At 46.7% G+C, this 141558-nt stretch overlaps 18 protein-coding genes across 18 annotated transcripts; 7 read left to right on the forward strand and 11 right to left on the reverse strand.

The window, feature by feature from the left end:
• Positions 1 to 21444: 21444 nt before the first annotated feature.
• On the forward strand, positions 21445 to 24803 carry PtA15_14A103 (uncharacterized protein; the record flags this gene model as incomplete). The annotated part of the gene is made up of 8 exons (XM_053162785.1): positions 21445 to 21465; positions 21548 to 21600; positions 21706 to 22259; positions 22390 to 22816; positions 22886 to 23325; positions 23401 to 24143; positions 24297 to 24595; positions 24707 to 24803. 8 exons carry the CDS (start codon positions 21445 to 21447, stop codon positions 24801 to 24803), a joined length of 2634 nt encoding a protein of 877 aa, XP_053026776.1.
• A 1638-nt stretch (positions 24804 to 26441) lies between these two features.
• On the reverse strand, positions 26442 to 28681 carry PtA15_14A104 (uncharacterized protein; the record flags this gene model as incomplete). Its single annotated transcript, XM_053162786.1, has 10 exons — positions 26442 to 26614; positions 26685 to 26793; positions 26861 to 26965; positions 27035 to 27139; positions 27262 to 27317; positions 27385 to 27489; positions 27550 to 27654; positions 27715 to 27819; positions 27887 to 28327; positions 28396 to 28681. The coding sequence occupies 10 exons, from the start codon at positions 28679 to 28681 to the stop codon at positions 26442 to 26444; spliced, it is 1590 nt and encodes a 529-aa protein (XP_053026777.1).
• Positions 28682 to 31715: 3034 nt separating this feature from the next.
• Positions 31716 to 35462, forward strand: PtA15_14A105 (uncharacterized protein; the record flags this gene model as incomplete). Its single annotated transcript, XM_053162787.1, has 4 exons — positions 31716 to 31955; positions 32040 to 32362; positions 32403 to 32872; positions 35452 to 35462. 4 exons carry the CDS (start codon positions 31716 to 31718, stop codon positions 35460 to 35462), a joined length of 1044 nt encoding a protein of 347 aa, XP_053026778.1.
• A 16226-nt stretch (positions 35463 to 51688) lies between these two features.
• PtA15_14A106 (uncharacterized protein) lies at positions 51689 to 52352 on the reverse strand (the record flags this gene model as incomplete). Its single annotated transcript, XM_053162788.1, has 2 exons — positions 51689 to 52087; positions 52161 to 52352. The coding sequence occupies 2 exons, from the start codon at positions 52350 to 52352 to the stop codon at positions 51689 to 51691; spliced, it is 591 nt and encodes a 196-aa protein (XP_053026779.1).
• A 16794-nt stretch (positions 52353 to 69146) lies between these two features.
• Positions 69147 to 70856, forward strand: PtA15_14A107 (uncharacterized protein; the record flags this gene model as incomplete). The annotated part of the gene is made up of 4 exons (XM_053162789.1): positions 69147 to 69471; positions 69597 to 69734; positions 69807 to 70082; positions 70147 to 70856. The coding sequence occupies 4 exons, from the start codon at positions 69147 to 69149 to the stop codon at positions 70854 to 70856; spliced, it is 1449 nt and encodes a 482-aa protein (XP_053026780.1).
• Positions 70857 to 71075: 219 nt separating this feature from the next.
• Positions 71076 to 72245, reverse strand: PtA15_14A108 (uncharacterized protein; the record flags this gene model as incomplete). The annotated part of the gene is made up of 5 exons (XM_053162790.1): positions 71076 to 71275; positions 71380 to 71476; positions 71581 to 71710; positions 71794 to 71869; positions 71969 to 72245. The coding sequence occupies 5 exons, from the start codon at positions 72243 to 72245 to the stop codon at positions 71076 to 71078; spliced, it is 780 nt and encodes a 259-aa protein (XP_053026781.1).
• Positions 72246 to 72719: 474 nt separating this feature from the next.
• Positions 72720 to 75152, reverse strand: PtA15_14A109 (uncharacterized protein; the record flags this gene model as incomplete). The annotated part of the gene is made up of 12 exons (XM_053162791.1): positions 72720 to 72994; positions 73110 to 73304; positions 73370 to 73419; positions 73499 to 73512; positions 73611 to 73707; positions 73797 to 73929; positions 74011 to 74084; positions 74173 to 74182; positions 74254 to 74302; positions 74376 to 74521; positions 74611 to 74688; positions 74807 to 75152. 12 exons carry the CDS (start codon positions 75150 to 75152, stop codon positions 72720 to 72722), a joined length of 1467 nt encoding a protein of 488 aa, XP_053026782.1.
• A 1191-nt stretch (positions 75153 to 76343) lies between these two features.
• On the reverse strand, positions 76344 to 79818 carry PtA15_14A110 (uncharacterized protein; the record flags this gene model as incomplete). The annotated part of the gene is made up of 8 exons (XM_053162793.1): positions 76344 to 76413; positions 76524 to 77163; positions 77243 to 77586; positions 77660 to 78015; positions 78075 to 78149; positions 78222 to 79100; positions 79165 to 79350; positions 79417 to 79818. 8 exons carry the CDS (start codon positions 79816 to 79818, stop codon positions 76344 to 76346), a joined length of 2952 nt encoding a protein of 983 aa, XP_053026783.1.
• A 2761-nt stretch (positions 79819 to 82579) lies between these two features.
• On the reverse strand, positions 82580 to 83745 carry PtA15_14A111 (uncharacterized protein; the record flags this gene model as incomplete). Its single annotated transcript, XM_053162794.1, has 2 exons — positions 82580 to 82736; positions 83438 to 83745. The coding sequence occupies 2 exons, from the start codon at positions 83743 to 83745 to the stop codon at positions 82580 to 82582; spliced, it is 465 nt and encodes a 154-aa protein (XP_053026784.1).
• Positions 83746 to 88363: 4618 nt separating this feature from the next.
• PtA15_14A112 (uncharacterized protein) lies at positions 88364 to 89869 on the reverse strand (the record flags this gene model as incomplete). The annotated part of the gene is made up of 7 exons (XM_053162795.1): positions 88364 to 88610; positions 88765 to 88882; positions 88963 to 89022; positions 89112 to 89140; positions 89229 to 89340; positions 89450 to 89559; positions 89637 to 89869. 7 exons carry the CDS (start codon positions 89867 to 89869, stop codon positions 88364 to 88366), a joined length of 909 nt encoding a protein of 302 aa, XP_053026785.1.
• Positions 89870 to 91359: 1490 nt separating this feature from the next.
• Positions 91360 to 93256, forward strand: PtA15_14A113 (uncharacterized protein; the record flags this gene model as incomplete). The annotated part of the gene is made up of 7 exons (XM_053162796.1): positions 91360 to 91454; positions 91551 to 91606; positions 91687 to 91803; positions 91912 to 92060; positions 92178 to 92329; positions 92417 to 92504; positions 92597 to 93256. 7 exons carry the CDS (start codon positions 91360 to 91362, stop codon positions 93254 to 93256), a joined length of 1317 nt encoding a protein of 438 aa, XP_053026786.1.
• Positions 93257 to 93873: 617 nt separating this feature from the next.
• PtA15_14A114 (uncharacterized protein) lies at positions 93874 to 95558 on the reverse strand (the record flags this gene model as incomplete). Its single annotated transcript, XM_053162797.1, has 7 exons — positions 93874 to 94415; positions 94508 to 94717; positions 94890 to 94912; positions 94981 to 95069; positions 95141 to 95196; positions 95268 to 95336; positions 95426 to 95558. 7 exons carry the CDS (start codon positions 95556 to 95558, stop codon positions 93874 to 93876), a joined length of 1122 nt encoding a protein of 373 aa, XP_053026787.1.
• A 3213-nt stretch (positions 95559 to 98771) lies between these two features.
• PtA15_14A115 (uncharacterized protein) lies at positions 98772 to 99857 on the forward strand (the record flags this gene model as incomplete). Its single annotated transcript, XM_053162798.1, has 3 exons — positions 98772 to 98783; positions 98904 to 99200; positions 99786 to 99857. The coding sequence occupies 3 exons, from the start codon at positions 98772 to 98774 to the stop codon at positions 99855 to 99857; spliced, it is 381 nt and encodes a 126-aa protein (XP_053026788.1).
• Positions 99858 to 108497: 8640 nt separating this feature from the next.
• On the forward strand, positions 108498 to 110318 carry PtA15_14A116 (uncharacterized protein; the record flags this gene model as incomplete). Its single annotated transcript, XM_053162799.1, has 7 exons — positions 108498 to 108511; positions 108589 to 108836; positions 108914 to 109193; positions 109289 to 109541; positions 109653 to 109859; positions 109936 to 110097; positions 110166 to 110318. The coding sequence occupies 7 exons, from the start codon at positions 108498 to 108500 to the stop codon at positions 110316 to 110318; spliced, it is 1317 nt and encodes a 438-aa protein (XP_053026789.1).
• Positions 110319 to 114380: 4062 nt separating this feature from the next.
• On the reverse strand, positions 114381 to 117860 carry PtA15_14A117 (uncharacterized protein; the record flags this gene model as incomplete). Its single annotated transcript, XM_053162800.1, has 13 exons — positions 114381 to 114415; positions 114492 to 114580; positions 114689 to 114752; positions 114831 to 114887; positions 114969 to 115158; positions 115242 to 115328; positions 115411 to 115659; positions 115816 to 116133; positions 116214 to 116282; positions 116610 to 116691; positions 116979 to 117408; positions 117524 to 117670; positions 117758 to 117860. 13 exons carry the CDS (start codon positions 117858 to 117860, stop codon positions 114381 to 114383), a joined length of 1920 nt encoding a protein of 639 aa, XP_053026790.1.
• A 1817-nt stretch (positions 117861 to 119677) lies between these two features.
• PtA15_14A118 (uncharacterized protein) lies at positions 119678 to 120533 on the forward strand (the record flags this gene model as incomplete). The annotated part of the gene is made up of 2 exons (XM_053162801.1): positions 119678 to 119880; positions 120362 to 120533. The coding sequence occupies 2 exons, from the start codon at positions 119678 to 119680 to the stop codon at positions 120531 to 120533; spliced, it is 375 nt and encodes a 124-aa protein (XP_053026791.1).
• Positions 120534 to 120957: 424 nt separating this feature from the next.
• On the reverse strand, positions 120958 to 125515 carry PtA15_14A119 (uncharacterized protein; the record flags this gene model as incomplete). The annotated part of the gene is made up of 26 exons (XM_053162802.1): positions 120958 to 120981; positions 121119 to 121212; positions 121295 to 121390; positions 121484 to 121529; positions 121630 to 121743; positions 121812 to 121844; positions 121930 to 122084; positions 122168 to 122198; positions 122276 to 122343; positions 122416 to 122448; positions 122564 to 122591; positions 122667 to 122708; positions 122771 to 122777; positions 122875 to 122898; positions 122977 to 123012; positions 123082 to 123201; positions 123281 to 123389; positions 123467 to 123503; positions 123582 to 123589; positions 123692 to 123801; positions 123869 to 123972; positions 124037 to 124078; positions 124173 to 124362; positions 124438 to 124686; positions 124766 to 124989; positions 125059 to 125515. 26 exons carry the CDS (start codon positions 125513 to 125515, stop codon positions 120958 to 120960), a joined length of 2481 nt encoding a protein of 826 aa, XP_053026792.1.
• Positions 125516 to 126005: 490 nt separating this feature from the next.
• On the reverse strand, positions 126006 to 127364 carry PtA15_14A120 (uncharacterized protein; the record flags this gene model as incomplete). The annotated part of the gene is made up of 3 exons (XM_053162804.1): positions 126006 to 126680; positions 126761 to 126890; positions 126967 to 127364. The coding sequence occupies 3 exons, from the start codon at positions 127362 to 127364 to the stop codon at positions 126006 to 126008; spliced, it is 1203 nt and encodes a 400-aa protein (XP_053026793.1).
• Positions 127365 to 141558: the final 14194 nt, after the last annotated feature.

Raw genomic sequence — 141558 nt, forward strand, 5'->3', positions numbered from 1 at the left:
AAGGCGTCCATAATGACGTCATAAAATGAAAAAGAATGAGTATCTTATAAGTTCCAGGTCATCGGCCAACAGAAAAGTTCCGCTATAGCGTTCGATATTCGTAATGTTTGCCTCCAGCGCCATTTCCACGCCCTCATCGCCAAAAGATATCATTGAAAACTCGATAGATTATTCGTCCAATACGTCCATATCATCTTCGCAGCTCGACAAAGAGGCCGTCATTAGACCTTCCTACGAAATCCCCTTTTCTATTCGCAGAGCGCACTCGTTTGTCGACAACGTTCACGCGTACAACGCCGGTATGAGAGACTCTTTTAAACCCGAAGAAGTCGATGCCTTGCGCCGCTAATTCCAACAAGGACTTCTTGCCTTCGCTCGGGAGGACCTCGACGACCCTGTTACCGCACGAAACGCCCGCCTTAAGTTGTATAGCCGGTTCCACAACGCTTTTGCACATGTATGTTGACTGGATTCTGTGTGTATATGATGAAATCTTTAGAGGAGAGAGAGTTGATTATAATACTAACATTTCTACCCCCTGTTTCTATTTTGATTTTTAGATGGATACTCATTCCATAATAGATGCCATGATAGAGGAAACTGAGGAGAGGAATGCCCTGGAATTATTAAGGATGAGGGACCAAGTGGAAGAGGAGGAAGATGGTTGGAGAATAGAAGCAGAAATGGAGAGGATAATAGCTGAAGGTAAGTTCTAATATATTCTATTTTTATTCTTTATTGAGGACTTTTACTAATGTTATGCTTTAATTTCCTTTTTTTTTTTTTTAGATAAGGAGAAGGGAAAAGAGAAGAAGAAGGAGAAGGAGGAAAGTGAAATGGAAGAGGGTGATGTAGTGATAAAAGAAGAAGAGGTGAGCTTTTAATTTTATAATTAGTTATTTTATTTGAGAGTGTTTGAAAATGATTTTTTATTGATTTTATTTCTGATTTGTTTATAGATTTTATTTTATTCTGTTTTTATGTTATTGTGTAAGAAGATGAGAAAGAGAAAAGAGAAGAGAAATGAATTGATTATTCCTTATTTATTGTTTTCACCTGGAGTGGTATTCCTTGACATGAGTTGCAGCAAACCTTCTGGCCAATTCTGTGCCATCCAATTCTTCCAAGATGTAAGATCCTCCTGGGTTTTGAGCTTTGATCCTGTAAGGGCCATTCCATTTATTTTCAAAGAGCTTGCCAAACTGAGAGTCCAAAGATTTGTTATACACTACTACTAATTGACCTTTCTTTAGTGGCTGCCTTGATGTTTTCTTCTTGTTCCAATAGTCCACAGAGTTCTTCCTGGAATCCATGAGCTGCTGGTGTGCTTGCTGCAAGATGGTATCCCTGTTTTCAAGCTGCTGAGTCCTAGCCAATAAAAGATCCTGAGTTGATTCTACCTTTGACCAATCCACTCCAAAGAAGGTTTCCAATTCTAAATCAATGGGTAAGATGGGGGGCTTTCCAAGAACTAGTTCATAAGGTGAGTACCCAGTTGATCTCTTGGTGGAAATTTTGACCCCGCGCCCTGCGGACTCACAAGAACAATCACACAGGAATCACGGACCCGCCTCCGGCAGGACTCTTAGGCCTCGACTCCCCGCGCCCTCCTAGCTCAGCAGGGAAGTACTGACCACTTCCTCTGAGCTAGGTGAGCACTCAACCATTCCTCTTCCCCTTCCCCCCATTCCTTGTTGTATGTAAGGGAAGTACTGACCACTTCCTCTGAGCTAGGCTTTTTGCAATAAAGATTACCTTGGTTCTAGAAGTTTCCCTCCAAGACCTGAAGTCTTGTCTCTGAGCCTGCCCCTGAGTCTGAATATCTGATCTGTTGTGAAGAGTCTATCTGAAGACTCTTACACTTTTTTTTTCTCGAACCAAACTCCACGCCATCCTGAACGACGGGACGCGAATGCCTCGCCCCGATCTCCACCCAACGAACCCTCTCTCGCCTATTCTCCACAAAGATGATCTGCGACCCAGCCAGGCGAAACCTCCAGCCCGTGTTATCGTGACATTACGACTTGGCGACTCAATCGGACGCGCACTGATTGATACCGGGTCGGAAATCAACCTGATTTTGGCAGAAGCCGCAACTTCAGCAAACCTGACTTACCGACCACTTCCTACGCCAACTAGAGTCCAACTGGCCCTCCAGGCGGACTCTCCCAAACCCCTACTCCTTACCCACTATGTGTCCAGTACACTAAACGACCAACACTCGGATCTCCAGTTCAAGGATGTCTGCATGCGCGTCGGACCGGTCCTGGGCAACTACGACATTATACTCGGCACCCCCTTCCTGTACAGGTTCGACCTCCTGGTGTTGATACGAGGCCGCTCCCTGATCCACGAACCATCTGGACATCGTATACGAGCACACCCGACTGACGAGAGCGTCACCACGATAACAGTGGACGCAGAAAACTACCCCTGCCAATCCGCGGAACGCGAATTGCTGCGCGAATACGCAGATCTGCTCCCTGCGGACATCCCTAATGTCACAGAAGACGAGGACGGACCGATCCTCGACGGCACCTTTCCGAACAAGTTACAAGACGCGAGCTCCAAGGTCCGCCATAAAATCGTCTTGACCAACCCCACGGCCGTCGTGAATGAAAAGCAATACCCTTACCCCCAGAAGCACCTCAAGGCATGGAGGACGCTCCTTTACCAACACATTGATGCCGGCCGTATTTGACGTTCCACAAGCCAGTACGCTTCTCCCAGCCTAATCATTCCTAAGAAGGATCCGACGGCCTTACCTCGGTGGGTTTGCGATTACAGGAAGCTAAACAGCCTGACGGTCCGCGACAGATCTCCCCTACCGAACGTAGACAAGTTGGTTCGCCTGGTCGCCTCGGGCAAGGTCTTCTCAATCCTCGACCAAACTAACGCGTTCTTCCAGACGCGAATGAGGGAGGAGGGCATCCCATTGACAGCGGTCAAGACGCCTTGGGGGCTAATGGAATGGGTAGTAATGCCCATGGGGCTTACCAACGCTCCAGCAACGCATCAAGCAAGGCTCGAGGAAGCGCTGGGGGATCTGCTGAACGAAATCTGTGTAGTTTACCTAGACAATATCGTAGTCTTCTCGGACTCCTTCACGACCCACGAAAAACATGTACGCCTCGTCCTTGACCGCCTGCGCGCAGCTCATTTATACTGCAGCCCCAAGAAAACCCACCTCTTCCAGCGGGAAGTCAAGTTTCTGGGACACCACATCTCGGCCGAAGGAATCCGACCAGACGAATCCAAGGTGAAGACAATCCACTCCTGGCCGTCGCCTAGATCGGCAAAAGGCGTGAAGCGGTTCCTTGGCACCGTGCAGTGGATGAAAAAATTCATCTGGGGTCTGCAGCGATACGTTGGGACGTTGACCCCCCTCACGAGTTCAAAACTGGAAAAGAAGGACTTCAAATGGGGAACAGCCGAGGAAGAAGCGTTCCAAAACATTAAAAGAATCATGACCAGTCTTCCTGCCCTAAAGAACGTCGATTTTGACTCGGAGGACCCCCTTTGGATGTTCACCGATGCGAGCAGCTCAGGCTTGGGGGCGGCCCTTTTTCAAGGAGCTGAATGGAAAACCGCCTCACCTATCGCATACGAATCCAGACAGATGACGCCAGCAGAGCAAAATTACCCAGTACACGAGCAAGAACTCCTGGCAGTGGTGCACGCCCTCCAGAAGTGGAAGATGCTCTTACTGGGCATGAAGGTTAACGTTATGACCGACCACCATTCCTTGACCCACCTGCTACGCCAACGTAATCTCAGCCGCCGCCAAGCCCGATGGACGGAACTCATTGCTGATTTCGACCTCAACTTTGAGTACATTCGAGGCGAAGACAACACCGTGGCGGACGCTTTGTCCCGCAAGGACGTCCCTGAGGAACGGATATTGGTGATCCCAGAAGACATCGCCCGTGTGGCGGCTCTGACCGAGGTGGGGTACTCTCTTTCTGAGGAACTTCGACGGCAAATAATGGTTGGTTACACCGTTGACGCATTCTGCATCTCGGCCAGGGAGGTATTGCCGCTGAGGGACAATTGCGGTGAGGTTGACAGGCTGCTGTTCATTGACGGGCGGCTCCTAGTCCCGGCCACCGGAACCATTCGGCACTCGCTCATCAAGGAGGCGCATATCCGCATTGAACATCTTGGCTACCAGAAAACCCTCGACGAGCTACGCGTCAACTTCTTCTGGCCCCGAATGACCAGAGATGTACAGATTTTCACAAGCGCCTGCGAGACATGCCAGAGGACGAAAGCCCCGACCACAGCACCTGCGGGAAAAATGCTCACCCCAACGGTCCCACGCATCCCACTATCAGACATAGCAATCGACTTCGTAGGGCCCCTCCGACAATCATCCGGGCACTACGACATGATTCTGACGTGCACGTGCCGGCTCTCGGGGTTCACCAGAATAATCCCGACTCTCCAGTCAGACACTGCAGAGAAAACAGCCACTCGTTTCTTCGCTGGGTGGATTGCAACGTTTGGTGCGCCCGCAACCATCATCAACGATCGCGACAAGACATGGACCTCCAAGTTCTGGAAGGCGCTCATGGACAAAATCAACGTTAAATTTCACATGACGACTGCCTTCCACCCGCAAGCGGACGGCAGGAGTGAGAGAACGAACAAAACAGTAGGTCAAATTCTCCGCACAACAACATCAAAACGTCAAAGCCGCTGGTTGGAGGCTATCCCGGCGGTGGAATTCGCCATCAACACAGCGGTTAATGTTGCCACGAAGATGAGCCCTTTTGAGTTGATATTTGGACGACCAGCCCGCCTGTTCGTGCCCCCCACGGCCCCCTCGGATGTACCAGGTCTCGACTCTTGGATCCGCCTGCGGGAAGGAAGCTGGGCGGACGCAAGAGATGCTCTTTGGGTGAGCCGCGTGAAACAAGCGCTGCACCACAATCGCAGGTGCCACAATCGGATCCCACTCGAGCCGGACACATTGGCGTTCCTAGACTCAGCGGACTGGCGAGGCCGCCACCAAGGCGGAACGGATAAACTAAAGGAACGTTTCGAGGGTCCTTATAAGGTTGTTGCGGTCACCAATCACGGTCAAAACATTGAACTGGCCCTCCCTGCTGGCGACCGCCGACATCCGGTTTTCCATGTCTCAAAAGTCAAGCCCCTTATCCGACCACCAGATTCGACACCCGGCCTTCCCGCAACTCTCGCCCCATCTGCTCCAGCAACTCCCGACCCACCAACTCCGGCGACAGACCCCTCTCTGTGACATCTTATAGGAGGGGAGAATGTGACCCCGCGCCCTGCGGACTCACAAGAACAATCACACAGGAATCACGGACCCGCCTCCGGCAGGACTCTTAGGCCTCAACTCCCCGCGCCCTCCTAGCTCAGCAGGGAAGTACTGACCACTTCCTCTGAGCTAGGTGAGCACTCAACCATTCCTCTTCCCCTTCCCCCCATTCCTTGTTGTATGTAAGGGAAGTACTGACCACTTCCTCTGAGCTAGGCCTTTTGCAATAAAGATTACCTTGGTTCTAGAAGTTTCCCTCCAAGACCTGAAGTCTTGTCTCTGAGCCTGCCCCTGAGTCTGAATATCTGATCTGTTGTGAAGAGTCTATCTGAAGACTCTTACAGAAATTCTGTCTGCAAATAAAACTAAAGGTAAATAATTCCTCCACTTCTTGCCTTCTTTTCCACAGAGCTTGACCAAGGTATCCTTAATTGCCTGATGTCCTCTTTCTACCATACCATTTGCTTCAGGATAATAAGGGGTGGTGACTTTGATTTTGATTCCAGATTCCAGAAGGGATTTTTGAAATTGTTGTCCAAATTCAGAGCCTCCATCCACTGTGACTGACCAAGGGGCTCCATATCTGTAGATCCAGTTTTCCAAGAACCACTGAGAGATTTTCTTTGCCTGAATCTTTTCTAGTCCAACTGCCTCTACCCATCCAGAAAGGTCATCTCTTGCAATTACCAGGTACTTCCATTTGCCAGCTTTGATGTGAACTGTATCCAAACTGACTCTTCCAAAGATGGTTGCTGCTCCTGTAGGTTTCTTGGGTTCCATTGGCAATTTTGAACTCCTCTTCTGGCAAGTTTCACAAGACTGGACCCACTTGGTAACACCTCTCTTGAGACCTGGCCACCAAAATCTGAGTTTAATCCTTCTGTAGGTTTCAGCAATACCTCTGTGGCCTAAGGATTCATGAAGGGAATTGAGGATGGATTTCTGAGCTGAAGGAGAGGTGACTACTATCTGGGAGAATGTTTTGTTGATCATGTGCAAGACTCCATTGGAAAGGAAGAAGTTGGCTGATTTGTGCAAAGTTTGCTTGAATTCCAGGCTGCTGCATCCTGGAGGTTTGTTCATGGTTGAAAGGTATTCCTGGAGGTGCTTCCAAATTCCTTGCTGCAAGTTACTTACCCCCTCCCCCAACTTAGCTGATGTCCCCAGAAGCAGGCCAAAAGAAGAATGTTTAGTTCCAAATCCAGGGTGAGGTTTGATCCAGGTTTCATCTTCATCAAAGCTAGGACAATCATCTTCATCAGAATCAGGGGGTCTTCTTGAAAGTCCATCAGGTAAGGTGAAAGTTTTTCCAGGAGTGTGAACAAGGTCATAGGAGAATAACTGAATAAATCCAATCCATCTGTTCATAGGGGCATTGGGAAGTGAAGGGTTGTTGATCATTCCAATAAGGCACTGGGCATCCACTCTGAGTTTAAAATGTTGGCCCCACAGTTTGGTTTGAAGTTTCTTGAGGATCTTGGCAACACCACAGAGTTCTAATTTGGATTGTGAGTACTTTGATTCCCTGGGTGAAAAGACTACTGACTCATATAACACAGGCCTATCCAATCCATCAGAATCCTGTTGAGTAAGAACAGCACCTGCAGCAATAACACTGGAGTCCACTGAGAGTTTGATTAAGCCAGCATCAGGTCCATAGTCCAATTTCTTTAGGGTGATATCAGTTCCAACAATCCTTTTAAGGTCCTCAAAGGCATCCTGGCAATCTTCAGTCCAATCCCAAGAGGAGTCCTTCCTGGTGAGTCTTCTGAGTGGAGCAGTGAGGGTTGAGTAATTTTTAATGAACATTCTAACATATACACAGATACCTAGGAATCCTCTGACATCTGAAGGAGTGGTGGGAGTTGGCCAGGTTTCAATTTTGTTGAGCTTCTTGATGGATATCCTTCTGCCTTCCTTACAAACCACATGGCCTACCAGATCCAGAGCAGGTACACAGCAAGCAAATTTCTTCCCAGAGATGGTGAGTCCAGCTTCTTCAATCCTGAAAAGAATCCTTTCCAGAGTAATGGCATTTTCATAGATAAATCTTTTGATCTGGGGGTTGTCCTTTAGAGTTTCTTCATTGTAGTCAGAGGTTGGTCCTTTTATACCTCCATCATCCACCAAGATTCCCATATGTTGAGGTAGTTCATCCTGGAGTATCCACATCATTTGGGCCTGGTAAACTGCAACTGGATTGGTGGCTCCTTGGGGTAATCTGGTAAGTTGAAATCTTCCAAGGGGTGTTTCAAAGGTGGTCAGAGGCCTGGATTCTGGAGCTAATTCTCTTTCATCATATCCTCCCATAATATCACCCAGTCCATAGCAAGCCCTTCCAGTGAATGATTCAATGAGTTCCTCTGTCTTTGGTGGTAGTCCAGCGTCCTTAATGGTGACTTTGTTGAGTTTCTGAAGGTCATGTACAATTCTGAGCTTACCATCCTGCTTCTTTACACAAAATATAGGGCTGGAATAACTGGAAAAGGATTGTTCATAGAGGCCAGTGCTGAGTCTTTCCCTTACCAATTCTATAACCTGGTCTTTGATGGGTGCAGGGATTGGAATTGGTTTCTGTTGCCAAGGTTCATGGGGAATGACTGGAATAATATAAGGCTGTCCATAGGTGTGTTTAAGAAGGCCTCTTTCTGTTTCCACAAAAGCCAAAGCACCTTGTCTAATCACAATTACCCATACCAGCAGGAGATATTCTTGAGGAGAGAGCCATCCAGGAGGTCCAAAGTTGATGAGGTCCAGCCTTTCTTGAGTAATCTTAGAGGTAGGAGTGAATGGTGGAGGAAAAGGGCTCAAAGGAGTGAGGTAAGGATCTCTGGAGAGTGGTGGCCTTGATAATGGGGGATTGAGAGATAATGGCATTGGTTGGTTTACTGGTTTTATTTTTTTTAGAGTTGATTTATATTTTGCTGAATGAGTGTCTACAGTTTGTTGCTTTTGGTTGTTTTCCAGGGTTGCAGTTGTAAGGGAAGGGAACTGAAAACCTGGTCTCAATCTAAAAAATTTAACAGTCCAGAATTGGAAGGTATGCTGGTTTCCCACTTCTGATTACTGGGGAGTATGATTGGAACCAAAAAAGTCTGACCAGCTGAATCCATGATTGAAAGTGCTTCTCCTCTGGCTCCATTGTAGTTGATGTTAGCTGAGACATCCATCAAGAAAGGCTTTCCAATAATCATCTGAACTGGTCCTTTGGCTACCCAGAAATGAACTGTCCTGACTACTTTCCCAATGGTTACCTCCACATCTTCAGCAATTCCAGGTATATCAGTAAGGTGGTCTCCAATTCCTTTGAGCTTCATAGATTTAGCAGTGAGTACCAATCCAAGTTTATGTGCAAGAGTTTTAGGAATAATGTTGACCATAGAGCCAGTATCCAAGAGTGCTTGATGTTTCTCTCCTCCAATAGTGATGGTGATGTATCCAAGGGGGCAAGAGTAGTGAGTAGTGGGTTGCTCCTGTGCTGGTTCTTCTTCATCCTCCATGTCTGTGAAGTTTGCTGATTTGACACCATCCAATGGGACCCTTCTGTTGGTTATCTTTTTCCTGATTCAGTCAGTAACTCCTGGTGATATAGCAAAGATTTCTCCAAAGGCCAACTCCATCTTTCCTGCAGTCAACATCCTACTAGCCACTTCCTCTTCAATTCCTGGGTACTCCTTGGCCAAAGTCTTTTCCAAATAGGTTTTCTTAACTGGTTTGTCCTTAGGTGCAGTGGTTGAATCCTTGTCCTTATCCTGGAATCTGACTTGAGGGGAGCCTTTTGAAGTAGGGGATTTGGAAGCACTAGGAGTGGGGGGCTGTGTCATGTGAAGTAAGTCCTCTGTATCCATGTCCATTAGGTCCTGTTTTTCCTTCCTGATCCTTTTGTCTGACTTGGCTGATTCCTCTTCATCCTGATCCTTAGAGTTGTTTCTGGTCCTCTTTCCAAGGTCTGCTTCATAACTATGGGTTTGATAATAGACTGGGTCCTCCTCTAGTTGGCCAAAAGAAGATGTGAGCTTAGTTTTAGAGTACTCTTCCACTGGGGTTCTGATTGGTCTGCTTGGAATCCAGGGAATAACTGATTTGTCTGGAAGTTTGTAATCTCTTCCATCCTTGATAACAGCACCACTAGACATGGAGAGCAGCTGTTGGTTCCATGGGTTTCCTGATGACAATAATAGCATTTGAATGGCCAGGTCCTAGCAGGTTTGTCCATGTGGGGTGGTAGTCCTTTGCCAGCAGTGAGAGATGCAAGTTGTTTGGTAAGGAGTTCCACTTGTTTGTCCAGAGAAGTAGAAGCAGTAGGGGCAGCTCCCTGAGTAGCAGGTGTGTGTTTGGAGGTCCTAGGTGAGTTGTCCAAAGTGAATTTCTCTTCTGCCCTCCATTCAGTCCTTCTGTTGACCACTGATCTTGAGTAAACTTCCTGGTGAATGTAGGTAAGAAGAGTTTCAGTGTCTGGCAAGATATCACCTCCGTCCTTTGAGGCTAGCATTTGATTGTCCTTCATCAAGCTCTTAGTAACCCTTTGATCCAGATCCTTGTGAAGAGTTTCCAAGAGAAGGTGTCTGAATTCCTCCAGGCTGGTACTGTACCCCATTCTTACCTAGTAGTGAGTGATGGTTTCAAACTTGTTTCTGAATGTGTTGAAGGTTTCCAAGGTGCTGATTCCTCCATCCTGGGCAGATTTGTAGACTAGTTTCCTGAGATCCTCCCTGGTATATCTGACCAATGGCTGAGAGGTTCCAAACCTGGTGAGTAGCTGTTTCTTCAGGGTTTCCCAATCCAATTTTTCATGGCCTGACATGTCTTCCACTTCATCCTTAAGGTCCAACCCTTTGATAAAAGCAATTATTTGTCCAGCCAGTTCCTTAGAGTTAGCACCATCATCTCTTCCAGCACTTTCATACCTTCTAATGAATTTCTCCACAGGCATGTTGGTTCCATCAAAGAAGAGCTCTTTGTCCATGGGTTTGATCTTTACTCCTCTGCTGACAGGATCCTGATACCTAGGCATAGCTGGTTCCTTATTTAAAAAGTGAGTGTTGGACCTGGTGGAGTGTGTTGAGTCGTCCCATCTGAACCCGGGAAAACGGGGTGGTGGTGCATCTAAATCTTCTGAATCTTCTGAAGGCTGATTGGTATCTCTATATCCTGTGTATCTAGGGATACTGGAAGTCTGAGGTCCAAGTGGAGGTCTGTAAGAACTGGAGTTGACTTGTGGAGTAGAAGAACCCTGGGGATCTGGAGCATTGGAAGAAGCCTGTGGACCTGGAGCATTGGAAGAAGCCTGTGGACCTGGACCAGTAGAAGAAGGTTGGTAACCTGGACCAGTGGGAGGAACCTGAGTCTGACCAGCATTGGAAGTGGTGGAGTCCTGAACTGCAGCATTACTGGAAGGATCCACTGGAGGGTAAAGACTGGGAGCAACATTGGTGTTGGGAGATCATTGGGCAGAAATGATTGAAGCAGATAAGTTGAATCTAAACCTGAAGGGTGTTGCAGGTTGATAATGGAGATGCTGATAGTGTTATTGTTGGTTGAAGTTGATTCTAAAAGCAGGGAGTTGATTTATAAAGAAAGGAGTATGAGGAGTGTAGGTAAAAGTAGTATGTAGCTGATGGTAAGAGTGTTACTAGAGCTGAAGATATCTGAAGTATAGAAAGGCCACTGTTGGGACACCACTTGTGGAACTACTCAAAGGGGAGAATAGAGCTTGGGAGGGAAATGGATAGCAACAATAGTACTAATGTAAGCTATGCAAGGGTGCTGATGAGGCTTCCTTCCTGACTAATGCTGAGGGGATGAGAGTAACACTAAGAAAAAGAAGAAAAGGTGTGGCTGATTTCTGCTTGATCTTAGGAGCTAGTACTATGAGCTTAACTACTGACTACTGAGGGTAAGAGAGTTGGAGCAATGGTTGAAGGGGGGGGGAAAGCAATGGGCAATGGTTCAATGGCAATGGGTTGATGAGAATGGGCACTTATAATTTCTGTATCTAAAATTATCTATCAATTCTGCATGAGGTACAAGTGAGGGGGGGGAAGACAGTTCTTATAGTAAGGAGGGATGAGCACAGACAGTGGAGGCATTCTGGCTATGGGAATAAAGGAATGTACAAATGGGGAAGAGTGATGTGAAATAGTAACAGTATGTAATGATGAGCAATGCTGAAAGGGGAATGCTGGTTATGGGAATAAAAGAATGTACTAATGGGGAAGAGTGATGAGAACATAGTAACTACTTGTAATGATGAGCACTACTGAAAGAAGTAGGCACAGATCTAATGATGTAATGTGTACAATAGGTATAGTACATAATGAGATATTATGTAAAAGGTTTAGGATGTGAAAGTAATTATGTAAAAGTAATGTACTGTAATGATTTAAGTAATTTACTAATGAATTGAGTATTGTAACTAATGAAGACTGTAGGTTGTCTGTAAGTCTTATATCCTCTATAACTACTGAACCATTGAAGATAAGGGTATACTATGTATGAGTGACTATATGTGAAATTTAATGTAGAATCTGAATATGCAATAATAATGAGTTATTTGTGAAGGGTTATGGGGAAATGTTCAATGTAATGATGAATATATGTAAAAGAAAGCAATAAAATACTACTTATGGTTTGGAATGGAGCACCACACCGGTCCGTGCCGGTCATCGAGAGGTGGGAGTCCCCTCGATGACCGGTAAAGACCGGTCATCGAGAGTAGCACCTCCCCTTGATGACCGGTAAAGACCGGTCATCGAGAGTAGCACCTCCCCTCGATGACCGGTAAAGACCGGTCATCGAGAGTAGCACCTCCCCTCGATGACCGGTAAAGACCGGTCATCGAGAGTAGCACCTCCCCTCAATGACCGGTACACACCGGTCATCGAGAGGTGTGACTGATGACCGGTCCGCGCTGGTCATCAAGGGGTATGAGTCCTCTGGATGACTGGTTGTGTGCCCCTTGATGACCGGTCCAGACCGGTCAGAGAGGTGTGATTGCTGTGGGCACTCCAAAAAAAAGGAGACTTGGAGTGCACCCCAATGCACTCCATTTGGTATTTGCTAGCTGGAGTGCAAAGCCAAAATCCTTCACTGAAAAGGTGGAGTGATTGGGCTTACACTCCATTTTTTTTGGAGTGCATCTAGCTGCACTCTCCTATTTTGGTCAATTTTGGAGTCCCCAGATGGGCACTCCAATAAACATGGAGTGCCCATCTGGGGACTCCATGTTTTGGGAGTACAAAATCAAGGCACTCCAACTTTTTTGGAGTGCTGGCCCCCCAAAGCCAAAAATGTGGAGGGCACGAAGTAAAAGTTTGGAGTGCATTTAGGCTGACCCTTTTTGAATAGTGTTAGCGCGCTTTTAGCGCGGCTACGCTGTGCTAATTTTCAGAGGTGCTGTGGAACTACTCAAAGGTGAGAATAGAGCTTGGAAGGGAAATGGATAGCAACACTAGTACTAATGTAAGCTATGCAAGGGTGCTGATGAGGCTGCCTTCCTGACTAATGCTGAGGGGATGAGAGTAACACTAAGAAAAAGAAGAAAAGGTGTGGCTGATTTCTACTTGATCTTAGGAGCTAGTACTATGAGCTGACTACTGACTACTGAGGGTGAGAGGGTTGGAGCAGTGATGAAAGAGGGGAAAGCAATGCCAATGGTTCAATAGCAGTGGGTTCAGGAGCAACATCAATGATATCAATGAGCAATTTGTGATGAGTAATTTCTACTATAATTTCTGTATCTAAATTTCTGCATGAGGTACAAGTGAGGGGGGAAGGACAGTTCTTCTATGAAGGAAGGATGAGCACAGACAATGAGGAATTCTGGCTATGGGAATAAAGACTGTACAAATGGGGAAGAGTTCTGGCTATGGGAAGAAAAGATTGTAGAAATGGGGAAAGTGATGTGAACATAGTAACAACTTGTAATGATGAGCACTGCTGAAAGGGGTAAGCACAGATCCAATGATGTAATGTGTACAATAGGCATAGTACATAATGAACAATGTATGTAAAGGGTTTAGTATGTGAGAATATATCTGTGAAAACAATGTAATGTAATGATTCAAGTGAGTTACTAATGAAATGAGTATTAGTGGTTTAAAATTAACGGGACCAACAGGCACCCGCCAAAAAACATTTTGGCAGCATTCCTCCCTCCTCGCCATTCAAAAAAGCTACAGGTACATACAAACTGTCCTGGATTGCTTGGCTCCTTAAGCAATTGGCGCTGAGCAGGAGCCAAGCAATGAACTGAAATTGTCTACAGGCCGTGTGCTTTTATACTGTGGCCCCAATCCTCATTTCATCAATGTTTTTTTAATTTTCCCTCCTATTATCAGTTGTGAAGCCTTCCAAATGAGGAAGTCACTCCTTGTCTTCTGCTGAAGGTAAGACCCTTGGCCTGCTTCTCTCTCTGTGTTCACCGCTATTGGTCCCTGCATCCTTCTTTAATGTTGTGCCGACCTCGGCACCTTGTGTACTTATATGCCACTCTCGGCCGTACCACTGTCTGCTGCAAATCACCAATTCACTCTCATTATTGGTTGTGAAGCCTTCCAGACAAGGAAGTCGCTCCTTGTCTTCCGCTAAGGTAAGTCACTCAGCCTTCTTCTCTCTCCACATTCACCGCTGTTTCTCCCTGCTCCTTCTTTGTGGTGCCGACCTCGGCACTTTCTGCCTTATTTGCCGCTCTTTTCTGTAGCACTGTCTGCTCCAATATTGCCAATTCCAGGATACTGAGACCGTGTCCCGGGATATGATTTTCCTCCGTGTCTCGCATTTTGAGGACGGTGGCAAAACCCGGGAACGTCAATTGTGTACTGCAAGTTTGGAATTGAGGTACCATCAACCTTTTTAGTGTGGCATTACTAAGTAGTAGACCAGGCTCCACCAGGGGTCATGAAGCCGCGACTTGATTCAACTTTTCTTGAACTATTTCCGTACTGATATGCGATTTTGTTGGGAATTTTTAGATAACTTCTGCAGTTGACATGGAATTAGTGGTCACAGGGCGGCGCAGCCGCCCTTAAACCCTAGTTGTAACTAATGAAGACTGTAGGTTTTCTGTAAGTCTTATATCCTCTATAACTATTGAAGCATTGAAGATGGAGGGGTACTATGTATGAGTGACTATAGGTGAAATGAGGCTTAGAATCTGAATATGCAATAATAATGAGGTATTTGTGAAGGGGTGTGGGGTAATAGGCAGTGTAATGATGAATATATGTAAAAGAAGATAATAATATGTAAAAGAAGATAATAAATATACTACTTATGGTTTGGAATGGAGCACCACAGCGCTAAAAGCACACCAATTTTTGTTTAGCGTTAGCGCTACACTACAGCCGCTACCCTGCGCTGCATTGCGCTAAGGTGCTTTCAGCGGAAAAAAGGCCTTTTTTGCCTCAAAAAGTGCTGTAGCGCAGCGTAGCAAACGCTCTTTTGCACCCTGTGTGCTTAATGTTAGCGCAATTGTGCAGATCTGCGCTAACGCTACACTAAAAGCTAAAATAGCTTTGCACCCTGGGTGCGTAGCAACAGCGCAGATGCACGCAATTGCGCTAACGCTACGTTAAAAAATAGTGCATTTGCGCTAAGCTACGCTAACAGCTATGGTTAGAGTATCTACCCACTTTTGATTCAAGGCATTGGCCACACGGGTGTTCTGCAAAGACCTGTTGAGGCTGTAAGAACAAGCATTGTGGCTTATTTCCAAGACACCATGTTTGAGTGATGAGACCGCACTCCTCTCTTCTGAGAGACTGTTGGGGCCTTGAGAATTTACTTACACACTCCCATCTTTCTTTAATTGTCTGCCTCTTTTTTCTGTGTTTATATGTGGCTTTCTTTCCCCATTCTGCTCTCTATTGCATCTCTCTCTTTTCTGTCTTGTTATCATCCTTCTTTCTTTTTCATTATTATAATATATGATTGCATCTGGCAGTGGCATATTCTCTGTTTCTACCTAGGTGGCCTTTAGTTTTTTTTTTTTACATACACTATCTAAATAAATATTTTTTGTATGTATTCTCTCCTCTCTTCTCCCATGACCTTCAGAATGATTATCACGTTTGTGCATACCACACCATAAAAACCAGACTGAATGTATGGCAAGGGGTTGGAAAATTTGGAATGCTTAGATAATGAGGCTGATGGATGACTTCCTGTGAAATCTGGGATCCCCAGATATTTTGGTTTAGACCAATCTGGTACCCCCAAATATTTTTGTTTGGACCCAAAGATTTGAGTCTTTGAAGGGGAATTCAGCCAAAAAAATTGCAGATTTTTGCATTTGAATTGAGCTTTGTGGGCTCTAGATCACTTCTGGGAGCCTCTCAGATCATGAAAGGAACTCATCTGATCATCTCCCTGAGCACCTGAAAGTGCAGCGGCGTAGCCGGCTTAAACTCTAGTTATTGATTTAAGACTGAGAGCAATGGCCAAAGATTCATTTTCCGGCCATGAATTTTGAAATATATATAGCTCTATGTTTTACAGTCAGAAAAAAAAATGAAACAAACAAACAGGTATACGTAAGGGCTTTGGGGTGCCCCTGGGTTTTTCCAGGGTGTGGGGTTCAGGATGGACATCATACCCCTCTCAAAGCCCAGGTCACAACCTTAGCCTTGGCCAGTTGAGCTTGTGCAGCCAATCCCAATTTTGAGGACAGAGACCTGAAGCAGGAAGATGCAACATTGGAACAATGGATGAAGATGGTTTTTAAGCATCCTTTTCCAATTACTCTTCATGACAGCTAAAGATGTATGCCAATTAAGGGTCCACCCAATAGTCTCTGAGCAACTTCTGGATGGTATGTAAGTTTCAATTGGACATCTGCAACCATAATTGGATTGCCAAAACTTCAGACTGGCTGGCACAGCCATTGCACAGCAGGGCCCTGGAGGTCACAGGGTCCTGGCAGGCGCGGGCTATGTAGTGACGGTTGGAGCGGAGGGGGGGGCGGGCAAGCAGAGAACAGAGATGTGGGGAAGTGAGTGGGATTTGGGCAGCCCACAATTCAAACACACAAACTCCAGGATGCGCAGGGGCTCAGGGGTTCAAATTTGATTCTGTTTGCTTGTTTGGAAAACTGCATGGGATTAAGGAATGTTGTGACCACTGAAGTCAGCAGTGGATTTAGCCAAAACCTCAATCTGTGCCAGTAGGTTTTACATCAATTGATAAATAGTAAACTCAACTTGATCATCTGAGACTTCAACATTACTTTCAAAGTAGTTATTCTTTTTTTAGGGAGTTGAAAAATTGACTCCCATAAATTAATAAATCAACTCACAAATGGCATTAATGTTGCCCGGACCGTCTCATGACGTCCCCCCGGGTCCTCAGGACCCAAATTTAACCCAGCGGTGTTTTGGGAGCCGATTAATTAATTTTACTCTTGAGAATGGGAGTCCATACATTAATTTAACAAAAAATCAAAAAAAAAAAAACAATCTTGTCACTGGTGTACCCAAACACCCTAAAACTTTTACATAAATCTAAATACGCTCTTTATAGAATATGTTCAGCTTCACAGCATTAGCACTCCTGAGGGAGACCCTGAGGCTGTGTAGCCGGGCAGCTAATTTGGCGGATTTCCTACTAAGGCAATCCGCCAAATCCTTAGCTACAGTGGTCCAAATGCCCCCAGATTTTTTCTGCCATATAAATAAACTCTCTAGAGCATATGTTAAGCTTCACGACATTAGCACACCTCAGGGAGACCCTGTGTAGCCAGGGGGGAGGGCGGATTTGGTGGATTTCCTACTAAGGCAATCCGCCAAAACCTTAGCTACGTTTCTCCAGTCGCCCCCAGATTTTTTCTGTCACATAAATACACTCTCTAGAGCATATGTTGAGATTTACAGTTGTATTAAACATCAGGAAAGCCTCATATCAGGGGGGGCTAATTTGATTTCCTACTAATTAGGAACTGCGCCAAATCCTTATCCACAGTGCTCCTAATTCCCCCAGATTTTTTCTGCCATAATAATAGAGTCTCAATCAAATTTTGAGCTTTGCGGCGGTATTACACCACCACAATGCATTATATAAGCGGGGGGTTGATTAGGCAGATTTGCTACCAAGTAAACGCGCCAAAGCCTTATCCACAGTGCCCCAAAATTCCACAGCGCTGAGTTAAATACCTTATTGAATAATGGTTAGATTCTAGGTAGTAACCCACTACCAGAAATAATATTTGAGGGGGTGGCAGCTTTTGGTAGCTTTTGGCGGCATTTGGTTGGTTGTAATATTCATGTATGATGCAACTTGAATGAAAAGACAACACAAACTAAAGATAAATTACTAAAAAAGATATATTAATGGGATACAACTAGTAGCGGGTAACAGCACTGTAGCTAAGGTTTTGGCGGATTGCCTTAGTAGGAAATCCACCAAATCCACCCCCCAGCTACACAGGGTCTCCCTGAGATGTGCTAATGCCATGAAGCCTAACATATGTTCTAGAGAGTGTATTTATGTAGCAGAAAAAATCTGGGGGCATTTGGACCACCTTAGCTAAAGATCTGGCGGATTGCCTGAGTAGGAAATCTGCCAAATTAGCCCCCCGGCTACACAGGGTCTCCCTGAGGAGTGCTAATGCCGTGAAGCTGGCCATATTCTCTGAAGAGTGTATTTAGATTTCTGTAAAAATTTTAGGGTTTTTGGGTACACCAGTGACAAGATGTAAATTTTTTTATATTCCGTGATTTTTTGTTAAATTCATGTATTGACTCCTATTCTCAAGAGGAGAATGAATTAATTAGAGATGTCCATTGGAACCCGCTGGCGGGTACCCGCCACTCTTTAGCAGGTAGCTATCTGCCCCTACAGGCAACCATTGCAGGTGCAAAGCTACATGCTTGACTTTTTACCAAAATTGAACACCCCAAGCCTGCCGGCTGGCACTTCCCAAGGCATGAAGTACCTGCTGAAGAGTTGCGGGTACCCGCCAGCGGGTGCCAATGGCCATCTCTAGAATTAATCAACTCCCAAAACACCGCCGGTTTGAATTTGGGTCCTGAGGGCCCAGAGGGACGTCATGAGACGGTACGGGCAATGTAAATGCCATTTGGGAGTCGATTTATTAATTTATGGGAGTCAATTTTTCAACTCCCTAAAAAAAGAATAACTACTTTGAAAGTAATGTTGAAGTCTCAGATGATCAAGTTGAGTTTACTATTTATCAATTGATGTAAAACCTACTGGCACAGATTGAGGTTTTGGCTAAATCCACTGCTGACTTCAGTGGTCACAACATTCCTTAATCCCATGCAGTTTTCCAAACAAGCAAACAGAATCAAATTTGAACCCCTGAGCCCCTGCGCATCCTGGAGTTTGTGTGTTTGAATTGTGGGCTGCCCAAATCCCACTCACTTCCCCACATCTCTGTTATCTGCTTGCCCCCCATCTCTGTTCTCTGCTTGCCCCCCCCCCCCCGTCTGCTCCAACCGCCACTACATAGCCCGCGCCTGCCAGAACCCTGTGACCTCTGGGGCCCTGCTGTGCAATGGCTGTGCCAGCCGGTCTGAAGTTTTGGCAATCCAATGATGGTTGCAGATGTCCAATTGACACTTACATACCATCCAGCAGTTGCTCAGAGAATATTGGGTGGACCCTCAATTGGGATACATCTTTATCTGTCATGAAGAGTAATATTCTGTGGATTTTTCCTGCCCTGCAAGAGCTTAATTTCCAGGGACATGTCCAAAAGTAGGTCCCATGGACACCCGGCACAACCCATGATGTAATCACAGGGTAGCCTATTGGGAATCAGTACAAGGAACTGTATCACTGAGCACTGAGCAATTCAGATAGCCAAAACAGGAATTTTGCAGACAGGAGGTGTGGACAAACAAGTAGCAGCGCAGGATTGGGTGAGCCGGGGCAGCTGTAACATGTGGAACTGGGGTGGAGGCGGCAGTGAGGGAGCAAATTTCAGATCTTAGGCAGACTCAGGAGGTCAAGGATTGGAAAGGTATCAGGATAGAATCAGAGGAAGCCTAAATTTAGTTGCATGTGACAGTGCTACACTCTAGTGGGTAGTGGTGCACAAAGCAGAGCTGGGTGGAAATGGAAGATTGATGCATGGGGGAGTGGAGTTTTTTTGAAGGTCTTTCTACAAGGAATTCTTTGACTTGTTTATTTAATTATTATTATACTTACTACAGCTTTCACATACTCTTATACACACTGAAGATCAGTAAATGCTGCCCATTGAGACAGTTTAATCCCCACATCAAAATCAACACATACATATTGACTGTCAAGCTAAGCACAACCTGGCTCAACAACAAGAAATGGTCATTGTAAACACAGCCATAGAATTAATTGGTGAGCCAGTGATACCGGAAATCAGGCTGGGTTGTTACAAGCTCAGTTCCTAGTAAAACTGGCTCTCAAGCTGGAATGTGTCAAATTTGTATGTATTGTACTAGCCTCAAGCCCCCAGCAAAATTAATTTCCTTATGTGGCCCAATTTCCAAAATGAATATGGTTTGTGTCAGCCTTAGAGATACTCCAGAATATGCTAAAGAGTGCATGTAATGTAATAATAATAACAATAATATCATATAATAACTAGTTTTATACTAGGAAATACTTAATCATCATTAAATGAATAAGCTTTTCATGTAGAATTAGGTGGGGCCCCTCACCTAGTCTTCATGAAACACCACCAAATCCCAATGCCTTCTATTACTAGCTTTTGCTTGAAAGTTGGCAATTCACCACAAAGCAATCTGCAAAATTACTGGAAGGAATTCCAAATATATATTGGATTACAAACCAGCTTTGTTCAAGACCTAATTCCCATGGGCATCAAAGCCAATGGGGCATTGGGTTCCTTCTGAATTGCTTTTGATTGCAATCCAGTTTTGTTCCAGGCCTCTTTGGGCTGTGGAATGTTCAAAATGAGTAGCAAGGTCATGCCCAAGAAAAAAGAGACTTGTAACAGAAATATCTGGCTGGCCCACCACCACAGGGGCTCTCTGACAAATGCAATAGGAACTGGAAGACAATACTGCAGCTGGCATAATTTCTATATCTAAGCAAGGTTTTGTGAGGCTTTCTCAGTCGTATTTGGAAACAGGTTAGACAGAGAAATTTATTTTTGGGTTTTTTGCCCCAGCAGGTATACTTTCTGGACTGAAACTTTAAAATTTTACCCATGGCATAGTGCGTGGCAAATTCTCAGTATTATTCTAGCAAAGGGCACATGATGTAATTGGTTATACCTATCATGAGTTCATAGGGACAGGAGACATAAAACCAAGTGGTAGGATAAAGCCACTTGATTGGATCATATATCAATCCAATCAGTACTCTAGTGAAGTTTTATGATCATTCTCCTTTACAAATAAGTATGGACACTAGAGGAGGGCCCTTGCCTTTTCAGACCTTCAGCATAGTGCTTAGATATCAAGCCAAATTTCCATGCATAAAGCTGACAGTTTGGGTTCCAAAGCATCGCCTGGATGTGTATAAAGGAGACGGGCTGTATGTAAGGATGTTTGGGCGGTACCCGGCCGGTACTGCCCATTTTTCAAGACAATTCCAGGTACTCGGCACCGCACACGGCCTCGCTCGACGGGTAACTTGTATGTAGCCGGTTTCCTCTCGGGAGATTGGTTCTTGATGATGTCTAAGGATGCCAAGGCTTGTGGGTGGGCACTGAAGGTGATGATCTGATGGATGGATGGTTGGTTGGTTGGTTGGAAATATGAGTCCTGTTCTGATGAAGTTAATTAACCTTTGGTGACTTGCGACCTCCATCGGATCTCTGCTGGCGCTCCACTTGGAGTGGGCTTGCGGTGCTATTCTTGGAGATGAGACGATGCAGAAGCAGTTACTGAGGCCATTGCAAGTTTCGGTGCGAGTTCTCTTGCTGTACATAAATATTTATTTTTGCCTTGCCGCCTTGCAAATGGCTCGAGTGTGGAATCCTGCAGGCTGTAGCATGCAGTTTCTCCGTTTTGTCTGAAAATTGACATAAATATTTTTTTATGTGAGGGCGGTGCTGACATTCAGCTGATTTGTCAAAGTCGAACTCCGACAAACCAGTTTCGCTTCTTGACATTTGAAGTGGCCGAAGCTTGATGAAAACTTAAGTCGACCATCCCATCGACCCACAACCATCACCTCGGTCGAACAACATCACCATGGAACAACAAAAGATCTCGGTAAGAAACTCTCAAACTGCAGATAATCAGCCGTACATACACTAACTAAACAAACAAACAAACAAACAAACAGCCCGGCCAGCTCCAATCCGAACTGGAATCCATCCGATCCCTACGCCGAATCTCACTCTGCCAGTCCTCCAACGACTTGGATCCAGATCTGCCCTCCAGCAGCAACATGAACAGCCCAGCAGCAGCAGCAGCTACAACAGCCACCAACGACCAGCAACCTTCACTCAGCCCCACCGCCAGCAGTACCACAGTCGAATCCGATGAACCCAACCCGAATCTATTCTGGCTACCCGCCAGGCTCCACCCCGAAATTGCCCCACAAGAGTTCAAGGCGTTTATCGAAGAAGCAACCAAGCCAGAGAACCTGCTCAGGCGGACCTCCTCAGCACTCGGCTCCCGGAGGAACTCGAGCGACCATCTCTCCCCCAGCGGACTATCGAGGAAGAAGAGTATGCTCAGCCAAGTCTACGACCCATCCAAGCACCCCCCCAGCACACTCCCACCATCCCCATCCCACCATCGTCCAGACAAGGCGGCTATCACTAGAGGCTACTCCATGAGCAGCCCCCGTAACCTCGGCAGAGGCGCTCAAGGCCTCGAAAGCCTCACCATCAACGACCTCCAACGTCTCGAATCTCTCGTCCTCAAAAAACCATCATCCTCCAACTCCAACGACCCTTCTCTCGACTCCCAATTCCATCATCTCAACCTCAACGATGATCGGATCAGGGCTGTTATCTCTCGGAGTATGACCATCGGCGGTTCGGCTTCCTTACCTAGCGGTCAGTCCTTGTTGTTTTCTTCCCCCCCCCCCAAAAAAAATTGTTGTTTTGCAACAAAAAAATGAAAATCAATCAAACAAACAAACTCTATTGAAAACTAACTGCCTTTTATATTAAAAAAAAAACTTAGGTCCCGAATTCAGTCCAGAACAATTAGATCCCGAAGCGATAGATGATTCGCCATTGATCTCACGGGCACCAGGCCACATCATCCGACGAACGGCGCGGACGAAAGTTCGGAAGGCCTCCTTGCCGGGGGATGGGAACGGACACCGGTTCCCAGCTACCCGACGGACCCAAGCCAAAAGCCCCATGGTCAACAGTCACCACCCACGCACAGCTTCGACGACCTCGAACGACTCCGAAGAGACGGTCTCGAACGATCTGCACTCTAACCGGAGTAGCAAGGAACTCACTCACAGGTCGATCCCGGACTCATCCGATGACCTCACCCTCACAATCGATCCTCATCATCTCCAACCCGCACCTCCTACGGGCTCCAAGGCATCAAACCCTTCTATCTTGGATCCCCCTTCAGAGGATGACCAGAGTCTCGAGTCAGTTTACTTCTGTTGCCAACTCGCTTTTATTTATATTATAAATATACTCATCCTTTTCCCATCCAGCTCCACATCCCGACCGGATTCCTTGGCTTCAAACAACAGCTTATTGGATGCTTACACTTATGAAGCTGTCGGCTTGGACGATCATCTAGCACCCGCCGTTGACACTGGAGGTGTCGATTTCAGTAACCTCACCGTTTCACCCTCCGCTCTTGACTTTACCATCCCACATCCGATCAAATATGCCGGTCCAACCTCTGATCATCCATCACATCCCACTGGGTCCGTCCAAACATCCAAACCTGATTTGACCAGCAGGCCTCCTTCCTCAGATCCTGCGTTCGTCTCTCCTCCTGGCTCTTCAAAACCTGACAGCTTGAAAGTTTTAACCGACCTGGCTGCTCCCGCACCACATCGGACTACTCCAAGCTCTGACAATCTGCCCTCGACCTCATCCTCAAGCCCTGCTATCTCAACTAGCACCACTACCACTCTTTCAACTGGTAAACGAAACAAAACCTATCAAGATTTCAAATTCATTACCCAAACTAATCTTTCCTTCTTCTTGTTGTTTGCAGCTAAGTCTACTCCGTCTTCTGGTACACTATCTTCTAGTTCACCATCCACACCCGTTGGCCCTCAATCATCTCGACCACCCCTGACGACCACTCAGACTAGTCCGAATCTATCAAACCCTGCAGCCGGTGCAATCCCGCCTCCCCCAGCCTCAGTACCTGCGGGCTCAAAGGAAGGCAAGGAGAAGAAGCGGGCATGGGTCAAACTAGGCCTTTCATCGGCCGTCTCGACAAGCTCGAAGAACAAGAAAGGGAAAGGGAAAGATAAGCAGAAGTCCGCCGAAGCTGAGAGCGGGCTTGCGGCAGGAGCACCCAGCAGTGTCAATCCAGCCAGCTCTGGCGGTAGCAGTAGCACCGGAACGACGGCTGGCGGAGCGGTGGTGGTAAAGAAGGAGAGTGGATTCTTGAGCGGATTGTTTGGGGGAAAATCGCGGAAGAATGAGTCTGAACAGCCGGACAAGCAAGGTGCGTCTGCTAGCGGCGGCTCAGGATCGGCTGGCAGCCCGACCAAGCATCCGACTCCTGGACCAGGCGGGCCGGCATCGGCAGACACGCAGGCCCAGCAACAGTTTATGAACCCGACGGCCTCTGGCGGGTTCATCAAGGGCAGATTTATGAGCTTCTACCGGCTGCCCATTCACGTCGAACGCGCCGTCTACCGTCTCAGCCACATCAAACTCGCCAACCCTCGCAGGCCGCTCTACGAGCAAGTCTTGATCTCCAATCTCATGTTCTGGTATCTCGGCGTCATCAACAAATCCCAGCCCGCTCCCCTCGTCAATCATGGCCACCCCGCCCAACCCATCCCCACCCCTCCTGCCTCGTCCTCGTCCTCGTCCTCCCCTCCCACCTCCTTATCACAATCGCCCAACACACCATCTCCATCGCCTATCATCAAGAACACCAAGCAAGGCAAGGGACGCAATAAGCCGAATGCTAACAGTGGCAGCAACAGCAGCGCGAGTCACCCGCGGGGCCCGGGGGCCAAGCCGAGAACGAAGCACGAGGCGGAGCGGACGAACGGGAAAATGGGCGCAGCTAGCGGCGGCAGAGCCAATCTGGGTCGGAAGAAGGCCAGGCCAGGCAGGCCTGAGGGCGCAAGTTCGGAGAGCGGATCGGAGGCCGACGAGCGGTTCTCTAACGCCAAAAAAGCACCCCTACGTCGCCCCTCTTCTTCCTCCTCTTCGGAAGACAACGAGTCCTCGGATGCCCACCAAAGCTCCGATAACGATGATCCCGACGACACCCACAACAACCACGACGATGATGACGATGACGATGACGAAAAACCGCTCGGGAACCGGATCAGAGCGTTGAATAATATCCCCCGTACTAATAATACTCTCGTCCATAATCCTTCTATCCCTATCCATCATCATCACCCTAATCTCCATCCTGGAAAATAAACCCTCCATTCGAAAAACCACCTCTTTGTTCCCTTTTCTTACTCGTTTTTCTATTTAATTTGACCTTTTTCTTTATGTTTCACTACATATCATCATGAAAAACCCACTCAAACTCAAACACCAAACATAGACTTTTTTTTGTTACCTGATCAAAAGAAAAAAGAAAAGTATACAATAAATGGTTCGTATCTTTTCTCTTTTTGTCCTCACCTATATACATACACTCTTTATCGTCAAATCCTTGCTTTTTATTCCTCGCCAAATATCTGCATCTACATATCGCTCATTTTCCTCGTCCTTTTTTTCTTTCTTTTTTTTTCTTGTGTGTATGTGCGTGTACGTTTATATATTTATGTGTGTATGGGAGGGAGGGGAGGGGAGGGGACCTAGAGCTCAAGATTTTCTTCCACAGTTTGTTTATTTATCTTTTCTTCATTCATCCATCATTCTCATCGCTTTCTCCCTCTTGTTCTCGTCTGCCTTCTTTCAACACCAACGACCTGAAAAAACATAAAAACCAATATAATCAAACTGTAATCATAATCAACAAAAGAGAGAGAAAGGAGAACGGGTGGTGGTAATTGACATTTCTCGATGGTGATACTTTGCGGACCAGCGTTGAGCATTCTTTATCTGCCAATCCCTAGATGCACGCCGATCTGCGGGCGCCTCGTACCCCAAACTAGCCCTGACCTCGTAAGAGAGAGGTGAGGTGAAGGAGAGGGGAAAAGTGGGGCCAACTCTCTCAACCTATACCAGGAGGACTTGCGGAGCAGATTTAGCGGGCAATTCCAGCTGCTAAAAATAGTGCTGCCGTTGCGTAGCATAAAAAAGCTAGTACTAGGCTATGCTAGTGCTAACATTAGCGTAGCTGGCCCATCATTGTATGTGATTATCCAAGAATCTATAAATTCCCCTGATCCTGGCTGCCAACCAACAATGACAGTTTCTTGAGACTAGACATCTTTCGCCGTCAAACCAATCAGGTTCCAGCCAAATTCAACATGAGATGCAAATGATACCTCTGGACGCCCCCCATGCTGTCCAGCGTCAGAAATTGCGGAAGAGGAGTCTCTCATATGGCAAGCAACACTGTTAGTATAATACGGGCTCACAATATTGTTCTCTGTATGAGAGCCTGCTCTTTCACAAGTGCTGATGCTGGACAGCATGGGTGCCCTCCAGAGCTATCATTGGCATCTATTTTTGAATTTTTCTGGAACCTGAATGCTTCAATGGCTGAAAATGCCTCACTTTGGATTTGTTTAGCCGCCAGGATGGACAGCGAGGAATTTAAAGATTGAAAACATTGACCAGAGTACAGGAAAAATGCAATAGTGGTGGCTAAATGAAAGCCTCAAAAAATTGCTAAAAAATGAAGAAAGAAAAAACTTGGGAGTGCATATTCTTTGGAAGCACATGGGTGTGGCACCTCACGTGAAATTGCTAAAAAATGAAGAAAGAAAAAACTTGGGAGTGCATATTCTTTGGAAGCACATTGTGGGTGTGGCACCTCACGTGAGGGGCAAGGGAATGATATGGTTGGTTCTCCCCTAAAGACTACCAATACAGACCACTAATGGCGTGTTGATTTGAGTAGAAAGCTACTCGTTTCTGCCGCTGTGGCGCGATGTCTCTTCACATCATTCTTGTAAACTGATGTACCACATTTGTCGCAATTCCTCTCCTGCGACTGCTGGTTCTGGGGTCCTCCGCGGGTGTTGCTTCAATCTGAGGTCCGCTGGAGCCTGTTTGCCTTGAGGGCACATGATGCCTAGCCTCCTTGAACTGCTGGAACTGGTTGCCAGGATCTACCGCGGGGAATTTAATCATCGAAAAACATTAACCAAAGTAGAGGAAAGGTAAAGAGTTTGGACTCACAGTGTTGCTCGCTGTTTGAGCGCATATTCTGCCGCGTTTGCTGATTCTGAACAGCAGGCACATGATGCCTAGCCTCCGCAAACTGCTGGGGGTCGGCTACCAGTATCTGCTATGGGGAATATAATCATTGAAAAAAATTAACCAAAGTAGAGGAAAGGTGAAGAATATGGGCTCACGGTGTTACTCGCCGTTTGGGCGCATCCTCTGCCCCGTTCGCTGACTCTGAACAGCAGGCACATGATGCCTAGCCTCCACAAACTGCTGAGGTAGGCTGCCAGGATCTACTGCGGTAATTCAATCATCGAAAAACATTAACCAAAGTAGAGGAAAGGTGAAGAATATGGACTCACAGTGTTGGACGCCGTTTGGGCGCATACCCTGCCGCGTTTGCAGATTCTGAACAATAGGCACATGATGCCTTGTTTCCACAAACTGCTGGTGTCGGCTGCCAGGATCTATTGTGGAGAATTTAATCATCAAAAAATGTCAACCAAAGTAGAGGAAAGCTGAAGAACATGGGCTCACATTGTTGTTCCCCGTTTGGGCGCGTCCCCTGCCGCGTTTGCAGATTCTGAACAATAGGAACATGATGCATAGTCTCTACAAACTGCTGGGGGCGGTTGCCAGTAGCTACTGCGGGGAATTTAATCATTGAAAAACGTTAATCAAAGTAGAGGAAAGGTGAAGAATATTGACTCACAGTGTTGGTCGCCGTTTGGGCGCATCCTCTGCCGCGATTGCGCATTTCGAACAGCAGGCATATGTTGTCTAGCCTCCAGAAGCTGTTGGGGTTGGTTGCCAGTAGCTACTGCGGGGATTTAATCATCAAAAAAATGTAGAGTAAATGTGAAGAATATGGGCTCACAATGTTGCTCGCCATTTAGACGCATCCTCTTTCGCGATTGTTGATTCTGAAGAGCAGGCACAGGATGCCTAGCCTCCACGAAATGTTGTGATTCGTTGCCAGTAGCTACTGCGGGGATTTAATCATCAAAAAAATGTAGAGTAAATGTGAAGAATATGGGCTCACAAGATTGCTCGCCGTTTGGGCGCGTCCTCTTGCGTGATTGCTGATTCTGCACAGCAGGCACATGGATAGCCGCCACGACCTGTTGCGGTTGGTTGGCAGGAGTTACTGCGGGGAATTTAATCATCGAAAAACATTAACCAAAGTAGAGTAAATAAAACAAATATGGGCTCACAACGTTGCTCGCTGATTGGGCGCATCCTCTGTTGTGATTGCTGATGTTGTACAGCATTTGGGGGCTCCGGCGGCGTCATTGGCATCAGGTGCATCCGGTGTTGACTGCTGCTAGAGCCCAATTGGTTCAACGGCGGAAGTTGTCTGGCATCGACAAACTGCCGTAGTTGGCCGCCAGGATGATGAAGATCGGAAAACATTACCCCCTGCCGCGGGGGCGCTGCGCCGGCAGGGCTCACTGGAGTGAATGGTAGTGGGCCGAGCGGAGGGTCGACGGCTGGAATCCGCAATTTTGGTTGCGGTACCGCGGCGGGTTGTACATTTTGCCTGTGGTCCTGAGGCGTGATCTTCATGGGTTGCTGAGCTTGGCTCAAAGTCGGATACATTGTTGGCTGGATATACCTAGATCCAAGAACCCGCTGTGGCTGGCGGCTGGTATGGGCTGCGGGGAATTTAAACATTGAAAAAAGATTAACAAGAGCAGAGGAAAAGTGTAAAATATTAGCTCACAGTTCTGGCCATGTGAAAGCCTCGAGGGATTACCGCTTTGGTGCGACTGCGGATTCTGTGTGGATGCGCGTTGGCTGTGGTAACTGACAGGACGGTTGAGATTGTGGGATGACTTGATCTCTTGTATAGCCTGCCGACGTCGCTCGTCGATGGCTTCTTCATTCTGGAGGTAGTAAGTTAACAGTGCCTCCTTCTCTGGCTCGGTGAGGGGTGTGTCGTCTGTCGGAGCAAGGCCGGCTGCGATCCACAGATGGGATGGCAGTGGTGAGCGGTGGCTTGGATTCATTTTATTTTTTGGTAGCTTGAAGTGAGAAGATAGGATGGGTGGGGATGTGGGAATGGATGGGTAGGGACGAGTTATTTGGTGGGCAATTGATGGAAAGGTAGTTGTTGGACAATTGATGGAAAGGCTGTGTTGGGAAAATGTTGGAAAGATTTGGTCAAGAATTGTTCCCTTGATGCAGAAGAGAGTGCGAGTGCGATGGCAGAAGGGCAAAATTGTTACATTGATGCAGATTGTTCATCATCGAGTCTACTCATCTCAATTGTCCTGATCAGAGCTGTAAGCATACGAATTGTACAAATATCCCTTTGATGGCCAGCTTCTCACCCAACCTACTCAAACCCTTGAGCGCGAGCACTCAGTCTTGTACGACTGAGGGTAGATGTTGGTAGCATTCTTAATTGCATACATGTGTAAGAAGAAGATTACCTCGCGAAAACAATGCAACATATGTTAAAGTGTGATGTTACAGGAATCGGGTTGAGATGTCAAGCCGTAGGCACCCAGAACGCCAGCAAAGAAAGGCAAAATCGTCTGAACGAAAGCCTTCCGTGTGAGCATAACGTATATATAATCATTACTTAGCAATAGTTCTCAAACCCGGGTTATCATCAATTGAGCCGATCTGATGCACAGCCAAATTTGACTCCAGACAAATACTTAATTTATGCTCGATCCAATCGTAGGCCTGCGCTAGAGACCTTCAGTCTCCCCAATCAAGTGACGCCGGCTAGATGACCAATGAAGTGAATATCACTTTGATTGGCCTGCAGCTGTGGACCTGGGGTGGAGCTGAAACATTTTAGAAAGGAGTTTCTCATATATTCATCTCAGGTCGGTGCCCAGCCAGCTGCACAACGTTTGAGCTGAACGCTTGCTGAGCACTTACTAACCAAAATTCAAGTTTACTGAACATTTGAGCAGCATCTGTGTCACAGCCGCTTTTTTTCTGATTCAATATGTCTTCAAGAAGAATTGAATCAAATGATCATAAAATCAGTCGTGACCCATGCCCGCAAGGCTGGACACCATTCTATCCCACTCCCAAAGCCGCAAATCTCTGAATCAAACGTTCGACTCCCCAAGGATTCAAGCAGGCTGAGTGGTGTGTTTTTTGTCATTCAGTTAAAGCGCTAGAAATGCTGGGGGTCTTGATTTCAAAATTCTTGCTTGATTCCTGCACTTTGGAAAAAACTTGAACAGCACGGCAGAGAAGAATACACGGATCATGGTGAGCAAAACGAGAAAATGGATGGTTGCAAGCCGATTACCAAGAAGATCGACGTCTTTGGGGACCAAAGAATTGGATATCATCGAGATCCTTTCTCAACGGCTCCGACTCCGACCTTTAGTTAATTGGGGTGCGAACAACAACTGCGAGCAGACGCTATCACAAATATTGTTGCGGTCGGCGCTTAGCATCGATGGATGACTTGGTTGAATGGTGAGTATGTGGTTCTTGAGAGGTACTGCTTCCTTTCCCAGCAATCATCTAGAACACACCGAAAAGCAGAACAACGATTACCTGTAATGGGCTCGAGTCGCAAGGAGGTTGATTTGTCTTGAACCCCGGTCTCATTGCTTTCATCCTATTGATTTGAGACACTGCTTCTTGGCTGACGATCTACAGTCGCGGTTTGCAATAGATTTGCCGTACAGGAAAGCTGTTTTGCTTTGTTGAACTTGAAGGACATGATTGCGAGTGAGGGACATATTGCGCTTCTTGATATGATTCATGAATCTTTGGCATGGGCTGTTGCTCAATTGACTCAAGTTCACTACAAGCAGGACGTGTTGGATTGAGAAGAGACAACGACTGAAGGATTCATAACCACAGGAAAGAAGAAAAACATCAAGAGATCACGTTGATTGGCAAACTTAGAGGGCATCGCAACAAGGCATCTATCCAGGCCAAATGAATGACCCCACTGTCTGATGAATAGCACAGAGATCGCGGGATGCACAATGTGAGTGTATGATGAACAAGCAAGCGAGTTCTATGAGTGCGATCGTAAGGGACATTGGTGCGTAAATAAATAGACCTTTGATTTGTATGTAGACCAGCAGCAGCCACCGGCTGTCATACAGAAAGGTTTTGCCAAGCTGATGTTTTGCCACTTTCCATCAAGCAATTTCCTCTGTATCAAAACAGCACTGAGGGAGTGTTAGAATGACCAACTTCGAGTCAAACTGAGAAGTCTGCAGGCTTAATCGACAGGATTCGTGGTCAGCACCAAGTTTTGGGTGGATTGATATGGCCCTGAGGACATTCACAAGTTAGTTTTGTTCACTTGCTCTGACCCGGATGCATTCGCGCTGTCCACATTGGTAGGTTTGACATCAGTTTTCTGATGCCGATGACATGGTTTTCATCAAATTTCGAACTCGATCAGAACTGCCTGGATTTTGATGCGTAAGAATTTCATGAAAACTTCATCATCCGCATCAGTAAACTGATGTTAAACTTGCGGATGTTAACTGCCGTATTGGCGCAGTGAGATGTGAGGGGCCCTCCAACATAGTCTGAACTGTTTTCGAAGACACGCAAACCAAGCAGCGAGAGGTGCTGGAGATGATGAGGTTGCACAGTTTGCAGTAAGTCGCTCCCCAAAGCTGAATGCAGCCCGACGGATATGTAGCCGTATGGAGATCACAGTCGAATCGGCTGAAGGTTTTCGTGGATGTATGCTCGCCACGACGCCTGGATCAACCCGCTTCGGAGCGATGCATGAAGATGGATGGATGGATGTTGGACCAGCGAAGCGCTCAAGCAAGCTCGGATGTGGATATCTACCACGATAATTGTGTTGAGGATCCCAGAGGCAGAAGAAGAGCAGATCGACATCAGTCAGCCTCAGTCAGCTGCACAGCAAACCTCCCAGCGGAGACATGTTTTTTTTTCACGCGCATACATTTTCATTTCTGACGTCAATGCGGATATCCCAACATCTATTTCTTGGGAAGTGGGAAGGGCCTCTCAGTCTCAAACTCCCACTTCCAAATCATACCAACACAACACGCAGGCAAAGAACGAACGATGACCCGGATCCTCGAACGACTGGCATTCTGGCGCAAGAAACAACCCAAGAACGAACTCGCCAGGCACACCAACAACTCCGCATCACGACCCATCCCCCCACTCCCACCAGCAGACACCCATGGGCAGCAGCAGCAAGTCGCCACCTCCTTCCTGGTCCCCGACCTCGATGATATCAGGCCATTCGTCACCAGCACCAGCAATCCGATCTCCATGAGAGACTTGCTCAACGCCATCTCCGCCAGCAACCCACTCACACAGATACTCCCAGCCAGCCAGCCAGCACTGCCATCCTCATCGTCCTCTGACCAGCTCAACGTACAGCTCAAGCGGGACCTCTACAACCAACTCAGCCTCAAATCAAAACGCAAACGAGACGACGATCAGCTCTCTTCCATCCAATCAGACTCCTTCTCATCCTGGAACTCGTCCATCCGTGCTCACAACCACCAAGGTACCATCTGTCGGGCAACCCACATCGCACTTGGATCCTCAGATACCCCGCCCCAGTTCAAGAAACCCAAACTGGTCACCATCAGCTCAAACGAAGACATCGAACATCTCGCCAGCCAACTCGCCTCATCACCCCCCTCCATTCGCCCTACATCTGCACCCCAACCCATCCTTGGTCTTCCCTCCCACATCTGGTACCAGATCTTTCTCTACACCCAACTCGCCACCATCCAGGCCCTCATTCCCGATCACCCAGCCTCATCATCAACCCAAGAATCAAGCAACCAACTCCATCCGACCCACCAAACTGCTCTCCAGCCACCTCAGGCTCGCCCTCGAGGCCCAGAAGAACCGACACGCATTGATCGGCCTCTGTAAAACCCTCAGCCCGATCGCCCGCAAGGCAGCCTGGTCCACCCTCCTCCTGGGCACCCCCGGCATGGTCGACCGGATCGCCCAGCGCTTTGAGGCCGACAGTCACCTGGCCACTCACGTCCAGACCTGCATCGTCGTCCTGCTGCCCCCATCCCGCATGAACACCGCTCCCCAGCTCGACTCCCCTCGCGGCTCGACGGCTGCCAGGAATGAGAGGGCTATCCCCAGACCCTCTCCTCTGACGCCCAAGCAACCCAGCAGATCATCCCATCCGGCAGTCCGCAAAATCCAGAACCAGCCCGTCCAAAACCACACCCCTCCTAGTAGTCGTCAGTCGTTACCCCTCGCTAGACAGGCCCTGAACAGCTCTCGATCGGCACAAAGCGCCAAAGTAGGCGGGCCGCCCATGTCGGGCCACAGAATAAACGGGCGGGTCGGGCCGGGTCAATTTGTGTCAAATTGCCGCCCGCCCCTGAACCCGTTTAGCTCGCGGGCAGCCCGTCGGCGACCCGCGAGCTGATTAGCCTGCGGGTAGCCCATGGGCAGCCTGGGGCTCGCAGCCGAATAAACAACGAACTAAAATATTGAAGGATTAATATCAATGCCAATATCCCCGGTGTTGGCATGTGCCCTTTCCACAGGCCCCAAAAGATGTGAAAGTCTAATTGTGGATACCGGAGGGGGCTACAGGGTCAAAAACTCAGCCCTTCATGGCTGACCCCTGACTGGGGAGCTGCTGGCAGCAGTGGGCAGATATGTTACAGTATGTTTTGGGGGCAATGTTGGATACTGTAACTGTTAATAGTTATCCATATCTGCCCTCCTGGATAACCTACAGTTTTTTTAGTGTATTGTACTGTAATGTAACCTACAGGTGCAATATTTTTTTGTGGCCCTGTTAACGTAACTGTTCTGTGAATGAGGTGCAGTTAATTTAATTTTGAGGTGTCATAAATATATCCACAACTTCAAAAAAACCTATGTAATAAATATGTTGGGGCAAGCATACCCAAATAGGGGACACTGCAAGAAAAATTCTAGAAACTGCTTGCAGTTGAGATGCAAGAGCTCAAGGCAAGCTGTGCCTCATGCAAGAATCAAGCACTGGTTGATTACATGCACATTGCATAATTTATGCAAGAGTGAGTCTAAGCTCCAAAAAACTGAGTACAGGCTCCAAAATACTGAGTTGATACCTGTGCAAATTCCCCTTTCATGTGCACATACCCCTTTGTATGCATTCAACCCTTTCATAATGTGTCCATACCCCTTTCATGTGTGTGTATCCCTTTTGCATTCACAATGTTTACATACCCCTTTCATCATGCGTTGTAAGACTCAAAAGTGGTTGTGAAACCCTTTTGCTGAATGGAGAAGGGTATGAAGGAGGTGCAAACTCTGCCCTTCTATACTATCAGTCAACAAGACCCACCAAGCTATGCTTGGCAAGTTTTTAATCAAGTGATAGGGTAGGTTAGTTCAAGATGACTTTTGTTTGATTGACAATGTATAGAGCTGATGATTTATATATGGATTGTTTATGATTGGTAAGGGTGACTGTTGTGGTGACTGTGATTTGGTGAGTGATGAACTGCAGATCCCACCACTGGGGATGGAGAGAGCTCCTTTCATAGACAAAAGTGGAGCCCCGGAGGGGCTTGTGGGTTAGGGTTTTGACTAATCTAGACAACAGGGTGAGGGATTTTAGCTGGCGGGAGTAGATGCACATGATGTCATAATATGACAGGAGTACATAAAACAATGCCTGAAGAATGCAGTAGGCCACATGAAGGCTGTGTAAAGTGACAGTAGACTGCATAAGTTGACAGGTGGATGCAAGGGGTGTATAAATGAAGTCTGAGGCTGCAGAGTCAGTGTGGGATGATGTCATAATATGGAAATAGAAGAGTACTTGATACTATGTAATGACTGTATTCTGATGGGGAGATGTATGTTTGTATCCTGTGATGTGTATAAGCATAATGCTGTGATCCTTGATTCAAGGCTTGTGACAGGTTGGTGACTGGGTATGTTGCATGTGTGATGGGTGTCTAGTGGTCCAAAGAGGTGTAGGTTCCAATCCAGAGGGGCTCCAGTGGTGACTAGGGGTAACATTGGCTGTAGAATCCATTTCTGAGGTCCATTTGGTGGTATCTTGAGGCCTAGTATGAGTAAATTGTAGCATAGAAAAAACTTTTTATTTTTCCACTTTTCTGTCTACCACAGCGTTCATGAACCTTTCATGTTTACATGTCCTGTTTGAGTTTTTTACATCCCTTTCAATACCCCTTTCAATTTCATCATTCAGGTTTACATATCCCTTTCATGTTCAAATACCCCTTACTGCACATACTTCTTTCATACATACAAACCCCTTTCATGCATACATACCCATTTCATCATGTGTAAATATCCCTTTTATGTTTTCATACACCTTCTCACATTCCCCTTTCATGCTTACATATTCATTTCTTATGTACATATCCCTTTCATGCGTACACACCCTTTTTATGTTATTATGGCTGGATTCAATGGCAAATGGAGTGTTTAATAAAATTAAATAAAATAAAAGGGTGCTCAGGGGGATTCTCATTTTCAAGGTTGAACATTTGCCTCAGCTTACTGCATGATCACTACAGAATGCTCAGCATTGGGATGCTGAACAAGGTATACACTCAAGGTGCACCAGCACAGAATTTGGATGCTTGACTCCAGCTTGAGCTGAGGCTTGATTCAAGCTTGCTGCATCTCAACTGCAAGCAGTTTCTAGAGTTTTTCTTGAAGTGGGACCAGCTACCACCTCCTGGGGTGGGAGTTGGATGCACATTGCACAGCATATACAAAGCTGGAAGGCACCTAATCAACCATCAACTAGACTAAGTCATGTTTTTTGAGGTTTGGATAACAGCCCACTATTAATGTGATGATACTTGTTATTGTAACTGAAACTGTGTCATCCAATTATGCAAATTGGATAATGTTACCGGTAACTTGTTGAGGTTGTCACTTGTCAGTTTCCTTTTTTTCATCTGCTTCTCACATGTCTCTCACATTTCACATCCATGTGACTGCTTGTATGTAGAATACCTGAGGAAGCAGTTGTGGAAGGACCTTGCATCATCCTTTCACAAACCTCAACCATCACTCACATCCTGTGCCTGCTGTCCTCAGGTATAGTAGTCTTTTCTTTCTCTTTTTCTCTCTGTTCCTTCTCCTTTGATGCCACTCTGATCTGCAATCCACATCATCCTTCCAAGAACCTTGACCATCACTCAAATCCTGTTCCCGCTCTCCTCAGTATTTTGCCCGCTCAGACTCATCATATCTCAGCCACCAGTTATTGGTAACTGGGCAATAATTTAACTGTAAAGGTTATTTTACAGGCAGAGTCATCCAAATTGAAAACATATCTGCCCACCACTTCTGCCAGTACGGAGCTCCTATGGTGTCAGACCATAGGCAGCGGGGTGAGGGGAAAGTTCTATGAAGCTGCCCTTGTGGCGGTCCATACAATATCAAGCGGAAAATGATCAAGAACAATGATAGCGGGGTTGAGGGGTGGATTTTTTTAGAGACAGAGGGAATGGATACCCTTGGCAGAGGTATAGGAGTTACATTCAGCAGAAATAGGTCCAACAAACGGTGTTGGAGCGGTGGAGAAGGGATGTACAAGGTTCAAAACTATGAAGATTGTGGAGTTGGGGTTCAAGGACACGGAAAAGAATCAGGGAAATGGCTCAAAGAACTCTGGTGGAACTCAGAAAGAATCAGGATCAGGATCAAGAATGATCAAAAGGTGATGGTATCCTCCTTGGATCAGGATGGAAATTGCATGGGGGACTTGTCCAAGCTCAGCAGAGCTTGAACTATATTCTTGGCTGAGTGGTGTGCGACTGACTCTTGTGTCCAACACATATCCGCTTCTAAGACAACAACAAGCATCAGAAAACAACCAGAAAAACCAACAAAACTCCGCAAACAAACAACAACCAGAGAAAGGAACTCCCAAAGCGGAGGTAGTCCAAATGACAAGGACAGAAGAAAGCAAGAGAGGGGTAAAAGAAAGGGAATAGAAAATGTAACTGGAGGAAAAAGAATTGAAACAATGTAATGAAGCTGAATCCTGAATTGGTGGAAGTAGGGGCAGAGTTGGAGATCACAATCCTGAAACGTCTTGGGTGTGGTCCGCTAGTCCTTTGCCAAATCCTCCATTTATCCGTGTGTACCAAATTGACCACCACATAAGGCCAACCAGGGATTTGCTGGATGGGCTACCCAAACCCGCCTGGCTTCAGTTGTGGGTTTGTCAGGTTGAGCCAGCTTCAAAAATTTCCACAAAAATCCAATGTGAACACGGCTGGGTTCAGGCAGCTCACTGGCCTATCTACCACCCCCTTCCTTCCCTCCACATGCGTCTCTGTTTCCACCTGATCCTGCAGATCCAACACTTTCCCGCACTAGTTTGTCAGCTCTGCCCAATTTCCTACATTTCATTGTCCCAGACTCCGCTCATCTCCAATGCTTGACCTCCCACTCCCTCTGTCTAGCCCCCATCAGTCAGTCTCTTGCCTCTGCCCCAGCTCCACCCTCTGGTGAAACCCACTTTGGCTGCCTTGGTTCACCTGCTGACACGCTGCTGCTACCACTCCATGAGTTTAGTACGCCATAGTCCAGCCCTGTCTTTCTGCTCCGGTCCAAATATCCAATCCAAGATCCGCAATCCGCAATCTGCCCAATGTGAGAATAAAGGCTGGTATGTCAGTAGAAATGTCCGCTAACTGCCCTCTTCAAGAATATATGTGTCCGGGCTGTGTGATTATTGGTGACTTGGCTCCGCACTGCTACTATCTGCTAGCCTTCAGCACTCCTCTCTGAGCCTGATCTATAGTGTAACAATCCGCAAGTGAATAAAGCTCCGCACTCTGCAAGCACAGAATCCGCAAGTAACTCCATGAGTAAAGATAAGGTCACATATAACTCCCCTAACACTCTAGTATGTCCATAAGTGTAAGTAAAATAATGAGTAATCCATCTGATGATAGAAATAGATAGGATAAGGAAAAGAGAAGAGAAACCGTGAGCCTCCACCCCCATCCTTCCCTCAACGCGCATCACCGTTCCCACCCAATTCTGCAGATCCAACACTTTCCCGCACTATTCCTTCAGCTCCGCCTGCTTTCCACACATCATTGTCCCAGACTCTGCTCCTCTCCAACGCTTGACCTCCCACTGCCCTCTGTCTAGCCCCCGCCAGTCAGTCTCTCGCCACTGCCTCCGCCCCAGCTCCACCTGCTTCAGCTGACGCGCTGCTGCCACCAGTCCATGTGTGTAGTCCGCCGCAGTCCAGCCCTGTCTTTCCACTCCAATCCAAATACCCGATCCGCAATCTGTGCATTCCATCCGCAGGCAACTTTCCGTAAGCTTTCTTAGCATGCTTTTCTGACATCATCCTCAGTGCTTATGTCACCAGAATGCGCTCTGCCTGAGCCACTCTGTGCATTCCTGACCGCGCTATCTCCAAGTGGACATTCTACCACGCATGCCCATATAAATCACCACACCAATCTGTGCATTCCGTCTGCGCGCAACTTTCCATAAGCTTTCTGACTTCATCTTCAGTGCTTATGTCAACGGAATGCACTCTGCACTCAGCCACTCTGTGAATTCCCGCCCGCGCTATCTCTGAGTGGACATTGTACCACGCCTGCCCATATAAATCACCACAACGGATAGTTTAGCGTAGCAGCCCACCATTGCAAATGGCCAAGAAAATCAGCTTCAAGCACATCTTTCAGCATATTTCTTACCCACAACGTCTGTTGCATGGCAACCCCAAGGGCCATATTTTCAGTGTTGCAGCAAGCTTAAGCAGCCTCTCTGCGGGTGTTGCGGGGGCAAAACTCTTGTAGAGAGGCTTATGCGCAAAGTTGGGTCGCGGGGCTGGCAGCATTGCCAAATTACTCAAATTACCTCTTTAAAATGGATATAAAAAAATCAACACCCTCAGTTGACAATTCCAATACATAGAATTCTTTTTTTGTCTTGATGCACATTTTTTGTGCTATGTAGCTTTCTTATAGGTTGACAACCTGATTTTCTATTGACAAAAGAAAACTGCCTCCAAACCCTCTTTTTTTCCATTGCAATGTCCAATTGGAATTTGTGCCATTGGACCGTGAAAGTATACTTCTTTTCACATGAGGGCCCAGGACATTCTGTAAGTCTCTTGTTAAGCTCTCCTTGGCGCGGTCTTGCAGAGTTGTTGGTCACAATCCATGAGGGGGAACTCAGAAAATCAACAACAGACAGACACTACCGACATGCCAAGAGTACCAATCAAAGTACCAAAGGGGGCATCATCAAGCTCTCCATTGAGTTCTTCATCAAATTCTTCATTGAGTTCTCCCTCAAGATCATCAAGTGCAACTCCTATGTCCCCTAAAAGTCTAGCCAAGAAACTGTTCAAAAATCAAGCTGTCCAAGACAGCAGGATCAAGTTGATACAGAAAATACTTGAGATGGATGAAAGCTCTCTACGTGAACATATCATCAAAGATTCTGAGTTGTTTTTCAATCAAACACCAACAGTTTTACAGGTCAATGCTGTCCTGAATCTTGTAAATAAAAGAAATACTTTTGTTTTATCAGGCACTGGTTCCGGCAAGACTCGGATAGCAGAGATGCATCATCACTTATTTTCCCCCTCAACAAGGAAGGCAACTATCCTGGTTTCGAATCCGCTTGATTCACTCGGAGAGAATCAAGTATGTAAATTTATTATTACATGATTCCTATAAATATTGACAAATGTATACATCCAGGTGGCGGAGAAAGAAAAAGACGGAATGACTGCGATAAATTTGACAAAGATGACCTTCACAAAGAAGGTGGCCGACAAGATAATCAAAGGGGATTATGGATTTGTTTATTTGGTAAGAGTTGTGGTGTGGGAATCAGTTCATGAGCATCGCACCAACCATGTTTGTTTGCTTTAGAGTCACAAAGTTTTCCTCAACAATGGTCTCTTCAACTACGTTTTCTACAAGAAGCAGTTTCAAGATCGGTTGGCGTTGGTTGTTGTCGATGAGGCACACATGATTTATCTATGGGGCCTTGTTGCCAAGGGCAAGGCGAAACGGAGCTCGTCCCACACACAAACACAGGACCTTGGAATCTTCAGACCGTCGTACGGCAATTTGGGAGCTAGGCTGATGGCAACCTATGGAGTTCCAGTCCTACTTCAATCAGCTACATGTCGGCCAATCGCTATCAAGAGGATCATGAAGAGCTTGAAAATAACTCACGAAAACGTGAATTTTGTTTGAGGGGAATTGACATGTCCCAAGATTTGAATCATCTGAGTGCCAATGAAGTGTTCTTTGGCATCAAGAAACAATCTACTTAATTTTTGGAAGAAAAGAAGAAGTCAGTGATCAAGACATTCCTCCTACTCTGATCTACTCTGGCACCCGAAATGGCACCTTGAAGGTTATGAGGGTTGTCAACAAGGCCCAAGGAACTTCTGGGTTTGAATACAAACCACACAGCTCCATCATTTGTCAATAGCATGCGGCTAGCGGCGAGAAGAAAAAAGAAGAAGCAGTCAAACTCTTCAATACTGGGCAGTTTCCTTGTATGTCTTGTACAATGGCACTTGGACTTGGCCAGAACTGGAAGCGTGTGCGTCGGGTTATCCACATGGGGCGAGGAGATCCATCTACTATCAGTCAGATGATTGGCCATGCTGGTCGAGATGGAAGGCCTGGTCTTGCTATTCTTTTTATGGAGTCCCATCGCAAGTTCGGAAAGAACAATGTCAAAGATTTTACCGGGGAGGACAACCAAGAGGATGACTGTTGGATTGATGCGCTGGCTGTAACTCCGATTTGCCTGCGAATAGCAATCTCAGTTGATAACATATAAGACTTCTCTATGCGTATTGAGCTCTAGTTTTTGAAGAAAAAAATACTGATTTTTTATTTTTCAACAGAAATGGATACATACCACTTTCCTTGGAAGATCCAAGCTACCTAGCCAAAAAACAACGCGAGGAAGTAAAGAAATTCCCACCATGCGGGTGTTCTAAATGTTTGCCGGACGAGGCGGATATCTTGGTCAGTAACTGGAAGCGGATGACAGTTGATAACTGGGACGATGCCCTAGAAAACACACTTGGAACATTTGAAAAAACAACAGTCAGCTTACCAACTAAGAAATCTCGAAAACCACCACAAAAGAAGGGAGAAAGGAGCCCTTTGTATTCTGACTTGAAAGTAGATTTTGTCCAGAAGTTTAATGACTATTTTGAAGAAAACCTCGGCAACTGTCCTTCATTTACCGCGGACCGTATTTTTGGAGAGCGTCACGCAGAAAGGATTGTAGACAGCTTGGACAACATCAAAATGATTACCGATCTCTCAGAAGTCCTTGGCGGAGAGAACCTCGATGGGTTGTTGGAATTGTTGCATGGAATAATTGTTGAATTTCGAGCAGGTGCCAACTTCCAGAACTATTTGAAAGAACAAGCGCAATACAACGATAACATCAAGAGTGACATGGGAAGTTTGAATAGAGAGATCGCAGCTCGGGCCACAGAGCAGTTAAATTTACAAACAGAGGCTGCTGAGAGGGTGAATCAAAAGAGAAAAGAGGAGGAGGTTGTGAGGAAGAAGAAAAAATCAGAAGAGGATCAGCAATGTCTAGATATTTTAAAGAGAGCAGCCTATGAACCATCAGAAGAAAACAAGCGCGCCAGAATTGAATGTCTGAACAAACCATCATAAAGAAATGGACCAGATGGAATCAATACTCAAAGCTTGAGCGAACCCCCCGCACTTGAACCTTTGCTTGAATCTCCAGCGTCGTCAATGTCATTGGCAACTTCTCCAATATCCAAAGCCTCCTGACCCTCCTTCCAAATTGGTACCGCTGGTGGACACATTCAAATCCACATTTTCTGGTTGTGTTCAGAACCTATTTGAATTTTTTCCACACCTTTCATGTAATAATTTGGGATGCTGGCTGGGACATATTGCCCAGCCTGGGGAGAAAGCGTGCAACTATCGCTGTTTTGTGTCATTTGAAGGCAGCTGTTGAGAGATCTTAGGGTTATTACGTTCTTGTGGGATTGATGATAGTTGACCAGTCCAATTTCTTCTTTCAAATCGTGTATCAGGTTCTGTAACTAGAATCAAACAATAAAAATGGAATTTGAAATTATAAGAATCCAAATACATCTCAATTAGAAGGAATCTTACCATACCAATGACACATTAGGTGAATAAATATCCTTGAGCCGATCAATTTCAGTCCCCTTCCCAGTGTGATTGAATATATACTTCAGCCAAAAGTTTTGGGATTCTAAAAATAAATCCTTTGCCACAAAGTGTTTACGCCTTCCGCTTGGAGCAATGAAAAGAGAATGTTTTATTGCCTTACTCAAAGCAGGCGGCAAAACCTTCTCCAAAAGAACAACCATTTGCGGTAGATGTATTGCATAGTTCTTGAGTTTCTTCATTGACTGCAACATCACAGACCAGCGCTTCCACATGTACATGACCCTACCTATGTTGTAAGACTCAAAAGTGGTTGTGAAACCCTTTTGCTGAATGGAGAAGGGGATGATGGAGGTGCAAACTGTAAGAATTGAGACAACTAAGAGGTTTCATTTCTAGTTAGAACTAAGCGCAATGAGAAATATATACATGAAAGAGGCATTGCGCCAGTAATGAAACAGAGTAAATTGAGTCTAGAGAGTGAAATAATATTCACCTAAGAGCAGGCAAAGTTACCGTGCTTCTGAGCTGAATGGAATGTATAGAGAAAGAAAGCAGAATGCCTGAGGAAGATCTGAGGAGGAAGGGATCGGCACGAGACAGAAGAATTGCGGATTCTGTGGCATGCGTTAAGTCAGCATGTGTCTTGCCTGTCGTGCAACCGATTTTAAAGGAAAAGTACCTCTGTTTGTCTGCACACTTGTCCTGACGGTTATCCGTTATTGAGACAATGACGTGGAAGTCCTGTTAAGGCTAAAAGGGGCAACGCCTATGTCAGCTACACTGTTCTACCAATGATTTTGGTGAGAGCACATAGTCTAAGTAGCTTACTCGTTGTTCGGTGAACTGATACAAGTGTATAGGTTGGAAGGGCTGTTGGTGATTCTATGATGTAACGAGCTATTGGGATTTGAGCGATGATTAGTCTGATGCCTCAGCTCCCAGCTCGAACAGGTCTCTTAAATACTCACAGGGTCGATTCTTCGATACCTGAGGCTGCCCTGATGTTGCTATGTTCTGAGCCCGATGTCTGCGCCCTCGGGGTCTTGTCGCTCGTTTTATCTGCTGTAGCGGAGGTGAGACGACTATGTCAATAGACTGTGGCTTGTGTCTAGAGGGATGAAACAAGTGCTTACGTTGCAGTGCATTGAAGCTTGTATCTCCCCTACGCCTCTTGGCGCTTTGCGCAGCGGAATCTGTATTCCAACAGGCTGGGTTGCTTTGAGCAGGTGTGCTCAAGGCAGAGGAAGGAGCTGCAGTTACCCCAATGGCTTGAAGGGATCTTTTGATTGTGCATCTTCCTGTTGGCTTGGTCAGGAAATCTGCGAAGTTGTTGATCGTTTGAATGTAGTGAAGAGCAATGAGCTTTGAAGTAACAAGCTCACGGACGAAGTGAAGGCGGATGTCCATGTGCTTGGTACGGAATCCGTTCTGAGAGATTTCACTCCTAGCGAGATCAATCGCGCCTTGATTCTCAACACCTACGAATATTTGATGAGGTGTGTATTCAAGGTTTATTTCCTTGATGAGGTTTGCTAGCCATGCGATTTCGCGGCCTAGGTCTGACAGAGCTTTGTATTCTGCTTCTGTCGATGAGAGTGAGACGGTCGATTGTCTTGATGCCTTCCAAGAGATGAGTTGCGACCTTGTTAGGACCGCATATCCTGTGGCCGATCTTCTTGTGTCTGGGCAGTTGCCCCAATCCGAGTCTACATGGGCTCTAATTTCGAGGCTGGGTGATTTGGTGAAGACAAGCCCCACATGTTTCGTGCCGAGAAGGTAGCGAAACACCTGTTGTGCAGCATAGAAGTGTTGAATGCCCGGTTTTTCGAGGTGCTGAGACAGAACGCTGACTGCGTAGGAGATATCTGGGCGCGTGAGAACACTCAAATAATTGAGGGAACCAATTAGCGCACGATAGTTCACGTTGAGCCTTGACAGTTCTTCAATTTCTTCAGCTGTCGCCGCCTTGAGATGGCTTCTTGGATTCATAGGACACGATGCCGGTGTCGCCGAATCGAAACCAAATTCTGAAAGCTTTCTTTCAATGTACTGAGTTTGATGTACATGAAGGTGATCCTCAGATCGGTCGATGTTCATTCCAAGAAGAAATGATGCTTCACCGAGGTACTTGATGTCAAATTCACGTTCCATTTCATTTTTGAATACTACCGGATTGCTGCTGATTATGACAATGTCATCGACGTGGCAGTACAGCCACGTTGGTGTACCGGAGGTGCGGAAGAAGACACAGGGATCTGCTACTGATGCTGAGAAGCCGATTGTCTTGAGATAGTCGCTTAGCCTCTTGTACCAGACTAACGAGGCCTGCTTGAGGCCGTAAATTGCCTTTTTTAGCTCGAATACGGTACCGTTCGGGCAGTTGTAGCCTTGGGGGGGGGTTAACGTGACTGTGTCTTCAAGTGGGCATGTGAGGAATGCACTCCTCACATCTAGTTGATGGATCATTAAGCCGTTGTTGACTGCGAAAGATAGTAAGAGGCGGAGCGAAGCGGGCTTTCCCGTTGGGGCATACTTTAACTCAAAGTTGACTCCGAAAATTTGTCGGAAGCCTTGGGCGCAAATTCTTGCCTTGTACTCGACGATCTGATTTTCGGGTCCGAGCTTCTTGCGATAAGCCCAAGTGGAGGCAATCGGATTGTCGGTCGGTCTTCTTTTTCTTTCTATCCAGACTTGGTGTTTTCTCATGTTGTTAATCTCCTATCCATTGCTGCTTGTCTTGACACTTCATGGCGTGGTGATGGGATTTCGGATCGGTTGAGATGGCTACGTAGCATACTGGTTTGCGGGCCCGTTTCCCTTCAATTATGTTGTCTTGCGTGACTGAGCTGACGATGTTTTCTGCTGGCGTGAAGTCTTTAACATATATCCAGCGCTTTCCAGCTTCCGGGCTGATTGGGTGCGAGTCCACTGGCGATTTGTTGAAGTCTTCATATTCTTCGCCCGGTGGTTGTGGGTCGTCTTGATCAATGCTCGAAGATTCTTCAAATGGGAGTATAGGTTCTGAGTTGAAGATAGGAAGGGATGATTCAGGATTCTCCTGAGCATCGTGGCTCCTGTGCACCGCTCGACAGACTTGGAATGTGTTTTCTTCGAATCTGGCTTGCCTGGTGACCATGATTGCCTGATCTTCATGCCTCAGGATACGATAGGCTGAGAAGTCGTTGGTGTATCCAATCAGGGTGCCTTCCCAAGCGATGGGATCAAATTTGTTGTCCCTCTTGACCTTGTCCTTGAGAATCCAAGCGCGGCAACCGAATGGCTTGAAGAAGGCCAAGGTGGGCTGTATCTTCAGCAGGAGAGTTATCGGTGCGGTTCGGGATTTCGAGAGTGATGGTAGTGAGTTTGTTGTAGCAGCAGCTGTTATTACTGCCTCTCCCCACCATTCGGCAGCCATTCTGGAATGTAGGAGTATACATCGGGTCATTTCAATGAGCGTTCTGTTTGCGCGTTCAGCTATCCCATTGTGCTGGGGCGTGTAGGGAGGCGATACGTTGTGCTGTATGCCTTCCTGCTGAAGGATCTCACCGAGGGCTTTGTTGCAGAATTCGCCTCCCCCGTTGGTAACAATTTTCTTGATTTGATTTCCTGTTTGTTTTTCAAATCTCGTCTTGAAGTCTACGATTGAGGCTACAGCGTCCGATTTTTCTTTCAGGAGGCTGACGTGGATATAGCCGGTATGCTGATCAACCAGAGTCAGAAATTATCTGAATCCACTGTTTGTTGCGGGTTGAATCGGACCGACTAAATCTCCATGCACGACATTGAGGGACTTTTCGGTGGGCGAAAATTTGCTCTTGAATGGTAGCTTCACCATCTTTCCTTGCATGCATGCGGAGCAGGCCAGTCTTTCCCTTGTCATGTTCTGATCTCCGACAATTGCTTTTATCCTGGCTGCACTTGCATGACCAAGTCTCTGATGCCATGCCGCAAAAGTGTTGATTGGGGCGGTGACGGTTGTGTTGTAAGCTGAACAGGCCGGTGTCTTCACTCCTTTGACTTTGAAAAGATTTTCTTCGGTATTGATTAGAAGCTCGTGCTCATTGTTTAGCTTGACGATCATTCTGCCCTCCTTGTTTGTTATTTCGGCCCGCTCCTTGATGAGTTGAGCGAACGAAATTAGATTGGTCGATAGATTTGGGACTAAAAGTGCGTTGCGAAGAATGATCGTTGGCCCGTTCTTGAATTCTAGCTTGACCGTGCCTTGGCGAGTTCCCATCATTTCGGGGTTCTCATTTCCTGAACCCGTGACAATCGGCACATTCACATCAAACGAATCAGTGAAATATTCGATGGAGTTGAACATGTGTTGGCTTGCGCCAGAGTCCAATATCACTGAGTCCTTTTTGCTCTTCTGCGCGGAGGTCTGATAAGCAAAGCTTTGCGTTGGTCTGGATTCTCCGGCCATGGTGTTCAAATTGGTTGCCCTCTTCTTCGTCGGACGGAGTTCGGGATGAAGAGTCCAGCACTGTTCTTCTGCGTGCGCTGCGTCTGGGTTGTGTCTTCCTTGCTTGCAGGCTACAAAGGGTCTTTTTCTTGGATTTGTCGTGGTTGACAGAGCCGTGCCGGCAGGTGGATCGGATCCGGGTCCACTAGAGCTAGTCTTGAGTCGGGTCACTTGTTCGTGGTTGGCGATCAATCTCAGTTTATCAAGAAGCAAGAAAGGATTGGCCAGCGTCTCCATGTCACCAAGGATCCGTTCCATGACAATTGGCCTTCTTTCCGTGATAGTTTCGATTATGCTGACGCTTATGAGTTCGTTCATTACATTCAGTCCGATTGTACTGATCTCTGCCAATGCTGCCTCGACTTTTATGATGTACTTGAGCAAGTCATCGTTGTATGAGATTTGCAGGTATTGTGACCATACTCTATAGATTCCGTAGATCGTCGCAGTGGCGTAGTTATTCTTAAGTCGCATCCATATTTTGTGAGGATTGCGGCCACAAGTACTGCTGAGACTAGTTAGAATTTCGGGAACAATCTTGGAATTGAGGATTAACCAAGCTTCGAGTTTCTGCTCTTTGACTTTCTCGTCGTCTGACTCCGAGGTGTCCTTTTCGACAACGGGCCAGAGTTTCTTGTACTCCATGTATGCACTCATTGCGTTCTGCCAGTTCGCATAATTGCTGCCATTGAACGTTGGTATGACAATTATGTCCTTCTCTTCTTTTGATTTCGAAGTGACGGCCGTTGCTGGGTTTGGCATGCTGATTGGTGGAAGGGAACCTTGGCGAGTGGCAGTTGGCATCTTCGATCCTGCTCCTAGTTGCTGTTCGTCGAAATGAGGTTGTTTGAGCCGTTCGAGACTGTAAATCAGTAAGAATTGAGACAACTAAGAGGTTTCATTTCTAGTTAGAACTAAGCGCAATGAGAAATATATACATGAAAGAGGCATTGCGCCAGTAATGAAACAGAGTAAATTGAGTCTAGAGAGTGAAATAATATTCACCTAAGAGCAGGCGAAGTTACCGTGCTTCTGAGCTGAATGGAATGTATAGAGAAAGAAAGCAGAATGCCTGAGGAAGATCTGAGGAGGAAGGGATCGGCACGAGACAGAAGAATTGCGGATTCTGTGGCATGCGTTAAGTCAGCATGTGTCTTGCCTGTCGTGCAACCGATTTTAAAGGAAAAGTACCTCTGTTTGTCTGCACACTTGTCCTGACGGTTATCCGTTATTGAGACAATGACGTGGAAGTCCTGTTAAGGCTAAAAGGGGCAACGCCTATGTCAGCTACACTGTTCTACCAATGATTTTGGTGAGAGCACATAGTCTAAGTAGCTTACTCGTTGTTCGGTGAACTGATACAAGTGTATAGGTTGGAAGGGCTGTTGGTGATTCTATGATGTAACGAGCTATTGGGATTTGAGCGATGATTAGTCTGATGCCTCAGCTCCCAGCTCGAACAGGTCTCTTAAATACTCACAGGGTCGATTCTTCGATACCTGAGGCTGCCCTGATGTTGCTATGTTCTGAGCCCGATGTCTGCGCCCTCGGGTCTTGTCGCTCGTTTTATCTGCTGTAGCGGAGGTGAGACGACTATGTCAATAGACTGTGGCTTGTGTCTAGAGGGATGAAACAAGTGCTTACGTTGCAGTGCATCGAAGCTTGTATCTCCCCTACGCCTCTTGGCGCTTTGCGCAGCGGAATCTGTATTCCGACACAAACTCTGCCCTTCTATAGTATCAGATAACAAGACCCACCAAGCTAAGCCTGGCAAGTTTTAATCAAGTGATAGGTCTGGTCTAGTTCCAGATGAAGTTGTTCAATGACAGGTATGTGAGAGTTGAGAGGGTTTATGATGACAGAAAGGGTGAAAGTTGACTTGATGTTTCCAGTGGGGGTTGAACACAGGTCCTCAAGAGGGTGATATAAGAAGTTGAGAGGAGTGTCTGGACTGAGAAGGGTATATGTCTCAGTTGGGAGTTGAACCAAGAACCGGGTAACTTGTGACAGGTGCGTGATATGCAACCAGGAGATATGAGAGTATGAGAATATGAGAGTGAGCTCAGTGGTTATTGCAGATGAGAGGGATGATATGGTAATGTTATAAAGTGTAAGGGTGATGATAAAGGCTAATGGGTGATATCTGTATACACTTCAAGGATAATTAAATTTCCCAAAAAAAATACTCAAATTTTGAGGTTGGGAAAATCATTGAAAAAAAATCACTCCGTACTGAAAAAAATGCAAACTGAGCGTGCTCAGCCAAAAAAATAAAAATGTGTCAGACTGAGTAAAAAACAATGGGGAACATTTTTGGGGTGATTTGTTGGACGGGCCTGCACAAGGCCCACATGGGCCCCTAACAGGCCCGTTGGGCCCATTGAAAAAGTAGTATTTGTTTGGAATTCCTATGCTCTGCTAAAATGTGAAATGGGTCAAACTGAATAAAAAACATGGGGGTACATTTTTGGGGAGATTTTTTGGACAGGCCTGAATGAGGCCCACATGGCCCCTACAAAGCCCACTGTGCCCATTGAAAGGGTAGCCTTGGTTAAGAAAGCATATGCTCAGCTAAGAAATAAAAATTTGTCAGACTGAGAAAAAACCCTAGGGGCACATTGTTGGGGAGGCTTTTTGGAAGGGCCTGCATCAGGCCCGTACGGGCCAACAGGTTTCCAAGGGGAAGGAAAGGGCCTGGAAATACATTCTGTGAGTGCACAAATGTCATGCAGATGTTGGAAGCCCTTCAATATCTTCTGTTGATTAGTGGTCAATTGGTGCTGTTCTGAAACATCATGTGGGCATTCTTAACCAAGACTACTTCTGGGTTGGCCAAACCAGCTTTGGGTTGGCCCTGACGGGCCTGATGCAGGTCTGTCAATAAGCCCTCCCCAAAAGTGTGGCCCCATGTTTTTTACTCAGGTTGACACATTTTTGTTTCTTAGCTGAGCATAGGCATTCTTGACCAAGGCTACTCTTTCAATGGGCCCAATGGGCTTTGTGGGGGCCAGGTGGGCCTCATTCAGGCCCGTCCAAAACATCTCCCTGAAAATGTAGCCCCTCATTTTTCATTCAGTTCAACCCATTTCACATTTTAGCAGAGCATGGGAATTCCAAACAAATACTACTTTTTCAATGGGCCCAACGGGCCTGTTAGGGGCCCATGCGGGCCTTGTGCAGGCCCGTCCAACAAATCAACCCAAAAATGTGCCCCATTGTTTTTTACTCAGTCTGACACATTTTTATTTTTTTGGCTGAGCACGCTCAGTTTGCATTTTTTTTCAGTACGGAGTGGCTTTTTTTCAATGATTTTCCCAACCTCAAACTTTGAGTATTTTTTTTGGGAAATTTGATTATCCTTGAAGTGATAACTGGTGGGTACTGAACTGAGGGAAAAAAAACTGGGGAGAGAGCTCCTTATATAGACAAATGTGAGGGATTTGAGCTACAAGGGGGACCCTGGATGAGGGAATTTAGCTGGTGGGCTGCATACAATTGGTGTCAGAAGATACTAAATACAGACAAAAAGTGGGGTGAGAAATGAAAGATGAGGTCATACTATGCAAGGAGTGCATAAACAAAGCGGGGAAATGTCAAATACAGAGGTACTTCATGCAAGGGGTGCATGAGTGGTGTCAGACTAATGCAAGGAGTGCAGAAATGGGGTCAGAAGACTGCATGCAGCTGCAAGGGGTGCATAAATGAAGCGGGGACATGTCAAATACAGAAGAAATGGGGTTGGTCCCCTGCATATGCAGTGGAGATAAGAGGGATAGAAAAGAGTATGTGTTTGGCTGGGGCTGAGTATGCGTATACCTGGGAAAGGTGACTTGAGGGGTGTGACAGGTTAATGACTGAGGCTGGCCGTGTCCATGAGGGTCCAAGAGGGTGTAACTTCCAATCCTGCGGGGTTCCAGTGACGCTTCCAGTGGTGACTAGGGGTAAAATTGGCCATAGAATCCATTTCTGAGGTCCATTTGGTGGTATCTTGAGGCCTAGGGTGAGTAAATATATGTCTGAGAAAAACTTTTGATTTTTCACTTTTCCGTCTACCACAATGTCACCAGATTTCATTGCCCTATCTGCTTCGACAACGCTGGCAAAATCAATGGATTGCAAGATCTGATTGGATAACTTTGGCGAGAGATTTTCTGATGCTTTACGGACGGCGGACCCGGTGAAGAAACGATTGTAGCACTGGTCAACAAAATATTTGATCTTATCTGAAGGAAGTTTGTGTAGTTTTGGGCCAAGTTCGCCATTATCAATACCCATGACAACCCTACAAAAATACATGTTCAATCTTTCAGTAGGTAGCCAAAAAAAAAGTAGATAGATAACGTACATCAATAAATGGCATATGGTTGCCTCATGGATTTTTTCCATGTTCCGAATCATTAGGGTAAAGTCTTTCTTGTTGATAGGCTTTTCCAATGGAATTCCCAAAGCATCTAAGAAGCGCCAAGCACCAGAATCCCGACTGTCCGCAGAGTTACCTAAGTGGAGGGTGAAGATTTCTCCGGCAATATTCCAGAGAGTGTGTGCACCACCGAGAACGGAGAGGATAGTTGTGAGGTTTTCTTCATTCCTATGGTTTTGGATTCAGAGGTCTCGCAGGCTCTGAACATTTTTACAGGTTGCCAAGTCAGCATCAATGACCTGTAAGCGGTTGTAGAAGTCCTCCTCAGAAATTGAGGACTGTTGTAGGATTCCGTGAAAAACATTGGCGACTCCTTGCGACGATTCATCCGAGGCAACCATCAACTTGAGCATGGTGATGTTTGGAGGGGTATGCAAAATCTGGTCAACTGTGGGTGGGGTTGTCTGAATCGGAATTTTGCGATCAGTTGGCTCAATCAGCTATTTAAGGAGGACAGTGGCGATCTGAGACTTGATGACTTCCTTCCAATGAAGGTGTTCAGGAATGCTACCGTAAAGCAACTTTGGATGTATCTCCACAGATGCAGCTTTTGGCATGGCTTCTTTGAATGCTTGAAGGCTGATCTCGTTGCTGATAGCAAGGCTGTCATTGCTGGGTTGAGTCAATGTAGGTAGCCCCACGTACCGTGGAACATTTTGTTGTTGTGTCCTTGAGATTTGTCATGAACCCGCTGTTCAAAATCCAAATTATCAATGCAGAGGAACGGGGGAATTGGGTCGTTTATTCTGTTGGTTATTGTCTTTGAAATTTTGAACACAGCTGCTCGTCCAAGGGTTTTCAATGCCAAAAGGGCAGTTTGTTGAGAGGAAGTTAGACCAACTTGTTGTAGGTACTTGTTGACCCGTTCAGAAACTGCGCACGCCAAGAACGTCAAGCTGTTTGAAATTTGCAGTCCGTTGTGCCTGCAATTGGCTATATAAGCAACCATTGCACAAATTGTTTTGCTGGTCTGTTTTGATGATTAAATAGCACTTTTCGGTTGCTCAAAAACATCAAACAACATGAATGACAATGAAGAAAGAGCTCTTACAGTAATTACTTGTTGCTGATGATCTCTATGAGCATCAGGTCCATCCCCAAAGAGATCAGGCTTGTGTTCGTCGGCGTCAGAATTGTCAAGCGGGGCATCATCATCCTCACGGACTTCTGATTGGCTAGTTGGGGGAGAAGTCAGGTTGATTCGCATTTTGTTGGTGATGAGTTTGAACAGGAAGGGCATGTCATCTTCCACTAGCTTCTTATTGCGCAGGGTTTTTGTGTTGGAGTTAAAAAAGTCTACCTGGATTCTTTCAGAGCTATAGAATCCACCCTTTGGAAAGTAACCGGTTGGAGGGGTCTTGTTTTGGACAATGATGGAGGCCTGAAATGACACAGGTAAGCCGCAGATAAATTAGTATACAATTAAAGTTAAAAATTGAGAAGAATCAACTCACTTCATTGAGAATGAAGTCATGCCATGCAGTTATTCCCTTGTAACTCTTCTGAATATTGTCCCAAATGGTTTTCACAAGTCGAATAGTGGAGGGAATTCCAACAGGTGTGGACCAATATTGGCGTTCAACAGCAGCTGCCATGTCCAGGCTCTCAAGGAAAGCTGCGAGGAATGATTTTGGGGTAAAATCCATGGCCGCTATTAAGTCACAAACAAGCTGAATCTTATCCTTTTGTTCTTTTGGGCGAGGTGGTGGTGTTCAGTTTAGAGATGGCCAGTGGGTACCCGTTTGGCGGTACCCGCCACTGCCCTTTGAGTACCCGTCTGCAGGTGCCGTGTACGGGTCCGGGTATGCAATTTGGGCCAGAAAATCACCGGGTACCCGGGTACCAAACAGGTACCCGCCAATGTCAGCAGTGGATGGCCGGCCATCGAGTGGGGTACACGCCCCGCTTGATGACCGGACATCAAGCGGAGTACACACCCCGCTTGATGACCGGACATCAAGCAGGATACACATCTCACTTGATGGCCGGTGCACTCCATGACCAGCCATCGAGTGGGATGCGCACTCGATGACCATTGACCGGTCACCGAGTACACACCCTGCTCGATGAACGGTCATTGAGTGGAGTACACACCCTCGATGACCGGCCATTGTTGAGCGGAGTACACACCTCCACATCCCACGCAATGACCGGACAGCGAGTGGGGTGATCACAATGGTCGGCCACTGAGCGGTGTGTGTACTCTGCTTGATGACCGGCCTACACCCCCACTCAATGGCTGGTCATCGGGTTGAGTGCGCATCCCACTTGATGGCCGGTCATCGAGTGGGATGTGCACCCCGCTCAATTTGCGGTCATTGAGAGGGGTGTGTACATACCCCACTCAATCGGTCACCAGTGCGGTACCCGCGGTACCCGCCTCAAGTACCGCCGGTACCCGTCGGCGGGTGCCGTGTCCGGGTCTGGGTGTCCAAAATTGGAGAAATTCACAGCAAGTACCCGCACCCGTTGCGGGTACCCGGACCCGTTTGGCCATCTCTAGTCCAGTTGAGCGTGATCTTTGAAGGCATTATGCTAGTCACTTTCTGAGCTCAGTCGGGGTAAATTTGACTATTTTTCGTGATGATTTGAGTGAGTTTTGTTTGGCCAAGGATATGGGCGCACAAGCCAAACGGTCAGCAAACAAAAATGGTAAAGCCACACGCAACTCCTCCACTCCATCGCACAAAGAAGGAGCCAAAGGTCCCACGGCAACAACGCCGGCTTCCACTTGGCCACAAGTTACAACGCCGTGGCGGGGAGGCAACGTCGCCCCGGCCGCGCACCACATGCGTAGAACTTTTGGGGTTGGGTAGGGGATGTGATGAGATGGACTTACCGGGCGGGAACCAGATCCCAATGAATTGAGCAAGTTCTGTCGGACCGAGATCAATTGCTGTTGCCGATGAGGTGAGCAGGTCCCGTTGAGCGAACCAGATCCCGATGAATTGAGCGAGTTCCGTTCCGTCTGGTCGAGATTAGCCGTTGTTGCCGATGGAGCGGGTTCCGTCGGGCCTGGATTGATCCCTTGATTCTTGGTATGTAGACCTTGCCTACAGGACTGTAGCTTACTGATCAAGGGTGATCGGAAAAAAAGAGGAAAAGGTACGGGAAAATTAATTTAAGATTTAATTACAGATCATGGGTATGGAGACAAGAGATCTCTGAGACCCGGAGTTTTCAAAAAAATATATAAGATACTTATAAGCTCAGAATTGAAAATCTGAACAGACTAGAATGACGGCAAGATCAAGGCGAAAAAAATTAAGGTTTTTGGAGTTTGCAGGGTGTAGTGCCAAAAGAGTGTGCTCTACACCAAACTGGATTTCTGCTGTCACGCCACAAAACTGGGATTGCACGCAAGTCCCTCTACCAATGGTAGTGGGGTTGCACACACCGCCTCGCACCCCTCTGCCATACTGGGTACAAGGGACTTGCGTCAAGTTTGGTGTTGCAGGTCAATGATGCAACGGCTGCCGACCACCGCGCACAGGACAGGGCAATTCAGAAATGAAATGAAGACCCCATAAGCCAACCTACCAAATTCTCTGCCCTATTAAGAGGCATCACAGAAAGTGTTCAGCAGTTTATTGTCAGTAGTTGGAAAAAAGCAAAGCTCCTTATTGGGTGCCAATGCAATTTAGCTTATCAGATGCTTCAAACCCTTTGAGTGTGCCAGAGTGTGCCACACCCGGTTTTGCTACAAATCTGGCCAAATAATTCACCACAAAACATATGTCCAGTTGTGTACCTACAGCAAGATAGCTCAGAGTTCTGATAACCAACAAATACTTCCCAGAGCCGTCATCCTCTAGATTATGATCAGGGAGTAGACTTCTGCAAAAACAAAGCTCATATTTGGAACCGGAGAGGCCTTTTTACCCCTTGTTATGCAGATTGCTTTGATTGGCTGCTGCTCTCTTCCCAAAAGGAGGGTCCAACCAAGCACTGGACTGCCACACAAGCTACAATGAAATGAGGGCTGTGGGATATTTGAGCCCAAAGTCTATCTGTAAACTGAAAATAAATCCATGAAACAGAAAAAAATATGAAATGGTCTAAGCTTCTTGGAAAACACAATATGTAGATGCAAACTTAACACAAGTCCCTCTCTATGCTCACAGGGCGCAAGCACCCTCTTGCTTGCAGGAGGGACTTGTGCCTAATGTCCACATTTGGCTTGAGGCTGCCCAGCCAAATGTTGAAAAATTCATTCTAACCCACATATCACCCTCTACCCATTGGATTTCTTTACAGCCTCCAACACCATTAGAATCAGCTTTTATTTCTACATAATCTCAGAAATCCAAAACAACACCTACCCCCTCACCTGAAAAAAGTAATGTAAAAATTTCACCGGGGAGCCTATCTGACCTGATGTAGACCGGATAGCCAGTTCAGCCTAAACACATGAAAGTAAGTTTAGACATCATACGTCAAACCCTGTGAGACTCCTTGCCTGTGCACTGGAGATACCTGCACATATTAATCCAATACTGGAAAAAACCGTGAGAGTGTGTCCGACCTCAACTTTTGCAGGCTTCTTTGTATTGCTCAGAAATAGCCCTCACAAGATTGGCCACTGAGCGGCCAGTTTTTGATGGTTTTACTTGGAAAAATATGTACAAGACAGCTGAGATTGGGGGCAATAACCTGGTATATGGGGCATTGAATTGAAAATTGAGAGAGAGGCAATAGACTATAGTATTAGCAATACTGGGTTGATATGATACCAATAACGGTAATGTAACAATATCGTATTGATTTTTGGCGTATTACCAGTACTGTTACCAGTAACGGCAGTGCGTTACCGATAGTAGATTTAGATTATTAATTCTATTTGCCGCCGTTACAATATTGCTGCTGATATAATGTCAATATTGCAGTGGTATCATGTTTTTTTTTTTTGGCTTTTTTAGCCTTTTTTGGCTGGAAAAACACCGTTATTGCGTTACTTGCGTTACCATATCAAATCGTATCGACCCAGTGTTGGTAATGGTATTAGAGATGTAAATACAAATTTTGTGATTTTCTGCGTAAAAGCCTGTCAGCCTCAGGCAAAGAATGTGACTTTAGTCCTAAGCCTCTCCTTCGGAGACACTTAGTTAAGCTCGATGTAGATGCAGCCTTTTCTCGGTGGTAGGTTTCTTAGAGCCTTGCCGAGGGAGGGCTGTTGTGACCTAGGTCACAAGTCTTCTTGGCTGCGGGCGCGGCTTGCTCCTGCGGAGTAGTCACCGCGCTCAGCGTTTGGCTCGACTCAAGCCAAACGGGCTCGAGGCTTGAGACAAGTCACAAACAAGATGTTGGAGGCCGGGATGACCAAGGTGGTAAACTTACATCATCTTAGTCTAACTAGAGTTATGCATATACCAACCATTGTACATATATGCATAACTGCGGCTGTGCAGCTCTTGTACTTATTCTAATCATGGCGCCCGGTGTGAGAACTCCTTTGGGACGGGTGGCAGTTCTGTGAGGGGGAGATAACAAATATGATATTTGCAGTTAAGCAATATTTATGTTACGGGTGGTTTGAAGGACCTGCCCCTCTATTGTACTACACAAGGATTCTGACAACAAAATTTATTTATTGTTGTGGCAAAACCTTGATAGAGATCACTATGTGTAGTAGTCTCTATCAGACTTAGATCAAACAATGCAGATGATGTGCAATGACACAAGCTATTTAAGAACCTGATTATGATCACAGGTGTTGGGTGAGTGGATGTTTGAGATCACACTGTTAAATGAATGAGTGACTGGTTGGTTGGTTGCTGCTTTTCACATGCTGAATTAAAATGAGGGGGGAGGAAGGGCTCCTTATATAGTCTATCTACAAGGCGGCCGACTTGTGGTTCTAGCCCTAAGTTTAATTGAATATGCATACAAATATGACCAACTTGTGGTTCTAGCCCTAACTCTAATTGAATATGCACAAAAAATATGACCCAGTTGTGGTTGGCTCTAATACCATATTATGTACTACCAATGTACTACTATACTATGTACTTATGTTGAATGAAAACCATTTAACCAAAATAACTTTTGACTGAGTGGAGCTATCCTAGTGGTTCAAGTGAGTGACTAGGGGTCAAATGACCTTCAGAATCTAATTATGCAATAATAAATCTAAGAATATATCTCCTTCTCATGTATTCACCCATCACTTTATGTAATTTGATACTTAAAACAGATTTGGCACACCACACCGGTACCGGTCCTCTCTTTTTCCTCACCAAGATTGGACCAATACCGAGCGTACATGAGCTTACCCGTGACGCATTTCTTATTGTCAGGTAAGCGTAATCAATACCGAGATTGGACCGATACCGAGCGTACATGAGCTTACCCGTGACGCATTTCTTATCATCAGATCTGCATTCACTCCCCTGAGTGTCTTATAGGTTAAAAGCCGAGCTCTAAGCATTGTTTTCGGGATTCGCGGACAACTCTCGGGAGACCATAATCTGAATGGTTGGTAGAGGAGGAAAACTGAAAGAAATCAAAGAGAAAGCGTACAAAGAAACAGAAGAAAAACAGTGTCAAAGAAGAATACTGGAAGAAGAAGAAAGAATTGAGACAATCAGAAGAATTAACGAAGAAAGAGAGAAAGCATACGCACAACTCCAAACTCCTATAGCGTCATCATTGAACGACGTAGAAATGGCAAACGGACCCACGGCGGACGATTTCTTCCTCCTAAAAGCCGAGTTCAACCGACTCAAAGAACTGGTCAATCAAAACCCGGCAGTCCCGGCTCAAGCGGATGGAGGTAACAGTGTGCTGAACAGCTTCCATAAGAAGCCACTCGACCTCCATTACATGCATAACCCAAAGAAGACCCGCCTAGCGAAAGGCAAAGCGAACTTCAAAGTGTGGGATCAAGAGATCAACCAAACACTCAAGTATGTATTCGAGAACGCCGACACATTTACCTCTCAAGAAGCCAACTTCAAGAGAAGGCCAGCGAAGGATCAAGCAGCCATAGCTTGTCTTCTACGTTCTACAATTGAGACATCTCTGCTCGACATCGTTGACGGGACAAATTCTGACTACCCGTGGACCATCTTCACCAGCCTGAAAAGTCAATGCAATCGATCTGATCGACAACATAAGCTCGACCTTGTCAGCCAGTTTGCTGATTTAATGGCGAACAAATCAAGCCCCGGCACCGACGTGGATCTTGCGAGGTGGAGCAAAATATGGGCGGAAATGACTCAACTGAAAATCTTGTTCGAAGAAATGGGAGGCCTATGTTTGCAGAGCAGTTTCTCGGCTCCAGTTGGGATTGACGCGAAGACTTTCGAATTTGTGGTTAGCCAAAAGCTCGAATCCGCGACTGCCGTCGGAATGAATGATGTGATGACAGTAATCCAGTCAGCTACTGGAAAATCTCAGCAGAAGACGGCAATGACCATTGAAGACCCATACCAACCGATGGACCTAGATGCGATAAACGCAATCCGAACCAATCCGGGTAGATATGCCCCACCCCACCGCAGAACCCAACAGTACCCTCAAGCACAGAGACCGGCGATGAATCAACAAAACGCGTTACCGACTTCAGCGCCAAAACCGCAACTCTCCATCGAAAAAGCGACGGCCTATCGAGGTGTACCTCTCAATAGCAATCTCACCAATAAACACAGGACCCAGTGCCATTACTGTAAGCAATATGGTCACTGGTACAACAACTGCAAGGCGTTCTGGGACAATGTAGCATCTGGTGTAATTGGTCCACCACCAGAAGAACACGACTCCCCGGGATCCAACTATCTACCGCCGGAACGGCCGTTTGGGAAACACAATCGTCTTAGGCAACTAGATGTTCCGGAGATCAGCGACGGCAAGATCCTTCTTTATTCAGGGGCCTCGACTCATGTGAGTGGTTCCCTGGATCTATACACGTCTAAACAGCAACTACCAACTCCTCGAAAGATACTTCTAGCAGTAGCTGACTGCTTGGTCGATGTTAGTTTCAAGGGCACGATTTCAATACCGACAAAGCAAGGGACGGTGACAGTTGAGGATGTTTATTACTGCCCGGGTGTAGACGGAATCATTTTATCGGTGGGACGATTGACGAGCGCTGGATGGAAGCTATTTTTTCAAAATCAAGACGCATTACTTACTAGCCCAAACAACGTAGTTTTTAAGACATTGTATAAAAACTACTGCTGGTTTCTAAGTAATCTAAATCAATCCCTAATATTGAATAAAGTCACCCAGAAGCCTTCATTTGACCCTTTCCTTTGGCACCGCCGCCTCGGACATGTCTTGGAAGAAGTTGTGAGGAAGTACCTAAGCCAACATTATCCGGAAGAGATCGAAGGAAAAGTGTGGGCTTCCTTCTTCTGTCAACAATGCGCCACATCAAAGAGTATTGACAAGAATTCTCCAGGAGGAAACTCACTCATACCCCTGGACTTCCTGGTCTTGGATGTGGCAGGACCTTTTCCGTACGATATGTCAGGCAAGCGATACGTGTTGACGATGCGTGACCACACGTCAACCTACATCTGGTGCGACATAATGGCCGAAAGGAGCGAGGTGCCTGGTAAAATTATGGCGTGGATGAATCATTTGAAGAACACATTCGGCAGGTACCCCAAGAACCTACGATGTGATAACGCGCCGGAATATACAGCTTCACTAAAGAAACTCCTTGTACCAACGGGTGTCTCGTTAGCTCCAGTACCACCGTATAGTCCAGAACACAACGGAGAAGCCGAGAGAGTCAACCGCACACTCGGAGACATGGCGAGAACCATGCTACATGAATCCAAAATGCCAAGACCATATTGGAGCTATGCGTACAGGATGGCGGCACACATTCACAACCGAATACCCAACAAGAAAGTCAAGCAGTGCCCTCTCACGGCACTTTATGGAATTGAAATTGATCCAAACGTTTTGTATCCATTCGGGGCGGAGGCCATTGTCCACATCCCATCAGAAAAAAGGGACAAGTTATTGCAGCGAGCTCACGTAGGCAAACTCATTGGATACCCAGCCGCCGGGGGTGGTGGCTAGTTCACTCATCATATGACGGAAGGATTCTCCACTCGACCTTGGTGATTTTTCCAGAATTTCAACACCTGCCAGTGAAGATAAAGGAGAAGACCAAAGGCGACCTCGACTTTATCCTCAATCAAATAGTCTTGAAATTAGGCGAAGAAGCAACAGAAGAGAATGCTAAGGCTGAAGCGCAAGCCATAGCCAAACTTCCAGTAAACGAAGACCAACGACTTCCGCTGAACATCCGAGCTGCGCTACGAGCTGTGAATTCGAAGAAATGGATTGAAGCTGCCAACTACGAAATTGATAAATTCTTCGAACTTGATGTATGGGAAGCCGTTAAACCATTTGCGGGTGTGAAAGCTTTGGGATGTTGATGGGTGTTTGCCATAAAAGAGGGACCAAAAGAGGGTGATGCGGACATTTTTCGGGTGAGATACGTAGCGAAAGGATTCAACCAGGTAATGGGGCGAGATTGTAACAAAACTTATGCCCCAACGGCGTCACTAGTAACCCTTCGACTATTGATTTCTTTAGCGATAAAATACCACTACCCAATAGCAACATTCGACGTGAGCTCAGCCTACCTTTACAGCCCAATAGAGGAAGAAGTATACGTACAACCTCCCATAGAAATTCGACCCGAACTGAAAGGAAAAATAATGAAGTTGAAGAAAGCAATGTATGGGACAAAGCAAGCAGCGCGTTGTTGGTGGGAATTTTTCAAAGGGAAGATGGAAAGTCTAGGTTTCATTGCATTGGAGCTAGAACAATTGCTATACATCTATCGACGGGACAATGACTTCATTATCATATGGCTACACGTGGACGACGGATTTGCAGTGGCATCAAATGAAGGGCTCATGTCAGAATTGAGAGTGGCAATGGAGAAAGACATGAAAATCAAATGGTCAGATAAAGTTGCGAAAATTGTTGGCATAAACATCAAGCTGAAGGCAGATGTGGTTGAATTAGATCAAGAGAAACTGGCTGACCAAATAATCAACAACTACTCAAGGCAAACCTACCCTCAAAGAAGTACTCTACCAGACAGCGCACTCGAGATACATGCGGGAGAACCAATTGACCAAACGGAATATAGATCAGTTCTCGGCTCGCTCATGTATTTAGCAGCAGGGACAAGACCCGACCTGTCGTACGGTGTAAATCTTTTGGCACGTTACAGTCACAACCCATCTCATGCACACTGGAAGGCGCTAGATTTCTTGATTGGATACTTGAAGCGCTCGAAATCAATGAAGCTGAAATTGGGGGGAAGAGGCGATTCTTTGGATCTTTGGTCAGATGCGAATTGGGGAGGCGAGCATGAAAGGTCAACTTCGGGCTTTGTGATCAAGCACCTAGGCGATGCCATTGCATGGGGAGCAAAGCGGCAGGCGGTGGTGGCACTATCAACGTGTGCGGCAGAGTATGTGGCGTTATCGGATGGATCTCAACATCTTGCTAGTTTATCAATACTTCTCAAGGACATTCATCACCCACTAAAAATGAAAATCTTTTGCGACAATGAGGCGGCGATACTGATTGCAGGCAACAATGCATCCAAGAAGAAAACAAGATACTTGATCAGAGCATTTTACTTTATCAATGATTTTGTCCGGGAAAACAAGATACAGATACAATGGACAAGCACTCAACACCAACAGGCGGATATCTTCACCAAGAAACTGGGGCCAAACAAGATGGCAGTGGCACTGGAAAAATTAGGACTAGCGGGGTGAAGTTTACCAACTTGGGGGGGGATGTTGGAGGCCGGGATGACCAAGGTGGTAAACTTACGTCATCTTAGTCTAACTAGAGTTATGCATATACCAACCATTGTACATATATGCATAACTGCGGCTGTGCAGCTCTTGTACTTAGTCTAATCATGGCGCCCGGTACTGTGTAAAGAACTTGTCAACACTGTATGGCTTTTTCGTTTGAAAACTAAATAATATTTTGATTTTTACTAGATTTTTGAGAAGATAACATAAGATAACAAAATAAGTCTCTTGAGGGAAAATAAAACAAGACTGATGCGTCACTATTTATAAAGGAAAGTACAACTTTTAACGAGGGATTTTCTACTAATCATAACTTATCATAACTAAGACAACTGTTTATTAACACATCTTGATCTGTTTTGAACTGAAGCCGTAACCAAGCGTAACCTAGAAGATTGTACATAGACTTTACACTTTGTATCTTTTTATTTATTTTCTTTATACATGATTTTTTTTTTTTTTTTTTTCGGTGTTTCTGACCTGAGTTTGACAAAATGATCTGCCTTGTACCTCATAAATTTACCCGGATCATCTTGTTTGAGGGAAGTCTGATGGGAGTGATGCCAAATTTGTTATGGAATTTCTTGATGTATGGGAGCATAGTTTTGGAAAAATGCCCTCGCTCGTATCCAAGAATTATCCGCCGTTGATCCATCTCTCCATGTCACCAAGTATTCGTGAGTTTTTGGATTCGGGCGTCGATATCCTATGATGCTTTCTATTTCATTCTCATCATAGAATAACTCCGGAGCTACATTGTGCAAACTGGGAGCCGGGGGTCCTTTTCTTCCTGGAAATGTTCGAGGGTTTATATATGGAGCAAGCAAAGATGAATGAAAAACCGGGTGAATTTTCTTTAATTCCGACGGAAGAGAAAGGTGATAAGCTTCGCTTCCAATGGACTTAGCAATTCGGAAAGGTCCCAGTTTCTTAAAATCCAACTTCCCCGATGGTTGTTTTGTTGCTATGTTCTTCCGCAACAGCCATACCCAATTGCCTTCTTTGAATTCCGGTCCCTCTCTAACTCGTTTGTCAAAATATTCCTTTTGAACCTTCTTTGATTGTGTCATGAATTCCTGTAAGGAAATCTGAATGTCAGTCAATTTTCCCACTAACTCTTCTGCTGCTGGAACTACAGAACCGCCTGTGAGGGAATTAATCCGAGGATGGAAAGCAAATTGAGCGAAGAATGGCGAATATCCTGTTGATGCTGAGGTCGAAGAGTTAAACACTAGTTCTGCCATTGGCAACAACTGAACCCAATCATCTTGTCGATCCGACACGAAATGCCGAATGTATGTTTCCATAGTTTGATTTGTTCGCTCTGTCTGTCCATCTGTCCGCGGGTGCCAAGCCGTGGAAGGAGCTGGTCGAATCCTTAGAAGACGTTGGACTTCTTTCCAAAACCTGGAAACAAAGATTGCACCCCTATCTGACACAATTTTGTTGGGTAATCCGTGGTGCCTAATAAATCTGTCCAAGAATACATACGCAAACTCCTCAGCTGTCCAAGTTTCACAGGCCGGAATGAAATGAGCTCCCTTTGTGAAATGGTCCACTATGACCAATATCGAGTCAAATTTCATGGAGTCCGGAAGCTTTACCACAAAATCAATGCCAATGACACTCCAAGGACGTTGTGGAACAGCCAAGGGGACCATTAGGCCGGCGGGGCGTTGCGTTGAGTGCTTTGATTTTTGGCAGGAGAGACACAATTTTGTGTACTGGATAACATCAGCCCGTATTCCTGGCCAAATGAACGTCCTAGTGATGTTCTGCAGAGTCTTTAAGGAACCTAAATGTCCTGCGGAAACATCATCATGAAATTCTTTCAGTATAGTTGTCCTAAGGGATAAAGGGACAAAAATCCTATCTTTCAACCACCAAATGTTATGTTTGAATTTCATTGGTGATTCGTCATCCCCCCTTTCTGACGCAGGAGGCTCTTTCCAATAGGCTTCGCGTAAAAGATCCAAAGCCCGTCTTGTTGGCTGACAAAACATATGATCAATTTGAATCCGTCCGTCTGTAGGAATCTCGTCTTCCGAATTACTCTCGGGTGAGTGAACGATCGTCAAAATTTCCTGTTGTATTGAAGATCCCGAGTCTATCAGTGATAATCCATCCTTTGTTTTACAAAAAACCGCGCGTGATAACTCGTCTTTTCCATCATCATTGACAAAATCTGGCCTTCTCGTAGCTGGGTCTGCCGGATTTTGTTTCCCTGGGACATGTTTGATAACGAAATGATATGAGGAGAGCGTAGAAGCCCATCTAGCCTGTCGATCTGATAAGTTTTGATTAGTCAAAAAATAACATAGGTTTGCATGATCCGACATTACTATAACCGGCTCATTGGTATCAATTAACCATGCTCGCCATTCTGCAAACGCCGAGACCACCGCATATAATTCTTGATCATGAACCTGCCAGAGAGCTTCGCGTGGGGTCAGTTTTCACGACAGAAACAAGACAGGATGCAAATGGCCTTTATCATCTGGTTGACATAACACTCTGGAGATCGCATATTTGGAGCTATCTACAAAAAGTACTCGTTGTTTTGCAAAATCAAAGTGCATCAACAACGGGGCTTTAGTGAAACAAGTTTTTAGATGAGAAAATGAAGTGCGACACTCTTCCTGTTCCAATTTCTTTGCCACTTCCACACCCGATTTAGTCAACGCAGTGAGCGGCGCCGTCACCTCTGAGAACCTGTGAATAAATCTTTGATAAAAATTTGTGAATCCCAAAAACTTTCACAGATGAAAGATAGATTCCGGGTATGGCCACTGCACTACCGTATCCAATTTCCCTGGATCCATTTTTATTCCCACCGGCGAAATGTCGAACCCTAGAAATGAAACCTTGTCAACATAGAAAGAACACTTTTCGGGAGAAGCAAAAAGGTGATTGTCCTGTAACCGAGACAAAATCTGCTGAACATGCTTCGTGTGTTCGGATCTAGTCTTAGAAAAAATTAAGATGTCATCAATATATACAAAACAGGTAATGTGAATAAATTCCCGCAGAACGTGTTGAATAAAACGTTGAAAACACGCTGGAGCGTTCGCCAAGCCGAAAGGCATAACAAGATACTCATACAGACCCCACGGAGTTCTAAAGGCTGTCTTCCACTCGTCTCCTTCTTTTACCCTCAATAAATTGAAAGCCACCTTCAGATCGATTTTGGAGAAGAACTTACATCCCTGCAGTTGATTCAACAACTGCCCCAAAATGGGAATGGGGTAACTGTCTCTCACAGTCATGGAATTCAATCCCCTGTAATCCACACAGGGTCGAGGTTTCTTACCGGGAACTCTCACAAAAAAAATGGGTGCAGCGGCGCTAGAAGAAGAAACTCGGATAAAACCTTTATTCAAACTTTCATCAACATATTCCTTCAGCTGTGCTAACTCTACAACAGATAGATTGTACAATCCGCCAAAAGGGGGAACCGCTCCTTCGCGCAAAGTAATGGACATGTCCATGTCGCGATGCGGGGGGAGAGTACAATTATCCTGTGGACGAAAAACATTAGCAAACTGCTGAAATTCAGGAGGGAGCGTGAATGGGGGATTAGAAATGGAAGCGATACAGCCAAGAAAGTCTACGTTACCTTCAAGTTCATCCCCAAGATCCGAAGAATCAATGACGAAGACTTGCGTGGACCCCAATGTGAATCGATGTCCATGATCAACACTTCCAGATGTGCTCCAAGTCTGTCGATCCAACCACGGCAGACCAAACATCGCATCAACTGAACCGAGTCGAGTGATCCCAAAAGTGCTGTTGAATTGCACCGGCGTATTATCAATTGACGAAAGTGTGATCTTCCCCGCCCAATCATGGGTCACCGTCCCACCCACACCCGGTTGTCCATCGAAGCCGACACACTGAATGGCAGTCTTGCGTCTTCAAGACGAAAGTCGATGTTCCCTGATGAACCGATCGCTGATAAAGTTTGCCATTGATCCCGTATCGACCAATACTGAAGCGATGACCAAACTCGTCGACGAAGTCCTGAAGGAAACCGGAATCAAAATCCGTCCTGCCTTCGAAAGATCCAATCGAACCTGCACCGTTGCCACCGGGATGGCTTCACTTTCATCTTCGGGCTCATCATAGCCAATTGGGTCGGCCGAGTTTGCCGGTGCCGATGGCGTAATTGAGTTCTGAGTTGCTACCGGGACAGGAGCGGGACCCGGAATTATCGTCTCCGACCAATGCCAGCTGGGATGTTGAGGGATTTGCGGTGGACTTGGTGGACCCTTGGGATACAAAGGCAACCGACGAATACTGCTCTCCCCGGGTGGCCTGATACCGAACGAGACTTCCGCTACCTGCCGTGGGACCGCGTTCCGATATTGCTCGACAAACTTCTTCCGTGCTGCCCCCGTAACTCCCATATTGGGGCATTTATAAGCATTGATGTGATCCGGTGGACTGGTCCGTTGCAAGCATCAAAAGCAAACTCGCTGAGCCATGCAAACCGTTCGAAATAACGCCTCAAACTGTTGCTCCGGAGTTCTGGCTGCTCGGAAGGTAGAAGCAGCATCAATGTCCATTGCATCTGGAGCTTTGACCGGCGCAGAGGTATTCGGGTGTTGATAAAAAAGGGTAGGCGGATGATGGATTGGATAAGAAGGGGATTGAGAGTGTTTTCCTTTCTTCTTTTGTTTCCGCCAAACCAAACTCTCCAATTGCACGGCCGCACTGAGCGCCATACTCATCTTGGTGGCCAGGTTTGGTGTCGTTAACCACGCCTCCAACATTGCCTGATCCACAATGTCGTCATTCAACCCGTCCACATATTTGTCGATCATAGCCCGTTCAGAATCGACCACCAAGTGACAAAGGGACTGATAATGAGCGTTGTACTCCGCGACCGTCCGTCCCCCTTGTACACATTCCTCCAAAGCTCTCTTCGCCGTTTCCGCCGCGAATTTATCCCCAAAAGAAGCTACCAAGCCCTTCTCGAAGTCCTTGACCGTTTGCAACATCGGGTGAAGGAAGGGGAGTCGATCCAAGTCGGCGTAGGGATCCACGACGTTCTGAGCTCAAGCATTGGTGGAGATGAGAGAATTGTACCAATTCTCGGCGGGGCTGGGGTTTCGGGAAGGATCCGATGGTTTGTAACCAAAGTGACGAGAGATCCAGACGATCATCCTAGCCTGGGATGAAAAGAAGGCTTCACGAGGATAAAGGAAATCACGGATCAGCTGGAGAAAACGCCCCAATTGTTTAGGATCGCCCGAAAACCAAACATCCGCAAGTTTGGGAGGTTCGAGATAGACCCGACGCTGTCCTTGGCCCTCCGCTTCCTCAATTGGGTGATCATTTGACGGGAAAGGCATCGGTCGACCTTGCTGGGGGTTACCGCCTGCCGAGCGAAAAGTTTCACCGGGCTGTAGTTGGGGAACCGGTGCCGCCGAATTCGGGACAAACGCAAAGCGAGCAAAATTCGGGGTGTCCGTAAAAGCCGTGGAAACCGGATCGAACTGAACCGGTGGCGGAGGAGGATGTTGGCAAAGGTTGGTATCCTTCATGATGGAGATTAGCTGCTCCAGACCCGACGCCACTCGACCGACTTGTTGATCCAGAGTATCCAAACGCTGAGACTGTGCCGCCAACAAGGAGGATTCTGCCGAAGGAGCAGGGCCTTGAGCCCCTCGAGATTGTTCATCTGAATCCATCTGAACTGAAGAAGGAGGCAAATGAGGGGAAGAGAGAGAGGGGGGGGCGAGAAGAAACAGCGTTAATGTAAGAATTCAACCAAACACCAAAGTCCTCCGTGTCCGCCGTAAGCTGCTGAGCCTGAAGCCGGATTTGCGAATGAAGGAGTCGAGAACGAGAGATCGATTGGTTATTAGGTCAATATCTCACGGGCCATGAGATGGGAGATGCGACACGCGTCGGAGAGAAGCCCGTCAAAGGCTGAGGGAAGTGAGGGGGCTCTTGCCGAATGAATGGCGACGCGTGAGAAGTTGAGGTGTCCTGATCTCTAGATAAGGTTTGGATCTGACGAAGGGGGGAAGGGATTTTGGGGCGGTAATGACGAGTGGGGGAAGAGGCTGGAGAAAACCAAGGTTGAGAGCTACTTGTTGATCGAGGAGTAGAAGATCCAGAGTGATCTGACTCCTCCTCCGGTAGATTTGCGAGAGAGTATGACGGAATGATGAACTAAGGTGATTTGTTTGTGAAGATATCCTTGACTTTTCTGACTTTGAACGTTCAAAACGATAATATGAAGAACTTCTGCACTGATGATAATAATCTAACTTTCTACAAAATTGAAAAACTTCTGCACTGATGATAACACTATAACTTTCTACAAGACTTTACTTGATAACTTTGATATTTATACTCCGTTACTTTAGAGTGGGATTGAGAGACTTATAATGTAAAGAACTTGTCAACACTGTATGGCTTTTTCGTTTGAAAACTAAATAATATTTTGATTTTTACTAGATTTTTGAGAAGATAACATAAGATAACAAAATAAGTCTCTTGAGGGAAAATAAAACAAGACTGATGCGTCACTATTTATAAAGGAAAGTACAACTTTTAACGAGGGATTTTCTACTAATCATAACTTATCATAACTAAGACAACTGTTTATTAACACATCTTGATCTGTTTTGAACTGAAGCCGTAACCAAGCGTAACCTAGAAGATTGTACATAGACTTTACACTTTGTATCTTTTTATTTATTTTCTTTATACATGTTTTTTTTTTTTTTTTTTTTTTCGGTGTTTCTGACCTGAGTTTGACATACCGGTCCTCTCTTTTTCCTCACCGAGATTGGACCAATACCGAGCGTACATGAGCTTACCCGTGACGCATTTCTTATCGTCAGGTAAGCGTAATCAATACCGAGATTGGACCGATACCGAGCGTACATGAGCTTACCCGTGACGCATTTCTTATCGTCAGATCTGCATTCACTCCCCTGAGTGTCTTATACAAGACTCGAGGCAGGATATGTACAACTCGACTGAAAGAAGGGAAAGAACTTGAGTGGGAAACAAGGCTTGATCCACGCAACAACCAATTTCATGTCGCAATTGACATGACAAAAAATTCCACCTTGATTCCTTCGGGGCAAAAGTGAACCTTGAGCATCATCCACTCCATGACCCTCGGTCTTTTGCAAAGTCAGCATGTTTTTTACACATACCCCATTATATATGAAGTTGGTCTTCATAAACCGCGGGATGGGCTGACTGGACATCAAGACCAGCCACGCTCCAGCCGACTCTCCATTGATGTTCGATCCAAGATGTGAGAAGCCACAGGGCATTCGAGATGTTACGTGGTATCCACGGGTAGAGGGCGGTACTGAGTTAAGTTAGAGCTATGGGGCGGTAAGCGTTGGGATCTAATTTGTATATAGTCAGGTTTATCCGCCTTTTGTACGCGAACGCGACATGAGGTGGCTTAAGCTAGACGTGTCGGACGACATTCGCCTTGCGCTCAGGAAGCTCTCCCACCCCCATTGTTCTGTGCGCTCCACTTTATTTCAACCTCTCCCCATTCATCCACCCAGCAAAAAAGAAGTTACTTATCTGCTCTACATCTCTCTCGCTCTCTTCATAACCCTCCCCTTCTGCTTCATGGCTCTCCCTTCCAGCAAGATGGACGAATGGATCAAAGTGCGAAAGTGGGCTTATCCTTGCCCTCCGTGCCGAAGGGCAAAAGTCCCATGTGGAGAAACATTGGCTTGTCCCAAAAGAACCGATCCCGCCCAGCCAAAGTGTAACTCCTGTCGTTCCAGAAAAGTCCATTATGGCCTTGACAAAATCATTCAACTCGTTCCTGCTCAAGATTGGTTCAGTGGTTACTGTCGCGCAAAATATTCAAAGGGCCTCACGGAAGAAATCCCTCAAGGTTGGGATGGTGCTTGTGGCCCAGAAAGTGTTATCAACATGAGAAAGTTGCGACTCAAGTTCAAAAACAAGAGTAACGTTTCACTCGAAGAACAAAAAAATCAAAGAAAAAGTACGGGTGGGGGTGGGTGAAAGAGTCACATTTACGTTTTCTCTGATGCCAACTGCTAACTTGAAACTTTTTACCCCGGTCCTTAGTCCAACAATCCACTTCGAGAAAGTCTCTTCATGTGCAGCTGGAGCCAACTTGCGCCAAGTCCCCGAACACTTTGCTAGGCCAACCAACTCAAGCAGATCGAGCCTCGAACCACCCAGAGACTGACATGCCTCTTCCTGGTGAGAGAAAGGTTTCAGTGGCTTGCTTCCCTCGTTATTTTTCTTTTCTGACTGCAGGAATGTTATTTCCAGGTTGTAGTAAGGACGATTTGGCCAAACACTTAGTCATACCAACTCTCCAAGGTACTGCCTCGAGCCACCCTGCTGCTCCAAGCCAACCTGACTCAACCCGCCCTCCTCCACGCCAACCTGACTCGTACCACCCTCCTCCAAGCCGCCCTGACTCAATTCACCCTCTTCCAAGCCTCTCTGACTCAAGCCATCGTGCCTCGATCAACCAAGCAACAAAACCTATTCCGCATCCAGGTGATCAAGCTCAATTTGCCAAGAATTTAGACAAGACAATTGGTGAGTTTTGTTTGGAAATAGTAGAAGAAAGTAAACAAGATGATAATAATTTTGTTTAACATAGTTCATCCGAATACTGTTGTCAAAGAAGCCAAATCATCCGGCGGATCGCGAAAAAGATTTCGGGCAGATGAAGAAGACATGGAAAGAATTAAAGAAGAATTCGCAGAACCACCGATGATTTCTGATGTTGTCAAAGGCAAGCGACGAAAATTAATTATTGAAGATGAATTGTCTTCGGAAGAAGAGGGGAACGATGACGAAATAATTGAAGATGTCCTCAAAAGGGCCGAAAACAATCCGGAGGAGTTGTGCGAAGGATTCCCGAGAAGAGGAGTACCGGAAGAAGAAGAAAGAGAGGCGAAGGAAGAAGGGAAAATCGACGAAAATGCGCTAGAATTGGACAAAACAATTTCCTCTAATATTTCGGAAAAAGGCGCTGTGAACGATGTTGACGATATAGACGATCGAGTTGACTACGTCGAAAGAGAAGTTGAGGAAGTCGAGGCGGATGTGCGGAAGGCGAAGAAGAATTTCGAGCTGGCATGGAGTTCCGATGGCGAGGAAGAGACCGATCTGAATGGAACGGTGAAGGATGAACTCAAGCTAAAAATATTCGAAATGGGCGCCGAAACCGTGAAAACCGTGGCAGCTTTAATGAAGATGGTTCCGAAGGGTTTAAAGGAGGAGGCAAGAAAGGCAAAGGAAGAGTTAAGAAAGGAATTTGAGAAGAAGAGACAAGAGGCGGAAAATATTATCGATACCAAATTATAAATTGTCAGTATGTTCTCATTTGATTTGAGGGGCACCCAATCATCATTTTTAGTCTTAACAAAACTCTCAAGGCAGCTTCGCCGCCGCTTGTCATGTTTTATATCACAAAATTCTATGTTTGAACTTCAACTTAAGTTAAGACCCAATGTCCCTCCCACCCCTTTGGAAGTTCACGATCTCTTCAAATATCTCGGCCAGTAAAAACAAAAGTATCTAAATTCAAATAAGTTCTTTCCAATATACAATTGCATCCACGTATTCTTCGCCCTCGTCTGATTGTCCATCAGGATTACTGGAAATTGTTTTCAATCTGCCTGCTTGGGGAATCAATCCTACTCGTTGGAATCCGAGTGAATCCCAAATGGCTACGGATGCCAGATTATTCTTGTAAACAAGGTTGAAAACTGAAGCCCTGTAGCCTTATCGAAATGAGATCATTTCGATCGAAAGCAATTTTATTTTTTGGATATACTGATTCACAATGTTGTCTGGGCAAGAATAGATTGATTGGGATTGAACTTACCTAGTAAGGGAGCATAATGCAAAAATGATCGGGCTAATGTTTTACCAATCTTACGTCCCCTGTGGCGTGGATCCACGACAAAACCCCCATTGCAACACTAAAAGAGTGCATTCAAACGCGAAAATCGCCGGGTGACATGGATATCTTGATCAGCATTTCACAGTCGACGTGCGAAAGTACTTCTTGTCTAAAGATGCGCACATGAGCTGAGCGTCCTGGGTAGTTGGGTTTGATGTAGTAAATCCCGGCGATAGTCTCTTGGAGCGGCCGGTCTGAAATCAAGTCGAGTAGAAAGTGTGGCTGGATTTTGTCGATGCTTACGCCTTCCTCCCTGGATTGGTTCACATTCATTTCCGTGTTATCGTGAGTACTTCGATCAGAGGTGAGAAGTAAGATACATGGAGCATTGCTCACCGATTTGCGTGATGACCATCTGGAGTTTCTCTCGCGGCCGGAAACGCGTCAAGAACCCCAATGAAGATGTCGTGGGCTAAGAATTCGATCCGGAGCGAAGAATGTGCCCCCAGAAAAGTAAGTTCTGGATCCGAACTTAGGGAGAGTATATCAAGGGTGAAAAGGAAGGACATACAGAGGAAATATTTTTTGAATCCGTCGAGTCCCAACATTTCCTCCTGAGGATAAGTTCTTCCTTCAGCGACGATAGAATCGAATAGGCCACTCAAATGTTTCCATAACGGCTCGAACCGATCTGGGTTTTTGATAATCACATCATCAGACTCAGATGACAAAACATCCTGAATTGGAAAAACTGTTAAAGAAGCCGATTGGTCCGGTAATCTGTACGTGCGTGGTCGCAGTGGAGTCGCTGTGGTCGTTCTTTTACTGATTGGACCGTAGGCGCTCATATTGGTGGGCGTCGAGAGATATGGCCGCTCCACTCAACATGAAACTTGAACCAAGCTGGCATTGTCACTGCACATTCTCGATTATTCTCCTTACAAGCGCAGCTCTTCTGTAAAAGTCCGCATGACTCCCAGATCGGCATCATCACCATGAGTCCCTTATCGTTACATCACAATTGTCTCCCTGTCCACTCCAAACCGAACCCACCGGGCTTGCATTCTCAAGGGTTTCCCTCTCAATTTATATTCTCATCGAATCTCAGGTGGATGTGACTTTGTAATTCCATCCACTACCCTTTGAAACTGCGTCCTTCAATTTTAAAGTATCGCAAGTTGATCAAAAAACATATCTAATATATCCTCTTGCTAACAAAAGTGACTCCATAGCACAAATCAGAAACTGTTTCTTCTCCTAAAGTACAATGTTATTATTCCCGATTTCGTTTTGAAAACCCAAAGAGAGGCAGAAAGGATGAATCAATTTTTCATGATACGATAGAGAGCCTTAATGGAGACACCAATAGTGCAAAGGATCATCAATGAACCACTGTAATATACTAAGGATTTGTATCCGGCTTTGGTTGATGGGGAACTTTGTAACAACGCTCCAGCAATCGGTCCCGTTAGAACGTTGGCGATTCCACGACTGGTCGCAAAATAGACGACCAAGCTTCCCGAATTTGGCTCTGACGGAGCAATGATCATTGCAAATCTTTGCCAAAGGCAGGAAAATCCTCCGGCGCTTATTCCGTCTGATTTCATATATCCAACAAACCAAAATTTGATTCAGATTGTACTTCATTTTCCATGGTATGTAGCAGTAAAAACGCGCTCGCTGTAACGATTGAAAGAAGCGAAGAAACTTACAGACAATGGCAAATGCCGCCAACATAGCAAACCCATCAGAGTGTCCCCATAAAACAAAAATACTAACTGAACTCGCGACAGAAGTTACGCCTATGATCCAGCTTAAATCATAGTGATCACTCAAAGCTCCGGTCAACAGTTGGCCGATGATGCTCGAGCCTGCAAAAAGACCAAGGACGATCCCTCCGGGGCTGCCTGTCTCACAAGGTGCAAAACGTTCAGGGGACTTGAAAATTGGGAGGGAAATGGACGGATCTTACCAATCGATGTGGCGTAGGTAGGCATGTACAGGGTCGGCACGAAAAAAGACCTATTATTCCGAGTGGTTGGAGCGATCGGTGCCCACTCTTGATTGATGAAGGAGGAAATATCAGGAAAAAAATACTTACAAGCTTTGCAACAACTATGATTTGCCACGATAACAACATGTTAGCCATCTGAAAACTTGTTATTCGAAAGGGAAAGGGGGGATGTCGAAAGGAAATTGGAGAAAGAACAGACGTTTAAGCAAGTGAATGCCCAAAAAATTGGCCTCTTCAAATATTTTCTGGTCGGAGCGGCTGGTGCACGCCGTCTGACAGACACGGGCAATCGACCGCTATTAATGAATGACTAGAGCATGATTAGCGAAAGAAGCCGGGTTTTTAAACTTCCTCAAGGAGGGTTATGTTGAATATCTTGGCTTACCGAAAGAAAGGCAAGATTGGTGCCATACCAATGAGGAATGCTGCTCCAAGTCCGCGAAGAGTCTGGGGGGTCCCATATTTCTTTAAAGACCAATCGAGAACAGGCGGGATGATCAGGCCAAAGACAGAGGTACCTTGAAGTGATTGAAAGATTATTCAGAAGATTGATGATCGCGGCTGTGAGGTGATAAATGATGAGCTGCTCTCAAACTCACCGGCAAACATTATAGAGCCAGCAAGGCCACGCTTTACAACCCACCACTCAGAGAGAAAGAAAAGTGCTGGATAGCTAAAAATACAAGACTCCATTTTAGACCTTTGTTCCTTTCTGTTCCAGTAAAAAAGGCAGCGATGACCAATTGATATTTTAGTCTTACTATAGAAGGGCTGTTATTGGGGGAAAAATCAGTCTGAGGCCGCCTCTATCATCGGGTTTTCATAGAAAGGATCAGATTTACCTCCACCAATCCCGTACAGAATACCTTGACACAATAGCAATTGCCACGCCTATGTAGAAAAACATGGGGTAGTCAGGGTAGGTTAGACCAAGCAGATCAGTAATACGTTTCACATGACTTACGTTTGTCGAATAAGATGCAGCTAAAAACGATCCACTACAAATTATCGTTCCAATTGTTGGTAAATATACCGCCGACTTGGGTATGTTTTCCATCAATGAAAGGACGATCGAGCCAATGCAGTACAAGATTCCCGTGCATAAGGTCCCTTTGTAATCATTGGAAAAAGTTTTAATAGCAATTGGAAGATTCAGCGGGTTTGTTTAAGAAGATGTGGCAGCAAAAACAGGGACTGACCGATGATGGCGGCCATTGTGGATGACATTTGGGAGTATGGATGGAAGTCTAAAAAGACCCCAAACGACAGTGGGATTCCTGACCAAAAAAAGCAACCAGAGAATAATCACAGTTGATCAGGACACATGCATGGGGGCAACAGAAATGGCGCCCCAGAAGGAGATTTCAAGAGGATACCAAAGGGGATGGGACCAACCCCAGACATAACCTTCGACCAAGAACGAAAGAAAGATGAATCTCCATGCCAAAAACCCTCCATCTATGGGCGCCAAGATCTTCTCGCGGTCTTTGGATGATAAAGTGTTCGGGATCGTCGACGACTGGACCGACCGCAGACCATTATCGTCGTCATTTTGGAAGTCTGGAGAAGTGTGCTTGAGGTGGTCGTAGTTCGGGTTGAGGTCGTTGGAGTTGTAGCTCGTAATCTTCGGCCTGTTGGATATCGTGTTGCCCGATGATACGTGGGTATCATCCTTCGCGTTATAATGGAATGTCGTGAGTTCGTGTAACGAGAGCTGATGATCGGGCATCGGGTCGGCCATCTTTCTCTTCCTAGAGCAAGCACAAATTCAAAACCGATTCCCTGGAATGCTTTGCTCACACCACCACTGGCACCTTCAACCTCTTCTATCTCTTTGTTTCTTATCTCTTTTCCTGAGCAGGAAGTTGGAAGAGAGAGGAAGAGTGGGGGCAGTGCCGGTGAGTGCCAGTGGCCGAGGGAACCAGCAGGGACCCAGGAGTTTTAAGATATACCTCAAGGCTCTGCTCCCCAACGAAACCTCTCCCCAACGCCCAGGGCCATATCAGTCGAATTGATCCCAGCATACATGCTGCTGGGGATGTATGAGCCTGCCTCTCGGTGGGACTGTGAAACGGGGTCTCCATCCAACACAGAGGGCGCATTTGGTGTTCTAATCGCTGAAACAAATTTCAGAATGTATAAAAACATACCAGCACCGATATGGCCATCGCTATCGGAATCTTTCCACTTGACAGATAGCCAGTCAGAGCGCTATGTACAGCTTCCCCGCGAATCCCAGCTGGACAAGTCATAACGTACAATATGTGATAGGGGTTCATGATAGGTGTTTATCACCATCATTTCATAACATTTTCCAGTTTTTGTAACCAATAAGGAAGAACAGCTCAAAAAATCACCCAAAGGAGGTTTGCCCGTAGTCTAAATGTTTATGATACCTATCTGGGGGCCTCCCGGGATCGTTGTAGAGCTTCATAAGCTAGGTTTCCGTGCAAGAATCTAGACTTCTCGGGTACCAACATCATTGAGGATCCAAGCCTGCGAAGTGACATGCAGCCGTCCACTGAAAGCCCCGCATTTTAAAAATTGTGTGTAATAACTTGACGTAAGTACATAACCCTTGGACAGGACCTGAGAGTCCGCGAAACGACGGATATAACCATGTATGTAAATAAGGTGAAAAGATGAGATCTCCGGGTGTTTGCAGGAGTACAAACTTTGGCAAGCCACCTCGACACCGCCTCATATATTTACAACGCCCCATACACAACCAGAGCATGGGTCAGAACAAAGAACGAGGTAAGACTCTCTAGACGGATGCAGAGAAAGAGAGCATAAGAACCAGAAGGAAAGGAGATGATGGGCATGTTGCGTTGAGGAAATGCTTGGATAAGTAGATGGGGGGGCAGGAAGGATGATTGGACGGGAGACGGGAAGAGAGAGAGAGAGAGCGATGTCGATGAGGATGCATCGATCAAAACATCTGGCCCTCGCTCGCGTAAAAGAAGTTACTACTGAGGGGCACCGGGGGCACATTCAACTGACTGCGTCCGTGCCGAAGGAGATAAAGGGGGGGAAAGACCCGAGCACGCAGCGATCAACACCAGCCCCAGAAAAAAAAAAAGCGAGGGGGAAGAGGGAGGGGAAGACGTACTTGGGGACGTCGACGCGTTCGCCGGTGAGGTCGAGCAACTTGATCATCGTCCCGATCTGGGTCAAGCTGTACACGATCTCGGCGGTTTCCTGGGTGGTCATAGTGCCCTCGACGTTGGGCATGGGGACGGAGTTGAGGGAGTACTGTTGAGAGCTTGAGTGGGGCGGTTTGAGGGGAGGGGCGAGGGATGTGCTGATGAGCGGGGAGGAGGAGGATGAGGCGGGGTCGTGGGGGTGGTCGATGGAGACCGCGGGGGGACGGAAGGGGATGTGAGAGGTGATCGACTTGACCAGGTTGAGTCCATCGAACCATTCGCTGTAGATGTGTGTGTTGGAAGGGAACAGACGGAGCAGGAGATGGTCGCCGTTCATGAGCGAGATGCTGGCGTGATGGAGCTGGCCGGTGGTGGCCTGCCCGGCCTTCTTCGGATGGGCCTCGTTGGTAGCGAGCATGACGAAGCTGTCGCTGGCGCTCGACGACGACGTGCTGCTCACCCGGCGCGGCGACGATGGTCGACGGTCGAGGTAGGGATGGTTCTCTTGGCTGCTTTCGCGCGCTTGTTGTTGCTGCTGCTGCTGCTTCGAAGAACTGTTGCTCGTCCCCGAGCCGCTCAGGATCGACGTAATCAGCGACACATCAACTGGGTCGAGGAGAAAGAACTCTCTAGTCAGCTAATGACCATCAGCAAAAAAAAAAAAATGGATAAAAAAAAAACTCACTTCGGTCTGGCAGCTCTTCCACGCCGCTTGACACGGGCACAGGCTGCTGAGTCTCGAGGTAATGCAGATGCTTCTTGTTCGGCGCCAACCGATAGAACCTCCATCGCGGGACGATATTGTTGTGGCTCGGATCAAGTAACACATTACTGTTTTTCGAGTTACTGAATTGAGAATGAGCGCGCAAGCTGGGCACCGAAAAGCCTAATTTGCTGCTCCCATGGTTCGAATTAGTCGTCGCGATGCGCTCCGGATAGTGCGGAAACCAACAGCCTGCTAGTAAGGTGTTGATCCGTTGTGTCTTGACGAATTCGAACGCGTTTTGGTATAGTTTTCCCCTTAAATTCCTGTTCCATTGCCCAGAGCTTCAGCTCCACGGCCAATGATTTATTTTGTGAGAGAAGACAGCAAACGGCGTACCTAACGGGGGTTTTATTCCACATGCTATCCTCCATGGCCAACTCCTGCATCTGCCGATCACGGACCTTCATGTACTCGCCATTCTCGAATTCTCTGACCAGATTCATCCAACTGATCTTGACGGATCCTTTGGAGTCTTCCAGATTCCTCAGCGCGTTTCGTAGATGGCTTCGGACGAGGACTCCGACCCGTTCGAAATCATTCGTGGTTGCGCCGGATTCATTCCACATCAGCTTGAAGAAATCTAGGGCCAAATGGTGCAGTTTGGGGTAGTTGAGCATGAACGGCTTGAAGACGGTGATCAGTTGATCGGCTTGGGCATCGGCTACATTCCACTCGTAAAGGTCGATAAGGATCTGTTGGAGAACATCATCAGTTCGGCACATCAACCTTCCCCTGGAGATGGCGCGCTTACTTCGGTGCATTTATTCGATGCTTTTGCAAACGGACATCTTCGCCCGTCAGGCTTGAGTAATTGTTCGGCAATAAACTGATGGATATGATCTCAGCCATAGATTAGAGATATAGAGAAGTGGACACTGATGAGCAGCAACATAAATACCTTGTCGAATTCGGCTGCGCGGGTGGTCATGAATCTGAACATCAACTTGAGGCCCAAGACGCCGACCTTCTCAAAGTCGTCGAGCAGGTTAGCCGAGTCGAAGCCGAGCGTCTTCCACTTCCGTGCTTCCAGCTCGTCCTCACCCGTGCGCTCCTCGTCGCCCTCCTCCCTGCTCGCGTTATGGCGGGCATCGAGCTCGCGGGCCCGGCTGGCCATCTCCATGAGCTGCTCGACATGTTCTGCACACTCCGAGTTGACGGTCGTCCGGATCAGCCGACGGTTCATGAGCACCAGGTTTCGCTGGAAGGTGAGGATGTCCGCCTCGACCTCGTCGAACGCCTCGTCTGCCCGCCCCTCGCCGAGCCTCAGCACCGCTCTGCGAATGCCTGCACGCTCCATGCGCTCCATAAACCAGCCCACATAGTCCTGCCGGGCGTCCTCCCAGAGGGCTGCTCGCATGAGTGCGTTGACGAGTGCGAAGCTCACCTGGGAGAGGCTGAAGTCGGAGGTGGATCCGGAGCCTATCCGGCGGGCCAGCAAACAGAACAGATCTTCCTTATCCCCGGCCGCCTCGAGCACGCCGCAGATGGCCCCGAAGGCTAGTCGGGGGGAGGCAGACGAGTCGTGAGCGATGAATTTCTGGAGGATGGCGGTGGTGGGTCTGAGGACATTGATGGGGGCGTTGCTGATGACCAGGGTGACGAGCCGGTCGGCCAGGATCGGTTCCCATCGTCTGCGCTGTTCGGCTGTCGATTGATCGATCATCACTTTGAGTGCTGAGAGTGCGTAGGCCAAGGTATTGCCGGTTGACGTTTTGCATAGTCGGAGCAGTTCACGCGAGCCGCCTCTTTCTTGGAATTCGCTAGAGAATTCAGGTTCCTGTAGTTTTTTTTTTTTTGGTGAGTATACGTGTGTGTGTTTTTTTGATGAGAAGATGGCAAACTCTTAGATAGTCCTTTAGGCTGAACAGCGGCAGTTTGATTGCTTTGAGATGGTCCTGATTCTGCTGGGCTTGGTTGGATTCGGTGAGGTTGACGGACGCGAGTTTTTCGGCAATGTCGCGTGCTTCGATGGTCGGCGACTTGACCAGTTTGAGTGAGCCCAGCCCGTTTTCGATCTTGCTGAAGACCTGGGATTGTGGATAGAAGGAGTGAGAAGGCTGGATGGATGGCTAGTTTTAGTTGCTCTTACATACGTTGTCAGGGGTGATCAGCTCGTTGTTCGAGGCATCCCGCAGACAGAACATCTCCGCGGGCTCGTCGAGTGCGAGCTGGGTTGATCGGCAGAGCTGGCGGATGACTTCATCGAGGGGCACGTTTCTGTCGATGCGCGCCTTGACCGAGCGCGGGTTGGCTGAGCTGGGGTGTTTGTAGGTGATGAGGATGGTGGGCAGGGTGGTGAGTTCGGGTGCGGTCTGGGTGAGCTGCGGGGTGATTCCGATGGGGTTGGTCTGGTCGAATGAGGGCGAGTAGTGTTGTGGCTGTGGGTGGAGTAGTTGCTGCTGCTGCTGCTGCTGGTGGTGGAGCGAGGTGGCCTGGGTGTTGGCTGAGGATGGCTGGCAGGAGGAGGATGAGCTGGGGGAGATGGGGGTGTTCATCGTGCTGGGTGGGTGCTGGGTGGCTGGTGGGTGGCTGGTGGGTGGCTGGTTGGATGCTGGCGGAGTGGGAGAAGCAACTTCGGATTTCCAATGATGTCATATTCCCACTGCCAAGCATGCTGACGTAAGCCTCCACACAAACGTTGCGGCTGTGACATGGCAGCCCTGCGCCCAGCCGCGCGCACTACTAGACGCAGAAAAAAGGCGGCAAATACAGCAATGTCAGAAAAGCTTGCGGGTTCGCGAGGCTGAAAATCCGACATACACACATTTTCATTTCAGCCCCCTGCCCTGTATGCCCTTCCAAATCTTCGATTTCTTCCCAATCCTTCCCTCTCTCCATCACCTCTCTCTCTCTCCCTCCTTCCCTCCCCGACCACCATGCCCCCCGGACCTCCCTCCCCCTCCACGAAACCTAACCAAAACCTAACCTCCCCCCAACCGGTACCACCGCCTGTCCCGCCGGCCGCCCGGCGAACCGAATCCCCATCCGCCGACCACCCAGCAATAACCGCTGACCGCGCCAGCAATATTGCCTACGCCCCCAGCAATACCCCATACCAGGTTTGTCCCCCATCCCCACCCAATTTTCCCCTGTCGCCAAGCTAACTAGCCCCGACAACTGCAGACCAACGACATTCTTTTCAAAGACCCATTCAAGCGGATTAAGGCCAGTGAGTCACCTCCCCCGCACCCCTCACGGTCCCCAGCGCTGACATCACCTCCCCAGTCATGGTTTATGTCAGATACGCCCGAGACGTCAAATTCATCGTGGTCCAAATGGCCTCGCGGGGCTTGTCACTCGACCAGATCAACAAGACGTTATTTCAGAAGGTCTCACCCGACTCGCTCCAACGGTGGAACGATTTGTATTGCCAGACGCGTGATGTGGTCCGAGATCCGGCTCTCTACGAGGATCGGGGCCGTCCTTTGGCCTTCACCTGTGAGGAGGCCGAATTTGTGCTGGACGCCCTCGCCGCGGAGCCCACTTTGTATCTTGACGAGATCCAGAGGCATATCAAAGCTATGACCGGCACTCGCCACCCCATCAGCACGATTCACCAGGAATTAACCAGGAGCCTTCTTCTGACGAAGAAGGTAGCAAGGACTGTACACCCTGATCAGTCTGAGGGGCATCGCGCGGCCTATACCGACCACATTGGGATGTACCCCCCGGAATACCTGGTATTTGTTGGTCAGTGCTGTCAGGCTGCTTGTTGTTTCACCAGACCGGTGAATAGCTGATGCCGTTTGCCCTGTTTTGCTATGTTATCAGATGAGTGCGGGGTCTCCCTTGGGACACACTCTTGGGACCGTGCATGGGCGCTTCGTGGCCGGCGCACTTCTAGGCTCTCCAGGCCCCTCCGAGCTCCTAGAATCTCAGTGCTGCCTGCAGTCTTGTTGGATGGGTTGCTCGCAACCATTGCTCAAGAAGGAACAATGCGCCGCATTGATATGGAGTACTTCATTGAGGAGGTCTTGGTAAGCGGCCTGTAACTCTTATGTTGCCTGCCCCCGCACTGACACGGCTGGCGCCTGCAGGTTCCGGAAATGAACCCATTCCCCGGTTGAAACAGTATTCTCGTGATGGATAATGCACGCATCCACCACGGCGGTCGAATTGCAGAGATATGCGAAGCGGCCAACATCCTCTTGATTTACTTGCCGCCATCACTGCAAAAATAACTTGGTCAACTGCTTGCAGTTGACATGCAGGATACTCAAGCCAAGCTGCCATTGTAACTCCACATGAATGCAGAAGTGCCTTTGTTGGCACAGTCACTGTGCAAGGTGCACAGTGACTGTGCATTGAAGCTTGGGTTGAGTCAAACCTTGAGTAAGGCTGGTGTAACACCACAAGCTTCCTCAGAGTTGCCACATGTCAACTGCTCACAGTTGACACAGTTTTTTTTGCAGTGCATATTCCCCCGATTTCAATCCGATTGAAAAAGTTTTCTCCGTCCTCAAGTCTCAGATCAAACGGCATCAGATATTGACCGGTACTATTGCGGACGCCGAGATCATCAAGGACTTCTTGCCCACAATTGTGACCCCAGCGTTGATGAGAGGACTATTCTTGGGCAGCGGGTATTCAGCGGGGGCCCAAGGGGAAGGGATCATCAATGCACCTGAGGAAGACAATGGGGCCCCGGGGGCTGTCCCCAATGCAATTTGATGAGCCGGAGGTTCTGTGGGCGCTTTGGGCCCTCATTTTTTCCTTCTTTTGTTTCATAGGCTTTTGCCTGTGAGATTAAAAATGATTGTGATTTGTGTTTTTCCGCTAAGTCCTCACGCGGGCGCCGCGAGAATAGAGGACTTAGCGATGTGAGCGTGCACCTTCTTGGGGTTTTTTGCTAAGTCCTCATGGGGGCGCCGCGTGCATAGAGGACTTGACTTAGCAAAGTGAGCGTGTACCTTCTTGGGGTTTTTTGCTAAGTCCTCACGGGGCGCCGCGAGAATGGAGGACTTAGCAAGCAAGGTCTTAGCAAGGTGGAAGCTCACCTTGCTAAGACCTCACAGGGGCGCCGCAAGAATACATTGGGGAGCTCACAGAGAGCCTTTTTTGGGCAGCTCACGCAAATCATGAAGAACTTATGACTATTGCATTGCTATGCGGGGGGAGGGGGTGCTTGCTCCGCATGTGACAGGAGCATGGGGAAGACATTTTGATATGACGGATAATGGGAAAACAAAAAGAAAGACACGCCACTGGCTGTGCCACTTACCACCGGGTTTACTTAGGCGGTCCTGGGGTTGGTCCTCAGATTTCCGGGGAGGGGCCCATGGGTTGTGCGGGAGATCCCTCAGGGTCGACGGGCTGCGATGGAGAGGGGAGTTCCTCCCTTGGGCTTGGTGGGGAGCCCGAGCCAGAGGCCACTGGCGGTCCAGTTGCGGATTCGATGTTGCTTTGGGCGGCACTGGAACTCGACGGGGCCGGAGTTTGCGGATTGGTTGGGTTGGTGGCGGACTCAGTGTGAGTGGCCACCAACCATTGCGCACCCTTCATCAATTGTGAGGCAATTGGCAAGGGGAAATTGAGGGATTGCAATTCCGCCGGGGTTGTATCGAGGAAGTAATCCCATCGTCGGATGTGCGCCAGGTTGATCAGCGCCCTGGGGACGGGGTCGTCTTTGTCAAAGTTGCACAAAGAGAGGAACTCCTCAATCGTCAGGGCGGTCCCTAAGGCATTGAGGCGGAGCCTGTCTTCCGGGCTGCTCTTGCTAATCCACGAGCTCAGAGAGTCCGATCTTGACGTTGGTAGCTTGCGGGTTGGGGAGGAAGAGGGTGGGGATCGTGGCCTGCCAAAATTTAAGCAACTGATTGTATGAGCAATCCCATCGCCTGCAGGGCTGCGAAGTATCTTGTGGGCCGGGGATCGAAGCTCGCCAGCCGGAGGACCAGATAACACCTCGATTTCGGACCCGGCGGGGCTGGGGGCACGGGTGTTGGGAGCCGTGCAGAAGGAGGAATCCTCGGGATGTGAGGATTCCAGCTTGTCTGAATCGTGTCCACGGGCCATCTGCACACCGTGACGTGCCCCGTTCGCAGGGGTGGGAGAATCCTACTGATTCGGAGAGGGTCCCAACACCGTGGCCGTCTCCGCGGCTTGCACAGGGACAGAGGCGGCCGCCGTTGGGGACGGGTTGGAGACGAGGCGTGGAGGGATAACTCGGCCCGTGGACGTAATGCGCGGGGCAGAGAAGACCCGACCTCCAGGGGCCGAGGGCCCACGGGCTGGGAGGAATACGCGGGCGGCGGCCGCGGGGTGCGGGATGGGCCCACGGCTGGCCAGGGGGGAAGCCGTGGAGCCATCTGGGGAGCGAGACGGGTTTGGACGAGCATCGCCGACAGCGGGGCCGGAGGCGCGACCGCGGGGGGAGGGATTGGCTGAGCGAGCGGGGCTGATAGAGTTGCCAGTAGGACCATCTTGTCTGTGCCGGCCGAGGCGGGCTGATTGTTGCGCAGCCAAGTCGGCCAGGGTGTGAACGCGGACGTTTTCAACCACAAATTCTGGTCCAGGTGGTGGGTTGTCGAAGTCTACCCCGCGGGCATTGTGGAGGAGGGCCCGGCTCCAGGTGTGCAGGCATTCCCTGTTCACCCTTATCGACCTGGATGGGTCCTGAGGGTGCTGGATCCGAAGCGATTCCGCATTGCCCCCATACCTGGCGATCAGGTGTCGGGTCAAATCCGTCAGGATGCTCAACCTCCTTGCGGCATTTACATCTGCCCTGGGCTGGTTGAGGAGAAAAACACACGTCAGTCGGCGGCCCGCGGATGCAAGAGAGGGAAATCAGGGGAGTGTACTTACGTTCACCACAAGGCAGGCCTGCGCTTGTTCCAACGCGAGTCGAGTGTCTTCTGGGCCATAGCTCATGGCAAGGGTATCTTGTTGTGCCCGTTCCTGTGAATTTTGAACGTCAGCATACCATCACGGCCAGCCAGCAGGATGATCATGGGAAAGAAACTCACCTGCTGTTGCTCTTGGGCAGCCCTACGCGGGTCATTCATTGTTATCTTGACCTGCACTTTGGAGAGCGGGTTCTCCAACACCGCAGAGACAAAGGGCGCAAAGTCGCCGTCGGTGGTGATCATCGCGTTCAATTTGGCACTGTATGTCAAGTGCTTCATTATTATCCCCTGCCATTTTAGCAGGCCCTGGGCGTTGAGGCTCTTGAGATGCGCCCCCAGGAGAGGAATCGTTTTGTCGACGGCATCCACGGCGTCGAGTTTGAATGTTGCCCAGTTTGAATTTGCAATGTCAGTCAGGAGCACCGCGGTGCCCCTGGGAAGCACTCGTTCCCATTCCTTCGCTGCTGCTGCCGGAGGATTTCTTGCATTGGCGGCTTGGGAGAGCTGGCCGGCCGCGGTCCGCATGTAGACGTGGTGGAGAATCTGGATGGGCCTCGGGCCCGGGGCATTTGCAGCAGTAGCATTTGGATTCCCGCCATCAGGGGGGCCTGGAGGGTTTTGATTGGCGGAGTTGGAAGCTTCGATTGAGGGGCTCGCCAGATCTTCGCCATCGGAGTCTTCATAGAACAACCTGCAAGATTGCCCCTCTGGCGCCTGCGAGGGGCCAAGTTGAGATTCCTGGGGCGCGTCCTCTGCGGTGCCGTTGGGAGTGTAGTCCGGCGGATCACGTTTGGCACCAACCCGGCGGGTGAGGGTGAAGAAATCATCAGTTGCTTGGTGGTTGGTTGTTGATCTGTTGGCCATTGGCTGAATTGGTGTTCAGGACCAATAGAACTATGTATCAGCATCTGCCTGCGAAGAAATTTGGTGAATCACAGGGAGTAACTCACAACGATTTTTCTGGATGAATGGATTGGGCTTGATTGGACACGGTCTTTGTGATAGGCCTGTGGGAGGAGCGGCGGTCAAAAGTTGGGTGAGTTAGCAGCTTTTGGCGACAGGGGAAAATTGGGTGGGGATGGGGGACAAACCTGGTATGGGGTATCGCTGGGGGCGTAGGCAATATTGCTGGCGCGGTCAGCGGTTATTGCTGGGTGGTCGGCGGATGGGGATTTGGTTCGCCGGGCGGCCGGCGGGACAGGCGGTGGTACCGGTTGGGGGGAGGTTAGGTTTTGGTTAGGTTTCGTGGAGGGGGAGGGAGGTCCGGGGGGCATGGTGGTCGGGGAGGGAAGGAGGGAGAGAGAGAGAGGTGATGGAGAGAGGGAAGGATTGGGAAGAAATCAAAGATTTGGAAGGGCATACAGGGCAGGGGGCTGAAATGAAAATGTGTGTGTGTCGGATTTTCAGCCTCGCGAACCCGCAAGCTTTTCTGACATTGCTGTACATACAAGGGGGTCCGCCCTCTTGATCTTGAAAAGCCTCAAACATCTTGAGGCCATCCGCGCACAGCCGCACCGCAAACTGAAAGACGACTCTGTGTGTACCATTCTGCATGCCAGCAGAGAGCATTTTGGCCCCACCCAACCACCCAGTGAGGAGTCCCACCTGCCCGCGGGCTCAGACCTTATTGCTTGGCATTCCCATAGAGGGGGAGCTTCCTACGTCCTACTGAGGAGGCGGGACCCCCTCTAATCCTCTCACCTCCCATCTGCACTCAGACTGCCTAGCAGGGAGTCAGGGGAATTAGAGCAGGGAGCTAGAACCCCCCTATCCTGACTTGCGATGTGGTGATCAATTCTGGAACACATGCCAAATTGTCCACTGACAGTGCGGAACGGAGCAGAGCGGAGCGCACAACTGAAGGCAGCGGAGCGCGGAGCTCAACGGCGGAACTAGACTCAGGCTGAGCTGGCCAGCGGAGGTGGTGATTGAGGAAAGCCGTGGCAGCCAAAAGGGCGGCCCGTCAGGGGTGTGGAAGCTAGGGAGAGGAGTTTGATGGCGGTCAAAGGCAAGTGGTGGAGACAACAGTAGTTAGCGTCAGAGCGGAGCTTGGTGGATGACATGGGTGTGTGTATAGCACTTGGCGGATGACAAGTGTGCGTGTGTGAACAGAGTTAGCGGATGGTGTGCGCGGGCGGTGGGCGGAGGATATCTTTTAGTTCTCTTCCTTTTCTCTATAAAAACACGGTGCACACCAGGAAAAATAAACTATCACTAGACTGCAGGTGACATCAGGCTAAGTCCAATGAGCTACCCACCAGTTGCATAGCAACAGTGGGTCGCTACGCTACAGGGCCACTTGGCGTTAGCGTAGCGGCAAAAAGCGCCCGCCCATTTTGAGTAGCGTTAGCGCGCTGTTAGCGCCGCTACGCTGCGCTAATTTTCAGCGGCGCTAACAGCGTACCAATTGTTTGTTAGTGTTAGCGCGCCGCTACAGTCACTACGCTGCGCTACAGCGCTTTTAGCGGAAAAAATGCCTTTTTTTCAGCTAAAAGCACTGTGGCGCACCTTAGCGCGCGCTCTTTTGCGCCCTGCGTGTGTAGCGTTAGCGCAATTGCGCGCATCTGCGCTAACGCTACGCTAACAGCTAAATTAGCTGCGCACCCTTTGCGCGTAGTGTTAGCGCAGAGAAGGCACAATTCGCTAACGCTACGCTAAAATTTAGCGGAATTCCGCTACGCTACGCCACGTTAACTCTACGGTTAGCGTAGCTGGCCACATGGACAGCCCCCTGTAGGAAACACAGGGGCCATTGTGTCCTAGTTTTGGTAGCACCAGAGCAGGAACAAAGTGACAGTCATTGTTGCTTGATGTCACCTGATGTCTGGTGACAATATATTTTTCCTGGTGGTAGGGGAAGGAGGATTCTGCATGATACTCCCCACAGACTCTCTTCTTACAGTTTTACTTTACTTTGCGGATTGTTGTGCTTCTTTTACTTTGTGGACTTGCTTTATGTGTTATGATTGTGCTTGCTTTACAGCTGTTTTCTTGCGGTTTTGCGGAGTTTTGTGGTGCAGTTATCTTCTTTATGCGGTGGAGCTTTATTTTATGGTTTACGTCTGCAGAGCTTTACTTTATTTATCCCACTCAGAGCCCTACAACGCGGCGGAGCTGCAGAGCAGAGTTTCTCCAGATCACCCAACTTCGCCGCTCCAAGATGATTCCGGGTTAAAGTCGGGTGCAGGGACCACTTTTGTTCATCACAGTGGAGTTAGTGGAATATCTGCTGGGCCACCCTGGGCCATTCAAACTACGCAAGGCAGAATAATTGCTCAACAAGTCAAAAAGAATAATTGCTCAACAAGTCAAAAAGAAAAGACAGGCTGGGAATCAAAGATAATTCCCAGCCCTCCTGCAAAGCTGCGGAAAGAATGAGAGTAGACTGGATGAAATTGGCCCACAATATACCTTGGACAATTTCAACCGAAAAGTGTCCCCAGGATGCCTGGGGAACATCCAGTGGATGCCTGGGGCACTGAGCATCATTTGGATGCCTCTGAAAGCATCCAATGGACACTAAAAGTATGCAACTGTCCCTTGTAAAATCTTGATTGATAGTGTCCAATGGGAATCAAAGGCTTTTTTTGGACACCAACTTTTAAAAAAACATTCAAGCAGGTTTGGGGGGGATCACATTTACAACTGAGTGTTCAAGAATTAACTGGAACACCAACTTGCAAAAGTGTATGTCCCCTGTTGTGATCACATATGTATGTGATCACCACAGGGGACATACACTAAAAGTTCATTCTCCCAAAGTGCTTGATAAGTATTATTGGCATTACAATGATGGGCGGATGACTTGTGAACAAGCAGATAAAAACAGCCATTACTTAAATACATGGCTCGGAATCGCGGATGATAGATACTGGAATAACTGAACGAAGACGGTACGTAAAAAACGAAACTACTCAAAATACCAAGACATAGCGATCCCACAAATAGAGGAACGAAGAGAATAATACCAAGCATAAACAGTTGAACAAATTGTGTTGTAGGGATGGTAGAGCGAAAAAGGTTGTCTGAGACGAAGAGGAAGGCGCGAAGATGTTAAAAGGCTAGAACCATTAATAAACCAGCACAAAGGGCGATTGTAGTAGCAGCGGGGAAGAACTGAGATTCGTTCTTGACCGGAGTCCTCCGCGGGGAAGCAGCCCCAGTCTTGGCGCCGTTCTTGGACCCCGAATTCGAGTTAGAGTTGCCGTTGCCGTTGAGAGTGGCCGTAGCAGTCGCGGCTGGTGCGCCGCCGGCCCAGTAATATGTCACGCCCTGTGGGACCGGCGAGGCGACCGCCACACATTGGGAGGATGCCGGAGCAGCTACTGGCAGCGGTGTCGTCGGATCCCCTTGGTGAAACGTCTTCGGACCCGGTGGCGGATAGGCTCCCACGGGAAGATCGAAGTTCGCGTTGCAATTCGAGAACCCAGGCGTCTCGTAATCTGAGAGACAGTCATCGTGGTCAGTAATAGGTATACGAGACCAGTAATCAAGTTAGCTCACCACTAATATACGTAAAGAGAGGACAGGGATGCCGGGTAAAAAAGTTCAGTTTAATTTGTATCGAACAACCAGTGTTTTGATTTGAAGGCTCACCCAGGCATGACCCAAAGACAGCCCATCAGATCATAAGTGTTCTTACAGTACTCATAAGAATCGTCACCATGGCAGGCTCTCAAACAAAACACGGCGTTGCCAGGAATATCGCAGCCACCTACAATTATTAATTTTGGGAAAGGGGTCAGGTTGAGCAAGGGGTCCGCAGATTTATCCACACATCAGAGATTTGCTGACCCATGAATTGCATGAAATCATGCGCCCCGTCAACTGCTGCTCCAACCGGATTCCCAACACCTAGAAAAAAAAATCATATCAATTCTGTAATTTTCTCAGCTTGTCATGACGGATAATGCGACTAGGTCAATAGAACAATCATCACTGACCCATGGCCCCATGATTGTCATATTCACCTCTATTTTCGCGGCGGGTGACGAGAAATTAAACAAAAGTATATGAGTGACGAGATTGATTGGAATAATTAATTAAACAGAAAAACTGACCCGCAATCGTTTGGAGAAAGATTCATTTTGGAGGGATCGTAAGTACCAGAGATCTGGACATATTTATCGGTGTGTCTGAAATGTGAAGTCTTGATGAACCCATCAGGCATAGCTAGAATGCAGTGGGCAGTGAATAGGAGGAAAGGGGGTAATCAGTTGAGGATATTCCGGGTCGAAAGGGTGCGGATAAGGCGACCAAACGGAGTCGAAAAGATGCTCACGCCGAGTGTTATTCACCGGATTTGTACAATAAGCTACTGCATCAGCTTCGGCATCTACTAAGTTCTGCTTCGTTGGGTCCGGGGGCATCAGAATGCAAAAATCGGTGGCACTAATCGAAATACAAAACATTTGCGTCAGATGATCATGTTCCTAGGGGAACAGAAGAAAACGGCAGTTCTGGCGAACCTGTTGAGTCGAATTTGGCGGCCCATCCCAGATAGTGAGGGCGGAGGCAGTCCGCCGGATCCGCTCGGGGGCTTCCATGGGCCCACTTGCGCTGTCGTTACTGGTGCTGGTGGTGGTCCGGAGCCACCAATGTTTGGCACTGTCGGTGGCGCACTGGGAGCTGGAGGAGCGACTTGCTGTTGGGTGAGGGTAATCCAAGACGTGAGCAGGAGCAGCAATGGAGCTTGAACCATGTTGGAAAGGTAGTTGGAGATGGATCAAAGGTGTTGGGTTGACGATACGACAGTCCAATGGTGATATTAGGAAACTTTTGAGACAGGGATGCAGAAGATATACTGATAGTTTAAGGAGCGAATATAAGGAATGATTTGCCTGGTAGATTTTAGAATGGCTTGGCCGGACAACTGGAGAGCGCAATGGGCATAGGGGGAAGTGTGCAGTCCCCTATAGTTAATCGTCAAGTGGACTATGGAGGGAGATGACTGAATGGGAGAGATTTGCGGCCGGCTCACTTGAGAATGATCAGCTTGGCCACCAGCGGTTAAGTTGTAAACAAACTTGTCCGCAGTGTTTAATTTCAATTGTGGAGAGCTCTCTTGACGCTTCTGGGTTTTCTGGCAGATGTCGGCAGATGCTCGTGAGAAAAAAAATGTCCCACCGACTTGAGAGATTAGCCAAGTTCCCATTTCAAGGCAACGCTTGTGGATGACTGCGCGAGACCGCAGATTTTAGTAGGAGCAGCGAAGCCAGAACAACCAGCTCAGTAACAGCTGCGTCAATCAAACAGCGATCGGGTGTTTTTTTTTTTGCCCTGAAAAGGTCATGGACTCCAATCAGCATGAGCCAGCATGAGCCCCGACGAAACTTATTCGGCGGGATTTTCTTGCTGAGCACTACTTGGTGGATTTTCCGATTTGTATTCGTAGGAAGGTGTAGTTTTCATCCATCCATGGAAGTTATTGGGTCCAGGACCGTCAGCGGAGTATTCAGCAATCAATCATGCAGAATCAGCGGTGCGGCAACATACGGGTGAGTGCTGGAGAAACAAGGCGGGATTGCTCATCAAGGGTAGACAGAAAAAAAAAAGACAAGATCTCGGCGAATACGGAAGTGATAAGCTTATGTTTATTTTATGGTTGTCGGCGCCCGGATGTATGTGACAGCCTTCCGCCCATAACATCGACAGCTCGACCAGCTGGCCCAAGACTCAAGTGGATGGACCGCAAAAGACATGTGCGGAGCGTCTCCCGAGTCAAAACCTAGAAATGCGTTGGCGTTTCAGGAAAGTGTGTTGCGTGCACCCAACCTTCCTCCTCAGGGTGGATCATATCGTCTCATTGCAGGTGGCGATGACCCTTCAAGTGCACGGCGCCGGGCGGCGGTGGGTGGCCGAGCGTGGACTTGCAATCTGGGGCCTGGGCGATCCCCGAGTGCGGGAAGCAGGGGCCAGCCCTTCCACGGAAGTTGGGGTGGATGTTTGGTGAATAGTCTCGTGGTCTACTCCATCAACATGTGGTCTCAACCATAGAGTACACATAAACATGTAGCCTTGAAGTTAACAAGTCCCCCGCGGTGGAGAGTGAAACCCTCTTTTGTTGCACACCCGCATCTTTTCATCCTGCAACCTACGGATTCGCGCTTCAACTGGCTCAATCAGGTTCAAATCTTAACTGTTTATCCATCTTCCAGACAAACACACTTCTGCTTAAATTATCAGTTCAAGATGCACCCTTCGCAACCAGCCGTCGTTGGTTTGATCGGGATGGGCCAGATGGGTCGGATGTATGCAGACAGACTAGCGAGCGCCGGTAATTGTCAGTTACGTATATGCCAACCCACTCGATTGCTTCCATTTTTGTACATTTTTCTTACCTGCTAACACACCTCGTTCTTCTATTTTGAAACTTTCTCTAGGCTAATGGTATGTGATCGACCGGAGAAATTCGGCCAGCTACGAGACGACTACAAAGGTACGCTTTTTCTAGCTCCTTATAACGGTCCGAACCTCCCCCGGAGTCTCGTTCGTTGATCGACGGTACTCTGTCAATAGATCGGCCGAATGTAGCGGTGGTTGCTGATGGTCATTTGGTCAGTCGAGCATCTGACTTGATCATTTATTCGGTTGATTCCGAACATATCGAAATGATTGTAGAACAATACGGACCATGTTGAGTGTTTTCCCATGAGAACGTTGAAAAGATTTCAAGTCGACCTTGCCTCTTTCCCTGATCTGCTTACACTCGCCATAACGATGGGTTGAACATCTCTTTAACAGCTACAAAACTAGGAGCGATCGTGGCAGCGCAAACATCAGTCAAAGCACCAGAACAAGCTGCTTTTCAAAAATATTTACCAAGCGACACGAGAGTGTGTTCGATCCACTCTCTTCATGGTCCTTCGATTCCTCCGGATGGTCAGGCATTAGTCAGTTCTCTTATCCTATCCCCTTTACCATCCTTAACTTTGATTGGCTATTGCTACTATTTATTTATCAATTTCAAGGATGATCATCGGAAATCCTCGGGATAATCCGTTGATCAGGTTTTGATTCCTTTTCGTTGCTCGGTTGCAGAGAAGCATTGGGTGATGGACATCTTGGCACCACTCCGAAGTCGATATGTCGAACTTAGCTATGAAGAACACGATGTGGTCATGGCCAATACTCAGGCTTGCACACATGCTGCCTTTCTCAGGTTTGCATCTGTTTCCTAGAGAATAATTGAAAATTTTCATAGTCGAACCAGTATCCTGACCATTGTCCAAACCATTGTATTTTCCAGCATGGGAACCGCCTGGCATGCGACTGGCCGCTTCCCATGGGACTCCGGTCGATATATCGGTGGTATCGAAGTTGCGAAAATCAACATAGTGCGTCTCGGACGCTTCTCCCGACTGAACAATACATCAAGCACTCACTTTTCAACCCGTTTGCGTTGACTAAATCTGTCAAAATGTGATAGACTCTCCGGATATACTCATCTAAATGGCATGTTTACGCTGGCTTGGCAATAATGAACCCAATCGCAAGAATGCAAATCGATCAGTTCGCTCGCTCAGTCACCGAACTGTTCGTCATGATGGTATCTAACGACGAAGAAGGGCTTAAAAAGAGAGTTTATGCTGGTCGAGATCATGTCTTCGGATCGCACAGCTCACCCAGATCATCGCCTCCCCCGATATTTCTTTCGGAAGAGGTCTTTATGAATTTCGCGATCGGCGAACCAGCCGCTGGTCCTTCGCCTCCCAACAGTCATCTCACAATCCTTGCGATCGTCGACTGTTGGCATCAACTTGGGTTAAACCCATTCCTTCACCTTGATATTGCTGCCACGCCTGTCTTTCGGTTGTGGTTCGGTTTGATTTACCATCTCTTCGATTCGCCAGAAAGGCTAGACAAGGCGATCCACGCTGCTGTGTACAACCTTGATTATCGTGCTGATGATTGCGAATTCGTACTCGCCGCTCGTGGATGGAGTCAGTGCATCAGTTACGGCGATTTCAAGCTCTACCAAGCCCGATTTGAGCAAACCGCTGAATTTTTTAAACCTCGGATCGAAGAGGCTCAAGACAAAGGAAATGCAATGCTGAAGTACATTCTCGAATTTTGCGGCTCTGGCTAACAGCCATCATTTCTACCGCTTCCGTTACGTGTCATTTTCTTATTCCTTGCAACGAAGTCAATGTTGGGTCTGTAGCTGCTTTTGCAAAGCCATAACCCCTCCTGCATACCAGTATATACCCAAATCATTTTGTTATCTCGAGGCTCATCTATATTCTTCACAAATCTAGTAGCACAGATTAGCAATCATTTCGATTTTCAAGTGGGCCGCCAGGCGGTCCCGGTATGCGTCTCTTGCAATAGTAATATCATGATTCTAGGAATTGTTTTGTTGAGAAATCTTGCGTCAGAATCCATTTCAATGTTCATCTTTGATTGGGAGAAGGAGATTTTCTCCATAAGAGCAATGTCAATGGAAAACACAATGTCACTCCTACTTCAAGGATGATATTTTTACAATTTTAAACAGATTTCCGTTGAATTACAACTAAATGGTGAGAATCAAGATTTTGGCGTGGGGGATGAAACAGAAAGAAGAAGAATAAACACACAGAGAAAAGGCGAAATTTTTCATCAAGAAAATGAAAGGCAGAAATCTTCTTCGAGAAGATGGAGTTTTTTCATACAACAACCAAAAGGTTACAAATGCTCTCCTCAAGAAAGCAGAGCAATTCAAAATCAATCTGAGGTACATTTTCTGCGGACAGGTTTTTTATGTTGTTTGGAATCAGAAGATGTCGATGGAGACGATTCCTTGCATCTTTTGGGAGAACACTTCTTGTCGTTGTCGCATTGGGAGATGCAGGATTTGTCCTCTTTACACTCCGAAATGCAACCGCAGAACTTGGCACAATCTTGGTTTGGGTCCTTTGGCTTGGTCGTTGAGCTACCGTCTTTCTTGCTCCTGGGGTCAGTCGATGAGCCGTCACCTGTCTTCTTGCCCTTTGGGACAGTCGCTGGGTTGTCAGTTGCTGGTTTGCCGCCTTCTTTCTTGCTATTTTGGTCAGTCGCTGGTTTGCCGCCTTCTTTCTTGTTGCCGTTAGGAGATCCTTCTCCGGGTTTTGTCCTGTCCGCCTTTGGTATGGGTTGACCTCCTTTGCCGAAACATGTGTCTCCTTTACCGGGTTTCCATCCTTTGGGTGGCTTGTAGGCGCTTGCCGGGGCAGGCTTATACCCACCGTATGCACCGGGCTTTGAGCCTGGGTCTTTATTTGGTTCGCCTGTGGTAAATTTGAACGAGTTTAACAAACGTTTTCCCTACTAGATGTGCCGCTGGGGAGAAATTCAGAATTATTAAAATGTATTTGCTTACATGGACGACCGCATTTGGGTTGCTTGGGGGATTGGTCTGAATCTTTGAAAGAATCAACTTGCGATTGTGACCACGGTTTTAGCTTACTCTTGTCGAAGTTAGGATAATTGGTATCATGTCCAACCTGCATAGATTGGGTATCTGGGGGTCCGTCGACGTATTTGCCACTCAAACTCACTTCGTAGCCGAATGCTCCACTCTGTGGATTGGCTAAACAAGCGGAAGTTACAACAAAACGTGTGTCAAATTTGGATCGGCTGGCTCGAATTTTTAAAATGAAATAATTATACAGATAGGCTTGGCTCCAGCTAGGAAATATGTACAAATCCACCCAATCAGTGTTCACGAATTTTCAAGAGAATAAGTAAAATGTTGGACTCACTTCCAGGACGTCCGCCTGTTCCACTGAAGGAGATGAGGTAAGATGGTGACAATCAACAAGGGCTCTGAAAAACATCAGAGACAATACTTACTGCCAGAAAAAAACATGCCCATCCGTAAAGCTGGGTTCCAGGTCAGCCGGCGCAGGGCTCACGGCGTAGGCGTAGCAAGTACCATACGGCTGTTTCGTCAACACAAACTATTTCAGTGAATTACTGCGTTTTTTTCATGAAAAAAACGAGGTGGACCCACACAGCCGTGATTCCCGTCTGACGCGTGATTGACTTGAAACCAAGCAAATAGTTGGACTGTAGGAGATGGAAGAGCAAAACCGTTTAAGCAGTTGTCGCATAAAGAACAGGTGGATCGCGTAACATGCCTTTTGGGTACTTAAGGCGAGTATTAGTTGCACATTCAGAGACTTGGATGTTGGGCGATTGGTGCGCAGCTAGAGCACGAGTGCCAACGAGAAACAGCTGTGTATCAGAGATTGAAATGCACATGGGGAGACTTTGGAGGACCAGGGAAGCCGCCTACGTGGGTTTTTTGCCTGCCAAGCCGCGGTTGGACGATAGTCATGTAGAAAGCCAGTTGCAGGATCCCAGTTGGCAGAAACCAGTCCCGCGAAGAGGAAAAGATTGACGAAAATGGCGTGGCTACTGAAGCCCATGCTTACCTTGCCAGCCAAAAGATGGACTTGATAGATTTCCGCTCGTCTATGGACAAAGTGTAGAGGAATGAGAGCCAGGCGGGTATATAATTTTTGGGGAAAAAAGTCGAGTTGCTTCGTTAATCTAAGAAGGAAAGCTTTTGAGAGAAATGGCCGGCATATGTACAAGAAGTTGCTGCTAATATCCAACACTGTTTATCGAGATCTGTTCAACGGATCTTAAGAGAATGTCGCGGTTGCGGAGCTGCTGATTGTCCATCAGGCCGCCTACTTCAATCTTATTTCTCAGGTGACCCTGCAACAAACAAGTAAAAAGGGTGAGTATTATGTGGCATGTTTTTGCTGATCAACTTCTCCCTGGTATTATCATATCAAAGGGTTGACTGATGATGATGGAACCTTTCAGAAGAGACCCTTGATGAGAGAGAAGAGCGAAAGCTAAAGCTCAATGAAAGGCATGGGGACGAGCAATCTTGACCTAGCGGTAGAGACAACTACAGTACTACCGTACAGCAGTTTCCAGGCGCAAGGAAGTCGACAGCTTTGCGGATGAGGGATCGTGGCTGTCGGGTCCATCCTTGCTGCCGTCAATCGAGCAACTGCCTTGTGAGTACTATCGCAATGAAGCTCATGCCAGCAAGAAAAACGCGATAAGCCTCTCGATGCCCTTTGCCTGGCTTTGCTGGAGGCTCAGGCCAGAGAGGGACTTGGTTAACTTCGAGGCTGTACCAGGTGCATTAAGCATTCACCCAACAGATTTGTACGAGCTATTCACCCTTGTGAACGCAGAAAGGGCATAGCCCTGAGCTTGGGACATTAACTGTCACTTTCGGACGTCGATGTCAGGGGTAATACGAACTTAACACAAGCGTACCCTCCTCGGGGGAGCGTAGCGACCTCCGAAGGAGGGACTTGCCTCTAAAGTCGCATGTCTCGCCCTACAGGATCGAGACAAATGGCAGGGAGGACCCTACGCTCCCCCATTTTCTCCAATATCTCCCTGTTTCCTTTTGATTCATCCCGCACCCTTTGCACCATTGGAATGGCAAGCTTCTTAGCTTATTTTCCCCCACTTCAAACTCCCCCGTATCCATCCCCCCTTGTAAGAAATGTCCTGTAAATGTTGTTACATGGTGGATTTCTGTGCCCAATCCCCCCCTTCGAGCCCGCGCGGGCTCAGGGAATTTCAAATTTTGAGCTCAAAAACCGCTGGATCACCTCTCCAGAACCACTTCACAGTAGGTGGAGTGGGCTAGTAATTATGTGTGTCAGCTAGGTAAAAAACTGTGAAATGGAAGCTGAGATTGCAGGCTACAAGTCTGTCTACTCAGATTTTTTTTAAACTACAAACTACATTTTTAAAAACATTTTGAAAATAAAACATGTGTTTTTTTGCCAGAAATTCTCGAGTCTGTAGGGCCAATGGTGTGACTTTAGAGGTAAGCCTCTCCTTCGGAGACGCTTCGCGCCTCCTTGGAGAGGCTTTGTTAAGCTCGGGGGTAATACGGCCACCTATTATGTAAGTCCTCCTTTGGAGGCGGGCACTTCGCGCGCAGGAGGGACTTCGAAGTTCGGCGCCATGTGACCGCTTGCGATCCCAGGCCGCCGGACGGCTGACGAACTGGTTTGGCATCCCCCCTGCCGGTCTGTCACAGTGACACCCGTGACCCCACCATGACGGCCCGATCTAACTTTTCGGAGGTCGCGCTTTGCGCCAGCCCAGGCTGTACCAGGCACCAGGAAAAATAAACTGTCACTAGACTACAGGTGACATCAGCCTAAGTCCACTGAGCTACCCACCAGCTGCACAGTTGGCCACATGGACAGCCCCTGTAGGAAACAAAGGGGCCATTGTAGCCTAGTTGTGGTAGCACCAGAGCTGGAACAAAGTGACAGTCATTGTTGCTTGATGTCACCTGATGTCTGGTGACAATTGATTTTTCCTGGTGAGGGATCCTCCAAAGGGGGGACTTGTGTTAAGTTAGCGGTCCGATAGCGCTAAGGCCTGTTGCGTCGCGGGCTGACCTCTGGTGGCCCCAAGACAGGTGGTCAGTAAGGTTACAATCCGGTGCCCCGGGCTCGGGTATGGCCTTCCCGAGATCTGAACCCGGCGTATCCGGGCCCGATGCCGGGTACCCGGGGGATATCGCCAAAATTTAGCTTTTGAGGCTGAGGTGTGGGTGGGAATCTGAACTCTTCTGTGTGAATTAACGCTTGACCATGGTCACCCCCACGGTGCCTGTCAGCCCTTGGCTAGTCCAGACAGCGCCAAAGCTGACACGGCACGCGCAGCAGAAGAGCTGTGCGCGCATAGTGTTGCTCCAAGCACAGCACACGCCAAAGACAGCGAGTGCGCAAGCAAGCGCGACTAAGTAGAGCTCCACAACACTCACAGGTTGTCGAGATCAAGTGAGCACATTCCACGCGAGTGTTCTACGCGTGGACATAGTGTGTCAAACTCAAGTGAGAACATTCCACACAAAGTTGTCACGCGTGGATCTAGTAGAACTTTGTGAAGACCTTACTTCTAAGTGTAGCCATTACAGTCGGCTATAAAAGACCTGGGGCCTCCGCCCCACAAAGGGTCCACTAGATTTTGATTTAGATTACGACGCCCGTCTACCTTGTTTGATACAAACGACCGGGGCTTATATCTTAGTTACATCTCACCGTTCTTCTATTCCTCAAGACTCTTTTACCTCGACTCCCCAACCTTTGCCGCCGCCAACACTTCCATCTTCTTCGCCTACTCCTCTCTCGACAACCCTTCTTCCTTTCCAACTTCCTTTTACTCGCTACCTTTCTAGGTAAGCTCGAGTTTCCTTTACGAACCTCTTTAGGTTCAGGTACGGCGTACGCTCTACCAGCCCCTCCAACGGAGGCGCGGCTTTCTCCTCCCGCTTTGCGGTCAAGTCAAGTGTGTTTTCCTTTTCAGAAACTCACTTCCTGTGTTTGTTCATTCAGAGCGCCGCCACTTTAGAGGCGCGCCTTGACAGTGCCACCACCCAGCAACGCTGCAACCAATCCGTGACGGGTATCAGGATTGGGGGTGTATAGTATTGCGATACTGCCCAATCCTTAGGATCGGGATTGTATTGTCTTGCCAATACAATACACTGTATTGGCAGACTTATGTATCACACATCCAACACAATACATTGGACTTTGGCCAAGTGTATCTTGCGGAGCAATACAATCCCGCCTAAACCCAATATGTATTGGGCTGTATAGCCCCAAGCACCCTGGCACCGTTGTATGCCAGGTGTCACATACATTTCCCTGCATACACACTCGACCATATCCTGATCTGCTGGGCCTGATTGCCTCCTCCCGGGCCATCGTCAGCACCACCGGGGTCATCCCTTCTGTCCTCAACACCCAGCCCAGTCTCGCCGACGCCCTCCTCGCCCTGCTACCCATCCCAAACTGCTCGCCCTGACCAAGCCATCCGGTCAGTTCAAGCTACTCGCCCGGAAGAACGAACGCTCTCCGCGGGCCATCTTCAGCACCACCGAGGTCATCCGTGCTGTCCTCAACACCCAGCCCAGTCTCGCCGACGCCCTCCTCGCCCTGCTACCCATCCCGAGCTCCCTGCATCTTCCCCCTCAATCACAAACAAGAACCGCCCACCCAACCCTCTTTGTGTATTGCCCAGGCCGGGAGTCCCAGCCACCGGCCAGATTGGTGAGCCGGCCCCCATTTTTCTGTTGTTTTGCATCCATCACACACCTGATCACTCACGCCTTCTTTCTCCTCTGTCCCCTCCTGGTCCCCTGCCCAATCGCCCAGCCGCCGCCAGCCACCAGCAATCCAGAACCCGCCCGAAGAAAATCTTCATTGGTGAGCTGTCAGCCTTTTTTTTGCATCCCCCAACCAATCAATGCCCTCACTCACCGGTTCATCTCCCTCCTCCCACACTCCGCTGTGCCTGCCTTCCAGAGCCTGTCGTTGCCATCAAAAACGCCTCCCCAGAAATTGATCAAATAGAAAAAAACAAGTAAGTTGCACCACTCTTCCTATTTTCACATCCCACACCCAATCTCCAAAGTGCGCAGTGGTGCGTGGCCGGGGCGGCGTTGTCCCCCCGCCACAGCGTTGTAGGGCCGAGTGGAAACCGGCGGCGTTGTTGTGTGACCTTCGGCTCTTGTTTGCGGGATGACGTGGAGGGCGGCAAGCCAAGATTTTGAAAAGTTGCTAACCCCAGCCCTGTGACCGTGAACTATGTAGCCCACCTGCCCAACCTCATTTGCATATTCCCCCGGCCTCCTACCTGCATCTTCCTCCTTGATCACAAACTAGAAACGCCCGCCCAACCCTCTTTGCGTTTCCCCCGGCCTTGTCAGAAATGGCCCGTTTGTCTGCATCACCTCGTCAAACCCCGCACCGCCCACCATCCCGCCATTCCACTTGTATCACAACTCCCGTCCGCTTGGAATCAAACTTCATCCAAACTAGCCGAGATTCCCGCAGATCAGTGTCAGTGCTACGAAGTCCGAGTCCATCTTCCGACACGCACAATGAATCTCTTACACAAAATCAGACAAAGCACCCCCCGGTCTCCCAGAAACATACTGGGAAAAGAAACCGAGCTCAATCTTCAACCAGCAATGATCCAACTCACAAATCAAAATCTAAGCAAAAAAGAAAAGAAAAGAAAACAAATCCTGATGATGATACCGATCACAACAATGGGATCGATTACACACAGGACTCAGGCGAAGACAACTCCAAGGTCAAGAAACTAAGGGGAAAACAGACCAGTGTGTTTGATGACGTTCTTGACTATTTTGAACCGCCATTCCATGCCAATGAAGCTGACACTGTAAGTTCTTCATTTTCTCTTTCTTTTGGCTCTATATTGCGCAGGAACAACAATAGAGTGACTCTTGTAACTCATTTTTTCTGTTTTAGGGTGAAAAATGATGTATAAGTGTGAATGGTGCTCAACTGTATACAAAAAAGGAATTGGGACGAAATCAAACCTTGTCAAGCATTGCGACGGAAATCGGAACCGTTTGGCTTGCTCAGCGCGAACAGAGGCCATTGCTTTAGGGGCCAATTTACCGCGGACAGCGAAGGAACTCGAACACAGCATGCAAGACAAAGAAGAAGAAACGGTGAAGGCCTACCTGAAACACCCAGCATTCGACACCAGGGTCTTCAATCAGCTCCTAGTCATATGGCTTGTCCGATTCTCGCTACCCTGGAGTCGGATCGAAGATTTTTTACTTGCTGTAGCATTCAACTATGTCCGCAAAGGCATTCTTCTCTATTCCCGCAGTTGGGCCGCAACTGAGGCACATCGAATCTACCTCAACCTGCAAAACCAAGTGATTTCTGGCTTACAGGTATGTCTTTTTTGTATTGTGTGCGTGTTCTTTTCCTTTTGTGCAAAGCTGGCTGAATCAAACACTTTGCTCCCAGAAACTGTGTTCAAATTTCACACTGATACACAATGTATGGACCACAAAAGGTAACCATCACGCGTTCCTTGGCATCTCTGCGGCTTATGTTACCGAGAATTGGGTCTTCAAAATAACACATCTCGGCATGAAGTATATTGCATCAAGTCACAAGGGAAAGCTTTTGGCAATCCCATTTGCCAATATCTTAACCAAAGCTAAACTCGAAGAAAAGATATGTCTTTTGTTTCCTTTCTCTGATTAACAGTCGATCTTTTTGACTAATTTTTCTTAATGATTGGTTTGTTTTAATAAATATTAGCTCAAACAACCGATTTGGGATCTAACAACTTCACTATGGCTTCAGAGGTTGATCGGCTCATTTTCCGGAAGACCGGTGTGGATCCTGACCTCTCAGGAAATCACATCAGATGCTTCTGCCACAAAATTGCGCTGATTCTAAACGCCGGGCTCCGGTCACTCGAGTTATCAACAAAAGGTTTAGTTGCCTCAAAAAACAGTACACTTGGATTTGCCCCTCACTTGACCCCCATTGTTGAAGAATCTGAAGAAATTGACAAAAGCAACCAATTTGTTACCGAGGACGTTATCTTGCGGGAATCCAGCAACAATGGAGAATTTAGCGAGAAAGATATAGAGTCAAACGGATCCGATAATGCTGAGAGTGATGAGGAGCCTGATTCCTGGGATACACCAACTAAAGGAAAAAATAGCATTGATTTATGCTTGAAAAAGGTATGAATTCTTTCTGACCTAAATATATACGGTTTATCACACAGGCTAATAGTTGATTATTCTCTCAGGTTGACTTTGTTATCCAAAGGATAACATCCTCGGCAGCCAAAAGATCGGAGTACTACACCTGGTGCAAGAAACTCGACTTCGACGGGCCCAACCTCATTGCCGGGTACGGTATTTGCTGGAACATTAAGTTCCAGAGCTGGGATCGAGGCTATCGAGCGCGAGAGATCATTGCAAAGTTGATTGAAAATGAAAATAATCGTTTGGAACAAGAGGGTGGGAAACACTTCTACAGTAACATACAAATAAGTCAAGATGAGTGGAAGATTGTGCATAGATTAAATCAAACTCTGAGTGTGAGTACATATCTGATTTCCTCAAGTCGTTTTTACTTCAAGCTGAAGAAACACCAATGTTGTTGGCCTTCTCCTTTAGGAGTTTTATTATCTCACCAAGAAAATGGAGGGTGACTACTCCTTGGCATGCTTACTCATATCGGAGTATCAGCACATCAAGTCATTTGTCAAGAAGAAGATGGAGTCTTCCTCCGATCCTGATCTCAGCAAGATGTTTACCACCATGCTAACAAAAACAAATAAATATCTGAACGAGGCACTAAAGTGCGATGCAATCCTTGTTGCAACTGTGCTTAATCCCAGCTTCCGGCTTTCAATCTTCAAATTATCGTTCCCTGCCAAGCACAAGTACACATTCAACCTAATGAACAAACTTGTCAAAACCCAAAAAGCTCAAGTTGAAGCAGCATCAGTACCGTCCAGACCAGCCCCACCAGTTGTCAATAAACCCGAATCCAGCAAGAAAGCTCGCAAAGAGATTGACTACTTTCCTGATGCAGTCGAGGCGCCTTGCACAGATGAGCTCAAGATCTATCTAGGAGGTAAGTATAAGTTACCTACATCCGAGGCAAGTGGATGCTTGAAATGGTGGAAGGTAAGTAGTCTTTCATTTCTTCCTCGAAAAATCAATTAGTATTAAACTTTTTTGTTTGTTACACCACCGCTCAAATTTGAGCTCGGGTTGACGATGGCCCAACGTTGCGGTCGGCAAAAGGTTGGCCCGGGTGGGCGACGACCTGCCCGCCCAGAGTTCAACCGCGGGATCGGATTCCATTGAAGATTGGTCGGGCCGCCCTTGACCCGACCCATCCAGCACCGCGGGCTGGCCAACTAAGCCAACATGTTGTGTCAGGAGAGGCGGCTTCACCTGGGTCGGCCGTGGCTAACCCAGCCAACCCATCCCGGCTCTGATCAGCATGCCCACGGCGGAAGCTGGTTGGGCATAACAAGAGCCCAACCAGCTTCACTCAGCGGGTGGGCCAAGCCAATCAAGGCTGGCGCTGAGCAGCGCGCCAACGTTGCACTCTGGTTGAGCCCGCGTCAGGCCAACCAAGAAATAAATTAAAATGTTTTTTTAAAAACAGATTTTCTGAGTCTCTCTCCATGTTTGGAAAGAGGCTACATAAGTGAGAAATTGCAAAAAAAGAAAAGAAAAAAACAGGTCTTTGCGATATTTCAAAATCTTGCGTCTAACAAGATTCAGAAAATTTGGATTATATTGTTTATTTTCACAGGATTTACCATTGATCAAGGCTCGTGGTGCAGCTGCTAGTGAATTCCCTTCCAGGGGCAGTTGGGCTGGTTGCAGGCCCGGGTTCGAGCCTGCCCGGCGCGAAGCATTTTTGCCGGAACGTCCTCACGTGGCCGGGCCCCGACGGGAGGCCACCGTTGAGAGCTTGCCGACGGCCCCACGTGGGACAAAAGACCCACGGCAGGCCAACGTTGGGGAGTTCTCCGACCGCGGCCACAAACGTGGGCCCCACGTGGGGGTTTGCGCCGACGGAGGCCCGCCCGCGGCTCGCGATCACTCCCGCTCGGAGTGACAGCCAAATTTCAGGGCGGGGTCGGGGGGGTTGTCTCAACATCAGGTCCCACGTCAACCCGCGGTTGGCCGCGGTCAGTGGTGTAGGACCATGGTCGGGAATTTCCAACTTTGGCGCTCTTAGCCAGGGACTATCTGGCCTGCTCGGCAACCTCTGCAAGCGTGGAAAGGTGTTTTTCTGCTGCAGCCGATACCTGTGGTGGAGATCGAGGAAGTCTAGCCGCAAGAACCATTGAGCGCTGTGTAAGTTCTCATCAATGGCTGACTCAAGGAGTTGAACCAGACGACACTTTTAAGACTGCGCAAAACATTATCACCCAGGCCAACTCGCAAAGGGCATCCGAAAAGAAGATGACCCCCAAAGACTCGGATTTGTATTTTTTTCATTCTTATTTTCTCTATCCTATCATCAGTGCAGCAAAAAAAAAATCCTCACGATCCAGGATCAATCCTGTCTTGGTATTGCAATACTATACAATCAAATGCAATACTTTGTATTGGCTCCTCGATACAATACTATGGTATTGTATCGAGGAGCCAATACGATACACCTCCTTCTGATAACATGGATTTGAAAACCGATCCGATCCTATGTATTGACCAATACATGTCTCGGATTGGATCGGTTGCAGCGTTGCACCCAGAAATGGTCCCAAAACGCGCCGCAAGTGACTCTAGCTTACCCATCGCAATTGATTCAGCCTCAGAAAACGAACCAACCACGCGGCCAGTTGATGCTGAACCCAAAGCTTCTTGCAAGAAAAGCTGGGTTTTTGGCAATATTACAGTTTCCAACGCTTGCAACAATGGCTTGAACATACCTCTTGGTACCTGCATCCAGCGCTTCAACCAAGAGAGCTTTCTCTGCCACACACAAAATCACGAGTCCCTGATCTGCCCAAAAGACTGACCAACTGAAGCTATCATCGATGTCTACAACATCAAATTACCCACCTTGTAGTTTTTTTTTCTTTCATCTATCAATTGTATTTGCTAAAAAAAGTAAGGAAAAGGTCCTCTAAATTGAGAAGTTCCTCTGCCATATTATTGCAGCGGAGGTCAAAATGATTTGGAGAAGAGGAGATCAATGCCTCTCCTCTGCTTCTCCCCTATACAGAGATACCCGACCGGATACCTGGTACGTGACCCGAATCGACCCGGTATCCGGTCGGGTATCACCGGATCGGAACCTTAACATATGACATCCATACCCGGTGGCGTTACCAACTCACCAAGATGGATTGCTCTTGGCGAGTGGGTACACACACCAGCTTGTCGCCGAGAGTGATTCCTCTCGACGGGCTGGTATGTATAATGTACACCAGCTTGCCAAGATGACTTCCTCCCGGCGGGCTGGTATGCGGACACCAGCTTGCCAAGACTTCCTCTTGACTGGCTGGTATACCTGCACCAGCTCGCCGAGAGGGCTTCCTGTCGGCTGGCTGGTATACATACACCAGCTCGCCGAGAGGGCTTCCTCTCGGCTGGCTGGTATACATACGCCAGCTGCTTCCTCTCGGCGGGCTGGAACACGCACACCAGCTCTCCAAGAGGGCTTCCTCTCGGCGGGCTGGAACACGTATACCAGCTCGCCAAGAGGGCTTTCTCTTGGCGGGGTGGTAAACATACATAAACTGGCCGAGAAGGCTTCCTTGCTTACTTAGCCGCAAAGAAACTCCACACCCGCGGGTACCTGCTTCCTGCTCCTCAGAGGGGTGCGGGTGCGGGTGCGGGTGCTGAGAATGAGCGGTTTTTTTGGGGAGGTACCCATGCACCTGTGGCGGGTACCCGGGTATCAAGTGACATCTTTAGTAATAGTAGATAGTAGAAAAAAACAGCGCCAGGAAAGGTTCTGAGAGCTTGTCTTCTTCTATTTTCTTTTTCATCTCATCATTGTACCCTTTGATTTTGTTTTCAATCATCTCAATCAGTTCTTCAACTTCAGAAATCTGTGAATATTTTTCCATCCCCAAATCAGTCAGGAAGAAGATTTGCCTGTTTTTAGAAGTTAGGCGGTGAAAATAATTTGAAAACATCAAGATTTCTCCACAGTATTCTTTGATCTTTGCAATTTTCTCTTGATCTTTAAGGGATCTGAAACCATTAATAATTTCATAAAATCTATGATTCAAGTACCTGATCATATTTCCCAACCCATGAATCAACTGGATGCTGGATGACATCAAAGTTAATTTCATATTGAGAAATGGTCCTTTTTCAAGTTCAAGAACATCTACATGATATGTGTCTTGAATAAATTCAATAAAATGACAAGCAGCAATCCTTTTCTGTGAATCCCATCCAAAATTCCCATCATGCTGGAATGAATTGAATAAGTGTTGAAGGTGTTTTTATATTGAAACAAAGCTTGCATTCTCATTAAAAGTAGATGATCCTGATACCTCTATTGATTCCAATTCTTCCAACTTTTCAAATAGAAAATCAGTTGCCACCAATGGATACCATGGCACATCATGTTGCCAGACATGAGTGCAAAATTTTCCCTTTACAACCTCCTTGATGTATTGGAATTTTAAGTATCTAAGATTTCTTCCCTCAAGAACTTTTTTGAGAAAACATCATATTAGGGAAGAATGAAAATCAGCAAGGTTTTCTTGACCAAAAATTAGAGCTTTTTATCATACCTTCAAAGAAGCTCCTGAAATGTGATAAATCATCCATTCCTGGGAAATGTCCTTGAACAATTTGAGATCCTGTGAACTCCTGAAGAATTTGATGCTTGGATAAATATCTTGAATACATACAGGTAATGGCAATCCCTATGATATCTGTCTTTTCATAAAAATTCTTTAAACTTTGCTTAGATATAATTTCTTGCCTGTACATATAGTTGAGAATTTCAAATATATTGTTTTGGAGTGTTAAAGCAATGCTGTGATTCACAAAAGAATATGGTTCACCATTTTCTTTAAAAGACTCAATCTGATAGAACAGATCAATCAAGTTTACACTCTGAAATTTTAGCTCATCAGAAAACATTGCTTCAACTACATCTGGATCCATTTTGCTGTCTTGAAATGGTTTTTTTGAACATCTAGTAAGTTCATCATGACCAATAAAGCTTTGCATTTGAAGGGTGATTTCATTCCTGTTTTCCATTTTTTTTATTCTATGCATCACTCTTTTACCAATTAGTGTGCTGAATGATTCCAGCTTTTCAATACTTGCTAAGAATCCACTTTTCACCTCAGCACTTTTCCAATATTCTGGTTCAATCCCTTCAAAGAAGTAAGACCTTGTTTTGGCCAAGCTTTTCTTCATGGTAATAAAATCATGCCCAAAAGAACTATCTGAACCATTGAATTGATTTTAATTTCATATTAAAGTTCAAACATGAATAGGAAATGTTACAATATTAACAAATCAAGATATCTTGGCTGAGTAATTTAAATTAGAACATTCATTTGACTTACCAATTTCTGGGAAAACACTGCCTGTTTTATAAAACCATTCCACTGATTCCATATAATCCTTCAGTCCATCTTCTGTGGTTTTGGGAAATGAAAACTCTGGATCATGTGCTTTATCTGCAATTTTGGCAATTGAATTGAATATTGTAACATCTTTGCCTGTTTTACCACAGTTTGCTTTTTTTTCTTTATCATATCAGAATGCAAGTTAATTTCAGAATTTAGGAAAGGAAAAATGTAATCACCAATTATATTTTCCATGGATTGGATTCCTACTTGCAAGAATAAGATGATCCAGAATGCAATCTGGTTGAAACCAATGAAATTACACATTGATCATGAGTCTGAGAAATTATTTGTACAGGTGTGATGAATATATTTATGTGATCAAAAGTAATTTTACTGTGAGTTTATATCTTTTTGGTATCAAGCAGATTCTTCTGGCAAAAAAATGGAGTCTTTTTAGGAGCCAGAGCTCACAATGTGTTTGGCCAGACATTCAGATTTGCTTAATTTACAGCTGTTCAAACCCTTGCCTGAATTAAACATTCAATATGTTGTATTCAATGATCAAACACAAACTTCATGCACTTCATACTAGAAATTTAGAGCTTCCAGCCGTTTTGACAAGCCCCACATATTTGTACAATTTTTGGCTGTATAAATCTTTACCTCAATTGAACAGGCAGTATGTCAATGTCAGTGTAATAGTATAATACGCTTTCAAAAACCAAATTCAGACAAAGTAAAAAAGGAGTATCTTGGTCTTGATTGTGCTTTCAAAATGCTTTTAGCTGCAGTGTGGGGGATCAAGGGAGGGAAATCAGTTTCAGATGGATCAGGTCTTGTGACAATACATATACAGGCTTGGAAAAACAACTCCCAAAAAAAAATTGATGTTGCGCAGACAGCCAGCTTTTGACCCCTCCCAATGTGCACTGGGACCCTTTTTTGGGATTTGTCAGCCAAATCAGGGGAAATTTGGGAATCATTGACCAATTGGAGGACTTCAGTTCCTGTCAATCTGGAAAGTCAGATCTGAGCTGACAGATTTCATATTTCACATGAAAATCTAGGTCCCAACTCCCTGAAGCTCCCTGAAGCTCCCCGAAGTGATCCAGAGCTCCATATTTCAGATTTCCCTGCGAAATCTGATACTCCAGGTTTATTCAAAGTTCACGGGAAGTCCGGCTGGAGGGACTCGCAAGTGAAAACATTAATTGCTCTGTGAATGCAAAAATTTTGCGTTCTCAAATGTGAACCCCCCTGGTGCCGAAGTACAACATGACCCTCTGCTGCGGGAAGCAAGCCCCTCGCTACGGCGCGCCTGACGCGGGGAGCCTTCGGGGATCCCAGCTCGGGTGTTTTACATATTTACATATGTAAATCCAGTCAGCCAGTCCGGATACCCCTCCAGCACCGAAAAACCCACTGGAAGGAGCCAGATGTCTAAGAAAACGTATGTCAAGTTGATGCTTATCTCTCCAGATTCGCGCCTGTGAGAGCTGCTTAACCTTCTTTTTTTGGCAATCACAGGGCAGCCTGCCCGCTATTGATCCGACACCGGTACCAAAACCCTTTTCCTCCGCCGCCGTTCCCAGCCAAGCTTCTGCACATCTCCACAGACTCAGTCCGGTATGCTGACTACCGATTCCTGCGGAACATTGAGAAGGAGAGGGAGGTGCCGCTGATCTCGGATGCCGATCTGGGGATGCCGATCGAGTTGGGAATCGAGGCTGATGGGACCTACGGGCTCGGGGCGTACTGGGAGGGAGACCGAAAAGGTCGGTTGGAGCCGATAACTTGGTCAGATGCGAACCTGGATGGGTTGACGCCCCCAAAATTCATCTTGTTCTATTAGGCATCTGTCCCGATACAAATGCCGCAGACCCCCTCGACCCAGAAGACTTGGCGCTGTTGGCTGAACCCCCGCCGGCGCCCGGCTCCTCAATCTCAATCACCAATGGCAATTCTCAGAATCATACTCTGACCGTCCAGGGCACCTCTCATCCTTCTGCTAGTGGCTCCAGTTCACCCGCCCCGAGCTCAGTCCACATTCCCGACCGGCGGAAGACGGAGGTTTCCTGGCTTCGAAGGACCGAATACTTCAACGACGTTCAACACAAATCTCGCGATAGCATGTAAGTCAACCAGCGCGAGTTTTCCACGTACTTTTGACCGACTCTCAATACCTATATTCTGTTAATCTCGCCTGAAACACAAAACATCCTTATAGTAATAACCAAAAGAGTCGAGCGCAAGTGCCCGCACTACCGAAAACGAGAACCGAGAGACTGGCGCAGATTCATTCAACGTTCGACCTAATCGCCAATCTACCAATTCAGAGTCTGAAGCACCCTACGAAACCAAATCTAAAAGCGGTCGAAGCGTTCGAACTTTTACCGAACGAGTCAACCTGGGCCAATACTTATGACTTCTATCGGTTCCAAGAGAATCCGACCGACCGGTCCGACCAGAGCTCATCGATGGTCAGTCTTTCATACTCAGGACACGCTCTCTATGATCGGTCGACCTATTCCATCATCGGCCTAAGATAACTGATTCATTACTTTTTTCGTTCTTCTGCCTATTTATGACAGTCCACCTTACCGGACGAAAGGCTGGAGCATGCTATCCTACGGCCTGTGGAAATGAAGTCAGGGGGTCCAAGGCTGGCTTACTTCCTTCCAGAGAGCGCAGAGGGGGTGAATAATTACAAGCGGATCAAGGAAGAGAGAAAGATGATTGACGAGGAAGATCAGGCTGAAGATATAAAGGAGGACGATCCAGAAGCCGGGGCAGAAACTGTGTGTTTTAGAGATCCTCCATCAACGTATCAGCGAAATGCTGATCCGACCTCGATTAATTTTACCTGCAACAAAGATCAACGAGCTGCGCTTTGTTCGAGATTACGAGATCAGTCAAGAGCGTCCGATCAATCAATATCTAGTAATCTTTGACGATGGCCAAACCTCAGGGCGTCGGAAGGGGGCTTATTTCAACCCAGTTGGTCATTTCAGGACGCTACGAAAACGGAGGCCGAAGGTAAGGGGCCTGTTGAACAGCTTTTGTCGTTGACCGGCGCTTGCTCACCCTGACTTCTCCTTCCCCAGCCACAAGAGCCTGCTCACGAGGACGGCGAAGGAAACCCGCTTTGGGATGGCATCAGCGTCACCCTCCAAAACAACCCCGAGGCAATCGAATCGATTAAGGTCGTCCGCAACGAGTTGCTGGCGTCGGTCTTAGAGCCCCCGAGTGGACCCTAAGTCCAACTCACATACCCCAAACTAGTCCCGCCTCTGCCTCTACTGCAACTGTCGTCATCATTTCGGCTGGAATCGCCAAAGGGTTATAACTAGAAATTCGTGTACACCTCATGTAACTCACCCTTACTTTGTCCTCCACTATCGCTAGCTATTCATGGGCTCTGCGAGAAGAAAATCTGCGCTGGAACTCTCAAGCTCTCCTGATGGGATGCATCTTTATCCATTATCCATAAATATCGCCCTTCGTTGGCTTTCAGATAGCCTGCACTTGAAATAAACCAAGTGAGAGCTGGGTGATGAAGGCTGTCTTGAAAGAGGACGAGCTTTGTTTGTCCTGAGGGCAACTTTCATATACCTTTTTTTACAACCATTCTATCTGGCTGCTCCTAACCCCTACACACTCTCAAGCATGTATAGTCGTTGAGACCTCACCTACATTTCATCAAGCCATCTCAATATGACTATTTCACATCTTGAATGTTTTCTTGTCTGGTTTATAGACTTTTTGTTGTACTTTTTTTCTCTTGGTTTCCTTCTTGATCTGATATCTTGGTTTCTTTTTACTTTTTGGGATTTCACTTTGGATTGCTTTTTTAGTTGTGTATACCATAATGACAGGAAATTGTTTGATGTAAGGATTAGGGTGTTCAAAGTTGACTTGCATAAAATCATAATATCATAAAATCATAAAATTCTGAGGTGAAAAAAATATGTACACCCAAACACTCAATTTAGAGCAACATTTATAAAATGGTACATATAAAATCATCATTTCAAAGTTTTATGATTTTATGATTTTATGTAATGAAAATTTTATGATTTCAACTTTGAACACCTTAATCTTAGTTTGAATCAACACCTAAACCCCTGTTGGCCCATGGGTCTGCCACAACTCCAAGTGCGCAGACAGTAAAGTCAATCAAAGATGAGTTGATACTTTGGAAATTTGGTTGGATGAAGGTTGGATGGATCCCAGTACATCAGGGGAAACAAACTCCCGCTATTGTCGGTCATATATAGGGGTGTCCAAAGTTGATGTAAGTCAAATCATAACACCATAAAATCATAAAATTTTAATCTGAAAAAAATACGGACCTACTTCGCGCAGCAGCAAAAAACTCTTTGCGCACAGAATTGACCGTCCCCTGACGTCAAGCCTGCTGTGCACGCAAGCCAAAAAATACTTTGCGCATAGCGACTTCCCCCAAAAGAAGGAGGGGATTTTTCTCAAAAAAAAAATTGATTAATCAAAAGAGGGGGTCTTAACTGCCCTCTCCAAAAAATATTGGATTTTTCGGAGGTGTCCTTGTCATGTAAAAAATAATAATAATAATTAATATCCAAAAAAAGGCACCCGCTACCCCAATAGCCCACCCCGGGGACTTTTCACCTGCTAAGACTTAAGCGGTTGGGTACCCAGCCCCTTGAAAAGAAAGTTTGGGGGGCAGCAGCTCCGGGCCCGGCTATCCCCCAGCCGCGTGCCAATGGCCGGCACAGGCCATTGAGCGTAGTTGCACACTCCCCCGATGACCGGCCAGCACATGCATGCATGTGGCACAAATTACCGGTCATCAAGGGGATTATGTACTCCTCTCAATGGCCACTCTGTCCCAGTCATTGAGTGGAGTACATACTTCCCTCAATGACCGGGTCCGTTCCGGTCATCGAGGGGAGTACATGCTTCCCTCGATGACCGGGTCTGTGCCGTTCATCGAGGGGAGTGTTCACTCCTCTTGATGACCGGGTCCATGCCGGTCATCGAGAGGAGTACATCCTTCCCTCAATGACCGGGTCCATTCCGGTCATCAAGAGGAATGTTCACTCCTCTCGACAACCGGAGTAATCGGGTCACCGAGGGGAGTGTACTCCTCTCAATGGTCGGAACAGGGCGTCCATCGAGAGGAGTACATCCTTCCCTCGATGACCGAGTCCGTTCCGGTCATCAAGGGGAGTGTTCACTCCTCTTGCCAACCGGAGCAACCAGGTCACCAAGTGTAGAGTTTGTGGGGTAGCAACATGTAGAACTTTGTTTAGGTTTAGATTCTAGCTTTATTCTCATCTAAGTTTTTCTCATCTATTTCTTTCTCAATCTAGTTTTTTTCTCATCATCATATCCCAATAGTCCATAACCTTGTGTATATATATAGTCTGTACCCGCGGCTGGTTGAGGATTTCCTCATCTCTCTATCACTCAGCCAGTTGCGGACTCTAACCGATTTGTCCCATTTCCTTATAGGTTCGTTTCTTTATTCTTTTCCTATCTATTTCTCACTATTGTTTTTTCTTTCTTCTTATCCACATGCAATATATCTCTCTATCACTCAGCCAGTCGCGGACTCTAACCAATTTGTCCCATTTCCTTATACCAAGCTCCGGTTGTTGAGAGGAGTGAACATTCCTCTCGATGACCGGAACGGACCCGGTCATCAAGGGAAGGATGTACTCCTCTCGATGACCGGCATGGACCCGGTCATCGAGAGGAGTGAACACTCCCCTAGATGACCGGGACGGACCCGGTCATTGAGGGAAGTATGTACTCCACTCGATGACCGGGATAGATTGGCCATCGAGAGGAGTACATAATCCCCTCGATGACCGGTAATTTGTGCCACATGCACGCATGTGCTGGCCGGTCATCGGGGGAGTGTGCAACTCCGCTTGATGGCCTGTGCAGGCCATTGGCACGATGGCTGGGGGATAGCCGGGCCCGGAGCTGCTGCCCCTCGAACTTTCTTTTTGAGGGGCTGGTTACCCGACCACTTAAGTTTGAGCAGGTACAAAGGCCCCGGGGTGGGCTATCGGGGTAGCGGGTGCCTTTTTTTTGGATTAATATTATGATTTTTTTTTTGCATCACAAGGACACCTTCAAAAAATCCAATATTTTTGGGAGGGGGCAAGTAAGACCCCCTCTTTTGATCCATCAAAAAAAAATCCGGAAAAATCACCTCTTTCTTTTGGGGGAAGTCACTGTGCGCGAAGTAATTTTTGGCTTGCGCGCACAGCGGGCTTGACGTCGGGGGACGGTTGATTCTGTGCGCGAAGAGTTTTCCGCCGCTGCGCGAAGTAGGTCTGAAAAATATGGATCACCCAATCACTCAAAACAGAACAATGATTCTAAAATGGTACATGAAAAAATTATCACTCAAAAGTTAAGGTGTTCAAAGTTGAAATCATAAAATCTTCATTTCATAAAATCATAAAATCATAAAACTTTCAAATGATGATTTTATATGTACCATTTTAGAAACATTGAGGATATCATTTGTTCACCTGGCCTGACAAAACATTTAGGTACCAACTCTTGAATAGTTTGTTTTTTATTTCATGATTTGTGCAATATAACACCTACATTTATGATGTGTCCAATTAAACGGGGCCTAAAATAGTACAATGGAATATTACCACTCACTACACACCAATTTCATAGAATCCAGTGACCGATATAACAGTGTGACAGAGCGCACTTCCACATAATTTCTGTGCTCACAAAATCCAATGCAATGTCTCCTCGACCTTCATACAATATTACATGTAAGTGTAAGTGTATTTATATGTATGCAGAAAAAACCCTTCATCTAATTCATTAGCCGTCTCTCTCTTGGGCGCACATAACTTCGTGCAACAGACCTTAAATCAGGCCAACTGTCACTGAAGCAGCAAGGACTGCGAGCCAAACAAAACACATGAATGGATTTACACACAACACACAACAACTTTACAAATTCATTAAATAAACAAAAATAAAGCGATTTGTTTTTGTTGTGACTTTTTTTTTACAAGACCAACTCAAAGTGGTGAAAGAAGCAAGATCTATATATGTCAACCAGTTCTGTTTTTTGGTGGCGTGGAGTGCGTATTTGTTCACGAGTGGATGGACCAAGGAATTGGACGTGTTTCTTTTGTTTTGGTCTTCTTCTGCGTGATACGCTTAGTTGACATGAAAGCTGAAGTAAAGACTTGGAAGAAAAGAGTTGTGGTTTGATTTATGAACTACAAAAAGGGAAGATGCGGGGCTCCCGCATTGACTTGGTTATGACGTTGTGCTTGTCGGGACGTGACAGACTACGAGGTCTTGATTTTATGGGTACCGACGCCGCCTACAATATTTGAAAGCAAAAGATTCAATGGGATGTGGTTCTTTTTGCTTGTCACTTGGAGTTGAGATCTACCCACCCCAACCCATCCCAACAAAGGGCAACCAACTCCATCGTCGCGGGTTGGAAATCAAAAAGGTGGCCAACCAGAGCGATTGTTCCGAGTAGCTGTTGATAATTTTTCGATGCAGTCGTAGATCCCACAGCCAGGATGCAAAAAGATCAGTCGACCAAAACTGAGCTTGTATAAGATATATGGAGTGAGTTTATACTGACGTGAAGAACGTTAAAGAACCCTTGAGCTTCACAATGCGGTCGACCCAGGCGTGCATCTCGGAAGCTTTGATGGGATTTGGTTGCAAGTAAGTCACATAAAAAGGATTCTGCATATAAGCCAGCACTACGGGATCAAACTCACTACTGGGGGCAGTCTTGTTATCCAACATGAACATCATCATCATTCTGGCCAAAATGCCTGCAGAGGTAAGAAGATAAATATGTTCTGGTTAGTCCGCTTTCCTCCGCTCAAAAAAAAAAAAAAAAAAGGAAAACTCACCGATGTGGTTGTGACCGACAGTTCCGAGCCCCTCGTAATATCCGGCGTTAGTCATGAGACAGCTCCAATCGTTGGCGGAGAAGTGTTGCAAGAAGAGGTTGGGCGGGGCATACTGCCCGGGAGTCTTGTCGCCTCGGAAAAGCTTCTGGGTTGGAAGGAAGCCCAAGTAGGGTCGCTTGTAACCGGTGGCCTGGTGGACGTGGGGGGACGAACAGCCTCAGTGTCGTCATACCATCTTGCTTGCTTTCTCCGTCCATCCAGGCTCTGTCTTACCTCAACAATCACATCCGCCGGAACTATCTCGGATTGATCCAAGCCAAACCGTTGAACTTCAACACCTTGGGGGGAGATTCGATCAATCTAAGGTAGAATAGGATGAGTAGGGAAAAGGAATTTTGTCAGCTTAACTTTAAGTATTTGGTTGAGCAAAGTCACGAATTACCTTGGCTCGGACGTAATCGGCGCGGTTCTCGCGGACAAGTTTCAAGAACTCTCCATTGACGATCGGAGTTTTGCTGTATAAGCGGCCCGCCGGTTTCCCGTTGTAGGCAGCGGGGCTCATCCATTGCAAGTCGGCACCATAGTGGTAGGCTCGGATAGCCTTTTCAGCGATTTGGTCGATGAAGCAGGGGATGCCGAATGGGTTCATAGCGAGCAAAGTACCGATGATCACGTTTCGAGGAATAAACCACTGGAACAGTTGACAATTTGCGCATATATCAGCCAAGCACGGTTCAATTGTGTGCGAACAAAGGATAAACGATGTTTAGCAGATGAGTTGGGTCATTGGCATAACGGGTTCCAGAAGATTTCTTCTCGGCAGCCAAAAATGAAAAAGATGTCTCACCTTGTCGGTTCGCGTGACCAAAACCGCTGGAGTGGAGCAGCCGGACTGGACGGCCAACTCAAGAGCCTCAACAGCGCTAGCACCTCCGCCGAGGACGACGACGCGCTTGCCAGGCCATTCAATCTGGTCCAATTCACTCGAATGGATCATTTTCCCTTGGAACCCTTCACGGCCTTGAAAGTTGATTCGCTCGGGCGGACCGCAAGTGCCCACGGCGACCACAATCCCATCAAAGACACCATCGACGCCGTTGTTGATCGTCCATTTCGAGGGCTGGTCGTCCGAGGCTTGCTGGCGAGTAACTTGTTGAACGGTAAACTGATCCGTGCCAGTTCAAGGCAAAATGAGCCGGGGTTAATGAGGAGGGAATGCCAGGGATGGATCAAAGAAGTGCTTACATTGAAACGGGTTCGAGAATTCAATCGATAGCTATTCCAAATTTTTTGAAGCTCAGATAAGATTTCTCCCTGTGAGGTGGAACATGGGATGTAGTGATCGGTGTCAGTAACTCTGGATAGACAGAGTCTGAAAATCGTGACAGAAGGAAAAGGTGTCGGCTACACAGCGGCGATCAATGATCGCCGGGACGTGAAGCGATCGCCTGCAATGAATCTCTGTATCAATCGCCAAGATGCCAACTGATACAGATACGTAATGACTTGGTCTGAATTCAAGATATGTATTGCAGATACATCGCAGGAGAGTTTGTGTTGGAATGGTCCGACATGAAAGGGGTGCCGGAAGCAATTCATCGGAAGAGGCTATCAAATTCATCAAAAGGTTGCGAACTCAACTTTTCTGACTGGGAATTGGTTTGACCATCTGACCGAAGGATGAAATCTGTACATCAACGAATCCAGTTGGAGTGATGAGGTGCTAGAGAGATGGGCGGTGGATGAAAATTAGTCAGCGTCTCTCAACATTGGGCAACGAAGAACAGAAAGCGCTGGATGAACTGGCGCTTGTTCCAGTGGTAGGATAAATAACACTGGGTGTAAGGGAGAGTGGTGATCGAGCCAATTCACATGGCCAAGGCATATGGATACACAAGGGCATGGGAAAGAATTCCCCAAGTGGATACAGCTCTTCTCGAGCCAGTCCTTCCCTGAAGCTGACTCCAAAGCTGGGCAGGGCGGATAGTGAGGAAGGGGGAAGAGACTAACCTGTTGACTCTGGACCAAATCCCACCGATAGTTGGGGATTGCTCAAAAATGACCACCTCGAAGCCGTGAGCGAGGAAGTGGGCGGCGGTAGAGATACCGGTGATTCCGGCGCCGACGATAGCGATCCTTCCAAGCGGGTTGGGCGATGGCTCGAGAGTGATGGCATCCGTGCTGGGCGCGAAGAGGTAAATGATGACGGTCTGGATGAGGCCGTATATGACGGCCCAGAGGTTCGCCAGCAAGTGGCCGAGTGGGCCAAGGACGGCATCCTTCAAGACAGACGGGCTCGAGGAGGCAGCCGATGGAGCTTGGTCGGAGTGGTCTGATATTGTTGACAGGGTTGAGCGGGGGGAGGATAAGGAAAATAAGGAAGCAGATGAGGAGCGGGCGGTGGTTTGCTCAGAAAGCATGGAGGACGGGCTCGACAAGGCTATAATATATATAAATGAAGGATTGCAACATGGTGGATTAGCATAATCTGTTCCAGGCAGCCCGCTACAGGCTTGCAGTAGGAGGTTGACAGGGAAGAGATGAGAAGGCCTTACATCGATCGAGCGGCAGGAATCCGACGAGGCCCGAGTTGCCGGTCGGAGTTGTGCCGGGAACGTGAGGGATCTGGTCGCCCATGATGTTGCTGTGCAAGCGTCTTCTCAACAAACAAGTAAAAAACGAAACAAGAAATCGAGCGCTTCCTGCGAGTGGGTTTGGTTGGGGGAAGGAGGTGGTTGAGTATCAGCAAGGCGGAGACAGGGACTGGATGGCCAGATGGATGGAAAGACCAGGCATATAAGACGAAAGCAGGCTGTGGGCCTGCTGGAGCCAATGAAGCTTGAAAGTGAGAAGCTCTGGACGAACCCGCCCAGAGAGAGCTGATTGAGACATGGATCACCAAGCGAGACATGGCGATACACCATCTGGAAATATTTGCATATGGAAATGGCAGCAATCGTCTTCTTTCCAGCAAGCCCGACTGAAAAAACAGGGACAGTACTCCGACGGAACTCCATCCCAGCCGAGTGGGCAATCAAGCATGCCGCTAGCAGTCCCTCAGACTTCGTATCGAGAGATCACGATCAGGGAAAACTCCATTTCCATCTTGGGAGTTTGGGATCGAGGGGGGGGGAGTGCTCTGGTTTTTTTTTGTATTACTTTGGAGCGGAAAGAGGTGATCGAGATGGAATATTGTAGATCAGGCGAGACGACAGACTGGCTCAAGAGAAGGCCAGGGTGGAGTGGACAGCGGCTCATTTAAACAATCGGGCAGCAGGATGGGCAGAGCCAGAGTGTCGAGGCCGAGCAGGAGAAGGATATGTAGCGGCAAGTCGAAGGGAGTCGAGCAGCTCTGCAAGATATTTATGTAATACTTGGATAGGGGGGAGACATCCGTAAGCGCTCACCTGTTCAAGGAGATTGTTCTCAGAGGTGAAGTTGAACCCCAGATAATCGAACAACAAAAAAAAAAGACGAAACCAATCCAATGGGATTACTGAGAGAGATACATACGTAGGAGGACGGGCTGATCTGAGAGAAGACGGGAAGCGGCGGACAGCCTGTTGGGCAGGTGTACGCTGAGAATGTAGGGGTGCGGGTGGGGGTGCGGAGGGGAGGAGGGGAGCGAAGGGGCTGGCGAGGAAAATGTGCGGAGAGGGGCGGCTGCTGGAGAGCCACGAAAGCGGTGCCGATCTCTTTAAATATTTTGGATTTAGTCTCTGGGCGGAGCATGAAGGAAGTGGCATCGGAAAAAACTACGCATTAGAGTCTTACATCGTCAACATGCACATCAACAGCCAACATCCAGCAGTTTTCAGAGTGCTTTTTTCAGAACGCTCGAGAAGCCGGTGAGTGGCAATGCCATGACCAGACCATCTGCGGCTATAGGCCTGCTGAGTTGGACAGGATGATTATCCTTTTCAGCGTTCTTCAATCCAGAGTACGTGCATCAGATCAAGCGCCAATGGGCAAGCCGCAAGGAGCCTCTGGGAATGGCTGGTCATTCAAGCTTCCAGCCCGCCGGGGGGACGGTATCATGCAGGAATGCCAGGCGACAGTCGACAGATCAGGGCTGGAAACACCAACTGAAGAATTTCATCACCGGTGGCTCTGCGTTAAATCCTTGGTGCCGCCTGGATCTGGATCCTTGCGGATCACAGACTGCCCCTATTTCACCTTCCTTGCTGGCCATCAGAAAACGATATTAAGAGGCAAAACAAAAATGAAGGAAACTTTGGATGTGGCTCAAGAAGCCTTCAGGGGGAGGAAGCATTCTTGGAAAATTATTTATGTGTGGTCGAAAGAGACTTACAATTCGATTGACAAAGCTTATGTGTTGATGTTATAGACACAAACTTCAAGCGCTGACGGGGCTGGAGGGACGGATTCTTGGGGCAGACGAGCAGTATTTATTAGCCAAGAGTTCGTTAAGCGTCGGCCTCGTCGTATCGTTGGAGCGCTCTCTCAGGAAGGGAAGGGTTACCAAACCTTCAAGTCATGTGGAGACCGGTGCAGATTCTTGACAGCTCCACTGGCCTAATAAAAATGTTATACACTCCTCCAAGAGTCAATCCCGACTGCTCCTAGACCTACACACCATGTGCCCGAGTCCTGATGCGATATAATCGGAAATAGGCAAGCAAATCAATCCAATATTGAAATACCAACAGGCCCTTTCATTACCGCACGAGACATATTCAAGCCGGCAGATGAACAAACAGCGAAAGATGAAAGACACAGAGTTCCTGGCGCACCGACGATCTGCACCGATCTTCAGCCTCGCCCTGCTTCGTGCCCCAACCAACCGGCCTCCAAGACAACTCAAGACTCTCCAAGAATGTCGAACAAACTTAACAACGCTAATCGGATGGCAACTGTCTGCGTTCTTGTTTCTGCCGAAATTTAGAAAGGCGTATGTTCCCTTGCACCGCGCCCCAACAAAGTCCTACTGAATCATGAACAAATAGTCCAATTGTAAATCAAAATTGATTTATGCTCTATCTACCAAAACTTCATCCATTTCAGCACATCAGGCCATACATATTTACAGTTTCTTCACAACCATTTGCAATGTCCACCATCTGTCCGGATCCTTCTTCAAATCCGCGCGTCCAATTTGTGCATGTCTGATGTAAACATCTGATATCTTTCTCCTCGAGATGTTGATGATGTATATACCAAAGGATCCCCCAACGAGAGCTCCGAATAGAACAAAGTCCGCGACTGAGAGAGTTGCTGATCAGGTTACATAGCACAACACCGCATCGGAGGAGCTCTGAGGAGCCCTTTGACTTCCAGACTTCACAGTCTCTGATTGGCCGGTGGATGCTGGTGGATGCGCCTGTCTTGCCATAACTTTGCTGATCAGCTGAGGTTGGGTGTGTCTCTGGGAGTTACGCGCTCAAGGGTCCGGCACGAGCGCGATCGATCGAACTGGGCCATCCACCCTACGTCGCCCTGTCTAACAGTGCTGGAACAAGGAAAGCTTCAAGTGACCCGCTTTATGTCATCGACACCGCTCAAGAAAACCGGGATCACATGCACCACCGGCGCAATCAACCGTAACCCTATGCTGTTGGACTCTGATCTCCTCTCATTTACCACCCTTTACTTCCCATGTTCAGGTATGCTAGCTGGAAGGACCCCCGGAGAGGAATATCTTTCGGGATCACAACATTTACTATCACGTTGAGATGGAAAGAGTGCTATAAGAAAGTTATATCAAAGATCATGCAGGGTTTCAGAAGATAAGGATGAGCCTAGCTTTTTACACTCAAGTATGTAGAAAAATTTGTTTGATGTTCCCCGATGGTTGGACGGACGAGCAAGGCGTATGGAACCTTGAGAGAGTTGAAGCTATGTATATGGGAATGTCTGACGATAATCTGGGCAAAGATGAGTGCTGATAATTGTGCGCTTGTGAGGAAAGAAATTGGTCTTGAGAGAGAGATAGATTGAGAGAGAGAGAGAGAAAACTAGAGATGATTGTTTATGATCCAGGTTTGCAATGTTCCTATGGAACCAAAATGAATACCAAGCAGTACGATTGGTTTTTATGAAGAATGGATTTTCTGTTAGTCACATGAATTAAGTGGCACAAAAACCGAGTAAAGGGGTGACTCAAAAGAAAGCAAACACATGCTACTCAACTGCATCACTTGTCGGATTCCACCATGAGTGCGCCGCCTCTAAACCAAGCAAGTAGACTGCCAACGCGTTCAAACTGGTCCCGGCATCCAGTGCACTGAAGTTATAACACATTGCTCAGTCAATATACTCCATCGTTCTCTACATCGGCGGAGAAGCTTGTATTTAATTAATTTCACCTCGAGAGCACATAGTTATATTTCTCGAACCATTTTGGACGATACTTCAGTGCCCAATATTGCGACATAAAGGCTGCTAGAAACCCCACACCTATGCTGAGGTCCCGATTTCCAACACGTAGAAAGATTATGACGTTTACGATTCAGCTTGGAGCAATATTTACTATAGAAGTGGACCAGAAAGCTTACACATTGGTGGGGATCTGGGGAGGTGTGATGGCGCCATGAAGAAAAACTTCAGGTGTAGAAACATTAGCACACGAGACTCCAAGATCCTTCCTCATCACATTTCAATCACATTCAAGATTAATTTTTCTAAGAAGATTGAACTCAACGCGGAATGCTTAGCGTTCTCCATGCACTTTTGGGATTATTCCGTGACATGAACCAAGGTATGATAGGTAGGAGAGCGCCGATTGGAAATCCCCAAAACAAGACCCTATATTTACCTGCATTCTCACAATGAGCCGAGGTGAATTGACCGAGGATTTGATTCTAGTGTTGAGCCAAAACGTACCAGAAAAGAATTTGAGGGGTCCAATCAACCCCCCTGAGTTTCAGAAGTCGGTGATGCACAAATCAGCCTTCAACTGATTCTCATGCTCGTGCATGAACGTGACACATTCTGGACTGACAAATCACTGAGGCCGAGTAAAATACTTCTGGCTTCCGACCGGTCCATTGACCACTTGGATCTACTACCGTACCATCCAACATCTCTCTCTTGTCTGCGATCACTGAACGAATGAATATATAATTGATCACTGCTCCTATCGAAGTCCCGACGATCCTTAATAGAGAGATGGACAAAAGATCAGCGAGAATTTGGATCTATCTTGCACCTTGAATAATCTTAATAGAAGCAGAACATACTGAAATGTAAACATATCCTTGGGTGGTATTTCTACAAGGTACGTTAGAGAGAGAATAATGAATTCAGCAAGTGTCTCTGTGGCGAAAGAACTCCGACAGCGACGCAACTAGCATAAATTCCTAATTTCAAATCGGACGCCAGATCGAGACATTGACTCATGGTCATGTAGCCGTACCTTGGGGTATTTATCGAAAATCAGTGCACTACCTCCCGGCTATCAATTTGAGCGATGAAAGCAATCCCATACACTTTGAATGTGATATTTGCCAAAGGTCTTCCACTGTCGAAGTCGATGATTAAGAACGCAGTTTGGTGAAATAGAAACAGAAGACCCTCAGGTATCTAAGCGCGCAATATTCTCCTAGTGAGAACCGCCACTCAACCGCTCAACTCACGGTAGTAGAATTCCTGCAACAAACTCAGCTGGGGAGACAAGCAGCAGATCAGTCGACAAACTGTGAAGTTGGTGCAATGACGTAAGCACTTGAGATGATTTACTGATCACATTCAATCCAATCTGTGTGTTGGTGGTTGCATTGACTGATAACGATTATCGTGAGTTTTGACAGCCTGAATAAAAAAGGCGGAAGGGCAGAACTTACTGATGCCCTAAAGGCGGATTGTAATGCAACACGATCGAAGATTCAAAGCGGTCAAATAAATTTGTAAAAATGGGCATTTGAGTAGGCTATATAATAGGTCTTACCATTGGGATAATGAAGAGAGTCGCCTAAGTTATTATAAAAGATATTGAGAATTGATTTAATGGCCCAGAGACAAGTGGAATGCTACTAGAAGATGTACATACCATTCCTAGTGCTAGCAATAATGCCCAAACAGGACACTTAAGAATTCAGTTGGCAAATCAGCTGAGAGGTGATATGTATGAATACATAGGTGAGATTCACGCAACCTGTAGTGGATAAAACCAGACAACGAATATCGAAGCAAGAAACATTGTGCCGCCGATCCATGCGTACCAACTTGTAGGCACGTTTTCGTAATTCCTCTCCATAATTTCAACATGCACATCCTGAGGACAAAATGTATCTGGTAAGCCTTTAACTTAAAATGGTATGATGCACAGGTATTGAATTGGCTCATTGACCAACAGTGGATGTTTTGTTCCGGGCTGAAAGGGCGGACTTGATGTCGTCAGAGTGAAATAGAAAGACGGTCACAACGGCAGATGTCAAGACCGCAAAGCTAACACCATACGAGCTGAAAGGGCGATTGATGTCGTCAGATTGAAATAGAAAGACGGTCGCAACGGCAGAGTTCAAGAACGCAAAGCTAACACTGCGAAATATGGCGTCAATTGAATTGGCCCCAGCTCTAAAAAGATCGTTTTATTTTATCCAACAAAAATGTTAGTGATCGATCAATCTCTTCATGCCTAGAAAGTTGACTGACCTTGAAACCTTTATGCAAGGGAAAAAAGACATGCATGAAGTCGCAGTACAGTCATTGCGTGAACAGCGTATAGTTAAGCCCGAAAATTAAGATCGATCTTCAGGACTCACTTTTGCTCGTCTAATGTAAAATCTGGCTTTACCACAGCCGACACGTTATACTTTTTATAGCTTTGGTCAAATAGCCGAGCAGAGACAGCATTATCCCCAAAGCTTCGATTCTATGACAACGGTTGGTTGGCAAGTGGTCAAAATTCACAACGCCTTGCAGAATCTTTTGCAACCCACTTTCCAAATATCGAAATACCACATCAACGGGACGAAAATCCACATCGAGCACGCCATGCCCCCGAAGTAGTTAAAAGAGGCGAAGAATGGCGTGAAAAGAGAGCCTGCGGAGACCCAAAGTTAGTGCATATGCGAATCAGGGAAGAATCTTAGTTGGGCCTAACCAACTGATCCAATGACGGTCCAATCCAGCGAGACGGTTAATAGACCCTTTTACAAGAAAAAAAAATCAAGAGAGAGGAAAAACGGGTGATTTGTGAGTATATCTATATAAAGTCACTTGAGATTTGGATGTTTTGCCTACAGCTCCGGTATCTAAAAGGTCGATCAGTCAGCTGACGAAGTTCTGCTTTTCTAATGCTGTTGAAAAATCTGAATATTCCTACTCTAAGCTCACATGCAGAACCTAAAACCCTCATGAATGTAGATCTGTTGTTGATAATACATATGATCGAGATGCTGGTAAGAGTAGGGGCCAAAACGGATGGCAAAAACTGTCACCAAACATTCCAGATAAGTTTACATAATGCCGAGTGAAAAATGAAAGAGACAGCGAGGAAGATACACACTTGATACACGAAGATCATTATAAAGATCATCGTAAAAAATCTCATTCGAGCCTTGGTGAAATCTCTGCTTTCCTGAGTACCATCGCCAACCGCGTGAAGGGTGTTATAAAGCGTGACCACCACCAATGAACTCGGCCAAACCATCGCGGTAGGTCGAATCAAAATGGAATACGTCAAGCCTGACAAACCAAATCCCAGCAGCTGGGTAGATAAAATCAGGAGTAAAGCCCCGAAATGCCCCATATCTTGCTGAAATTGTAGCAATCGTTGGTATCATTAGCTCTCTAGCCCCCCCCCCCCCAAAGCTCCTCAAAGAACAATAGCTTACATGATAATAAAGGTCTTGAACGGCTACTATATCTCCGGCATAGGCGGCTGAAGAGGCACATCCGGCCAAGACACCGATCAACATGTGTTCCTTTACACTGAAATCACCAGGGTTTAAGGAAACCTCGAAAAGCCATCGATTCGTTCTGCTTGTAGAGATAAATCCAAATGGATTGGGCAGTTGAATATTCCAAGCAGGTAACGTGGCAGCCATTAATTTTCCAGCTGAATGCAGTTTCAAAGTCAAAAATTAGTTGTGTGATCAACTGTAAGCGCCTGAGGGATTCAACCAACCTGCATAGCTCACAAGGGTGATAAAAAATCCCCCAAAACCAATCCCGTTGGATTTAAAGAAGAAAATCTGATTGATGCCTGCTCCCATCGCACCCAATGCACCACCGATCAGCCATACCCTAATCGTGTTGGTCAACATTGTCGGGTCATCAGTCTCGGGTACCACTTTTGCAACCATATTCTCGGCGCTCCCTTCGGGGTGCTTGGGCCTCTTGTCTTGCTGATCCTCAGAAAACTCATCGGACTGAACTGGTGAGGAGATCGAGATCCTGCCGCTTCGATTCTTAGCCTCGGTTATCCCTTTGGAAGTGTCGTGCGAAGAAGCCCGGTCCAGGATCTCATCGTGCAGGATCGGCCGGAGCAAGAGATCCCCTTCTTGTTCAGCTTGTACATCATCGTACGCCTCTGATGGATCGTGTGTGCCAACTTTGACGTATCCCGCTGGGTTTTTGGACATGCTTTTCAGTTCCTTGATTTTACTGTACTGTTCATTCGGATGCCATCCGCTCGATCAACCTGTCAAAGTGGAAGTGGGATGCAAATCGACAAAGCCCTGGTCCATACGCTCGCGAGGTAGTGGTCCTATCAGGAAAGTATCGAGGATTCGAGCGACAGTCGAAGTGGTAGTTCGGCAGGTTCATGGCCTGGGCCCCATGAACACATGGGAAAATTGGAGCGCGCATTGCATGAATCGACTGCGCAGCTGACACCAAGAAGTTAACCAAAACACTCATTAGAACAAGCGGAGAGTCTTCCATCACACAGAAAAAATAGTGCCTGTCTGCATATTATTTCTGTGCTCCAAACTCTACTGAAAAATTAAGGGTATAGTCTCAAATACGAAAGACATAACTTGGAGTGATAGAGCAAGAAAGTAAGTCAAATTATGTAAGATGGAGGAACATTGCAGCTTGATTGCATGGCTAGACAATTGAACTTTGCAGGGATCATGAAGGGAAGATGCAACGTTCTTGGGGGTCACGAGTCCAAAAGTAAATGCCAAAGATCATGAGGCAAAGAAGTTGACCTGATAGCCAACTGGTGAGGGCATAACGGAAGTTTTTATAATTGGGACCGGCACGATGTAGTTCTAAAAAGAAGGTACTGATTGTGCTAAGACATCCACAGAACCCGTCTCTCAATCCCTGCAAGCTTGCGCAATATTCTGGATTGGTTCGGGCAGCAGATGTATATTGTAAAGCAGAGAATAGGGCTAGTAGACCTGTAGCAACCACGTTAGCCAGATAGGTGCCCGCTGGAAACGTGTTGTTAATCGAGAGTTCTCGGGCGTTCAGCTTGGCGAAATAATACCGCAGCACCGTCCCTGTTGGAGCGATTATCATGCTGTATGTCATGGGTCCCCGCCATCGGATCGGTCCCCAAATAAAAAGGAAAACTGATCCTAACCAGGTCAAAGGACCAGCCAGAATGATGAAAATCGTGGGTATCTTCCAGTAGGCACTTGTATCGCGTCTCGAGGAGCGGATTGAGGTATTGAGGCCAAGTCGATGTGTTCTGGTGGTGATAACGTTTTCAATGATATGCCCGAGAAAAAGTCCAGTTTGCAAGGCAAAGAGACACTGTCCAATCGTGACGTGCGTTAGATTGAGCCCATCTAAGAACTAATGGAGGTGTTGGTGGCAGAAACATCGGGGAATTAGTAAATTAGTAAGCCTTTTGAGGGGTGGGGGAATCAGCAAACATCACTAAACCTGCCACGCGAGAACTTAGAAGTGTTGCTGAAAGTCTGGAAAACTTGCAACATCCAGCTGCTGAACGTAGTGACTGAGCCGCAAAAGCCTGTGGTGATCCCGAAGTATAACAACGAATGACTGAAAGAAATGATGATAAGATATTCAATCAGTCTTGTCACCAATCCTCACAGACTGAGAAAAATCAGAGGCTAACATTTTACCCAATCTAGCTTGAAGGGCTACTGATGTACCCATAATGAGACAGCCTACGACTTGAACCAGCAATAAACTGAAGACATTTTGACCGTGGAAATTCCCAATTGCAGTGACGCCGAGTCTGGTCAGGAGACCCCAAATTGCGGAAAATATGAGGATGGAGTGCGTTTGTGCTTGAACAACCCATGAATTTTGGGAAGCGGAGTTAAGTTGAGGGAGCTTGAGGTTGTCAGAGGAACTACCGCGTTGAGGGGAATGACAGCCAACTTGGGTATCCTTTGCTGGATTCGATGCTGCGATTGATGGACCGGATGGCGTCACGGTTTCGCGCGTCGCACTGCGGTCCGCGGTCAAGATAATAGCCCCATGGTCCTCAGGTGCTACAGATGGTCGCATTTAACGGTCGGTTTGGACGCTGAATCACTTGCTCGACTGATTGGCCTCGTTGTCCTCTGAAATGTCGAATGTCGCCCAGGATTCCAACACGGAGACTGACATTAATAATTATCTGTCGGGGCGTGGGTGGGCCAAGTCTGCGGCTGCCTTGGCTGGCGCGGCTCGTGCTAGCCTATATGTACTCCACGTGGGTCCCACCGGGAATCCCCTGGACCCCACGGTAAACCCGTGGGCGAGGTCTAACTTAACCAAGTCCACCCTCCTACCCGTGGAGTGGTAAAACACACAAGGCCCCGTTTGGAGCCAATATAATCACTATAATCACGTGATATAATGTGGATTGTTGTGACATCTGATCTAGTTTTGGTGGGTCTGATCAGATGTCAGGCAAAAAAACTCACATATTGCCCAGATTATATTGGCTCCAAATAATGTCTTACTCAACTTGTGAATGATTAATTTTTGAAACTTGGAAAAACAACTCCCAAAAATTGGGAAAACGGTTCCTGTACGTCGCCGCAACCAGTCTTGGGAGCTGTTTTCCCAAATCTATTTTTTTTGGGAGTTGTCAAAGACAATTTATTTACGGACTTACTTCGCGCACTGCAGAAAACTCTTTGCGTACTGTGCAGTGCGCGCATTTCCAAACACTTTGCGCACTGCAGGTGAAGGAAGCAAAATTTTCAGAATTTTTTTGACCAATCAATAGACAGCTCTTTTATTGTCCCCTGTGAATTTTTTGGGAGTTTTTTGAAGCTTACTTGTCTGCTGTAAAAGCCCATTAAGAAACAAAAAAAGTACAGTCATTTGGGGACCTGGAACTCATGTTCACACACTGAAAAAAATCCAAATAACTTAATGAATCATTGTAAACATATATTTATCTGTTTCAGAACTTTTTAGCCACTTTCATCAAGAATGAGGCTTTGAAAAATGAGGAAAATTCACATGAAATCTGTTAAAGTGCACCAGTGCGTGTTGCAATTTCCTAAATTTTGAAAGCCTCATTCTTGCACAAAGTTGCAAAAAGTTTCTGAAACAGTTTAATATATGTTTAGAATGATTCGTTAAATTATTTGGAATTTTTGCCATGCGAGAACATGAATTTCAGGTCTGCAAATGACTGTACTTGTTTTGTTTCTTAATGGGCTCTTACAGCAGACAAGTAAGCTTCAAAAAACTCCCAAAATATCCACAAAGGACAATAAAAGGGCTGTCTATTTATTGGTCAAAAAAAATCTTAAAAATTTTGCTTCCTTCACCCGCGGTGCACAAAGTGTTTGTAAATGCGCGCACTGCACAGTGCGCAAAGTAAGTCCAATTATTATTTTCCTGATAAATGGGAGATGTCTGCCCAAAAGGCCCTTTGCAGGCCTGCAGCTTTGAGAAATGGGGTGGCATCAAAACATGAGATATAAGGGGTGTGTGGAAGTCTTAATAAGAACAACAATGGGTAGTTACGTTGTGTTGTGTTATCTGCACAATTTGGGTAAAATAACTACCCTCGTTACCCGCAGCGCCCCATTACTTGATCTGTAACGGGATCTTTTCTGGCCTCGCGCGTAATGTAACAGCCTCTCTTTTTTGAGGTTGTCATGATGCGTTATCCACTGGGTAACGCGCTAACAGGCCAAAATAGGCTCTTTTCAGCCCAAAATTTATCATTTATAAGGCGCTCTGCGGGCGCTGATAATGTAACAAAAGTCACTAATTGTCTGTTACATTGTGGCAGTAACGTAACACACTGCTGTGACGAGTAACTGTAACAATAATGGCTAAAAAAGTGTTATGTTACCGTTATGTTACTGTTATCCGTAATGTAACTACATACCCATCATTGATAAGAAAAATCTGGCTAACTGTATAGCTTTTGTGTTATACTTTTAAACAGTATAACACTGCAAGAAAAACTCTAGAAACTGCTTGCAGTTGAGATACAAGAGCTCAAGGCAAGCTGTGCCCCATGCAAGAATCAAGCACTGGTTGATCACGTGCAATTTGCATAAGTTATGCAAGAGTGAGTCTAAGCTCCAAAAAACTGAGTACAGGCTCCAAAATACTGAGTTGATACCTGTGCAAATCCTTTCATGTGCACATACCCCTTTCATGTGCACATATCCCTTTTTATGCATTCACTCCTTTCATAATGTGTCCATACCCCTTTATGTGCACATACCCCTTTATGTGCACATACCCCTTTATGTGCACATACCCCTTTCATGTGTGTGTATCCCTTTCATGTGTGTGTATCCCTTTCATGTGCATGTATCACTTTCACAATGTGGACATACCCCTTTCATCATGCATTCATGAACCTTTCATGTTTACATGTCCCCTTTGAGTTTTTTACATCCCTTTCAATACCCCTTTCATCATTCAGGTTTACATACCCCTTTGATGTTTACATATCCCTTTCATGTGCAAATACCCCTTAATGCACATACTCCTTTCATACATACAAACCCCTTTCATGCATACATACCCCTTTCATCATGTGTAAATATCCCTTTTATGTGTTAATAAACCTTCTCACATTCCCCTTTCATGCTTACATATTCATTTCTTATGTACATATCCCTTTCATGTGTACACACCCTTTTTATGTTATTCTGGCTGGATTCAATGGCACATGGAGTGTTTCATAAAATAAAATAAAAGGGTGCTCAGGGGGATTGTAAGCGGTCACTAGGGAGCGCTTCACTAGACCGGGATAGGAGGTGGGAGCTGGGGGCGGAGCGAGGGCAGTTTTCTAGAACCTCTGATTCTAGAGATGAACAATTGGTACCTGTTGGGGGGTACCCCGCACCGCTTTGCAGGTACCCCTCGCACCCCCCGCGCACCCGCCTGGCGGTGCCGGGTGCGGTGTGAGGTACATGCTTTTGGGAGGGAAGCGGTGCGGTACCCAGGTACCCCCTAGAGATACCGCCCCCGCAGCCCGGGTAGCCTGTGACATATGACATATCATCAAAGCAGTACCGGATGTTACATATACAAAAATATACTTATACCCTTGCCTCACCTTGCCGACCTACCTCAACCAAACATCCATCACCATGGCTCCCACCCGCAAACAACACAAAACTCAATCATCTCAAGCTTCCTCAATCCAAGGTAATCCGGAAGATGACCCAATTCAAGAAACTAGCAAAGAAGGCAATTTCAATCCTCCCACTAGCACCGCTGACCCACCTTCTGGAGGTGGTCGAACGACCGACCAGGAAGAGTTGAGTGAGTAATACATGTTCCTCGTTTTGTTTTCTGAGAGCCAGTTCTGACTCAGTATTATCCATGTATAGAGCGAGCTCAGAAAGTTGCTGCAAACTCCAATAGTTCAAGCTACTCTTTGTATGGCGTGCCTCAGCTTTCCAATCAACTTGATAAGTATGGCAGGCGCATGATTGCCTATCCTTGCAAGCTGTAAGTTTTTCATTTAATTAAACGGGCTTTTTTGATTTTGAATGTTTCTTGGCTCTAGATGTGGCACCAAAATTAGTCGTCCAACCTCAGACACCTCTTGTAGCAATCTCAACAAGCATGCATTAATCTGCATCCGGAAACAGCGGGAAACAGAATCCACTCGTTCACTGGGCAGTCTAGGAATTACCGGAACTGGCGAAGTGCAAGCTAAGGAGGTATGGTCAAGGTCCTTTTTTTGATATCAGAAACCGCTGTAGCTGAAAATTGGAATTTAGGTCCCCCAACTATGCGCGATATGGTGTGCCGAGGCTGCAAGGCCTTTCTCGGCGCTTACTGATGCGAGCCACAAGGCAATCCTCCATCCCACAGTAATCAAGAATTTACCAAGACCGCAGGACGTTGTGAGAACTCCTTTGGGACGGGTGGCAGTTCTGTGAGGGGGAGATAACAAATATGATATTTGCAGTTAAGCAATATTTATGTTACGGGTGGTTTGAAGGACCTGCCCCTCTATTGTACTACACAAGGATTCTGACAACAAAATTTATTTATTGTTGTGGCAAAACCTTGATAGAGATCACTATGTGTAGTAGTCTCTATCAGACTTAGATCAAACAATGCAGATGATGTGCAATGACACAAGCTATTTAAGAACCTGATTATGATCACAGGTGTTGGGTGAGTGGATGTTTGAGATCACACTGTTAAATGAATGAGTGACTGGTTGGTTGGTGGCTGCTATTCACATGCTGAATTCAAATGAGGGGGGGAGGAAGGGCTCCTTATATAGTCTATCTACAAGGCGGCCAACTTGTGGTTCTAGCCCTAAGTCTAATTGAATATGCATAAAAATATGGCCAATTTGTGGTTCTAGCCCTAACTCTAATTGAATATGCACAAAAAATATGACCCAGTTGTGGTTGGCTCTAATACCATATTATGTACCACCAATGTACTACTATACTATGTACTTATGTTGGATGAAAAACCATTTAACCAAAATAACTTTTGACTGAGTGGAGCTATCCTAGTGGTTCAAGTGAGTGACTAGGGGTTAAATGACCTTCAGAATCTAATTATGCAATAATAAATCTAAGAATATATCTCCTTCTCATGTATTCAACCATCACTTTATGTAATTTGATACTTGAAATAGATTTGGCACACCACAACGTTTCAAAGCATATTCACATGCTTTATTCAGCAATACAAAACAACTACCGAGGTGTCTTAAGTGTTGGTTGCTCAGTATTTTTTCAGGTTTTTATAGCTTTCTAATCTTGACAATTCTATCTATAACAAAGGCGCTTTATATCTAGGAGTTGACGCTTGGCAGTCGCCAAACGGATTCAACATCTTGGGAGTAGTTGTCTACCGATTAGCAGAAGTTGGAGCTGATGATATAAGTCTAGAGGCCATGCCTCTTGACTTTGTTCGGCTTTCTCAGAGCCACACCGGCGAGTACTTGGCCAAGACAGTTGCTTTAGTTGCAGATAAATTTGGAATTCAGGATTGGGTAAGCCAAGTTTTCTTCTTATTATACATTTCTTTTTTTTGGTCCATTTTCAATGCTGACCTAACACTTTCATGTTTAGATATGCGGTATTGTGAGCGACAATGCAAAAAACAATGAGGTGATGGTGAAGGAGCTCAAGAAGCTCAAGTGGCCAAGGTTTAAGGGCGAACCACACTGGATCCGATGCTTTGCGCACATACTCAACTTAATAGTCCAGGCGATCCTCCGGCCATTTGGTACTCAAAAGCAAAAGAAAACTGCTAATGGACGACCTATTTCTTCTGATGTCGACTCAGATGAGTCACAGTCTGAAGATGGAGATGCTGAAGAGCAAATCCGAGTGTAATCCCAAATTAAATTCCTCCTCCTGCCGTTTTGATTTTTGACCTATTTTTTGCATGCTTTCTACTCTAGCTTTTCCAATGCCGACGAAGATGATTCCACCTCCTTAATAGATGGAAATAGTGATCAACATAGCAAGCTTCAAAGCCTTTCTGGACAAGATGATGACAATAACGATTCTCTGACTGAGGCCGACATTGAAAATGCTAGCGAAGAAGATGAAGGAGATGACTATACAACTGATTCTTGCAAACTAACATTGGCTAAGGTAAAATAAACCGCCTCCATTTCTCACTGCTTGACTTTCAAGTAACATAATATCTTCTGCAGTTTTGTAGGATCGCGAAGAAATTGAGGCTCTCTCCAAACTCAAAAGCCGAGTTTGTGGAGATTTGCCAAGAGAAAGAGTGTAATACTCCGCATATCGTGGAGCGAGATGTTTGTACCCAATGGAACTCCACATTCTATCAAATGAAAAGCATCATTCTCTGTGAAGCTGCTGTGTAGGTCTTCCTCCTGCCACTTGAGTAAGATGAGATTGACTGACTGACTTGTTCTTAATTTAAAGTCTCGAGTGGCAGCGTCATAAACGTCATGGTCTCGAGCGCAAGCATCACTTGAAGGATTCGGATATGAAATTGGCACACGATTTGGTCAACGTCCTTGCGATTTTCCAGGATTTAACCCTTCAAGTCTCCAATGCAGGATCTACTTGCTTAGCTAACATAGTTATCTACATCAACCAAATTACCGAACACCTATCAACAATTATCAGTGATCAAAAATACCCTTCCGCGCTGAGAAATGCCTGCCGACATGGATTATAAATTACCAACAAGTACTACAGCTTGACGGACACATCCCCTCTATACAGAATTGCCATTTGTAAGTACAAGTTTTTCTTTCTCTTTTCTGGTCCTTTACTTAACACATGATATTCTATTTCAGTGATGCACCCTTCATTCAAGGACAAGTACTTCAAAATGGCGAAATGGGAACCCGATTGGATCGCCGAAGCCATACGTCTAGCGCGGGAAATGTGGGTTTCTTTTTACAAGCCCACAAAATCAACTCGTCCAACTGTCCCAGCTTCGACTTCGAAGGTGGGTCACACACTTAGATCTAAATGAAAAAAAAACAAATCTCAATTTAATTTATTCCATATCTCTTCACAGCCCAGGACCAGTATGCTTGCTGGCCTGGGTGACGCTGCTGCTGCGCGAGCTGGAAACTCTTCAAACAACGCATTCCATGACTGGCTAGCAGGAGGACTTATCCTTGAAGGAAACGAACCGGTCAACCCAATCAAGTGGTGGCTTCACCAGAAGAGGTCGGGGAGCATGGATGGTGACCTCGTCAATATGGCACTGGATATATTGAGCTGTCCAGGTGAGTTGAATATATGACGCTTTCTTTACTACATCTGACTTCCAAATTCTCTTTCAATTTTGTAGCAACATCCGTTGACGTTGAGAGAGCATTTAGCTTTGGTCGGGATTATGTTTCTTCGAAGCGGCATAGACTTGGAGCCCACTCGATAAGTAGAGGAATGACCGTTGCATTCTACTCAAAGAATAATATGATCAAAGAAGGGATCCTGGCCTCGTGGAAAGAAAAAATGGCTGATTCCACTAAGACTTTAAAGAAGTCAAAAAGAAAGATTATCGTTGTGGATGAAGATTGATCCCTGCTGGTTTGATTAGTAATTATTAACCTATAATTGGCTGATAGTTATTAGGTTAATTTCATTGTTGATAGGAGATAAATAAGTACTTACTCATGCCTGAAAAGTAAAGCCTATGTGAGATTGACTTTAAAATGGGAAATACCAAAAATAAACACAGGGGGTACCTGGGGTACCTGCCAAAGGTACCTGGGGTACCCCCCAAAGTGGTGCTGGGTGCGGTGTGAGGTGCTGGTTTTGGCCAAAAAACAAGCAGGTACCTGGGTGCCAACAGGTACCTGAGTCTTGATTGTTTATCTCTATCTGATTCTGTTATTGCAAAGGAGTCAGGGGGCTAGCTCAGGAGAGATGGCATACCAATCTCTGTCAGTATCTACAAGTGTGAGAGGCAGAAGAAGATGGGGAAAGGGAAAAATGGGAAAGGACTCACCTAGCTCAGGAGAGATCGCATACCAATCTCTGCTGAGCTAGGAGGGGCGGGGGAGTGGCTGGACTAAGTACGGGTTTGTTTGGGAACCTGTGATCCTTCTTGTGAAACCCCCAAGGAGGGGGGGTTACAGGGATTCTCATTTTCAAGGTTGAACATTTGCCTCAGCCCACTGCATGATCACTAAAGAATGTTCAGCATTGGGATGCTTAACTAGGTATACACTCAAGGTGCACCAGCACAGAATTTAGATGCTTGACTCCAGCTTGAGCTGAGGCTTGATTCAAGCTTGCTGCATCTCAACTGCAAGCAGTTTCTAGAGTTTTTCTTGCAGTGTAAAAATTTCAGGGATTATCCAAATTTGTATATTATCAGTGCCCTGAAATTTTTAGCAATGGGGGGGTATAAATACATGAAACTGCCAGCATATTTGGCTGGGATGAAGTCATCCCAGTTCAACTGGGATGCACTCAACCAATTTCAAATGGGCTGATCTTGACCAATGAAATATAAATCCAAGGGGTGTACCTTGGATATATATTTCATCAGTTGAGATCAACCAAGTTTAAATTGGTTGAGTTCATCCCAGTTTAACTGGGATAACCTAAACCCAGCTAATTATGCTGGCAGTATGAGATGTAGGGGATGTGCAGTAGTCACAACACCTCCTAGTGTACACCTCATATATCTCATTTTCTGATGCCAAACTTTCAGGGCACAGAGAATATATAAAGATTAATAATCCCTGAACTTTCTATACTGTTTGAAAGTGTAACACAAAAGTTAGGCCCTGTTTGGCTGCCGCGTTATACGACATAAATGGTCAAATTTATGACGCGCAGCCCCCGGGGGTTTCAAAGTTTTGGTGGAAACGGGGGGCGAACTTTGGGTCGCGGCATCATAAATTTAACCGTTTATGACGTATAACGTGGCAGCCAAACGGGGCCTTATATAGTTGGCCAGATTTTTCTTATTAAGACTGCCTTGCACCCCTTATATCTCATGTCTTGATGCCAACCCATTGCTGAAAGTTTCAGGGAACAAATATTATACAAAGATTAATAATCCCCAAAATATTTAGACTGTTTGAAGTTGTAAGAGCATCCGCATTGGTCGCAAATTAAGGAGGGATTAGTGTAGCTACTCCTCCTGGAGTACAATTTGGACTAAGGAGGAGTAAATTTACTCCTTGCTAATCCTGGGAGTAAGCCTTGCATGCATGTTCCCATGCAAATTCTGCTTTTCCTGAAATTTTTGGGATATATAGCAGGTGTGTGGCGGGCTTAGTAGAAAAATTCCTACTAACTGTATACCTTTTTTGTTAGAGCATCCGGATTGGTGCAGGAGTAAGTCCGGTAGTAGTATATTAGCACTAATCTTGACGGTCAACCACATTGGTGAGTGCCAATTTGATGTGTAAGTATGGTGTATGCACCTGCAGCTTATGTCAGCTGTGTTTGGTGCATACATTTGAATGGGGAGAAGTGCCCGCATGCAAATTTATGAGTGTCCTGATTGTGCTGGTACATGTAAGAACAAAGTTATTCTCTTAGTAATTGCTCCAAAAAGCGGGTACACAAAAAACCAGTTAATTGTTTACACCAGGGGAGATATGTTCCCACTCCCCAGGGTGTGCCAGAGCTGAATTTTATGTGAGTTTTGGTTGGATGTGGGCCTGATGTGGATTAATAACTCATCCCTAAATTAATTGTAAAGTGGATGGAGAAGTGATTCAAAAAGGTCATTCAGAATTGATTTGGGACTCAACACAATGTTGTGTAGAACTCTCTTGTTTTCTAGGTACAACTGTAGGAAAAAATATGATGAAATGATATTCCACCCAAATAGAACTCATCAATTGCTCCTGTTTACTGATGTTGAAGGATAGCAAAGCAAAATTGACATTCTAAAATGTAATTCCTCTGAAAAAATGGGTTTCTTGTAATTCACATTATATGCCCTCACACTGCAAGAAAAACTCTAGAAACTGCTTGCAGTTGAGATGAAGCAAGCTTCAATCAAGCCTCAGCTCAAGCTGGAGTCAAGCACCCAAATTCTGTGCTGGTGAACTTGAGTGTGTACCTTTTTCAGAATCTCAATGTTGAAAATGCTATAGTGCTCATGCAGTAGGCTGAGGTAAATGAGCATCCCCCTGAGCAAGCTTTTATTTTCTTACATTAAACACTCCATGCACCATTGAAACCAGCCAGAATAACATAAGAAGGGTATTTACACATGAAAGGAATATGTATAGATGAAAGAAATATGTATGCATGAAAGGTGAATGTGAGAAGGTGTATTACCACATAAAAGGGATATGTCCACATGATGAAAGGGGTATGTATGTATGAAAGGAGTATGTGCATTAAGGGGTATTTGCACATGAAAGGGATATGTAAACATCAAAGGGGTATGTAAACCTGAATGATGAAAGGGGTATTGAAAGGGATGTAAAACTCAAAGGGGAAATGTAAACATGGAAGGGTTGTGGACACATGATGAAAGGGGTATGTACACATTGTGAAAGGGATACATGCACATGAAAGGGATATACACACATGAAAGTGGTATGTGCACATAAAGGGCTATGTACACATTTTGAAAGGGGTGAATGCATACAAAAGGGATATGTGCACATGAAAGGGGTATTTGCACATTAAAGGGGAATTTTCACATGAAAGGGGAATTTGCACAGGTATCAACTCCTGTACTCAGTTTTTTGTACCTTGCACTCACTCTTGTATAAATTAGGCAATGTGCATGGAATCAACCAATGCTTGATTCTTGCATGAGGCACAGCTTGCCTTGAGCTCTTGCATCTCAACTGCAAGCAGTTTCTAGAGTTTTTCTTGCAGTGTCATGCACAAAATTAAAGTAAAATTCAACTTGGTATTATTGGTTTTAGAATTTTCGAATGTGGTAATAGGGGGTATCAAATATGTCCAAATCAACTATTAGGGGGTATCAAACATGACCAAATCCACCATTATGTAATGGGTCAATCTAAATGCACGCCACTTTTTGACTAGATGCACGCCAAAAAAGTGGTGTGCACGCCTGTACGCCAAAATAAATGGCGTACAGGAGCAGTGCACGCCATTTGTCTGGCGTGCGTAGCCCTGCACGCCAAAAATACTCTTTTTTGGAAGAATTTTGGCGTGCACAAACCCTCCACGCCATTTTTTTTGGCGTACAGGCTTTGCACGCCACTTTTTTGGCGTGCATCTAGTCAAAAAGTGGCGTGCACCATGTTGAATGCAATTTTTTTGGCGGGAACAGTTGCGCACAACAAAATAGGGTGTGACCACTGCGTCCCAATGACATATTTCATGTACTATTCATAGTGCCTCCGCCAAGCTCCGCACTATAAATAAAGCCTCTGCCAAGCTCCGCCAATGAATAGTGCTTCCGCCAAGCTCCGCCACAATGAATAGTGCCTCCGCCAAGCTCCGCCAAGCTCCGCCAAGCTCCGCCACTATGAATAGTGCCTCCGCCAAGCTCCGCCACTATGAATAGTACCTCCGCCAAGCTCCGCCACTATGAATAGTACCTCCGCCAAGCTCCGCCACTATGAATAGTACCTCCGCCAAGCTCCGCCACTATGAATAGTACCTCCGCCAAGCTCCGCCACTGTGAATAGTGCCTCCGCCAAGCCCCGCCACTATAAATAGTGACTCCACCAAGCTTGGCCACTATGAAAAATATTCATCCTGGCAGTATTCATAGTGGCGGAGGCACTATTCATCATTCTGTTGGGGCGCAGTGGCCAACTGTGCCCCCAAAAAAACTGCATGTAAAACGCAGCACGCCAACTTTTGACTATATGCACGCCAAAAAAGTGGCGTGCAACGCCTCTACGCCAAAACAAATGGCGTGGAGGGTTTGTGCACGCCAAAATTCTTCCAAAAAGGAGTATCTTTGGCGTGCAGGGCTACGCACACCAAACAAATGGCGTGCACTGCTCCTGTACGCCATTTATTTTGGCGTGCAGGCGTGCACGCCACTTTTTTGGCGTGCAGGCGTGCACACCACTTTTTTGGCGTGCATCTAGTCAAAAAGTGGCGTGCATTTAGATTGACCCTTATGTAATTGACTGGTTTGAAAAAAAACCACCATTTTTAAAACATGCTGGTCCTTATTCTACCCCATTTTGGGATCTACTGGTGAGAAATTACATTTTTGGCTAATTGACTGGTTTCTAATTGTGGATTTCTCATATTTGATACCCCCTATCATGTAATTGACAGGTTTGAAAAAATCCACCATTCCTAAAACATGTTTTTCCTTCACGTACCACATTTGGAGATCCATTGGCAATAAATTTTGTTTTTGGCCAATTGACTGGTTTCTAATTGCGGATTTCTTATATTTGATACCCCCTAATTTTGCAGTAAAATTAGTGAAACCCATTTTCTTGGAAATGCAGGAATTAATTTGAATTTGGCTAAAAAAATGGTGAAAAACTTTTTTAATAGGGTGAAAGTCTGAGTTAAGTCAAGGTTGGACTGCGGTGCCACTCCAGTTTGGCCAGATATCCTTGCCTCCTCACAAAAATGATCTGGTGAATTTTGCTTTTCAAAATTCACATGTGCACATGCTGTGGTCATTATTCCTGTGTTTGTAGGAGAAAAATTCAAACTTTTATGTGTACTCACAAAACGCCTCAAGATAAGGCCAAATGGACATCAGAAATGGAATCTAGGACCAAAATAACCCCTAGTCACCCACTGAAATCACTCTCATATCTCTACCGGATCAGAAGAGACGCTAATCATCCCTTTCACGCACCAGTCCGAGTGGGTTCACACACAGACTCAACTCTTGGCTACCATACTTGGCATAATGCATATGGCACATGAATTAATTTGTTTCCCTTCCTTTTATCAGTCCTCACCTCCTATTTTCTCTTTGCATATGTTTGTTTCACAATTGCATATCTTTGGTCTTGGAAAATCCTTGTATGAATATATATGATCCTGTTTGCATATCAAAGGGACGCATTGTAGATAGACTAGCTAAATTCCCTCAGTTGTACTTTCTCACCAGCCAAATTCCCTCAAAGCTGCTCCCCTGGAGCTAAATTCCCTCATCATTGTCTATATAAGGAGGCCTCTGCCTGCCAGTTGTTCCCTCCTCATGCCATCCAGCAGTCTATATTCCCGAATCACTTATCACCACTCATATTATCCTCTATCCATATCACAGTTATCAGTTCATATCACCACTCAGTTTCACATACCTTTCACACCTTATTTGAAATTTATATCACCACTCAGTCCCACACCTTTCACCAGTAACCAGTCCCCGGTTCCACTCCTGGTTGAGCTTAGCTCCCTCTCATCCTCATCACTCCTCACTTTCTGAACTTATATACCCCCAGGCCAAGGACCTAGGTTCAAGCCCCACTTGAGACATCAAGTCACCGTCACCTATCTCATACATCAGTAACCCCATCAACCTTGGACATCGACAACAATCCTCTTATATATCTCATCTTCAAACATATCCTATCACAAAATAAATTGCCAAGCTTACCTTGTTGGTCTTGTTTTCTGATATACAGAAAGGCAGAGCTTGCACCTCATCCATACCTTTCGCCATTCAGCAAAAGGGTCTCACAACACCTTTTGAGTCTTACAATGCAAGTAAACTTTTTCACACTTGGCTAATAGTCACCCTGATGTACGCGCGTACATTGATCTGGAAATATCACAGGATGGGCCTTTCATGCCCACATGAAAACTAAAAGCTTTGTTTTGAGACCCCAATTGTCCCCCTGATTTATGTGAGTACATGAGGGTAAAAATATCAGACTGGGCCTTTCCCATCTCCATGAAAAGGACACACTGGTCATGGAGCCAAGAAAGGCATATATTCTGGATGAGTTCTGGATGAATTCTGGATGAATTCTGGATGAATTCTGGATGAATTCTGGATGAGTTCTGGATGAGTTCTGGATGATTTCTTGGCAAGTTATGGTTTATTTCAGGATGATTTCAAACTGATTTCAACGGCTGACTTCCAGTCTTTTTCATACCTATCCAATTTTTATTTACCAAAGGCCTCCAGCACAGTTATGGAAAAAAGTTATGGTAGGGCACTCCCTGGGGAGTGGGAAAATATATTCCCTGGTGTAAAAAATGGATTTTTGGCACTTCTGAATGCACCATAATCATTATCATAATTTTAGATGAATTTTGATATAATTTGTGTTGCGTAAAAATAAGCAGAAAAAAAACGGGTACAGACAAGGCTGAAATGCTGCGCTGCGCTACAAAAAAGCGGTCTTTTAGTGCAGCGCAGCGGGGAACTGCTGCGCGGTCAGCTCAAAAAGAGGTAGCACAGTGCCAGTCCCACCGCACTACCGCTGCAAAGAGCGAGCCCACTGTGAACAAAACTCAAGAAACTGCTAACAGTTTCTTGAGTTTTTTTCACAGTGGGGGCCTTGCTTTTTCCCCAACCCAAAAAGCGGTAGCGCAGCCGGCAGGGACGCTCCTTTCAGCGCCGTGCAGCGGCCACCAAAGCAGCTGGGATTATTTGGCTGGTAGCGGGGGAGCTCTACGCGGCCAGCTCAAAAAGAGATAGTGCAGCGGGCGGGGCCGCTACTTTCACCATATCATCCCTCATATCTGCAATAACCACTGAGCTCACTCTCATATCTCTTGGTTGAAATATCATGTGCCTATAACAAGTTAACCCGCTCTTGATATACCCTTCCCAGCCTAGACACTCTTCTCAACTTTATATATCAGCCCCTTGAGGACCTGTGTTCAATCCCCACAGGAACCATCAAGTCAACTTTCACGCT

The sequence above is a fragment of the Puccinia triticina genome, chromosome 14A (genome assembly GCF_026914185.1).
Source record: "Puccinia triticina chromosome 14A, complete sequence".
NCBI lineage: Eukaryota > Fungi > Basidiomycota > Pucciniomycetes > Pucciniales > Pucciniaceae > Puccinia > Puccinia triticina.